Source organism: Sphaeramia orbicularis, chromosome 6 (assembly GCF_902148855.1).
Source record: "Sphaeramia orbicularis chromosome 6, fSphaOr1.1, whole genome shotgun sequence".
In the NCBI taxonomy this organism is placed as follows: Eukaryota; Metazoa; Chordata; class Actinopteri; order Kurtiformes; family Apogonidae; genus Sphaeramia; species Sphaeramia orbicularis.
The window spans coordinates 34,470,812-34,606,612 of NC_043962.1; the positions used below are offsets into that span (position 1 = coordinate 34,470,812).

Consider the following 135,801-nt stretch of genomic DNA (forward strand, 5'->3'; position numbering starts at 1 on the left):
TTGTGTGGTGTTCCTGGGTGTAGAGCTTAACCTTTGTAGATCCATCTTAAATAACCAAAAGTTCAATCCTGAAATTGATGTGTTCAGGGATTTTTGCAGAAAAAATATTGATATACGATTCTTTTTTAAAATTGTTTTTTGTGTGTACATTTTTGGCTAGAGGGTCAGCAGAGGATGCAAAAAGTGGTAGTAGCATATAATAGATTAAAAAAAACATGTCCAAAAAAAAAAAACAACATTCTTGCAGAAATTCATGCCATAAACTGTAACACAGCTATAATGAGCACCAATTTGCTAAATGCAAAAAAAAAAAAAGAAAAAAATGCTAAATGCAAAGTGGCCAATCACAAAAGTGATGGTTTGTTGATGTTTCCACATGATGAAGTGCTATTACACACATTTATATTTGGATTTATGTAGATTTATACAATGAATTTAAAAAATCTTCCATGAGAAAGAACCTGCAAAGTCAATGCATTGTAAAGTGCAGAGTTTTGAAGTGGATCTGGTAGATCTGAGACAAACATTATTTTTGAATAAAACCCATTCTGTCATTAATTCATACAATTTCACATTTTGACCCAAGTTTGTATCTTGAAAACTACAGACAACCTGCATTTTTGATGTAATATTTCTTAATCAGTGACTCAGATTTGGTAGTTTGGCTCTTATTCAGCAGGTATTTTACTTGTAGAGCATTGTTATTACTGTGACACTACCCAATAATTAGGCCTATCTAAACTAAAATAAATCCCACATTTCACTGAACCATAATTATTGTAACGGCTATTTGTCATCAAAATTAAATCAACTTAAAGGTGACTGAACTTAAGACTGTAACATAACTCAAATAACCTCCAGATCCACCATGGGTTTGTGGTTTACGCAGTCAAAAACACAATGTCCATATCATAGATGTAATTCAAATGGTTTATTTTCAAGATTTCACAGGCAAACAACAACTAAGGCCTTTTGTGCTGTCTCTCCTGCTCATCCTGTCTGATCTTCTGTGTGTCTGGTAGAAAACCATAGGCCCACCCAGGTGCATGCTGGTCTAACTTTGTGCTCTCTATTTCAGGTGCCCACGGTCTAAACCAATAAGAAAACACAAAACAAAAAGGTGCTAAATACCAAAGAATGAAAACAATAACCATAAAAAGCAAAAAATATATTCTAAATATTAACCTTCCGGTATCCGGGTGCGCCTTTTAGGCACACTTTGCACTTCATTTTCAAAAACTTCGTATTATTTTTCACAATTTAAATAAGGTTAGAATTCAAAAGTTGTTCATTTTTGCATGATCTTTAAATTTCTGGCCATCAACTAAAATTTGCACATTGTAAACAAAAGAAAATTACAAGACTAGCATCTGTCTCCCAAGTGTGAAAACACACTATTTCTTCCATTTGATATGTATGATTAGGGCTGACCTTGATTTACAAAAATAAAATCAAATTAGAGCAGAAAAATAAATCAATAAATAATATTTAATAGTTTGATTTATAGGTGTGCATTTTATGCACACTTGGTGACAGATGCTTGTATTTTTGAACATTTGACCTCGCGCCAAAAATAATCATGCTAATTAACCAGTGTTGGAGTTAATCATTGACATGCGAGGCTGCAAAAATAAAATAATATGTGATCCACTTTTTATGTAGTATATTGAAAAAAATTATTATTATTATTTTGTTTTTTTTTTTGTGTGTGTGTGTGTGTGTTTTGCATCCAAAAAAAAAAAAAATTGTTTGTTTACATTACAAACACGGCATTTAAAGGGTTAAAAATGTGACAATTATTGAGTATGTGGTATTTTTATTTACGGCTCAAGTTAATGAAATAGAAAAAATGTAAAAGAGTTAAGAGTTTTTGGACATAATTCCACAAGTGTGCGAAAAAATACTAAGTTAGTAAACAAAAAAGGTAAATTAACTTTAAACAAAAAACTAAACCGACAAATAGCTCCTACAGTTCTGACCAGTTCCAGGTACTGGTGTGCCTGAGGAGCGGATGTTCTTACTGGATCTTCTCTGTTCCATCTGGTTCTCCACCTCCATGTGTGTACTGTCCCTTTAAGAAAGAGCTGTGGGAGGGGAAACTGGATTCAAACCTTTGGCCCCGCCCCTTATCCTCTCATTGCGGAAATAGACCAAACACACGCAAACACAAAATGGGTGCGTCGTTGGACACCCCGGCCAGGTGTCCCCTGTGCAACGAGCTGACCCGGGACCCCGTCACCCTGAAGTGTAACCACCGCTTCTGCCAGCGCTGTATCGGGGACTTGTGGAGTGTGAGTCCGAACGGTCCGTACCACTGCCCGGAGTGGAGGTGTAAGACCTCCTACCAGACCCTGCCGTTTGACAACACTTGGATCCGGCGGCCCGCCAGCAGCAGACGGCCTCCGCAGCCCCCCAGAGCAGGTATAAGACCCCAGCCCTACCACCAACCGGCACCGGAGACCTACAGATAAACACACAGGAGAAGAAGGGACTCATTTATCCACCGGTTTCGTTTTGTAGAACGGACATGCACTTAGAGTCAGACATGCACAGGAAGCTGCCACTTCCCTCAGGCTGCACGGAATGACATTTGTTTCAGTGTTTGCACCGTTAGGGGTCAAAGTATCAACATAAGAGCTCCTTTTCATGCAGTTTTCCTTAGTAAACATTCCCTTGCATTTTGAGGCTAAAGGTTTCAGTTGTGTTTATAACCATGTGCTAATCCAAAATCCCTACTGCTAATATTTACACCATTAACACTGTTGATCAAATACTGTATGAGCAATGAAAGGGACTCAGAGATTCAGAGATAAATGAATAGATTCTTTATTGTCATTGCACATTTCTATACAAAAAATGACAGTAATAATAATAATGTCCTCATCACAGCTGCCATTTAGTTTCTTAAAACTTTTAAGACAAACACATGCAACATTCGGACAGAAACAGTGCCATAATCAGTTCTGCATCTCTATGAAATAAAACATAAATCTCCTTCCATCAAAAAAATTACTCAGCTCTTTAAAAAAAGATGCTGACTGTGCTAACCCTTTTGACTTTTTTTTTCATCAGTTATTTATTTGTTTTCATTGTGCATCTCAGAAGTACAATATAAAAGAAAAAGAACGAAATTCACATTTTATAATACAAGATTCTGTGGCACACAAAGTGTTAACCCCACCCCCCCAGAACCTGTGGCGACCCCCATACCAACCCAATCTGGATCTCAGAATACGAAAACCAACTAATAAAGACATATACATGTATATTGATGAAAGAGAATATAATTTACAGATATAAACAGAATAGTGATCAGGAAAGTCATAGACAATTATGTTGCACTCTTTCTTTAACCATAAAATAAACACATCCCACATACTAAGCGTTTTTCGACTGGCTGCATGCGTCCGGGTCACTGACCTCTCCATCATAACTATATCTAGAAAATAATTGATCCATTGTTGCTGTGTTAAAGTATGAGGCAGCTGCCATCTCAATGCCTTTTGACTCTTTGATTATTTGTACATGTACCTCATGGTAACATGAAATAGAAATACTTAACTTTGTAAATGACATGTTAAAGCTGTGCTTCATGTTGTTCCATTCCCTCTGACAACATTAATACTTACTAATCCATAAGATGGGTTCATGACCTACTTTTTCATGCCACAGCAATTCCTTGTCTCAGGTTATCATATACAAAAAGAAATCCAGCATTAAGTTCTATGTAATGATGTATACAATGCTGTAAATTTCTTATAATATAGACACATAACAGGGATAACTTGATGGCTTAGTGCAGGGGTGGCCAACACTAGGCCTGGAGAGCCACAATCCAGCATGTTTTAGGTGTTTTCCTCTTTCAGCACACCTGATGGTCATTATCAGGCTTCTGCAGAGCTTGATCATAGGCTTATCATTTGAATCAGGTGTGTTGGAAGAGGGATACATCTAAAACATGCAGGATTGTGGCTCTCCAGGACCAGGGTTGGCCACCCCTGGCCTAGTGCTTAGCAGGAATGTCACATAGATATGAATTCCACTCCTCTCTTTCCCACATTTCTTGTTTCTCTCTACTTTGTGCAGTCTAATAAAACCACTAATTCCTACAAACACTTTGAAAAAAGAACATTACAACAATTCATGTGCAAACAAAAAGTGCATCTGGAGGGCCAAATGCAGCTTTCAGGTGTTCATGAGGAGTATTAATGGAAAGTGCAAAGTCAGGTTTCCCTCTGACCTGTTTTATTTTGCTTGTGTTCTTTTATTTGAAGATAATTTGAGGAACGATGAACAAAACAGTCTCGACTCCACCTTGAGGAGGCCCTCTCTCACCAGCCGGCTCCTGGGAAAGAGAAAGGCCAGCACACCTGTACCAGAGCAACCCGACTCAAAGCGATCCAGTCTGCAGTCTCCCGCTGACTCGGAGACTCCCAGCACTTCTTTGTCAGAAGGTGTGAAGACAGCCAAAGATGCGGTGTGCCCAGAGACTCCTCAGTCTGAGTGTGATGACGGTGCCTCCACCAGTGACAACTCTGACAGCAATACTGTACCTGCAAGTGATGTGCAACAAGACACGTCGATCCAGCAGAGTGAGCATAAATCAGAAGACGATGTCAAATTGGATGACTCCGACAGCTCAGATGAAGTGGATCTGTGTGATGCATCTCTTCTTACAACCCCCAAGAAAGACACACAAGTGACACAAACCCATGCGTCACCAAAGACACCTACTGCACCTGCCAGCTCAGGTTCCTTTCCTGTGGTCTCACCTCCAGTAAATGATAATTCTCCTGTACAACCTGTCGGCAAGCCTCCTCTGCTGATCAACAAACAGTCAGGTACTGCTTCTGAGTCCTCCAGTCATGTCGGCATGTTCCCCAGACCTGAGAGCAAAAAAAGTGGTCCAGTGCCGTGCCATTATTGCCCTAAAATGCGGTGTCAGTCGGCTGTGAAAACCTGTCTGGTGTGTGGAGCCTCTATGTGCACAGAGCACCTGCGTCCACACCTGGAGTCCCTTGTGTTCCAGAGTCACACCCTGGTTCCACCCATGGAAGATGTTTCCCTCTGGAGGTGTCAGGAGCACCAGGAGATGAACCGCATCTACTGTCGGCAGTGTGGAGTGTGTGTGTGCACTGTGTGTACGGTCATAGGCTCCCACCGCGACCATGTTTGCATCAGCATCAGGGAGGCAGAACGAGATCTCAGGGTAAGAGGAAAGAACACTACAGATAAGTGTTTTTCAACCTTGGGGTTGCCTGGAATTTCTAGTAATTGATAAAAGTTTAAATAAAAAAAAAACAAAACAAAAAAAACTAGTAAAATATTTTTTAATGATTCAATATATATTTCATTATGCTTAAAACACCACACATTTTCCTAATAAAATCCAGTTCAAATAAAATGCAGGATATAATATCTGAGAGGGCATATATTGATTCACCCGATCATGTGACCGTATGCGTTATTATGCTTCAACCTGCCCAGACACAGACACAGTCAGAAAATCGGACCGAACAGAGAATGGGAAGATTTCTTTGCCCGCCAAAAGAAAAAAGTCTCCGTTTTGAATGTCTGGGGTCACCAGAAATTTGTGATGTTAAAATGGGGTCACGAGCCAAAAAAGGTTGGGAACCACTGCTATAGATGTACAGGAGTTGCACTTAAAGAAAAAAAAAATGTAGTGAATCCCAGAATCATGAATGTGTGTTGTGTTTTTTTTTTTTTCCTGTCACAGGCAAACCTTAAAGATGAGATCAAACAGCTGCAGGAGGCTGAACAGCAAATGAAGAACAGAGTCACTGAGCTCACCCAGAAGAAAGAGGCCTTCAGAGTAAGAGAAGAACCTCATACCAGACAGACAAAGTCATGTACAGGGAGAAAAACAGGCTTATGGTTTTATATGAGAACACAAAGAAGGGCTGCACGATACTGTAAAAAAAATTACGATTTTTTTTTTTTTTAACCCTGCAATATATATTGCGATATGAAGAAATACTCAGGAGGATATAACAGCTGTGGTGCCGATGTAAATGGTCAAACAAATTAGTTGTGTTACCTCTCATTGTGGCGACACAGAACATATGTTTCAATATCATCCTTCTTGTAGCTGAAATAATTCCAGATAACTGACGTTGCTTTTCTTTTTGGCGCCAAATCTTCGTTTTTGGTGATTTTCTCTTGTTCGTTGCTCCTTTTTCAGTCTTGTTACCAGTGACTCACTCCATGTGCAGGGGTGTGGTCTGCTTCGGCAAACTGGTTAGGAACGATTGTGACTGGTAGATCGCTGTGCGCAGTATGTGTCAGGTACCCAGGTTGAAATTAGATGGGAACACGTTGAGTTCATTTGCCTCCTACATTGTAGAATCTGCAATGTGACTATTGCACACACGTACATTGTGATGTTGCTCAAACGATATGTCGTGCAGCTCTAACACAAGCACTTGCCCTATGTAATATGTGAAAAAAATACATGTATTCATTACTTCTTTTATATCCATCTTAGTGCACCTTTAAAAAACATGAACACTTTTGACTTTGCTGGTGTACATCTATGGTACCAATCTGTTGCCTGATATCTTTTATTATTTTTTTGAACACAAAAACCTTAGCACCCCTTAGACACCCAGAAGAAACACACACTAAATCCTTGACTAAACAGAAGAAACTGATATGAAATGCAAAGAACAGCAACAAAGAGAGCAACTGGGCAAGTTTGTGGTTAAGGCTACGTAGTACAGTTGAGAATGCACATGGTGATATCCATTTATTCCGGGTAGATTCAAGTCATTCATCCATCACCCCCACCCAGTCCTGATACTTAGGTGGCTGATTGGTTTGGAAACAGACCTATTGTAGAGTAAATGAGCATGTGTGAATAAAATCTATGAAATATGTCATTGAATTTCTTTAGTATATACCTGTAAGCTGGTTCCAATGTTGAGGACTCTTCCACCAACATGCAAAGGGTCTCAGAGGTCTTCAGCCCTGTACAACAGCAACACTGTCCCACACCAGCTACCATTAGCTTAGAAATGGAGTATGGAAACAATGACCCCTCAAAACAAGATTCTTCATATTTTTGTTATTTGGGTATTTTTATGGAAATCCTGAGCGCTAAAGAACAGTTCATCATAAATTCAAGACACGTTTTGCTGATTATTTATGTTCCTTTAGCCCAGGGGTAGTTAATTATGATTTAAGGAGGTCAGGATTGAGAAAATTTCCTCGTGTACAAGTCTGCAGCATCATCATGTTTAAGTTGCGTGATAATTTAGTTATACATTAATTAATTTATATCCTCCTGAGACCCAGCAAAGCATTTTTGTCCTCTGCAGGGGACAAGAGTTTCACAACTTAACTTAAAAACAAAAGCACTGTCCACTGCAAAGGATATTTCATATATATACTGTATATATAAAAGAAATGCATCTGAAAAAACTGTTGCATCATGCTGTTTCCAATCAAGGCAATTATCTAATATAAAAAGCCAAAACTTTTTTACTTTCCTGGGTCACAGAAGGATATCAAGGTTACTTTATTTATACCTGTGGGTAGATTTGTTTTGCAGACATAGTGACTGCTTTTGGCATTGCAACAAAACATACATTGAACCTGTTAGGCATGGTACTTGATCTAGCATCCAGACGAGACAAAAAGTGCTCAGTGTTCCACCATTCATCAGTATAGCAGCATGGATAAGTAAAAGCATAAAATAAATAAGATCAAATAGATAAAAACAAGATGCAATAAAACATAATAAAAACCCCAAGAAGATAAAAACAGTCTCTGGGATAAGAACCAGGATAAGAACATAAAATAAAAAAATTAGAAGTCACACTAATAATAATAAATAGAACAAATAAATAGAATAAATAACTAAAATAAGTACATAGAGTGCAATTTCACTTTTTCTGATTGAGCTTATGTATATTGAAGAAGTGAAGTCAATTACTCAAATCAGATGATGAAACCTATAATTCAGTGCCATTTCAACAATATTTTTAGTGCAACTTTGTACTCTGGAGGAATAATTATTAACTCATTGAAACCTGCAGAGCCCAGATGGGTGGAAAAACCCTGTCATATGTACTGTACCTTTCAGTCAGGCCTACAGACTTGTAATGCTTGTTAGGCTGAATCCTCTAAATATGTTTTGTTTTGTAAATCAGTGAATTATTAGTTAAAGATCTATCCTGCTTTCCGTGTCCTGTGCCTGTTGATGTTGTAGAATGAGGTAAAACTGAGAAAACACTATCCTTGTTTTCAATTTGCTGCAAGGACTCTCAAATCAACGTTAAGAGCATTTTCCTAATATAGTCAAATATCCATCCTTCATGTTCAGGTGGTTTTACGTCAGGCACATTTGGGGGTGGAGCAGCAGTACGGGGCCATCAGAGAGGCCCTGGAGCAGGAGGAGCAGGAGGCTCTACAGTGTGTGAAGAAGGAGGAGAGCAGGGTTCTGGGCGGACTGGAAGACAAACTTGGACACCTCCAGCGCTTTCTGCTCTCCATCCACCAGGGCCTGCACACTCTGGAGGGGCTGGCTGATGCCAAAGGAGATAGAAGCATCCAGGACCAGGCTTTCATTATGGTGAGAACCCATGTAAAGAAGCAGAATTATTAATATACCTGGTACTGGAATATGAACCGTAATCGTCTTTTTCTTCCTTTTCATGTCATAGGAATACAGCAAGGTAGCCCAAATGTAAGTGACGCCTTTTAAAACTAAACTTTATTGCATTAACTGTGCTTATTTTTTGTGCTTAAAGGGCTACTTACTTATAATAGTGTTGATGGAAACTAAAACTCTTAAACTTAAATTTCTATATATTTGTGAGCATGGGCTCACATAATCACATCTAATCAAGTTTTTATTCATTTTCCTGTCTTAATACTGTACAGCACTATACAAAAATGGCACAAACAGTTAAAAAAATGCATTGAGGGAGGACTAAAGGCGAGTAATAAATGAATAAAATAATTAAATGAATTTATCCAAGACCTTAACACCATGAAAATAATCTCATTTCTTTCACATACTCTTGGCTTTAATTATAATAAAAAAACACAATGTATCCTCCATTTATGATACTGACTAAATGTTAGATGTCTGTAGTACATAAATACAGTCGTGTTTTTGTTTTACAGAATGTTAATTTTTTAAATTTTTGCATATTTTTTTATTTTACTGCTACTTTTAGTCTTAGTTTTGATTAAGTATAATAACAATAGTTGGATCATTTCTAGGTCTAGTGACATTGGAAGTGTGGAGCAGTTCGAAGCTCCAGAAGAAGTGGATCAGGCCCGGTTACAGTGTCTGCAGAGCTGGACTGAGAAACGGCTGGACTCTGTTGTGATCACAGTGCCAGGCAAAGACAGAGACCTCTACAGGCTGCTCTGTGAGGAAATAAAGTTTTTATACTTTGTGCTCATTGAAGACACTGAGCTTCTTCACTCTGAGGTCTAAATGTCTCCTCTCGGCTGGAGGTGGCATATTCAATTAGTCTGACACATCTTCTCATCTGTTTCTCCTTGTCACTTTCCTTTCCCTGAGAACAGATGGTGCTGTCCTCATCTTGGATGCAGACACTGCCCATCCTAAGCTGCGACTGTCTGAGAACAACCGTGGGGTGACCTACAGCGAAGCCCAGCAGACCTACACGGACCACGAGGCTCGCTTCAGCTCCTTCCCGCAGGTCTTAGCCTCACGTGCGCTGGATGCCGGACGCTGGTATTGGGAGGTAACTGTGTCCATCGACGACGGCCGCTGGAAGGTGGGGCTGTGCGAGGGTCAGATAGAGAGGAAAGGTCAGAAGGATAGCTCTCGTCTGGGCTTCAACTCGTACTCCTGGTGTCTGGCCTGTGACAGGAGGAAGGTGGAAGCGCTACACAACAAGGCGTCCGTTCCTGTGGACGCAGACGGGCTGCAGAGGGTGGGGGTGTTTCTCGACTTCGACGAGGGTGTTTTATCATTCTTTAATGTGACACCAGGGGGCAGTCTAGCTTTAATGCATTCTTTCAAGCACAGATTTACTGAGCCTGTTTACCCAGCCTTTGCTGTGTCTAAAACACACCTGACCATCTGTGATCTGTTCGAGTCGTGAACTGTCGGATTCATAGAGAATATATTAGAGCTCCGTGCCTTTTTTTATACCTGAAAATTCATTCCGTATAAATGTGCCATTGTAAAGTCTCTGGGATAAGTTCTGTGCATTACTTTCCTGCATCCTTTTACTGTGATTTATTTTTTTTAATCAGTTGATAGTACTAGAATTTATCATATCAGCAAAGTTTTCATGCAATATCACAGATGTTAGTAGCATAGTTGTTAGCAACAGTATTTTAACTTTAATATGTTTTTAATCAGAATGATCAAGGAAGTGTTTATATGGGTGGGAAACCACTTCTGGTGTTAAAATAATATTATGCTTTTTTATGTCTGTTACCTGACTCCTCTTTGAGACCAACCTCTTGTCCTACTTCAGAAATAAAAATGTCAAGTTTCAAAATAAAATAAAACCTGTATAACCGCTTGTTTCGGTACATCCCATTTTCACTGAAAATAGAAACACAGGTGGGTGAGTGTGTGCTGTGTTTCCCTTCAACAGGTGACAGTTGGTGTGCTAACTTTGAACTGTTACTGCCCCCACAGCATGTGAGCTTTACAGACAACAAACACTGCTTTTGGCACAACGTCCCTCTGGTATCACAGATTACTGTTGTTACTAGATTACCATACTCCTTGCAAATTCTGAGGCTCATTTATTCTGACTGGGGTTTGTGTTTGACGTCACTGGGAGGGATGAAAGTGATGTTTACACAAACTCCTTCTGGATGATTGCTAGAGCACCAGGGTGTCAGTGGTATAAGGACAGCTGGTCATGGATCAGTTTATCCAGTCTATTTACTAATTGACTGAAATAAAAAATCCTAAGGATCCTCAACAGTACATGTAATATAAATGAATAGTACTTATAGTGTGGTTGCTGTCATGTTTTAATACTTTAATAAGGTTTTTTTTAAAATTCCTGAACGTATGTTTTTTTCCCTTAAACTTTAATTTGGAATGATTCCAGATATTTGTGTAGGTGAAACCACCAACCATAGATACAATTTCACACTCAGCCATGTAATCCAACAGTGGTTGGACACCCTTTCCGGGTTTACTCTCTTTTCTTTACTCCCTAGCTGGCACAAGAAGGCAGGATATACGACATGAGTGTCTGCGAGGAGGAGGAGGCTCTAACAGTCAGGATAATTAAATTCTCCTCTCCCTGTCCATCCGCTGCTCTCTCACACTCGCCTTTCCAGACTACTTACTGTTAAATTACAGAATGCGTGCAGGGAAGGATGTGTCAGATGGTTATTAAGACATACAATGTATGGAATGTGATGAAGTATTGAAAGCTGTAGACAGCTTTATTGGTTTCTAATTGGGTATTTCAGAGGACAGGTTCTTCATTAGTGATTTTTTTGTGTCTCCCACGTTCTAAAAGGTAACAGTCAATGTGTCTACTTGTCAAAGTTTCCTCCTATAATACGCCATCCCTGCCTGCTTGTGGCAGCTGTGTTGAAATGCACTCAGGTATTTGTGTCTCAGTGTGATATCTAAAGAATCAATGCCTAAATTAACACGTCAGTAGCGTAGCCGTCTGCAGTAATAGATTGCTTTGTGGATGTGGCATTTCTTTGAAGCATGTATTATATAACATTGACATTAACTAAAATTATTTGTTGATTTGCAGTAACAGAGAAAGGTATAAAGGAATAGACTGCTCCCAAATAAACGTTTAAGACACAGCTCAGAGGTATAAATCCGGAAATAAAAGTGGTATTTGCTTTTAAAATCAATGTCTAATAAAAAGTAATCCAAACTTAATCACAATCAATACACTTGTGTGTTCAGAACTGCATAAATGTTTTGTTGGTCATATAGAAAGGACTTTTCTTGGCCTGTATTTTCTACACTGAATCAGAACAGAAAGTAGCCTCATTTGCAGAGCTTTCCAGATAAGCACTCTGCTTAAGATTGCATGCTTTTACCTCTTATTGTTGTGAGCAAGGAAAGTGGAGTGGAAATGACTGAGGTCACAGCCTTTCAAGCTGATGGTAGGCAGCAAGTCTTAATGCAAGAAAACATCAGTCTTCTTCAGTGTTTGCCTTTTTGATTTATCATTGACTATTTCTTTGAGCTTAAGGACTATGATATATAGTGCAATTAGATTCAGGCCTTTTCAGTACTGAGGCAATTGTGTTTTTTGTAGAGGTGATAAGTAGCAACAGCCCTGGAAATACTTATTTCTCTTCAGTTGAAAACTTGAGCCAAATCAAGGAGAAATTTCTGACAGGGAAGTCTGATCCTCCTGAAGTCATCCTGCTGGATCTAAATCAGACAAATGTGATGACTCAAGTCATGATAAGTCCTGAATGAAAGTTGGATTTACAATATAATCAACTAACAAGACATTAAAAAACAAGGCAGGCAAGTTTATTTGTATAGCACTATTCATTCACAGGGTAACTCAAAGTGCTTTACAAAGGCATAAAAAAACATAGAAGAAAAAAAAAGACAATCATATTAAAATCATATGTTAAAATTAACATTAAAATTAAAATAGAGTAAAGCAAGACATTAAAATAAAGAAGTCATCATTTTGTGTCATATAAAAACAGATGGCAAACACTGTACAGTCCAAATATGTATGTTCTAATTATACGATCTGCTCATTGAACACGGTAGCTGGTGAAAACAGCCTCGAGCGAGGGCTGTTGGGTAATTGGGTGTGTGTTAAACTGGGTTTGTGCTCATTGTAAACCATCCTCTCATTAGCAGACCGGACAGCATCCTCCTTCCTCCACAGAGGGTACAAATAAACACACAGACTACTTTACCAGCATGTCAGTGCATAGAATGACTACCATGCATAATTAAAGTGTTAACAGCCATTATCATCTGTGTGTCATAAAGACAGCCTTCAGTCCTGAATAGTTCTTTTTTTTATATACATATCCTCCAAAAAGGAAAATCAGACACTTAATGTTATCAACACTGCAGCAGATGAGGTGCTCTGGTCTTTCCTTTTCTTCTATTGTCTGTGCACATGCAACATTCACAAGGAAGCTGTTACCATTTTACAATTCTTATTATCAGCAAATTTAATTGGAAAAAAATCATGTTTTGTTTTACAGGTAAACTGTCTGTGTTTACTCTAAAAGTGATTTTGGTGATATTTCTGCTTGTCAAATGTAATCTGTAATTGATGTGTCCTGATGTTGGTGCATTTTAAAACGATAAGACAGATTTTATGTGATAAACCAAGCTGATTTTATTGGAGCATCTTCCACCGTATGCAGCTATGCCTTGTGGCCATATCTCCTGTTGGCATGGCAACGGTCGGCGAGCTCAGGTGAGCAGGGACTCTCACGTGTTTGACCCAGTCACCTGTCAGACTTGGCACAGTGTATGGAAATCTGAGACGGTGCAGGCGATGGGTCTATTGTTGAGTGACGGGCCTATTCTTCCTCCTTCACCTTTCACCAGGCTAATCAATTTACTCTTGGCTGTTCGACAGAAGACGCCTCATGGTTCTTGTGTGTGTCCATCTCTGTGTCTGTCAGTCAGTCAGGCCTTAACTGACACAATACAATTCAACGTACAGTACCGTTCAGTATTATACCACATCTCCTGTCTGTCAGTGCAGTGCCGGGTTTAATTCTATCCAACATCAGTTTCAATGTAAATGATGTAAATACAGTCGTGGAAAAAATTATTAGACCATCAAAAGTCATCAAAAACAATGGTTATGCAATCAAGTACTGACTCCTGTGTGTATCATGTGACTAAAACAGACAGAAAAGAAAACATGGAATGCCTAAAAGCACTGTTATTGTCAGTACAATGCCACAGCTATTGATGTAAGAACTGAAGTGATTTTGGTTATTATCAAGAAAACATGGAAAATGGCTAGATATCAGCTCTGAAATGAAACTCTTATGAGCTATTTTTGTTGTTATCATTATATTTGTCCAAACAAATGTACCTTTAGTTGTACCAGGCATTAAAATGAACAAGAAATGGAAGAAAACAAGGGTGGTCTAATAATTTTTTCCACGACTGTAAATACAGTGAAGTCTTTTGTTTCACAGAATGTTTATGCTATGTATTTCAGCATTTATTCTCTTTAGTTTGTAATTATATTTAGTTTTTCAGTTTAGTTTTACTTAATTTTTCAGTGCCCAAGTAGTTTGACTAGTTTTAGTTTAGCCTTCATTACTTTAGTTTTCCAGGTATTGGGATGCATGGCATCAAATACAACTTGCAAAACCAAAGATCTCATATAGTATAAAGTCATTTTTTGTAAACTGTGAATCATTAGCTTTGTTCAACCCACAGCAGATCTCATATAATATAGTTGGGCATGAGAACAGTTTTTATCTGCAGTTTTATTTTAGATTTTAGCATATTTTTTTTTTTATTTTACCACTACTTTTAGTCTTAGATTTAAGTATAATGACAATACTTGGATCATTTTTAGTGTTTTTGTCAGTACAGTGCCATAGATATTGATGTAAGAACTTAACCTATAAAGACTCAAACAGCCACTGGCAACTCAAACCATCTAGTGATGTAAAATGTTTGATACCTGTTGATCCACTTATCCTATATATACATGTAAATAATTGGTGTAAAATTCAGTTTGTCATCTTTTCATGGTCATCAGATATGACCCATTTGGACGTTCAGAGGCTCTGTAGTAAACGTGGAAACACCATCATCTTCTACAACATTGATTCGCCAGTAAAACCCATGTACTTCAATAAATGACAGTTGTTGGAGAAGCTTGTTTTTATGTCCAATTAGTGATAATATTTTACTGTATAAGTCACTTTTTCTTAAGTTTTCTCTGTTTTTGATATAATATCCCTCAATTATTAAAGAACATGATCTGTCAATCAAATATAGGAAAATACCAGATTTTCACTGAAAAAGTGCAAAAATACAAAGAATAATATTATAATAAATGGTGATAAATGACTTAAGAAAGGTGCAATAGAATGAAAAATTCATCTGGGAACTGCCACAAAAGTAGCACTGGGTCTTTATGGGTTAAGTGATGTTGGTTATAATCAAGAAAACCATGGAAATTTACTAGATATCAGCTCTTAAATTCAACTATTATGAGCAATTTTTGTTGTTATCATTATATGTGTCCAAACAAATGTACTTTTAGTTGCACCAAGCATTAAGATGAACAACAAATTGAAGAAAGCAGAGGTGGTCTAATAATTTTTTCCGTGACTGTATGTACTTCTCTCTTCTATGTGGAGGTATCACCCTTCAGTCCTTCACCTGCCGTCCCATTATGATTAGGACAAAATAACAACAGCATCTATTTCAAACCTCCTCTATCGTTGACCCTGGTGCCCGTCTGTCTCTGCCTCCTATTTCTCACATCCTTTTACCCCCCCATCTGTTATCTCTCAGAACATCCTCTTCATTTTCAGCTTTGTTTATTCATTTATTTGTCGTAATGGTCTTCTCACTGGATCCCTCAACAGGAAGGTCAGTGTTTTGGGTCTCAGGAGGTAGATGAGATCCAGAGTCTTGATTAAGAACATGTGAGCAGAGAGAACCCCTGCTCTCCAACAGTAAAAGGTTGAAGTATGTGCCTAATCTTAGTTACATCCTGTATATTACCTCTGATAGAAAGCAGAGGAGGACCTGCAAAGATATAAATGCAACTGACCATTATAAGTGATTAGTATCTGGTTTATTTCTAATGTAGAAGCCTATAGTAGACTTAGTAGGAGCATAATGACATTCTGTTTGGTTGTTTATTTAACCCACATCCTGTGATCTTGTGTTAATTTGCATCATCTACTTTTCCCTCCTGTGTTATTTGCTTTTGTTTTTAACAACAATTATGCTAAGAGGATCTACTGCAGCATGTATTTGCACAAGATTATTGGATTAATTTTATCCTGGAAATGTGTTTGGGTGCAGTCCATAAAGGTAATTGGGTTAAAGTTTTTATTTTTATTTTTTTTATTTAGCTGTTTTGTTTGCCCTTTGAGACTCTTATGTTCTTGGAAAAACAAGGATGAACTGAACTGTGGCTCTGATGGGTCTGTCAAGTTGTCATCTGTTAAGTGTTATATTGTTGTAGCAGGTTTGAAATAAATATGCGAACTGAACTGAACTAATCATTATAACTGCATCTTCCATTCTGACACATTTGGGGCTGTTGCTCTCTTTTCTTTCATCTGCAAGTTTGTCGTTTCTGTCCAGAACTACTGATTCCTCGAGCACCATTTTTATCCCAAACAGAATCACCACAGATACAGAGCTCTGTATCTTGCTCTTTTAATCCTTTATCTTGATTGCATTCCAGCGATAATCAATTGCTGTATCTTTCTCTGTTCTGCTTAGGGCAATGTAATAGTAACAGCTTGCCCAAACTAGCACATGTTTCACCTAAAAAGCTATTGATAAAGCATTAAAGTGTCAGCCAAGGACACTGTGTTGCTGTGTGTGCATGTATTGTATGAACTTAATCATGTGTGTGAAGGTTAGCTGTGTCCCCTGAGTCTCACTGGCTCTTTCCTGCCTATAAATCAGATCACTGACACTGGTTGTACTTATTAGTTCTACCAAAGTCGCTGAATTCTGTGACCCCTATCATCGACAGGCAAGTACACTTAAAATAATGAGTATTAACTTTGATTCGATGCACAAACCAATTTTCATAGTCTTTGCTGGTTTTACTTTGTTATGTTTGTTGTGTATAAAATGGAGACAATGGATACCCCAAGGCATTATATGTTTTTATGCATTTATTTTTATAGTCCCATCTGCTATGGTTGAAAGTGATGTTGGGAAGACATGTAAAATAAAGAAAAAAAATAATTGACTATTCTTCTCAGAGCCACTAAAACTAAAGAAACAATAATGAAAATGTTGTACAGATATTTCTGTAGGAATGTAAGGAGTAAAAGTGAAAAGTTGCCAGAAAAACAAATTCTCAAGTGAAGCCAGTGAAGATCTGTTTTAACCCATAAAGACCCAAACAACCACTGGTGACCAAAATCATCTACCAATATACGATGTCTAATCCCTGTTGATCCACTAATCCTATCAATCCATGTCAATAATTGGTGTAAAATACAGTTTATCATCTTTTCATGGTCTTCAGATATGTCCCATTTAGATGTTCAGAAGCTCTGTAGTTACCGTGGAAACACCATCATCTTCTACAGCATTGATTCACCAGTAAAACCCATGGAGTTGGATCAGTGACAGTGGATGGAGACACTTGGTTTATGTTCAGTTAATGACAGATTGGACTGAAAAAGACACTTTTTCTTCATTTTTCTTCATTTCTTAATTTAAAAAAAAAACTTTAATCTGAGCTTTTCATCAACATCTACATGATCAGTTAATTAAATATAGGAAAATACCTGATTTGTATTAAAGAAACGCAAAATACAGAGCATAATATTAGAATAAATGGTGATAAATCATTTAAGAAAGGTTAATTAGAGAGAAAAATTCATTTGGGAACAGACACTAAAGCTAGCTCTGGGCCTTTGTGGGCTAACCCTATAACGCCAAACGTATCATATTAGATACATGAGTTTTGAAGCCATCTACATGATCAGTGTGATATTTTTTTTCTTGAAAAACCTGATGTATACAATACACGGATAATCCACCTGGGGGGATGAATTTGTTCACCTGAGGCCTTTCTAGTGACACTACAAGATTGTCATTAATGAGGAAGGATGCAGAAGTTTGACAGTTTTGAAAAGGAATTACCAATTTGTTAGACATTTTTGTGTTGTATTATGCTTTTGTTTGTTCAGAAGTAATAATATTTGAGCATTGAGACCTGATGTATCAAATATGATACAAAACTGAAACTCATGGAAATTGATATGTGGAAAAAAAAATTTGGGGTTGTTCAGAAGGACCAATGGAATGGACCTGGAATTTTCTGTCCATGATCTCATGGTTCAGGCTTTACAGGACAGGGTTAATGTCATTATAATACTTCCCACATCTGATCATACATACTGCAGTTTACCCAATACACATAAGACTCTTAGAAGAATAATTATTGCATATTCAAGTATTTTCATCCTAGAGAGGGTGGAGAAAAATAAAACATCCCAAGTTTTAGATTGTTCATGTGTGAAAATGGGTGAAAATGAAACTCATAAATAAGGATTACCTGCAACAATCAGAAAACAACTGATATGCAGAGTCACAAACAAAAACTCATAAAGTGATCATCAATTTAGCTGACTAATTGAAACTACCTGCAGGAGTATTTAATTGTAAGTGAAGGATCGGATATTATAAGTGAAGCTTTCGAGGCAATTACCCTGAATCTATTGTGTGACAGCAGCCTTATAAGTCCTAATGGCAGCTGTGGGAGATGTGCCATCACATTTATCTTTTCTGTACACCATCAAAATGTCAGCCAGGAGAGCTCTTGACCCCGAGCAGATGTACAACCGCTGATTATGAGCATGGAAACATTTGGCATTTCCACACATTCACAACAGCCCTGTATCTCCCTGCTCTGCCCAGTGCAATCAGGTTGGTTCGCTGCAAAAGTATTGCATCTTCAGAATATAATCATCCTACATTTTCATTTCACCCTGCGTTTCTCCTGGGCCTCCTTTCAGCTGTCTGGAATGTTTTCCTATCACTGATGGAGACCGGGGGCTTTATGGTTTTCAGAGTAATTGCTATGCTACTGTTCGAGCCTTTCAATGGAAATTTTCAGGATGAATCGTGATATTATTGCTTCTCCTTTGAACACATAAAATAAATGCGTGCATTTTAATCAGGGCTGCTGAAGCTAAGGTGTGTTAAATGGTAAAAATGCTGCAAATCTGGACAGCGATGGATAACTCCCTTGTTTTTGTAAAATCTAGAGAAGAATCTTCAAATTTTCTCCATGCTTTTTTCTGATGAGGTACCAAATCAAAGAGTGTACTGTGTGCTCATTAAAGTACATTTCATCGTTTTTTCTCCTTCTTACTCGAACTTATGTCTGACTCATAATGTATTCCATCTCTCTGTCTGTCTCCCCATTTGCCTCCTCTGAGGATTTGCTGACTTGAGTGATTTATTGACATCTCAAATTTAGTCTCACAGTGAAACGTAACTAACACCATATCCCTGGGGAAGCCAGCTCGTCACACCTGAATACACACTAAGCCAACTTTTTCCCTCCAACCCCTGTCATTGATACCCTTATTTTATTTCTGCTGACAATAAATGACCTCATTTGAATGTTGTACAAATGCTTAATAGGTCCTGACTAGCGTAGCAACGTGAAAATCTACCCCATTTTTCAATAACAGCTCCATTTTTCCCTACTTTTTAGAACACTGTAAATGTGTAGGCGGTGTTAGCAACAAAGGACGATCGACTAAAGTACCACAAGTACCTCGATGATGCATTAGTAGGGATATTTTATGTAGAAATAACGTGCTTCACATAGTCCTCATCCAGAAACACTCACATTACTGTAACAGTGTAAACAAGGCTGTAATGGAGATGAGTGGTCTGTCTCCCTGTGTTATTTCATACTCAGACACCGTCCTATTGTCAGATACTGGTTTGTTTATTTGACAGGAAAATTCAATTTAAACAGAAAATATACTGAGCATACCTTCAGCAGAAAACTATATTAGTGTATATTTTAGTTCACTCAAAAACTCTGATTTCCAAATAGGGTTTGATCCAGGGAGTTGATATCAAGCTGAAATAGCTGCAGTAGCTGATCGCTTTGACTTTGCCTTTGCCTTTTGCTTCGAGTGCTGCAAAGGTGAGCACACGCTGACCTATACATACATGAAGGACTGAGAGAGCAGCTCAAAGTGCAAGAGAAGTCACCTGATGTCTGTCCTTCTACATGCCCAGCAGCTCAGAGACTTCAAGAGTGTCAGCCTGGCTCTTATTTCAGTTCCTGCTGCAGACCACAGATACAGTACCCTCAGTCCTCTCCTCCTGTCAATGCAACAACTGGCCTGTCAGCAGGATAAGGCACAAATCAATGTACACATATGAGAACATCTTTGATGAGCCACGCTTGTCTAAAACGTTCTCAGTGAGACACCAGACCACAGTGAAAGCCACTTCTCTGACTTCTCTTAAAATAGCCTTGATTCGAGGTGTGGAGCTCATTTCACCTCTCAGATGTTTTTTTTTTTTTTTTTTCTCCAGACACATTTCTACTCGCTTATCTCTCTAGGGTTCATTCATTGGTGTGGAAAAAGAGAAGCGATTCTTCTTACACTTATTTATCCTCTTGCTCCTGTGGGCTGTGTGGTATTTGCTGAGGTGTGGAGCCTGATGAAGACAACCATGGTTCCCACTCACAACCGTAATCTTTCACTTTGCCTGAGATTCAGCCCATTCGTTTTCAGAACTTTAAATCCTCCTTCTTTATTATCATGGCACCGGGCTGGACTCTAATCTATTTTTCACATTCTGCTGCACACTTATCTCCCTATGGACCACAGCTCAAGCTGTTTCTCAGTGGGTGAGGCGATTCGTCCTATTTTCCACCAAGGTTCAACAAATAATATCCCTTTACAATTCTGCCTTTGCAATGTTCTGACATTTATTACATCAGGGCAGAAGATGCACAGCACTGTCTTACTTACTGCAGGCTTTCTCCTCTTTTTAAGCTTTTTTCTTTTGGATATTTCAACCAGATGATCACTGATGAATATTTAAATGATGGATTTTGCTTCTACAGCCTCTTCACTGTAGTGACTCTAGGCCAAATTTAGGCACAGCGAAGCTTTGAGCTGGCTTCAGCAGTATCATCAGTAAGACTGTAAGGCAAACCCTTGAAAAGCTCAACTGAATCAGCCTGTAAAAATTAATTATGGCTGGATAACAACATTGTAACTGTTCCCAGTTATGGTCTGAACAGTGGATACAAACTTTTACAAACTGGAGAGTATTGGATCAAATTTATCTCAGTGGGTCTTAGATGTCTTTGAAATAAATAAATGTTCAATATTTGTCTTTGTAACTGAAATGCGAAACAAACAAACAAACAAAAATCAGACATTTCAGACTTTGTCAGTGTCATCATTATCATCTTCATGCTAATATGCTAACAATGATAAGCATGTTGATAATTAACAGGTGTTACATATTTAACATTTAGTCCAGTGTTAATTATACAATATACTTACAGTGGCAGCCAAAATTATTAAAACACTTGGCATATTCAAGAGGTTTCATTCTTTTTGTTTATTTGGCTACTAACCCTTTCATGCATAGTGGTCACCACAGTGGATAGCTATTCAGAGCTGTTTCCTTGTATATTCATGGGTTTTGTTGTTTTAGTTCCATATCAGCCAACATAGTGGACACTTATGTATCATCCTACACACGGTAATTCATACCATTACTGTAACTTTGCTGTTCTAGATAAACCTGATCTGCAGAAGCATGTTTGAGTGTAAAAAAATTTGCTAATTGTTATTAGAGTGCAATTAACAGTTTGGCAAGGGGGGGTGTTAAACAATTTTTTTTAAAAAGTTTTTTGCATATTATCTCCATGAAGTGGATAATAACTAGTGTTAGAGTATGTTAAAATGTGAGAAAGCATTAGATTAGCAGCATTAAAAATGTTTTTATTTCATAGTTGTAAGACAGTATATCAGTAAATACATATTTCTTTGCTTCTAAAATTTAGCGCATAGTGTCCAGCTGTGTGGACATTTTTGTAACTTCGTGAAAAATAGGTTCATAAAAAATTCATTTGGAATTTTTTTTTTTTTTTTTTCATGCCTAAAGAGGAATAAACACACTCAGGGGAAAAAAATCTTGATGAAGGTTCTCATAATTCATGCATGAAAGGGTTAAAATATCCATCAAACCAATGCTAGGTCTACTTCATTATGCTTCATAAACCATACAACATGATGATGAGATGATTTTCATTTGAAAAAGCGAGCTATTTCACTGTCAATGTCAAACACAATCATGTTTCTTCACAGAAGAAACCAGATTCCTTGTATGATCATTGTCAGATGTGATCATAGTTAAACTGATGGTGTCTTAGGACACAGCTGTGTGATTCTGTTAAATGTACAAGGTCTATCTATCTATCTATCTATCTATCTATCTATCTATCTATCTATCTATCTATCTATCTATCTATCTATCTATCTATCTATCTATTGTCCTTACAGCAACCGTTTCATGAACATTATGAAATTAAATCATGCTTTGGAGGCAAAAAAAGTCAGTGTTTCCACATCTGTCAGGTGTCCTAATAATTTTAGCCACCACTGTAAAGTTGATTATTTCCTGTCTTGACTATGGAAGAAGATGTGTTCAACAATTGTTACGTTATTAAAATTTTATCCTATCCATTTCTTAGGTGTTGGTTTTTCATTGACTAAGTGTAATATTCAATTCACCGGTGACATAATAAAAATGTGATCACAAAGTCACTGTCGGTGCATTCATTAGTCATGTCGTGTTTCTTGCTACTATACATAATGCATACATCAATAAACACTCCATGTCTGTTTCACACAACAAAAGAATTCTTATCAAATATTTAAGCAGTGTTCAGTTCCTGTGCATGGTGCAGTGATTTGAGCTGTTTGTCAGCAGTTTTCAAAGACAGAGGGGAGAAGCTAGCCCATATCAGCAAAGAAATAATTCACCTCTTACGCTCAGCCATTCTTTGGCCTAATGATGAAATATTGTCTAAATAAAATATGCAGCCTTGTGCAGGAAGCCATATATTCATTGTTGGGGGTGAAGTGTGAGTTAAGTCAGAGGGAATTACTGTTCGTGGTTGAATGTATACCATCTGTGGTATACAACACGCAGACGTGGGCGTTAAGGGGATGGTTTGATTAATTACATGTGCAATTATTGGTTTAAAGTGCTGAAATGATGGTGGTGTTGAGCAGCCACGGCCTCCACTCAGCTGATATCACAGTCCACATGTCTTTTAAATTCATAGCAGAATGAATTAGAATTAATCTGTTTTTAATGAAGTTATTAGCATTTCATCTATCTGAGACCTGTAGGCACCTCATTGGAAAGCTTCCATTTCCTATATGATGTTTTTTTTTTTTCTCCAACACCCCCTCAAATGCAGGTTGTAGCTTTCATACATCTAACTCTGATTCAGATTCCACTGAGTCAACTACTCTTCCTCTGCTTTTGTGGGAAATCTGAATAAAACCAGCATTTGGCTTCATAATTTTCTCCACCTTTAAACAAAGAGCCAGGTTCCCAAAATAGCTCTTGGCTGTGGCAAAGAGGAAATTTAATTACATTTGAGAGAAGGAAGACCATTGTTTCCTTAAGAAGAGCAGCTTAGGTGCTAAATATTTAGATGAAACCCTCAGAAGCAGCACAATGTGCCAAAGCTGTGGATAGCTCCTTCATGTGAAAAGACTGTTTCTACTCGCTACATCATTTTGCATATAACTAATTCTGTAATAGTGTTATTTAGAGACACCACTTTGCAATTGTCTGTCCTGTTTTCTTGTCTGTTATTATTGACCTTTTGTAAAGGTCGGTCAGTGGAAATGTAATTTGCCTAATGTTCTGATTAGTATTGGATTAATGGCTTCTTAATTTTCTCCACGACTGAATTAAAATGTGTGATTAATCTCAAAGTAAAGGATGAGCCGAGGAAATGATTAACTGGCCTTACATTTGTTTAGCCGGGTCAACAAACACACACACAGACAGAGTGTACTGTAGAGACGGACTGTTGTACTTGACCTTTGCCTCCTTCTACTTTCATACAACTGTTAGTAGCTGGTCTACATGAATGTTTTTGCTCATAAATAAACTACAGTTAATGGTTCCTTACACTCATATATCGGACCTCTACAACCCCAGTCTCTGCATTTATATGTGACATTATTACTCTATTGAACAACAGAATACAAAGGCTGAGTCATAGATCCTTCAATCAACATCACATCCACGTTCAGCCCAATCCTATTTTTTTTCCCTGTTTTACAGCGTGATTCAACACATCTTTTCCCCATGATGTTATTGGCTGTGGATAATATTGGCTGGTTCTTGTTGGTTTCCAGGAAGTCACTGTCCTCATCGATCTCCTGCAGTCTTCCCTGTTTCATGACTGGTTTCAGTTTTCTTAGCCCAATGGCAACGAGCCAAAAATAATCAATTTCTGAAAATGAAAGAAAAATGACAATCTCACTTCTTATTCCTTATGTTTGAAGCAGGGAAGGATTAGGGAATGGTTGTTTTTTAGACACATACATGTTTCGCACTATATACATTAATATGTAGAATTTTGTCATGCTATAAAACCTATAGTAGGATCAGACGTGTGATGATGAAGCATAGCAGGAGAAATTAAGACTGATTTCTGGAAAGCTGTCTAACATGATTAACCAAAGAGGAAATAAGGCTGTGAGCGAGCTGATAACAAAACCCTGTTATCAACTAAATCCACCAATGTGTTTTCTACAATAATTGATGCCAATTTTATACTTATTGTAATTTTAGGTGAGGGACCCCAGCTTTGTTCTATATTAAATCTGGTATTGATTATTTATATTCTCTCAGGAGCAGTACTATAACAATAATAAGCTGTCATATTTCTCAGTCAGCTGGATGGTTGGTAAGCAGCCCTGGCCAAGAGCCATGATTTTCTAGCAACAGACAGTTTTTTTTAGATGCAGAGTAATGGGATTTCTGCATTTTTCCTCCTACACTGGTGGCAAATCTGAATCAAGTTTCAGTTAATAAAAAAATATTGAACATTTACAGAATATTTAAATATGACTGAACTTAATTGAATGCTTCCCTCACTTATCACCATAACAAATAAATCTAAAGGAACATGTTTTGGGTTTTTTTTGTTTTGTTTTTTTTTAAACCAAAGTTTCCCCTTAATCCATATTGATGCAACACCTCTCAGAAAACCTGGGCAACAGGGAAGAAATTGATTTTTGCCATAATAAAACCTTATTGCTGCAAGTTGGGGGTGGAAGCATGGTGTTGTTTGTTTGACAGGTTTGAGTGTGGGTGAAGACAAAGCACACATACTTCCCACATAACAGCCCCGTCCCCAAAGCCTTATGTTTTCATCTTCATTGCTCAAGTTCTCCATACGCACATGTCAGTGTTGTTATGTCTGCAAGCTAAAAATGGCCCGCACTGAAAAATGTTTTCATAAACAAAACAAAGGGGAAACAAATTGCTGTCTCAAACCCTTCTGCATTTCCAGTCTCAACATATTCAGTCCTCCAGTGTGTATGTGTGTGTGCCTGTTTTCCCATCCTCAGCCAACAAACTCCAGCCATTTCAATGTATTACAAACCGCTTCTTCCCAGTATTCGCTTGTACTTCCAGACATCACCTGCAGCTTTCAAATGTCTGTTTCCAACGAACGTCCATGACTGTGAAAAACCACCGAAGGGAATGCCAGAATGTGATTGCAACAAATCCCAGAGACGCAGTGAAGTTACCCCAGGACCTTAATGTTCTCCAAAACTTTTTGATCATGACATGTGTTGTTTGAAAGAGAGACTTTATAATGAAACTAAATTAATAATCCCTTTAATCCCGTTTGATGAATAACTGGACGAAGGACACTTGATTTAATTGTGCTGATTAACACCAAATTAGTCTATGTTCACAATCACGCTGGTCTCTTTTGATTTACAACTGCTCAGAACATTTTCATAGTACTGTTTTTTTCTATGTTTTTCATTGTGGCCCACATCTGAATAACGCCTGAAGAATCCTGCAGACACACATGTACAAAAAACCTGTGCCAAAGACAAACCTCCCACAGATTTGATCACAGACTACAGAACCATTTGGCACATTTGTTCACAGCTTGATTTGTTACACCTTTACAGACTTGCTCGTCAAAATAACATATTACCAGCCATTTATATTTTACTATGCATAATAAGATGGATGAAAATGAATTTTTAATGTGGTTTTCATGAAATGCTACATCTGATTCTTCCACTTATATTTTTCTTTTCATGCTTTCAAATGTACACATATCAAATCACTCAGCACCATCAATGGAACTGTCATTTATTTGTGTGAAACCGTCTTGGAAACAGCTTTATTTGACTAACAAAAATGATAATGAATGATATTGTGCTGTACATCATGATTATCAATATGTCCCCAATAATACTGGACTACAAGTAAAGTGCCTTCAGAATAAAAGCAGTGACCAAGTATGAGTCGCTAACAAATAAAAATTAAGTCCAAATGCCGGTTAGCTGAAGTTTAGAAGATACAGTCTTAGGTCAAAATGTGAACTTATGTGAATTAATGAGAGAATGGGTTTTACACAAAAGGAATGTTTGTCTCAGAGCTACAGATCTACCTCAAAACCTTGTCTGCACATTACAGTACATTCACTTTACAAGTTCTTTCAGTGGAAGATTTATAAATCTATTGTATAAATGTGCATAAATATATATACATAAAAAAAATATATATGTGTTATAATATCTTATCATATACATTGAACTCAAAATTGTAGAACAGTTGTGATTACAACTATCCAGTTACCCTTCAGTGAACATGTATTACACACAGTAGTAGTGCTATAAGATGTTGCTTTCTAAGACATGCCTGCATGTAATGTTCATGGTGTATTCTGAAATATGTTCTGCTCAAGTTGCTGCCAACCCCTGTGCACCTTCCTCCTCCCACATCTTTCATTCTGCTCCTGCCAGCAAATCCTTAGAGGTCCTTCCTGTGACACTAATTCTGCGCCTCAAAGCTGTGGAGATGGCATTATTAGCACCTGCATGAGTATCCTCCATGCCGTTACAAAAGCAATTAAGGACAAATAACCCGGTGTTCTGCACTCATGCTTTGAAGATTAAATAAGGAAAAGAAGAGCAACAGAGAGAAGAGAGGGGGGTTGTTAAGCTGCACAAATTATGCAATATTAAGAAAGGCTTCATGTTGAAATATCAGACAAGGAAGCGGTGTGTTTTTCTGCCTCCTCGTGTATATCTGAACATAGATGTGCCATAGCAAATGGTAAAAATAAATGGATAAAAACCTTATAAGATCTGGTGCATACTAAAACACCACATTCAACCATATTAACCAGAGACCTAGATCAGTTTCTGGTGGTCTCAGTCTTTGAGGATGAATACTACCTCATGCATATTTTCATGAGCCTGTCTTTTGTGCCACAAGCACATGTATTTTTCATCCAGTGTTATTTGCTCAAGTACAACAACATTGTTTAGGGGTTTTTTTGATCATGCATCATAAGCACATTTGAAGTTTATTTCCAGCCACAAAATGTTGCACTAATTCTTGTAATGCCTTGATTTTCCAGTTGTTCACTGCTTTGGCCCATTATATTTATGGAAACCCCTACACACTTATTGTTAGTCAAACTTGCCTCACATTTTGTGAAGATATTACTTTTTTTTTGCAGTTTTCATTGCAATATTGTTTAGTCCTTGTAATGCTTTATTATAATGTCCAGTTTTACACTAAATTCCTGTATATATATATATATATATATACACACACACACACACACACACACACACACACATATATATATATATATATATATATATATATATATATATATATATATACATTTATTTATTTTTTGTCAGTATATATTTTCAAATAGAGTATTTCCCAAATGACATAGACTAAAATGTTTTTTAACTATTTAATACTAATTTATGACCTGTGGGGAACCATGGGTTGTAGATGTGGGGTGAGATGGCAGTCTGTGATTGTGCAAACTGAAGACACTTACCTATTCCTGTAGCTCTCTGGGCCCACTCCACTGCTGTATGGGCCCCCCAGGAATGCTGGCCATGAATTTGTCATGTTTCCCCCTGCTTAATGGTGGCCCAGGCTGCAGGCACCAATATTAATATCAATATGTCAGGACTGCGGGAGTAAATGCGGCATTCCTGTTTTTAACTTTATTTCCCATCATGCAGTGTGGTACTGCGCTTCCATGATTATAAGGCAATTGTATTCCCCAATAACTAATATCTCTGAAAATATTGGTCCTATCATCTTGCTGAGATATTTAATGTGGAAATGGGACTATTCCTTAACTATAGGTACCAAATTAGCCAGTTAAGCACATCTCAGTTTGTCAGAATCGTGCCAATACACACACACACAAACACTCTGAGCCCTTCTGGTATTATGATATAGACAGATGATTAGCACTATCCCAAAAAATATATGCTTTTTTTTTTTAGAAATGAATATGTGAACCAGTCAACATCTTTTCAAAACTGAAAATAATTTTATGCACAGACAGTAACCAAATAAACTAGAAAAGCACTCGGAGAGCGCAGACCTCCACCATGGCAGATCACTGGGCCCCCCCGTGGGCCCCCGCCATGCCCCCCCGATCACCACCAAAATTTAGTCATTTGTTCCTTGTGCCAGTATCAACATTTCCTGAAATTTTCATCCAAATCTGTCCATAACTTTTTGAGTTATCTTGCACACAAACAGACAGACAAACAGACAGACAAACAGACAAACCAACGCTGACAAAAACATAACCTCCTTGGCGGAGGTAATAATAGTCATTTCATTCAATTGACATTATTTTCATATTCAGAAAGTACCTGGTTAACTGTTCACTGCGCTGAGCTACAGTTCAACAAACTATTGATCTGTCTGGGTTATGGCAACTGTTCTTCACCCTGGTCTGGAAGTATCTGTATATGTTTAGATTTTTATTACTATTTCATATTAAAATTTGTACGTTATATTTTTCATATTTCATCACTTTACTGTCACTTTACTATCTTATCTTATCTTATCTTATCTTATCTTATCTTATCTTATCTTATTTAATAAAATGTGGTTATATTTTTAAATGATACCTCTCTATTTTTTTACTGAAGAGTAATGATCCTCAGATTTTTTTCTGTCTCTAATTTGGTTTATTTTGTTTCATCACGTTTACTTTTAGTTTAGTATAGTTGTGATCATTTCATAATATGAGTCAAATAGACTCTTGAAACAGGTCAGGTCTCAAAAAGTCCAACTCCCCCATTTCTCTGCCATTGGCTTACATCAAAAGTTGCCTTTGGAACAGATTACAAACCTACTCATGGAGGAGGTGAAGTTAAAACCTAAAGGTGGGATGAGAATTAATCCACTTTAGAATGTGTGAATATGGGGTCATGCATAGGCCACATCTGACCAATATAAACATGGAGTATTAGTGAAAGTTCATTAGTCCCCCCCCTTAAATCCAGATGTTTGGCTTTCTCCTGTTTAATACTTAGATCCATGTGAGCCTTAACTGAGCACATGGTTTTACTATGATTATCTCAGGTTATTGCAAACCAAATACTGACTAATATTTGGTAGCTCTAGGTGAGGATGCTGAGGAAAACCCCATCTTCTTTATGTAGAATCACAGAAAACCTGGACTTTCAATCAAGATGTAAATACTGCAACAAGTTGGTGGTTTTAAGACTTGAATTGAATGAAAATTTATGCACATTATGCGTTCCCTGTTTTCTAGATAATAAGAAATAGGCACTGGCCCTGTAAAGAAGAGAAAAGTGACAATGATTCTAAGAGCCCATGACTGACAGGATTATTTATAAATCACTGGTATATATATATATATATATATATATATATATATATATATATATATATATTTTTTTTTTTTTTACAAAAACGTATTAATCTATCACCATAAGAAGTCATTTACTTCACAAGGTACAAATAAACCTTTGCCTTTTTTCTGCATGAGTTTTGAATTCTTTTTAGCAGAAAATAATAAAATCCAGTCAGAAATATTTTATTCCACGCTATACATTTTATAACAACACAGTTTCATTATATTCCACATTATGATCCACAGATAAACCAAAAGAACCTACATTAGTCATTGGATGATGGACAGTTTTAGTCATGATGTTATTTTGAGCACAATTAGGGATCTATTATGGGATGTATCATTGGATTCTACAGAACCAGGAACATGTGTAGGTGACACTATTATACCAGGTAGAAGAGTGGAAGTGGGGGCAGAATTGAAGGACAGCACCACTAACAGTAATACAGATGATGAGGAAGGACCATATATTATTGTCACCTTCCTAAAATAACTGCCAAAGTAATTTGTTTTTCAGGAAACACAAAACACAGAACCAGAAATTGAGTATTTACGGATTTAGGCAAAAATGTTATTTTTTATCATCTAAGTCATTTGTTGGGCAATTATTTTAGGAAGGTGACAATATGACAGAAAACAAAAAGACAGATAAAGTGAAATTAACTTCCATCAAAAAGTAAAGCTACATTTTACTTACATATCAATTTAATAGAACATTCTAATATTGTTATCATTAAAAACAATATTAACTCAAAAAGACCCAAACATCCACCGGTGACACAAACCATCTACAGATCTAAACTGTTTAATACCTGTTGATCCCCTAATCCTATCAATACATGTAAATAATTGGTATAAAATACAGCTTGTCATCTTTTCATTATCATCAGATATGATCCATTTGGACGTTCAGAAGCTCCATAATTACCCTGGAAACACTGTCATCTTCTACAACATTGATTCACCAGTAAGACCCATGGAGTTGGATCAATGACAGGTGATGGACACATTTGTTTTTACATTCAGTTAACAATAGCTTTGCTGAAAAAGTCACGTTTTCATCATTTTTCTCTGTTTTGATATAATAATGTTTGAATTTACTCTGAGTTTTCATGAACATCTATATGATCTGTGAATTAAATATAGGAAAATACAGGATTTACATCAAAAAACAAAAAAAAAGCCAAAAACAGAGGATAACATTAAAAAAAATAGTGATAAATTAGTTAAGAAAGGTAGAAATAGAGAAAAAATTATTTGGGAACTGTCACAAAAGTAGCACTAGGTCTTTATGGGTTAAAACGTAAAAGATACTTTGCACCTTTCTCACTGATCTGTTGTAATTGTATTGATGCATGCCTGCATAGTGTTATATTTTTTAAATTTACAGCATTGAAATGATGGGGCCCACAGTGATATTTTTTCACAGGGCCCCAAACCCCTAGCGCCACCCCTGCTGTTGAACGAATAAATGAATGAATAAATGAGTGAATGAATGGTTTATTTTCTGTTTGTACATTAATCATTGCACTTAGTATAATAATCATAACAAACATGAAAACCAAAAAAAGGAATAGGCAAGAAGCAAAAGTTTATTTTTTGCCTATCCTTTTCACCTCATACACTACTTACATTTGATTAAATGTGTACAGCATCTAGCGTTCTCAAAAAAATTAACAACAAAAACTTATCTATCACCTCAACTTAATATTCCTGAATGATTTTATATGTAAGGCCGTTTTTAAACTTGGTCAAAGAAGTGAACTACTTAAGTTCATCATCAAGTCAAATGAGTTGTTTATTAAATCAGGATTGTTTAAGTTTAAAGAGTTAGCTGAATTAAAGACATTGCTGGTTGTGTTTAGAGCAAGAAACGGACTTTTGCCTGCAAAATTTGCAGAGATTATTCGTTTTAGTATCACAGGATGAAAAACATACAAGGCGGTTTAATTTTAAACAGCAAAGGGGAAGGACTAATTTAAAGCAAATGTGTATTTCTGTTGTGAGTGTCAGAATGTGGAATTCTTTGGCAATGGAAGAGAAAAGCTGTACAAAGATTTTTCAGTTTAAGATATTATATAAGGAAAGAATAGAGAAGTGTTATAAAAGCTTGTAATAAAGTAATTTAACTTTTGGATTTTGCATTTGTTGTATTTGTATTGACTATCATATAAAGTATTTACTGTAATAGCTGTAACAGCAACCTATCTGATGTAAGCAGATGTTTCAAGAAAGGGGCAAGTATTATAAATTTTCTTCATCCTGCTCCTTTCCAATCATTTAGATTGGAATGAATAAATAAATAAAAAGTCCATTCCATAATTTCACCCCCACAACCCAAATACATAGACTTCACATTTGTCCCCACTTTAGTTCATTCAAAAACAGAAAAGACCTCGCAAATTATAATTACTCCCTCTAAATTTTAAAGAAATCTTGGATGGTATTTGGAACAATATTATTTTTTACTTTATAAATCATCTCTAATATTTTAATATTATAGATTTTTCTAAGTTTTTATGGAATGGATGCTTGGGTTTTCATTGGTTTATGGAGCAGACACAGTTATTTTTTTTTTTTTTCTTTTCTTTTCAAACTTTATTGAAAACATTTGTGTATACAGTACAAAACTTTGAACAAACAACAAGATGTCAAAAAGGGAAAAGCATTAGAACATATAAGCTGAGGAAAATAAAGCATAGATTTAAATATACACAGCATAATATACAATTAACAAATAAACAAATAAAAAACCAAATCTAACAAATATATATAAATAAGTGCAATAGAGAGTTCAGTTAATATTAACGAATTGTTTATAAATAGCCAGGGTGTTAGAGCTTTTTTTTTTATTATAGATAAATTCTAAAGATTTAATATAATTTTCAAATTCCAATAGGAAGATTTTAAAATTTGGGTGTGTTTTAGTGTATTTATTTTTATGTATATGAAATTTTCCAAATAAGATGAACAAATTTACAACAAATTCTAAATTGTGAATATCATGTTTAAAATATGTAATTACATTTTGGGATGTTATAGTTATCTTTTTATTGCATTTAGATATAATATATTTTTCAATTTTGGATCAAAAATTTGAAGAATGTTCACATAAAAAGAATAAGTGCAGATTAGTTTCAGAGTGAGCAGACACAGATATGTGATATCAGCACAGTCTCATATTACAACACAATGCTGCTTCTTGCATCATGTTTCTACTACAGCCACTACAGCAGGGGTGTCAAACATGTGGTCCGGGGCCCAAAACCGGCCCACCATAGGGTCCAATCTGGCCCACCAGATGAATTAGTGAAATGCAAAAATTACACTGAAGATATTAACAATCAAAGATGTTAGAATAATTTTGCATCACTTCCACCTAAAGTGGATCAGACCAGTAAAATATTATCACAACAACTCATAAATAATGAAAACTACAAATTTGTCTCTTTGTTTTAGTGTAAAAAAAAAAGTAAAATTACACAAAAATGTTAACATTTACAGACTAGCCTTTTACAAAAAATGTGAAAAACCAGAACAAATATGAACAACCTGAAATGTCTTAAGAGAATTAAGAGTAATTGTACCAATATTCTGTATGTTATTACATTTTTTGTATATTTTTGTAAGTTGTGATGAACATGTAAAAATGAGAAGCTGAGGACAAATAATGGCATAAATTGTTAAAATTGCACTTTTTTTCTTAAGAAATGTCATTTTGGTCATGGTTGTTCATGTTTTTCCACATTTTTTTAAAGGATAGTTTGTAGGTGTAAAAATTTCGATAGTATACAGTCATTTTACTTTTTTCACTCTAAAACATAGAAATTAGACATACACTACCAATCAAAAGTTTGGACTCACTTTCTCATTTCAATGGCATAAGATGGACCACAGATGGCCAACAAGTGCTCAGCATCACTGGGAACTCCTTCAAGACTGTTGGAAAACATTTCAGGTGACTACCTCATGTAGGTCATCAAGAGAATCCCAAGAATGTGCAAAGCAGTAATAAAAGCAAAATGTGGCTATTTTGAAGAATCTAAAATATAAAACATGCTTTATTATGTCACCTTTTTTTTAACTACATAATTCCATATATGTTCATTCATAGTTTTGATGCCTTCAGTGAGAATCGATAATGTAAATAGTAGGCCTGTAACGGTACACAAAATTTTTGGTTTGGTACGTTTTTCGGTTTCCAAAGCCACATTTAGTTTTTTTTTCGGTTCGGTACGGGAAGAAAGAAAACCCCTTAAAATGTCTATTAATGCATTTATGAATTTTTTTTAACATTTTCCCTCAATTTTTGGAGACAATAGATTATAGAAAAACAGGAATAATATAATTCTGCTGCTATAAATCAAATAGAAAATAAAATAAATTATGAATATAACTAAATGTATTTTAAACATTAGTATTGCACTTTTCCCTGAAAGGTAGTTTTGAACAAACAAGAAAAATCTAATCACAGTTCTGTCAGTTCACATTCTGCTTTAAAATAACAAAAAAATTCCACATGAAGTGCAACATCAACAAGAAGGTAAACTGGTATCCTGTTTAAACAAACTGAAGACAAACTTTGACAACACAATGAACCAAATTATTTATTTTAGGACAGAGAACAAACTGTGTTGAGTGCCTGTGTGTTTTTATTTTTATTTTTTCGTTTTTTTTTTGTGGGAGCCGGGGGAGGGGGGGGGCGCACAGTTATATACCAGGGGGTGCGGTCCATAACTAAAGTAACTAACGCTGTCGTGAAACGAAAGTGAAACTTTACATACTTTAAACGTTCTATTTATTCCTCTGTTATACAGCGTACGTGATAGACAGACAGACAGAGCTAGTGTAAATATTTTAGAACTACCGTAGTTCCTAGGGGCCAAACAACGTCCGTCTTATCACCATCTCTTTCCTCGTTGTTTTTCATCTGAACCTGAACTGATCCAAACTGGACTGGACTGATGGTGGAGGGTCTGCAGTCTCTTCCTTCCCGGTTCACATCATATATATATATATTTTTTTAACCTTATATCAGCTGCTATTTCATATTTTGGGTCAATGTGTGCGTCCTTCCATATGTCCGTGTGAAACTTGCGCGGATTTAAAGTTCCGCATCGAACGACGTCTTTCATTCCTTTTTCTTTTTCTCCTCATACTATGCTGTTTCGGTACAGCTGTGGACCGAACCGAACAGGTGTGTACCGAAACGGTTCGGTTCGGTACGTGTACCGTTACGGGCCTAGTAAATAGTCATGCAAATAAAGAAAAACCAGCTGAGTCCAAACTTTTGACTGGTAGTGTACAAATTTTGGACCTGATATTATTTATGTATTATTATGTTAGTATTTTAATGGTCCGGCCCACTGCAGGTCATATTGGGCTGAATGTGGCCCCTGAACTAACATGAGTTTGACACCCCTGCACTACTTTTTTTTTTTTTTTTAATATGAAACGAACAGTAATTGAGCTAATTTTCACGAACCTAAACACCTCTGTATAACTTTCTATTCCACCCATGGTCTGTGTCGGTACTTGTGTGTGTCTGTGTATTACGGTAGGTCAGATCCGCCGTGCGCCCTCGTGCGCTTCTTACGGTAACGCCCGCCTGTCGTGGATTGATTTGTGCTCCGGGTTTGTGGAAGCTCGTGCCGCTGCGATGTGCGTCCACTCTGCCCATTCTGAAGACTGAGAAAACGACTAAACTCTGAAGACTATCTGCTCCACACCGTAAGTTACACACGCAAGCTTTCTATTATCTCCAATTGTTGTGTTTTTTTTTGCTTCAGTTTTACTTGTGGGTTCTTGGAGCTGCGCGTGTTGTGTCTCCACGCGCATGGACAGGAACACGCATCTAGATAAAGAGTAAACTGTTCCTGTGAAATATTGGATTTTGTTTGGTTGCGTCGCAGCAGTTCATACAAAGAGGTGACATTACAACCCTAATGAAGTTGAATCAGCTGAAAAAAATAACAAAAAATCAACTTACGAACTTATTTAGTCCATAACACGCACGTAAAAGGACAGTTTCCACAATGGATCAGTTTGCTTTTGTTGCCTCATTTTTTTTTTTTTTTTTTTTTTTTTTTTTTTTTAACCATGTTGCTCAATAACCGTTATAAACGATCAGTGCAGATACACCCCACCCAGTTGCTGTGAAGTTATTTGACAACCAATGGTTAGTTATTTTTAGTTAAACATCAAAAAGCCCTCTGGAGAACAGAAGATCATTGTTTGACATCAGAAAAGTGAGCGTTTATGCTGCATACCCTTAGGTTACTGTAGTACTTTATGAGCCAATTAATGTGCGACTATTTTCCAAATATATCTACATGGAAATAAACTATTTCTTTGCAAAAAAAAAAAAAAAAAAAAAAAAGATGAAGCGCTGACTTTTGAACAGTGGCTTAACCGTATGGTAGAGCAGTAAAATCTAAAAATATACCATTCTGTGTGTTTGTACAAAAAAAGTGCAAGCTGTGAGGATAAGAAGGAACAGAGGATGCATACAGTGTGTGAGCTACAATGATTTATTAAAAAGCAGGGGCAGTCTTGTCTAGTCTTTCTTCCTCTTGATATTTTTTTAATTATGCACTCATTGAATCATAGAGCATTAAAGTGTTAGAACTGCTGCCATTCATCTTTTTTAATTTTTATTTTTTTGGTGTTTGGAAGGCTAACAGTAGATCCCTCAGTGTGGGAATGTGCGTTTACTATCCAGGTTAGTTTTTTTGGGCTGTCAAGGCTTGTCCTCGGTGCACTTTTGCAGCACAGAGAGATTCCTGTTGTCAGTGGTGTGAAGTGAGCCCTTGCATACCACCCAGCAATCTGCACATTAAATCTCAACTCAAGTTCCACTTCAGAATCATCTGGTAGCAAAAATGCAACTTTACCTGTTTTTTTTTTTTTTTTTTTTTTGTCAACCTTCATTTTTTTTTAATGCGTTTAGTGTTTTTTCAGGTAGCACAACAGACAGCTGGATTTCTGCCTCAAAATGACATCACAGTTTAAGGTGTGCTAGTGCACTGACACGTCAACGCTCTGCTACGAATATTCCTACACATAACAAAACCGGGTGCTACAAAGGCCACTAACATGAGGGTAATGATGTGGAGGATACTGCATGACTAGTATCTCAGAATGAACAGTAATGAACAAACTATGAGGGATTTCACCATTTCATATCGGCACAAAACCTCATGAATTTTTTTTTTTTTCTTTTTCATTATTTTCTTATTCCCATGGCAGCAATAGCACTGTTTTTCTGTAACTGTTATGTGATCAGGAATCACTATATCATCCAGGCGCCGTGGGCAGGCGGGGGATTCTAATTGGCCGACGAAATAAAGATAAAACAGGGCTTCCTCCTCTGATCTTTGTGCTCACGGTGACAAAGTTTCCAGCTTTGTGGAAAATGAATAAAAATGGATGTGGAGTGGGTAGCAGTCAGTGTCTATTGTGGATGCTGTGTGCGGCTTTGCTGATGTAGCCGTCAGCAATTTTTCTGGCTGAGGTACACGTCCAAAACAATCTCTGTCTTTTTGAGACAAAGCAAGTGTAACAAACCCATTAGATATTTTCACTGTTAACATCCTAACGCTCTACCTCTTTGAATTCAGAGGCGGCTTCGGTAAATGGGTCAGATCTGGCCTTAAGATGACCTTTCAGACTGTTTTCTTTTTCCATGGATGCTTGTGACTGCAGGATATTGTCACCCCAGCCAACCTTCAACAGCTCTTTCAGCCATGGATGTAAGCTCCTCTTACTAATAGCCCTGATGCAGAACAACAGCAGGGCTGTGTGTGCGACATAGAAGCCGTGCAGGTTGTCATACATCTGTGTTTTATGCCTGTCTGGCCAGTGGAAATACGTTACAACGTGACCTCGCCAAACAAGTGGCTTGTTCAATGACTGGAGCAATACCAGTGAGTTTTTTAGTGTCTTTTAATGCTGGCTGCCAGACTGGATATAGAGTTAAGCAGGTCTTGGTGGTGACAGGCTGTGAGACTGAAATGATCCTTGGAGAGTTAAGCAGTAGCACATGTAGATGGTATGTGTTTTTTTGAGGCAGGCTGTAGTACTGGGTACAACTCCAGGCAGTCCCACAGGTCCTTCACACACTCTTGGCATTCTGCATGCTGGCTGGCCAAAGCAGATGGTGACCCCTTTTTGGTTTTAACCCTTCACTGATCAATTAGCTGCTCAGTTCATAACACAATTCCCACACAACATAGTGAATGGCTATTTATAGTTTTGCTGTATATGGTCGTTTACAAGGGAGTATTATTTCTACAGCCTGAGGTACTTGACTCTGGTGGATCAAGCATAGCAACACAACATGTAACTGTCCCAAGATGACTGTGTTTTGCTTTCCACATATTGGATGCTTGAATACCACAAAAATCACTTTATAAAATCTGCTTAAAGTGTATCTCTTCCCCCAGTGATGTTTTTGTAATTGTCACTTCACCTTAAAATAGCAACAAATATATTCAGTGTCATCTCTGTACTGACTTCTGTTCTGTCTTTAGAGATGACTGTGTACCAGTGATATTGTTCTGCCAACAAGGACGGCTGGCATCTTCACTTTTAATTTCCTACAGTCTAGTGTTAAACATAGGCCTTAATAATGACCCTAGAGCACATGTGCTTCGGTTTATTTCCAGTGGACAAGATTAGAGAAGTTATGATGAGCATATGTTCCTTTTAAGACATCATGTTCTTATTGTTCTCATTGATTATTACAGGAAAGACAAAACAAGTAATTGCATTGTTGAGTTGTGCCAAAAGACTGTGTTTATATTTGGCACAAGTAATTTCCCACAGGTAGTTGCAGCAGCCCCTATAAACTCAGCTAAATATCTCCCTCACTTCATTATCTTTGATGAGCGCTTTGGTTTTTATTGTGTTGGACAACATGTGGCGCTATCTTTGTTTGACTTCCTTAATGCATCCTCTTTCCATTTTCACAGAACATCTCTCTGTGCTTTTTATGGAAGTGTGGCTTTCATTTTACAATGTATTCTATCATTTCTAATTAACAGCTAAGCTTTGGAGATCAATTGGAAGAAAGGAATAGTGGAACCAGCACCACCAGCGTGTTTGTTTTGGGGTTAAGGAGGACGGTGAAAACTGCACGTCTCATTGCTTCCAAAATCAGTAAGTCATTGTTTTGTCCTAAAGTTATGGCAATGGCTGCTGCCACAGTACTGTGGCACGAAATATCGGTTTGTTTAATGCCACAGAGCCAATCAAATGTTAGCATTTGTACTAGAGCTAATCATGGATACTGTTCCATGAACTCATTAGCCTCTTGTTGCCACAGTACTGTGGTGATATATGGAAGAAATGACAAATTAGTGATAGTATATAGTATAGAATAGGACTTATTGTTCTAAATACTCTAGATGTTGTTTTATGGTGTTCTTTGCTCTGTGCAGTCAGTGAGATTGAAGCTGGAGAAGGTGGGTGGAGCTACATGTTAGATGCAGCAGTGTGCCGTGTTACTTCTCAGTTCTGTGTCAGTTATGTATTGAGTGCTGTGCTCTGAATTCTGCACTCTGCACGTTGTCCCAGTGGCTGATTTATATCAGTGTCGGATTTTACCTACCGGCATCCTTGGTGCCCCCCCCATTTGCTATCTGATTGCCTTGGTACTTTTCGTGTTGTAACAAGTCACCAGTCTAGACATGATATAATGAGGGTGCTGATTGGCTCTGTGGTAATAGACAAACTGATATTTCGTGCCACAGTACTGTGTCAGTTGCCACTTCATAAAGTTATTTCTTGCTGCTCAGTAATTAATGTATGTGTTTGGCACAAACCCTACAGTGGCCATGCATGAGGAATATACCAGGCTTTGTTGTTCAGAGAGCTGCTGTGGACACCAGATGCTTGGCGTTTCTATGTATTCATGCTAACAGGCATTGGGGTTCTTATGGCTGATTGTGTGTGTGTGTGTGTGTGTGTGTGTGTACACATATGTGGATCTTTGCTTCACATTTCCATCTTGCCAAAAGGGACAAAGACATCTCTCAGTGCTCAGTAGAAGTCTTGCATCACGTGTAATATTTGCAGCTCTTTCATGGTGGATCAAGTTAGCTGACCTCCTGGTAGCCTTACAGTTGAAGGACTTATAAGGAGATGAGAGAAATAGAAATATCTTAACCTCTGAATGTTAAGTTAGAAATAGCAGCTTTATCTCCAAGTAGGTGCACCCTGTCGTCTCAGTCGTCCCCATCTCAGATTCTTAATCCTTGCGGTACAGTCATTCAGTCTTTCATTTTTGATTCAGTTGAGGTGTTTGAACTCAGCAGCAGTTCGTCACTGAACAGTTAGTTTTCACAGAACTGGCAATTATAACTTTTTTGCTGCATTATGGATCAGTTAAGTTGCTGGGTTCAATTAGAGGCTGCTTCACTTCAGTAGCTTCTCTGGGATTGGAATGAAATACTGAAATACGTAGGCTGCATTCAGGCTGCAGGCAAAAGTGGCTGATATCAGTGGTTTTCTTTTTGTTAATATGTGACTCAGATCTGTAATTTTTGTGATATGTGAACAGCACAAATCACACGCCATTTGATCTTTTCAGTTCTGATATGAGCATGTTGTAGATTTCCAATGTGATACAGGTCTGTTTTATGCAATATAACCTCAGTCTGACCTGAGATATTCAGATTTATTTACACTCTACTCTAGACCGACATTCATCATACTTCTGTATTGACTGGGGTCACTAGATAGCAGCTGTTCCTCCACAAAAAATCCAAAATAAAGGTTTTTCCCTTTCTCCTTTCAGTGGGTTTCGCTGCACATCGGCTAATAAATGCAAACCACAAACTTTATTTTTGCTTACTTCAGGTGTTCGTAAAATTAATATGCAAGATCATGAATTGCATGTCCCTGGAACAACTTGATTGATTTAATAAAAACATTGTGTCCCTTTTTCTCCTCTAATAGTTTAAAAATACAAACGCCATTCTAACATTGATAGTTCTTGTTTTTAGCAGCAAATGACTTGTCTGTGTAGTTAATCATTTCCTATGTCACTGGTTTTATTTCGTAGGCAGCTGGTTAAATAAGTGACTGTGTGGTTTGATTAAAATCTAAATTAGTGTAAATCTTCACCAAGGTCTGTGTGTCATCCACTGGCTGACAAAAGCATAACATACAAGATGTAATGTAACATGGATAGTGATGGTCTGACAGTTTGTGCATGTTTGCATTTGCAACTAAATAATAGTGGCTAAGGTTTACACACGAATGACACACACTTATCTTTCCAGTAATACAAAATGTCACTCACTGAATGCATATGTGGCCTAAATACATTTGGTATCAACACGGCCACTTGGATTTTCACAGAGATTAGTTTTTCATTTATTTATTTATATAAAGATTTTTGCACTGCAGAGAGATGCTTGCATTTTCACATTGAGATATAATAAATCATATTTGAAGCATGCTGTATTTAATGCAGATATATGCAAAGCCACCCTAATAGCTTAGCCCCTTGTTGTGCAAAATGATTGAAATCCATGGTGAAACTTAATAAAGCCTTCAGCCTAACCACATCCTGCCCTCCTCGTTACATATACTGTGTATATCTCTCTCACATGTGCAGCAGTTTGTGTGCATTTTCGCTTAAAGGGGTGATATTCTGCTTTTTTAAAATGGAATTATGCATTTAAAAACATTTCCCTGTGGTCTACATAAACTGTAAATGCTCTGCTTGGATCTGAATTCTTCATTAATTCAACTCCACAGGTCCATCTTCAACCCTGTTTCTGAGTAATGACACCAGAAAGGTCATTTTGAGCGCTGGCCCTTTAAATGCAAATGAGCCACTTCACGCCCCACCCCCTCCAGGTAGTTGACTGTGCTGCTCTGTCCCGTTCAGCCACTTGTGTTCATTAATACAACCAACAACTGAACATTTTAGGCAATCGGCTCGAAGTTTGGACATATTTTCAATTTTTACTATAACTGCTGCTGCTGACAATTATGGTGTATTCCGAGAAATGTTCATCGGAAGTCTTGACCTTATATGTGCAAATGTCGTGATGTATCTAGTTATAGATGCAACAAATTAAGAAAGAATTAAAACAGGTTGTTGAAATCCACTCGATTTTTGCCAAAATGAATATAAAAATAGTTTTGCACCACCTGGAGGGTTCAAATTCAAACTTTTTAAACTATTAGGGTCCAAATACGCAAATAAATGAACCAAAGACTAATAAAAGTGGGTTTCGCAAAATATGACCCCGTTAAAGCTGCTCTACTTCCTTGTTGTAATGGGAGATCTTTGGTGGCAGGTTTGATGTTCAGCTTTTAAGTATTTTTTCCTCCAGAGTTTGAGCTCAATCAGCTGTAACACAGAGGCTCTCAGTTGACTTTGTTAGTACTGAGCTTTCATGCTGTTTTGATGCTCACTGACTTGATGTCCCTCTGTGTAAACTGTTTTCTGAATGGCCTCTAATTTACTGCACCCATTTTGCTCATTTTAATTCACTTTAATATCCTAATATATTTCATCCAGCTTTTTATTCAAGCAGTTGGATCCCATAGATTTCAATAATAACAGTCTTTTAGTAATTACTGACTCATGATCTGCTATTTTTGTCTAACTCAGTCTTGGCAATAGAATGTTCTTGCTCCTCCAAAAATGCATTGAACAGTGTTTTCTCTGAAGCTGAAGCAAAGGCAGACAGTTTTGACATGTTGTCTACACCAGCCCTGTAGCAGAAACAATACGCAGCAGCTTCAGTCCTCCCTCAGTGACCAACAAATGTCGCATTCGGTTTATTTGCTCTGAGGTATAATTAGATATATCTGACACGCTAATACACGGTCACCCACTTGAATTCTGTATTAATTAGAAATATTTTTCATTAGCAGTGACATTAACATTATTATTCTGTTTAAACGTTTACTATTCCTGATGGGATTTCTGACATGAATGAGGCAGAGAAGTGCCACTGAAGTTTAATTTCCTTCTAAATTGATTAAAATCATGCAGTCACAAACAAGATTGCGCTGAGGGAATCAACTGAAGCTAATCGGGCTAAGAGAGACGACAAAGAAACCCTTTTTTCCTGATTAGATATTTTTCTCGTGGTCACTGGACATCACCCACCCTGATGTCCTGTGCAGACATGGATTTGCCACTGGCTAAGGCTAACTCTCTCATTTGTTTCTCTGTAAACTTAACTTGGCCCTCATGGCATTTGAGGTGTCTGCTGAAAACCTGATTAACAAGTTGTGTGGCTGAACTTACCTTTATTTACCCACTTTTTTTCATTCCTGGCTTAATGTGTGTTGCATTTTTATCAATTAAGATTTAAAGTGATGTGATAAGCTTTAGTTTTTACAGACTTGTTATAGACTGTGGCGTTGAGTTTGCACACTAACAGGCTGTCTGAGCTTTTTCTGGCATTTTAATAAGGCTTGAATGTGTATGGGGCAAAAAGGCAATTTCCCAACATTGGACATGAGAAAACACAAGGGCCAGACAGAGTATGGAGGCATTTGGAGGAGTTAAAGTAATTATTAAAAATGCTCTAAGCTTTGTTTCAAGGAAAACCCAGAACACTTCAATAAACAAAGACTTTATTTAGGCTTGTCTGGCAGCAAGAACTCCTTGCAAGATGCTGGCCACATTCCATTCCCTGGATAAGGACATAACATTTCTAAGAGAAGATGGACTTTTCTCTGTCATTTAATTGTTTAACATGTTGAATGCTTTAAGTAACTAGTTCATATTAAACTAGAAAAGCACTCGGAGAGCGCAGACCTCCACCAAGGCCGATCACTGTCACCCCCCCCTCTCCATCACCACCAAAATTTAGTCATTTGTTCCTTGTGCCAGAATCAACATTTCCTGAAAATTTCATCCAAGTCCGTCTATAACTTTTTGAGGTATCTTGCTAACAGACAGATGAACAAACAAAAAATACGCCCCCCCCCCCATCACCACCTAAATTTAATCATTTGTTCCTTGTGTCAGTATCAACATTTCCTGAAAATTTCATGAAAATCCGTCCATAACTTTTTGAGTCATCTTGCTAACAGACAAACAAACAAACCAACAAACAACAATAAACAAAAAACAGCAACAAAAAACAGACAGACCCCGATGAAAACATAACTTCCACCATTTCACTTGGCGGAGGTAATTACTGCTATGTTAAGGGATAGAAGCAGAGTATCCTACAGGTCTTTTACAGTCTAATAATGTCTAAAACTTAACTTGTGTTTTATAAATATAAGGACCTAGAAGTAATTAATTCAACCTTCAATATTTGTTAGTATATTATACATGTGGACATGCAACACACGCCAAAACTGACCCTCTGCTTTTAACTCATCACTAGCCAAACATGTAGGAACACACCACACACACTCTGGACCAGGAATAGTGGGCTGCCGTGTCAGATTCCAGAGAACAAATGGGATGTTAAATACCTTGCTCAAGGGCACATTGGGCAACCATTTCTCTGGTCCAGGAAATGGGACCTATGCCACACCTGCCCACACGTAACTTCTCCCTCTGTCCACATGACCTTTGTCAACAAAATACAGGGTGTCCCAAAAAATGTGACATCCTTTCTTCACCTAAAAAATTGTTTAAAATTCGTTTGCGCTTTTTGCTCAAAAGTGTCATTATTTTTATTGTTCTGCTTTTAGGAATAGACATGCCATTTACTGCAACAGAAAACGTGTTCTGTGTAGTGAAGTACACCCAAACTCAGTCAAATGTGAATGTGCAATGTGAATTTGTTAGAAAATTTCATAAAAAAGCGCTGACAGAAAAACAGATTTGGACGTGGTGTAAGAAGTTTCAAGAGGAAGGCTGTTTGTGCCGGGAAAAAAGGACTCCACTACTGACTTGATGTGTACTGCGTCACAAGCGGCGCACACACTGAACATTTGTAATAACTTTGGAACATTATAAAATTACCATCCCCCAGAATTTTTCATTTGAAATTTGTCCAAATTAAATCCTATTAAGTATCATTTCTCCTGACCATGTAGTCGCTCCGATATGGACATCTCAAATAATGTCAATTTTTTTGGGACACCCTGTATATGTCTCTACAAGATGACACAAAATGACTCTAAACTGGTACAAATGCAAAAAATGGTCTCTGTTGGGCTTCAAACTGTGGACACTGTGGCTAATACTGGGTGTAGCAGCCACACATGTTTTAATGTGTCATGAAGATGAACAGCAATGAAGTTAAGTTATAAACTAAAGTAGATTCTGGAAGTTTATTCATTACATAATGGGAATATGTCATAACACCAGTCTGGTTCATCTCTCAAAGGTATCCCTGCTGACCTCGAACTCAAACACTGATTTATACACCTGGATTTGATGTTTCCAAGTGCAGTTTCATTACTTAAAGTAATAATACATACAAAATGGAGTGTGATACTGTTGTTTTCCAATGTCTGTTTTCCTTCCACACAAATACCCATATTACCACAATCTTTACTGTGGAAAGTATTTTTAAAAACTGTAATTTTTTTGTAACCCAAAATGGTGTTTACACTTGATGAGAGGTTCAAACAAAGAGAAAAGTATACGTATTGCAAAATATCCACATTAGCGTGGATGGAGCAGAAATAGCTTTTTAATCTGAGCTTGCGAGATCTTAATTGCAACACACATTATGTTATTTCATTTGGATTTTTTTCCCATCTTTTTTTTTTTTGTCTTTTTGCCAAAGTGAGTCAGACTTTTCTGTCCACACCTGTCCACTAGCAAAATAAGGATAAAGATAAATTACTTTTAATACGTCAATAAATTTGTATATACTGGTTAGAACAGTGATATTGTGATATTCACATGCATATCGGATGTCAATGTTTTCAATGTTTTAAGATTGTTTCGTTCTTTCTGCAGACAGGGGAGTAAGAGAGGTTAGAAAATGGAATGGTCCTAACATCGATTTTCTGTCACTGAGAGCCTTTATTATTTGCACTCTGTCTGGTGATGGACAAACCAATCACAGAGCCAGAATACGAACAAGAATGGTATGTGCCTGTGCTTGGTATGGATGTAGCTGTGTGTATTGCACTGTTTGTGGAGAGTGCTCTGGTTACTGATGAGGAAGACTGATTTGAATGTTTCTATCATTGTGTCAGAGATAGGTCGCAAAAAAAAAAACAAAGACTGTGTGATAAAACTGAAATGGGTTGCAGTGTTTTTGGAATGAATCGCTAGAAACATGCAGACAGTGTTTGTCAGGGGAGAAGGTTGCATGAGTGGAGACATTTTAAGTGTGAGTAAGAGGACTTATCTGCACTGAATGCTTAGTCCAATTTACACCAACAGTAGTTTGTCATGTTGAAAATTCAGAATGATTGAACTCATCATCTGTAAATGATTAGAATCTAAGGATCGCTGATTAAATAGAAATTACTTTTTCCATTAATGCCCCTTAAAGAATGAGTAAACCCATGTCTCTTAGTCTTCAAGTACTGACAACAAGATGGAAGTACGTGGTGGAGTGTGCCTCAGGCCTGATAATGCTAAAGCTGACCTGCATACACTAATGCCTATGCTGGCTTTTGCCTAGGCACATATCGCTGGCTCCTATTTAAACTTTATTTGCAATTGAAGTGTACTTATTGGTGTGTAAATTGGTGCACATGTGTGTGCATGCATTACTGCCGTTGTGCTTGGAATAATAATTTTACCATTACATATCAAGCTGTCTTAAGCGTGTTGAGCTGAGGAGTTGAGATGTCCGGGCATAAAAATGCAAAGCCGTACTGAACTGAAGTACATGTTACTAGTTGCAAAATAAATATCATGCTCGATATATTAAGGATCTTTCTTTGACCTTTACTGGGCAATTAATTCCACGTGAAGAGATCCTTAGTGACGCAGGCTTAGCCCTCAAATGAGTGCTCTTCGTCATTCAGCAGGACTGCCTAGCAACCAGGTAGTGCTTCAGTGAGCAAGATGAGCTGAGGAGGGACCAAGATAAAACCTGGGAATAGTCATATTGGGGCTCAGGGATCCATCCCCTGTTTATTTATTGTGAAACATATCATTAAAAATTTCCTCTAATGATAATATGCCGCATGTACAATTATTAGATATATAATTAGCAGTTTCCCTTGGCAACAGATACTGTATTAACACATTTGCATGAATTAAATATAATGTCCCTTGTGAAAATCAGCCCTTTCATGATGTCTGAGATAAGTTTTTATACATATTACTCTGTAAGTGTTTTTAATAACACTCTGGGGGCTGTTGGAAAAGTTTCAGTCACAATACCTCCTCAGTCATGGTAGAAAAGTAAATGTCCCAGCTCCGTGGGTTTCCTTAGAAACACAGAAACATGCCGGTGCTACTTTTAGAAACTGTAGATGAATACACACCCTTTTTGGTTCATCACAGCGTGGTATGATCAAACTAGAAGAATGTAAACAGACTTGGAAAAAGATTAAGTTGGATAAAGATCACATTTAATAACACTAATTTTCCTTATTCCCTGCTCTACTAATTGCGTTTAGCGCTTTAAGGCATGTAGTGGTGTAATATAGAAACCAGTACTCATTAGTGTGACATTCTAATACTTTTCACTGTGATTAGTTTTCAGTTTTTTCTACCCTGCATTTATCCTTGTCATACTCATTTCTCAAAAAAAGAAAAAGATTTAAGAATAGAATTTGTAGTAGAAGTAGGAAATCAGAATAAAAGGTCTAAATACCAGCTTCAAATGTCATGAAACTCTTGAGCACAAATGAAACTGTGTGTGCTTAATTTTATTTTTCCTCTCTGCTGGAGACACACTTACAACATTAGGACGTTTATAAACTCCAGCCTCTGACTCCTCATGCAGCTTCATACTGTCATTATTATTACACATCATTACCCATTACAGCCTTATTACAGAGCTACTCATATCTCTCACATCTCTTTTTTTTGTACCAAGATGCACTTGTAGATGCAATAAAACCCCATAATCATTTTTCTGTGGAAGTTAGAAATGAGCTTCACTTTATCTATTGTTATGTGTACTCTGAAAATGATCATTCTCATTCACACAAGGCAGAAAGTACATTAGGCTGCAGTGACTGTAATTTTACTCCACAGTGTGCAGTAACACAACCCCTTTTACTGTGACGGTGTTTTGTGTTTGTGGAGGTCCTGGGGTTACCATTAAATTGCTTCAAATGTCGTGTATGTGCCAACAGTCTTGAGGGGGGAATAACTGGGTGTGCAGAGTTTTATCCACTAATAACCGTTTGTTGTGCGTCATTAAAGCCTGCCTCATTGGATCATTTAATTTGTCTTGGTTAATAGTTTCCACGGACAACAAGCATTTGACATCTGGTATTTCTAGCTGTGATAACATTACACCAACAGCGTCTTCTTCAACTCTGCAGAAACACACACACACACACACACACACACACACACACACACACACACACACGCTGCATTGGCCTGTTGAAACACTGCACCTTTGTTGGTTAATTATCTAAATTCAATTGAACCTCTTTGTTTTGCTCATGTGTTAATGTGTTGGATTTGCTAGATCAACTGGATACCTATTTTATGATTTACTGCATAGCTCAAACAATACCACTAATATGCAGACCCTACCCTGTTGGGACACTCTTCCTATTGATTTTCGGACATCGAGCGTTGTGGAAGAGTCACAGTGATATTGTTGTACATTAGTGGGATATTTGTTTTCATTTTTGTTTGAAGTGAAGTCTATCTACAGTCGCGGAAAAAATTATTAGACCAGCAAAAGTCATCAAAAACAATGGTTATGCAATCAAGTACTAACTCCTGTGTATATCATGTGACTAAAACAGACAGAAAAGAAAACATGGAATGCCTAAAAGCACTGTTTTTGGCAGTACAGTGATGTAAGAACTGAAGTGATTTTGGTTATTATCAAGGAAACATGGAAAATGGCTAGATATTAGCTCTGAAATTAAACTCTTATGAGCTATTTTTGTTGTTATCATTATATTTGTCCAAACAAATGTACCTTTAGTTGTACCAGGCATTAAAATGAACAAGAAATTGAAGAAAACAAGGGTGGTCTAATAATTTTTTCCATGGTAATATGGATATGAAATCTACAGTGTATTTTAATATGTTAAACACTGTTATGAAATGCAGTTATGAAATGGACAGAGTTTGTTTTTGATATGTATAATATTTTTTGCGTTTTGTGCTGGATTGTTTAGATTTTATTTTGACAGATTTGTTAAGGTACTTTGAGGAACTGACATGGGACTTTGTGATCAGTAGAAAAAGAATGGGGTAAGGGGATGTGAGTATATAAGTTGTACTTTATTCCGCTCCTTTTCGAGTGTGTTTCCCCCCCCCCTTGTTTTTGGTTTTTTGATATTTGAAATATAAATAAATAAATAAATACAAACAATTTCCACCACTCTTTATATTTTCATTGAGTGTATTTTGAAAATACACTCAAAAGAAAGTTATATATGATCATATTTCCTCAAAGATAAACCAGGAGTAAGTCTCAAGCCAGATCTCTAATAATAGCAAGCATGGAGATCAATACAAACAAACAAAAGCTGCTCCTCAAGTTTGGGCTTGGCAAAAAATAATACAGATAAACTTCTGGTGCTTATGAAACATAGGGCCATTTAAACCTAATGTACACCTCTACAAATTTAATTCAATGTGTTAAACAATAGAATACAGCTGTTTTGAACACTTTGTTGGTCTAGATCACTCATCTGGACTATTGTCTGGTTTCGGTCACTGCAGGTTTGTGTCTCACTTTTTCAGGAAAACTGGCTTTTTCTTTTTTTTTTAGAATCTGACAAGCACAAGACGGAAATGCTCACAGAGAAAAAGTCATTAATGGTTTACTAACTGAAATGCTGGATTACTGACGTTGAAACGGTTTAGGAAGTGTTGTGTTTGTTGAAGTGTAATGCAGTTATTTAAACTAAATGAGGTTTTGCACTGAATGTGACCATTTCTACTTTTTATTATTAAATTTGACAAAGAATCCTATCTCTAATATTATCCTCCTTCAAATAAAGACCTGGTACCTTCTACAGCTGATTTAAGTAAAGGCTCTATTATTTGAGGACATATGACATAAATTAATACAATGTCCCTTAAAACTCGTAAGATTTGGGTTCATGTTGTTCATCATGTGTTTGGAAGTGGCTTGAAGTGGAATGGATGCCATTTCAGGATCAGCACTGTTGTGTTATTGCACTGAGTATTAAGAATTAAGTGAAAATAACAAATGAAATTACTGTGGTCAAAACTAAGGCTAGGAACTCCCATCAAATCTGAAATGTCTTGTGTGCAATTCCTATGTGGAGGGATGAAGGTAATAACTACAACACTTCAATAGACTGTAGGGCAGCATGAGATGATGGGAAAAATTCTTCATTTCTGCATGTGTAAAACTGTGATTGAAAAAGGCAAATGGTATGTAAAAGATCATATCATAAAGCAGAAGTCATATTTATTTTTTGGCTGCTTTTTGGCTTACATTCCACCAGGTCTGCACACTGAATAAACAGACTCATTAGTCATTTCCCTGTTATAGGTGTAGATTTCAGACTTCACGGAATCAAAATAGGTTTTTCACGCATGCACATTTTTGGTTCAGTTAAATCACATCTTTTGCATCCACTACAAAGCACTGTGCAGACTGTCGCTACAGTTAACGTGACGTCTGTTTTTTTTTGTTTTTTTTTAATATGTTGCGGTTGCAGTTTGGTGGATAAACTTTGCAGCTGTTTTCATGCTCATTAGTTAATCTTTTTAATTTTTTTTTTTTTTTTAGATATAATTTTGCAGTGTTTAAAGCCTTGTTTGTCTACATGATGAGGTTAAAATGTTTGTCTGTCCTATGTACTCCTTGCACTAGAATAAGGCACAAACCTAAATGTGCAGTCAAGCAAAAAATGTTATGCTGTGATATGGCCTCCCTGCACTACTGTGTCAGTAGTCGGGTGATTTTTGCATCACAAGAAGGGAAATTGGTGTCAGTGCACTTCTGTAATAGTAATAGTAATAATAATAATAATAATAATTAATAATGATAATAATAATAATATAGTACAGGGCATATGCAGCTGCAGTCAAAGTGTATGTCACTGCGTAACAATGACAATAAGAACTATAGATAGCTAGACTTAATTAGTGGTTGGTGGTTTTTCACAGTACAATAGAAATTAAGAAATGTATCCGTTTTGATGCTTTCATTTGAAGGCGAGACCTCACTCTTGTCTTTTTCTCTGTGTGCATTGCATCCCTGCTGACTTCTGATGTTTTCACTCCACGGTGGAGATCGTTCACCTCCCAGCTGCGAGTGTCAGCTCTGCTTTACCTCACCATGTCTTTGCAGCTTCTGCAAAGGTTTCACAGTAAGCCTGCCGTGTCAAGATGGCTCCAGAGATAGAAACGCCAAACAATCGGTGGCAGGCTACAGTGCCTTCGTGCTACTACAGCCCTAGTCCTGTGCCCAACATGAGCCTGATGTAACAGATGGTAAAATAAACCACCTGTCGTTCTTACACACCATTAAATTATACACTACCTTCATCCAGTGCAGATGGTGAGTGTTATGTTATTGCATAGGTTTGTCTTTGTGTCTTAGCTTTCACGTAGCTTTTAAATAGTTCAGTGTACCAATCCAGATTTACTGTTTTCATTTGACACCTTATTTTTAGTAAAACCGAGGGTTGCCTCCACTAAAATGAGACACCAGCAGGGAGTCAGTGGAGACCCAGCTGGACTGCTGTACTGTGAATTCAGTCATTATCTGCAATCCACACAGCTGAGTTCATAGCACAGCACTAAGCTGTTCTTTAGAAATGCTCTTTCTCCACATCATAAGGACACTAGTCATGTAGTATTGTGATTCTTATTATGTCTGTCTAGGCTTGGTGATATGATGGTTTATGTTGTGTGATGCTAGACATGTTTCTTTCAATAGCTATTTGGCGGTATCGCCTCAGTGCACTATGGAATCTTTTGATTCCAGCTGCCTCACAAGATAATGTGATTTTAGCAGCAAGACTTTTACAGCCTGTTGAAACAAAATATTGGTCCAGTCTATACTGAAGCTGGAGCTACATGGTTACCAGACAGTCACACTGCACAGTTTTTTGTTATTAATGTTACTTCTTAGAATTTCAGTGCTTCAGTTTTAAGTGAGTGTTGGTTTTATTGTTTTGGGTCTTTTGTTTTTTCTTGTAGTCTCATACTAAGGTTAGGATAGTTGAGTGTAACCATACTTCCCATCCCTATATTGCTGACGTGATCCCATTTTTACAGAGACTGTTGGGATAGTCTGCTTTGTATCTCATTGTGACTCGCTAAAGGTCTTAAGTAACCACTGTAGAAACAGTCTTACATAATCGTGTTGGAGTAAGTCAGCCAACAGGAGGGTAAATTCCCTCGCTGCAGTGTGATGTAATAACTGAATATTAGACGGGGAAACTCCAAAGCCCGCAACTCATTACAACTAGCTCATTGCATCGTAGCTGTCCCCAGATGATTTAACAGTATTAATCTGTTTGACTTGACACAATAATCCATTGATGGTAACTGAGGAGCAGTTCTATCTGTAGACTGGCTCCATGCACAGATTGTCTCTATGTTGTATAGACTACAGTTTTACAGGGATGCACTGGTGGCCTGTTCTGACTCAAGGAAGGAATTTACTGCCCTCTCCATTGCCTTTTGTTTATCACTGGCTGTCATAAGCTCTGCTTTCTGTTTTCATGTTTCTTTTTCCTTGCTACCTCCAAACCACATTTGTAATTTCCAATCCATCAGAGCCAGCATGTATCAGACATGGAGCCCATTACTTCAGGTATTTTCATGATGAGCTCACCTTTGACAGCTGTGTACATCTAATGAAACATTTCTTCCCTTCCCCCTGCATGATATCCCACACTGGATCTGTACTGCATCTGCAACGTTATTCTCACCTTTATTACCTTTTAGATGGTTTCTCTGTCTTCTCTCGATTGAGCTGGTCTCACGGTTGACTGAATCTTTCAAATGTCTGGTTATATTGGCAACAGGAAGGGAAAGAAAGACGATTTTTGAAAGTAGAGCTATAATAGCTGTCATTTTGTTGCTCAGAAATTTATTTCTCTCACAATTTGTTCAAACATGAGTAGCTGTAAAATGCTCACATCTATACTCTGCAGAGGAAATTATAATGCAGTACTTTTTTGTGATATTCCTGAAAAGTGAAATAGTACAATAAATCAGCCCCACTGCCTGTGGCACAAGGCAGTCATGTTGGTCTGCATCAAGGAAAACTCATGCTTTTCCTCAGGGAATGGATGTGAGTGTGTAACAAAAAGGATACCATGATTTAGTTTCCCCGACTACAAATTGGTCATGAGAATAGGGAGCTGTGGGGAGAGGCTTGGATGTGTAAGACAAGTCATTTACTGATATTCCCAAGCCAGAGAAAAATGGAGAGTAACACAGAAACTCTAACCACCATTATTGAGCCACATGAAGGTCTCAAAGCATTAGAAAATGAGTAAATCACTACTTGGACAACTTTATGAAGCAGCATTTTTTTCCCTTAAGATCTTTAGAGTTCTTGCACTTTCCAGTTTTTCTAATACATGTCATTTTTGTTGAATATTGATAAATCCTCCATGCAAATGTTATTACAAGTCTCAATAACAACAACAACAACAACAACAACAACAACTACTACTAACTTTCCATGGTTTGCCAAGTCTAAACCTTTTTGTTGCCACTGTTTTGTGCAATAGCAGGTTTGCCTGTACAAACAACTAAACAAAAAAAAGTGTCCACTGTATTAAAAATTCAATGCTGCTGTGTGTTAAGTTGAAGTGAACTAGTTTAAAATAATCAGTGTGTACTCACTTGTAGTAGACACTGGATATTAAAACACTGGCACAAATATGTGTCATCACAGTTCAGTCATCCAGGGTTTTCCCTACCTACAGTAGGTCAATACTGTACCTACCTACTGTATTATTATTATTATTATTATTATTATTATAACCTTTTATTTAACCAGGACAAAAGCTCTTTAACATTAAAAATATCTTTTTCCAGAATGTCCTGGCCAAGACAGGAGCAGCAGAAGTTGCACAAAATTTAAAACACAGCCATACATTCATACAAAAAATGTACCTAAAACACAATAAAAGCCAGTTCTAAAACCATACATAAAACACTAAAACAGCATACATATAAAACACCACCATTATTTTAAAAGGTACCAAAAGTATACAACATTGTTCCATCAAAGAATCTGAAAGCAGAACCTAATTCTATCAATTTCAAAAACATTTACATCCAGTATTTTCCTTTATTTACTCATTTAAAATGACTGAATATATTTAAAGAGGTGCAGTACATGAGACAGAAACTTAAGTCAGACTTTTGGATGCTCATTTTTTATCATCTGTTCAAGCTTCTCAAAGATGTGATGATTATGGTCTTAAAATATGATAGATTTTATATTTGTATCTTCCCTTGTGACAAGTCTGTGAAACCCATGTGCTTGTGCTTAAGTCCCTCATATGTAAATGTTGTGTAAACCTAAAGAAAACCCTTCAGTTTTCAGCTCAAAAAACATTTCTTGGGATGAAGTGTGTCTTTTAATCTGATGGAGAAATCGGGGAATGCCATAATTTTACAATGCACACCTTTGTTCTGCAACCCAAATTAAAAGACTAAAAATATGAACAAAAATGGGTTGATTTGCAAGGTTCTGTATTGAATGAAAGAGCTGCATCTGATAGAATCTGAATCACATTTTCAGCCGTCTCAGCTGTCTGTAAACATCTATGAGTGCTCCAAAATTTCAGTGAGGGATAATGGACTCTTGTTTCTTCTTAATCCACTTTATTGGCATGACATTGAAAGGTAAATATGAAATTTTTCCAAGCGCTGAAGCTTTAATAGTAACAGGATTTTATTTATTTATTTATACTGATCTGGCTTTGGGGCGTCCACTAAAACCTTTGGGAAATAAAAGATCTTTGTTCCCATGTTCCCAAGATACATCACTTGACAGGCATTTGGAATTTTATATCCCAACATTATTTTAAATAGTCACATCAACTTTTTGCCAACACAGCCTCATTTTTGTGCAGTTTCAGAAAATACGTGAAAAATCGGCCTCCATAGTATAGTTGTGTACTGAGTTGCCTACTTTTTTATTTTAGTAATAGTAGCCAAGTTACTGTTTCTGTGACCTCAAATGCAAGAGATTGATCTAATCATTTCAATTAATTTGAATCTCATTTATAGAGCCCAGTATCACTACAAAGTTGCCACTCATTGCTTTACAGAAATTGTTGATTTGATTAAAAAAAAAAAAAAAAAAAAAAAAACACAGTGAAAATAAGCAAACAGTCAAGTAATCAGTCAGTAAACAGTCGGTAAAGCAAATTGATCAATGTCCCGGGCATTCCCCATCCTTAGGCCCTCCTTCTTGGCAAAGAAAACTAAAAAAAATCCAGTAGGGAAAAAGAGCAACCTCGGGGAAAACCACAGTGAAAGAGAGGTCAGCTCCCATGGACGGACAGGCTGTAGATGAGACCAGGACTGATTGACATCCATTTGTTGATATAATTCCAGTCTGTAAGGATGCAGTAGGGTGGGGGTACATGCAGACAGCTGAGGGGGGACATCTAGTCCGATGAGGGTGAGGAGGTCCATCTAGACAGGTGAGGGTGAGGGAGGAGGTCCATCCAGACAGGTGAGGGTAAGGGAGGAGGTCCAACTAGACAGGTGAGGGTAAGGGAGGAGGTCCATCCAGACAGGTGAGGGTAAGGGAGGAGGTCCATCCAGACAGGTGAGGGTGAGGGAGGAGGTCCATCCAGACAGGTGAGGGTAAGGGAGGAGGTCCATCCAGACAGGTGAGGGTGAGGAAGGAGGTCCATCCAGACAGGTGAGGGTGAGAGAGGAGGTCCGGGGTCACAGGTCAGGACAGGGCACAGATGGGTCACCTCAGGTCCCGTCGTCATTAGGCCTTAAGTGGCCACATCTGCAACAGTAGCCACTCCCCCAGAGGGGAGTGGGGAAAAGGGACACAGGGTGAAATAATGTTTGTGTATAAAGAAACAGTTTTCAATATCTCCAGATGCTTAAGGCTTGTAAATGCTGCCTTTGTGTCGTGTCATGCCCGTTCTTGTCGTTCTGGAACAGCAGACTAACAGTAACTGTCACTGTTACTTGTTATCTTCTGTGAACACTGACTGGCTCTTTCTATCTTTAGGTTTAAGTTATCCTGTGCAGAAACTCCAGTGCCCCCTAGGGAAGTGAGAAATCTATACTGTTACATTAACCAGGAGAAGTAATACATTTGCCAAGGTCACTAAATCATTGTGAGTGGGCACTAGAGACAGACATTTCATTGAGGATGAAATGGTTGCATTTGTTTTTATGAGCAGAGGTGTTTTGTGTGTTATCTGCGCTTGGCTCTTGACGGTGCTGCTACATATCACAAACATGGTGGTGATGAGAGGATTAAGGAGCTATTGGGCAACTGTGTCTGATGTTATTTATGGAAGAGAGAAGGAGATGAGCAAGGTTTAGAGCATGCTTTCTTTTTTTGAGTAACACATTTGTTCACAGTTGCTCTTTCACAGCTACACAGCGCTTAGTTCATGTAACGCAATTATTAGTATTATTATTGTTTTTATTTTTATTTTTATTTTTTGTTTTACAGACTGTCTTTGTAGTCACCAACCAGACATCTTTCAGGGAGTTCACACTTCTCCAACTGTATCTTCTTCCTATGTTTAGCAGCTTTTCATTTCAACAGCACATGTTTTATCACAAAACCAGAAGAAGGAACATAGATAGTATTGTGTGGTGCATATATTATTTCTGATGCAAAATTTTTAGCTTGTGGATTCCTCACTCCAGGTGGAATAACATGCCCTCGCACGCTGATGAATTTATGCTCTTTGATTCTGTCTTTTGACTGCTAAAATATTGGCATTCTGCAAAAATGTGCACAGCCACAGAGTGAAACTGGTCTCATCTCTTCATACAGTAGAAAGTCGAGGCTTTCTTTATATGTGCTATCGCTAATACATGTGCCTTGTCAGTTTTCCATAGTTTCTGCTGCTATTTTAAGCCTTGTTGTTTCACATGTAGTACTTTGAAGGACTAGAAGAGATATAAGTGGGTTTTGTAAATAGCAGTATATATGAATTAATTGTATGTAAGAGCCCTCTAATGCATGGCTTTTACCACACTCGTATTATGCAAATTTGTCAAATGGGTATGTAGCGTCTTAGTCAATTTATGACATCTTTGCACTAATAAATGCCTAAAAGTGTACACAGAGGGCATGGGAATAATATTTCTATCTTGAACAAATAAACAAGGAATTAATGTGTGACTGATTAAATTAAATTGATGCTGGGATTAGAAGTGTTAAGGTGATGGAGTGAAGCATGTGACAGGTTTATACACTGTTCCACTGCATTTTCTTTAAATTATAATTTCAACTACTATCTTTTTGTTTCTATGAGACCCATCAAATGAACTTTAGATCCAAAACTGACTCTGGATTGTAGTAAGATTTTGTTTAAAGAAAATGAACAAACTTGCACCAAATATTGTTTCTTTTTTTGTTTCTTCCATAGTACATTCAGTAGGGACACAGTTGGTCTGGATGAATAGAAATCAGCCCTTCAATAATGGCAGGCAACCACTCACTCTAAGTGCTTTAGCACTTAATTGCTAAAGTTCCACAAATGGACAAAGGGAAAAAAAAAAACCTTGTGATTTTTCTCTGTAGCCTAATATAAATAAATGGAATTTTATAGTTTTCATTTTGGACAGTCGAACATTTACAGCTTTGGCTTTTCTTGGGATGATTATTCATTTAACATCACTCCATAACTCATAGTAAATGGCCTACACTTGGCTTACATATTAGTTTAAAACTTCTTTTATCTATACTAAATGTACAACCATTTGCTTCATATGTGATGTTAATATGTATGTTGCCATTTTGAATGAAGGTCATGCATAAAGTATTTACAATTTGTTTATATTGTGATAGAATACAGGTACTAAAATAACACATACATCTGAAGTTTAAAATGTTTTTCTGACATGTAGCAGCCCATTAAAAATTATGTGTACCCTGGATGACTTAACGTTAGATCAAAGAGTCTTGAACACTTACTGAACACTGACCAGTTTCTTAATTTACCTTAAAATGTCACCTCCAACAGTGAAGAGAAAGATGGGGTGGCTCTCAGCGTAGATGTTGCCATCAAAGGTGGCTACAATCATGAAAGGTGCTTTCAATAATGAAGAAGCAAATGGTCTATTGGCAGTTGCTAGGCAACTGCATCAGCATTACTCTGGGAGTCAAGGAGTACTGTTTGGAAGATTCAAAAAGGAAGACATGCAAGGGTATTTCAGGATGTGGGAAAACACATGATTCATGATGCATTGTGGTGTCTTATTTAGTGTCTTATTGCAGATTTAAATGGAGTCACAGTGGAATAGATTAATGAAGGGAACACAAGGCTGTTGGGGTATTGTCATCTACAAGAATGTGTTTTCCTTCATTTGTGCATACCTCTTGCTGCTTCACAGAAGCCTGGTGATGCACAGTAATTACTTTCCTGTCGATTTTAGATGAATGTGTCGGCCATATTTGTCCATGGCCTAAGGTTGACAGAAGATTTGGACAGTTTATTATTTCGTTACTTCTCAGTTTAGCGATGTGTTCAATGGGCATCAGTCACATTACAGACATGCATTGTTATAAGGAAAATACTATGAGACACTATAAATTATTCTTGACCACTTTATGAACAAAAATGTGCTTACATGACTGGGGTTATGCTGTTTATTCTTTCTGCTAAGTAATACAACTTAGCCTAAAGCAAGGTGTTGATTGCTGCCATTAATTCATGTAACAAAATTAAGAAATGACATGCTTACAATTACAAGTGCAAATCTCATTATTGTGTGAATCATGGGGATCACAGGGATGTTGTCAGGTGATTGTTGATTAAAAGTGTCATTATACTATTATAAGGTAGTAAGACAAGTCCTTATTACCCTGCCCCCCTAAGGGGAGGCAAGGGGTTTTGTTTTTGGTTTAATTTGTGTTTGTTTGTTTTGTTAACACTCTAGCAGCCAAACTATTGGTTGAATTCATACCAAATTGGGTTTATAGATTGCCAGTGACCCAGAATATATATCATTACATTTTGGGAAAAATAGGTCAAAGTTTAAATTTTTTGTGAATTTTTAAAAAAAAATTTTCTTCTCCCATTTACTTATAATTTAATAATTTCATGTCTATAAAAACATCAATTTTGTTTAAATTTAATCCATCAGCTGGATTGATGTGAAAATAAGCTACAATACATGCGAGGGGCAGGGTTTGTTGTGCCTGGGACAACTTGTTTTTTATTCTGAATGAAATGGAACAAAATAATAACTGCATATTGTATGTGTGAAATTATGTAACCCATTTAAGAAACTGTAACATCTAAACACTAATATGGTAATTTCTTAGTGCAGGTCAGTTATTGAACCTTTTCCTGTCTGCCTGGATGACTACCAAAGCCTCCATGGTTTTTTTTCTTTAATCCTCTTCCTGCTGCTTTCTGAGAGTGTAGTCGGTGGCTCAAAGGCTGTGTGGGAGTTCATGTGGAATGTCTGACAACAGAAGCCTGAACACATGCTATGTAACCTTCACTGACCTCTGCAGCCCTTTGTTGCTGAGAAGTAATGTTGCCAAGCCCTTCCATATGTATGTCACGAAAAAATGTGGACTCTAATCTCCGCTGTCTGTCCCAAATGTAGGATCACAGGAAGTATTACCAAAACCTTTCACTGTAATGGAAGGGTAGTTGGAGCATACACACAGTCACACATGCAGTGTTTTCTTGAAAGCCTTTAGCTTTGATTACAGTAAGCATTAACTGTGGCACCATTTATACCACTCGATGCTTATGTAATGTCACAGTACATGCCACAACATTTATTTCCATCCATAGTTGCATTAGATCTTGCATTGATGATAGGAAAGTTGAGCTACTGGATAAAAACTTGTCCGTCACATCCTCAAGATTCTCAGTGGTGTTCAAGTCTGGACTAGTGGTTAATCCATAAGTGAAAATGAGGTCTCATATGCCCTGATCCACTGGTTTACAATTTAAGCCAGATGACTCCTGGTATTGTCCAGCCTTTCTGCTCTCTATCAAACTGAAGGTTGTTTAAGAAATGAGAAGCTACTCACTGCATCAGTCAGGGTGAAAGAACTTGTTGGAACTGAAGCCTATTAAACACAGCTGTAATCCAGTTGAATGCTTTTACCAATTTCCTTAAAGGAGACCGACTTTTTATTACTTTATTTTATTTATTCACATTAAAACTTGTCATTGGCAGCTCAAAATGCAAAATGTACATGGGTGTTTCTATGAAACTGGTCCCTAAAAACAGGACATGGGGGCTAAAAATTCAAACCAGATGTAGACTAATGTTATGAAGCAAGTTTGGAAGCACTTTGGGTCTTTTTTAAAAATAAATATTCACTGAGATAAAAGAGAAACTATTTTTCAGATAAAACACATTTTGATGTTTTTATATTTTCTGTATATTTTTTAAATTTGCATGTAACACGGTAAAATAGGGCACGAAAATTACACGCTACTGTTTTTTCGAATATATTCTTATTTTCTCACAGGTACATTTTGGGAATCGAACTAATTATGCAAGGCAAAGTGTTTCACAAAAATGACCGCTGTTGCAAAATTACTCTTGATTTATTTGTGTTTAAATGGGCAGGTTCTGCATGTAATGCAAGTGGACATGATGGGTCACACACGAAACCTGGAATGAGACTGAGTTTCATGAAAAACCCGCATGTCTGGATTAGAAAAACCACTAGGATCGTCAAATTTAACACTGTTTTTATTTATAGTGGTGTATAAGAGCATTTCATTGATGTTTTCAAGAAAAGAGACGCCTAGGTAGCTTTTCCAGTTCCAATTTTGGTCCTGTTTTTTGCTCCAATATTTTATTAAAAATTAATTAATTTTGGGATGGCTCAGAGCAAGAGTATATATTTTTTTGCATTTATCTGAGGTCTGGCAAAGTGCCAGGTACCAAAATGTACCCAGTTTCATAGAAGCACTCATATGCTTTTAAGGTGCTGATCTGTGGTATTGATTGTATCTAATGATCAGTCAGAAAAGACATACCACTTAAGAGTAGGTTTTGCAACTGTATAGAAATAATTCTATGGGGAAATGTATCGCTTCAAGCACAGATTATGCTATTTAATGAAACAATTGCTGTATCCTGTGCACAGACTTATGTAAATGCATCATGTATTTCCAAGCATATCTACAATAAAATGTCACTACATTTGTAAAAATACTAAGAAGTCAGTAGGCTTTCTGACATTCCAGCTGAGAAAATAGAGGCCTCAGTACCAAAATTAAAGTGCATGCATTCAGAGGTAATTGGACACTTGGCAGCTGAATATTTTTTGGGCAGTTTCATGTAGTTGTAGCTGTGCAAATAATGATCTGAACTATACTTTGCACACTCATTACATTGCACTTTTTCTTTGGAAGATGGACCATCGTAGGATGATCAACAGTCAGTTAGATGTGCTGGATGTTTACTTAGTGTAATGATGCAGAAGACTGAGCACGTATTTGCATTTTCTTGGTAGAAGTTTTTTTTTTTCCATTTCTGGAGTCAAAGCTCTGTTAGTGGTGTTCTCATCCTTGGAAAAACACTTCAATAATTGTTCTTGTTTTCCTCTAGAGGATTGCCCTGTGGAGAAATCATCAATTAGTAGACATGTATTGTGTTGGAGTGTACATATATTTGTACAGGCTTTTTCTTTTTGTCTGCAGTTGAACCATCGGAGGTTACTATATTGAGTCGACGCTGAACTCTCCTGATTTGACTGTACGTTCCCATTGAATCCACAGGCACGATTCATTATCTCTGATCAATAGGACACTGTAGTGTATTCTGCTTGGGCAACATCGGCTGCAAAGTGCAAGTACTGTACAAGAAATGAGGGCTGAGAAAGGGAACGGACATGTAACAAAGGTCAAAAGGAGCAGGAATTGAGCTGGAGACGTTTCAGTGCATAGTCTGTGCCTTAACTTCTCTACTACTGCTTTCTATAAGTTTTGAATGGATTCTTAACTGTTCTTCTTCATATTAGTTTTTAACTAAAGATTTTATATGTAAAATTTGTGCAAGCTTATGCAGAGTTTGTGTTTTGGCAACTCCGTTTCTACTTAGTATTACACGTTGTTGCTGCAGGGTGAACTTTGGAGCAAACATTAACATTTTTGCTGAAAATATCCTCTGCACAGACTTCAGAATATTGTGGCTGTTATCATGGATGTAGCCCAAGACAGTTGGCAAGAGCCCTATTCACACAGGACTAGTACTACCTGTAAACCTCTGCCATTTTGAAATCATTTGCAGAGGTCGTCTGTGATGTGAATCCCATGCAAATTAGCCAGGTCTGTAACGTGTAAAGTAAAAATTCCATTTCAAATAACTTACAGTATGTGATTTGAGCAAATGTAGAAATCCTGGGATGATAATATTCCAGTAGCTGAGTTTCCATTACAGTTTTCCGCAAAATAAACACAATTTTTCTAGAATTTCAACAAAGTACAATTGCTGCTCGTAGGTGTTTCCATTGAAGAGTGTTTGGCTTCTGATGTGTGATTTGAGTTAAGTCCTGTCCCGTGACATGTCGTAAGTTTCGCAAAGTACTGCCGTAATGCACTCAGTAAAGGAAGATGGATGTACTGAGTTTGATGTCAAACCTCCACGGTGTTGGCACTGTAGTGTCGGTTGCATCTACTGCTACTGCAGTGACTGTCTTAAACAAAAGAAGAAGGGAACATATAATCATCCCAAGGCAAAGTCCTTATTTATTTCAGGGGCCATGCAGAATGGATTTCTGGAAGAGAATTGAACATCGGGAATTCACCATCAAGTTGTGGATCCAGAATTTGACCCAGGCGACATTAAATGAACTGTGTGATGTTATTGAACCTATCGTGGCACCAGACTTGTCATGCCCTCAGGAAGCAGTTCCTACACAAAAGGGAATGGCTGTTGCCCTACACAAACTAGAACCACCTGTTCTGAGTATGGGGTCATAGGTGAGACTAGAGATGTAAAATTTCATATCATGGTTGTTGTGACGGTTATCATGGTTTCATTATTATCGCTGTATTGTTGAAATGTGAGCAAAATGTTCAAAAAGTTCTTATACACACACTGAAAGAATTTAACCAAGTTTTATTTTGGAAAAAAACCCCCAAATAAAATAACACACACAATGTACTTTGTGTTGGCAGAAAATTTTAAATCTTAACATGTAAACATCAAACATACAAATGTGCATTAAAGATGGCACCTTATGGCCATAAGGGGTAACTGCACTTTGCACAATCCAAAATATGTCTAGACTTCCGACTGTCCTTCTAGTGGTGGGAAAAGTCTCCAGAGCGCTGTCCGTGCAGGTGCCTTCCAACATGTTTTTAGAGGCCAAACATCGCAAACTGCACATGCCCTTCTGGAGTGCTGCTGCTTCTCCAGGAAATGAGCAGTATCATAGTGAGTTTTTCAAAATGCAGTAATTAAACACAGTTTTAATGACAATTAGAACTTGAAATGGTCGGGAATTTTACTGCAGTTCAGCATTATACTGGTAATCGTTACATCCTTAGGTGAAAACCACTGTGCACAGATATGTGAAAATGCGCAAAATGTGTTTCCATCACACTTTTGAGCTATTTTTCTATATCGAAATGTCTCAAAAACCACCTCATAAGTGTAAAAACTTTTTGGCAATCTTTGACAGTTTTTACGACATTTCGGTGTTTCCATTATCAGTTCCATTGCGCAATTTATATTTTGTGCATTTCTGAGGGTAATGGAAACCCAGCTAGTGTGAATCAACATCTCTGTAATGTGGTCAGATATGCAATTTTTTTTTTTGTTTCCTCTGCATTTATTTAGCCTATTTCCTGGTGGAGGGTGATGGAGGCTGTACTGGTGATGATAAATCAAACTTTCAGAAGTGTTTTTGGTGGAAACCCAGAAGGCTCATGTCACAATATAGAAAGGATTATTCACCGGAAACAAACTTAAATCCTGAAAAGCTAGATGAATGACAAGTATGACAGCTCCAATAAGGAATATTTTCTTATCTTCCAGGATTTATTTGTACGTGGTGAACCTGAACTTGATATCAATAATAATAATAATGACATCGGATCTGAGTAATAATGTTGGTAAATCAGAGTAAAAAACAAGATGTTTTTATATTGTGCAAATGAACCACAGACCTGGGTGGTTAATCTCCAAATCACCAAAGATCCACAGATTACACTAGTTTTGTGTTAATGTGGCTGAAGGTGTTTGCTTTTAAGGTACATTCACATATTGTAAATAGAAAAGTGATAACACATAAGTTGTATGGAACCTTTGACAAATACAAAAATGTTATAAGAATACTATTACTGAAAACTAAACTGGATATGGAGTAGTTCAAGAATTACAACTTTAATTGTCAGCTCATAAATGTGGTCAGTTTCATGACTCTTAAAGGGCAAAGTGGGTCATTTTTTGCAGAACTTCTCAGTTATGAAAATCCCCCCCCACTCTCTTAGAAATCGAAGAAATCTAACATCCAGGGGACAAATGAAGCTTTGTTCAGTTTTTAATCAAGCTCACACAGAGATAAAAATAAGTCACGCTGACAGCTTTAAACTAGAAACTGTGACAGACCAAATGAAAATGAAAGAAATTAGACAATGAAATCACTGTTAGGACAAAATGCCAGTGGGGTTATCGAAGCAGACAACAATGTGTCTGTTACTATGGTTGGGGCATATTGTTGTGTTGACGACACCCGCTGACATCAGCACCACTTCTTACTGTAAGTCACATGTTGTCGGTGTAACATGATCGATTATGGACAGTCAGACCCTCAATCATCAGGACACCCAGCTCTGTATATGTGTGTCTGTGTGTAACGTAATAACCTGTGTCACTGCCTGATCCATCGGCTGTTTGAGCAGACACCTGTGTCTGTTGGCCTCGCTCTTGACCTACAGGACATCTGGCCCCTGTTTCCACTCTGACTTAAGATGAAGGGTTTATAAGTTTCCTGTATTTGCTAGACCTGTTATATAATTCTGTTGCATAAGTCAAGATCTCAAGGGGATTATTGATTGATGCCTCCTCCTGCCATCATAGGAGACAGGCATCTTCTTTGAAAAATGGGGTATGAATGTTCTAGGATGGTCTTTAATTTTTCTTTGATTTAACAATGTCTCTAACTCCTCCAGTATCGCTGTCATGTTTACCCTGCAGCTGTTCAGTCTTATCATGCTTTTCTATTTTTCCAGGTGAGTTTACAATGGCATCTAAACCTCACCCTCCTCTGATGAAGAAGCACAGTCAGACAGATCTGATCAGCCGTCTAAAGAGCCGGAAGATCCTTGGAGTCGGGGGCGAAGATGATGATGGGGAAGTGCACCGCTCAAAGGTCAGAGTAATTCACAAGATTATGTTTCTGTGTTTCTTATGAGCTGCAAGGCAAAGAGCTCTGCTAATGAATGTAAGTGCACATTATGGCATCATCAGCCAGTTTGAAACTTTAGCAGGAATCAGAAATGACACTCAACTGAAGTTGCATTCATTAACCCCAAGAAGAGATATAGATTCCTTTTAAAAGCCACAATGGGCTGCTAATTGGCTCATCACTCTAATAGTGTTCCATTGTGTGCATTCACTTCTTTGTGCTTCAGTGAATCTAGATCACATAATCCCACGAGCTCCCACAGCTCCACTGAGATGTGACTGGCTCCCCTGGGAGACTTTTGCATCCCATGTATTTTATTCTTGTCTCGTATTTATTTTCACACTGCCATTACAGTGTACAGTGATGGCTAAACCCACATACAATAGGACATATGCCTGACAGCAGACACTGAAAGCCTTTAACATTGTTGTTCCATTTCACAGAGCACAAATTCAAAGATTCCAGGATCTTTTTCTTCATCAGATTGCATTAAAATGCGCGTAGATGGAGCAGACTGTTCCTTACTGAAATATTAATCAAACCAGTGGGAGTAGGGAACAGAGCAGAAGGAAGCCGGCATAGGATGGTGTCTGGTAGCTTGTGATGTGATGTCAGCCCCCTTTTTTTTCTCAGCCCCTCTCGCTGGTTGTTTACCCTCATAATGTTTTAGCATGAATGCTCACAGAGACATTGCACTTACAGATCTCTTTCACAGTGCATACAGACAGACACAGATACCTATACTGATGAAGCATCTAAATATCAGTGCTGGTACTGAGTCAGAGTGGGTTAGGATAATGATTTGCTCCACGATGCATGCACACAAAAAAAACAAAAGAACCATATTATGTCTATTACACCCATCCACATTTAATTTTGACCAATAGAAACTGTAATATACTTGAGACACATCGCAGTGCTTCAACAACAAACCATCCCTGCTGCATTTTGGCTTATTAACCAGCTAGTGAGCCAGCTTTGACAAATATCATCTGAGATATTTGGCTTCATTACCATGATGTGTTCTGTAAGACTGCTATGATAACATCTGTTATAATTTGTGCTGGGTTTTCTGCTAATGATCAACAAGCAGCAACAAGTTCATTATTTTTAAGATGAAGCACTCCTTTGAGATTCAGCTTTATTAGGACTATATCAGGTTTGCTATGTTATGTTTAGATCAGTTGTTTAACGTGTAAAGTCGTCAAGTCAAAGTGCAATCTGAGGTCACAAAATGGTTAGGGACACATGAGTGTATTGGCTAAAGTGATATTTAGCTTTTTGACTGCCATCGACCTATTGCAAATGGTCATCCTTTGTATGAACTCCCTCTGGGACTGAAAACTGAGGCCAGTACTAAAGTGCAAAATCTTGTAGTTCTTCAAATGACCACTTGAGGCTGGCTCCATTAACCGTAATGTTAAAATGTTTACAGCCTGGTACAAACAATGGTTTAGATCCCTTTAGTTAATTGAACAAAAAACAATCAGTATCACTAGGATGAGGTCCGTGGAAAACGATTTGAGATCTACCTTTAAGGTCTGGAAAGTAAACTTCAGCTATTTTTTTTTTTTTTAATTGAATGAGGTAGAGTATACAGACAATGTATACAACAAGTAAACAACATAACAAGTTTGCCCGGGGGAATACACTACAATACAATGTCCAAATCAGAGCAATTACTGATGGTTTTATAGCCTTTATGTTTCCAGATTTATCTAACAGCTTTAAATAAAGTTCAACACCTTTCAAAAAATAAATAATATTTGGTTTTGTGTTAGAGAACTCACATTTGTGAATGAAAAATTTAGCAAGTAAGAGAAATAAATTAATTATAAAAAAAAAATGTTTTTTTTTTTTCTTTTTGGGTATTTGTAATAACAAAATAATAAATTTTTCCACGATTTGACAAAGTCTCTGAAAACATGGTCAATAATAAATCTGCTGAAGTCCTTCCACCGTTTCTTGGTGTATGAACAATGCCAGAAGAGGTTCAGCACAGTCTCTGAATGGTCCCCACAAAAAGAACAGTTTATGTTTATGTCTTTTTTGAGTTTCAAAATGTAGTGGTTAGCAGGGTAATATTTGTGAAGAATTCTGAAGGATCCTTCTTTAACCTTGTTGGTAATCTATTTATGGGGAATCATCCAAACTTTGATCCAATCAATATCATCAACAAACGATTCCAGTATGATATTACATACAGGGTAGAGACAGTATCTTTATGAAATAATGCTCATAGTGAACTTCAGCAATGTTTTGGAAGATTTTGGTTTATTGTATGTGGTCTTTTGGTTTCCCTACTTAACTGTGACATTACCCCTTAGGTAGACATTAAACTGTTGTTTTGTACATTGTAAGTATTTTTGCACTTGTTCTCTTACGATATGCTATTATTCTGGAGGTATTCCAGTTAGCCTTGGCACAAGTGTCTGTGGAAATGAGGCTCATGCGATTTAACAGTAACATTAGCAGTGTAGAAAGAATTGGCTTGAAGAGGAAACAGTTGGCTTCATCCCGGTGGACCCTGTAAACAAAGACCGGATATGCTCCCCTAGTCCGCTGACTGTCTCTTCCTGCCCATTTTACAGTCTAGAGATAAGAATACTGTTTTCAGCACAAGTCCTAAAGTGAGGAGAGGCTTTCTATTTGTGCTACCACGTGTGAGTGAAACTGTGTCACGAATATTGGCTGTCTTTGCTGTTATGTCAGATTAATTTTCTTGGACCAGTGGTACCTCACTTTAGTGTCAAGGTCAGATGACAACAAGCAAAATGTGACAGTGGAAACCAGGCACTCATGCATAAGGCATACCCTAATGATTTACTTCTGTTTTCTTGTCCTGAGAGTGACTTTTATAACATATGAAACTGTAACTGTGAAAACTGGCAAAATCCATCAGATGACCAGCATACGGAAACATAATGTATATTTTTGGTTGGTGGGTGATAGATTCTATTCCTCTGGAACATTTTTCTTGCTCTCTGATGGAAAATCTGCTCTTTGTTTGCTTAAGTAGCTGACTGAGTGATTGATTACAAAGCCAGGCTGCAGCAGCTGTGATTAAGCGTCTCTTTACTAACAGCATTGTGTATTTCTTCCTTTTCCTGTTTCTCCCTCTCTTCCCAACTCCCTTCCGCTCTATTCCACCACTGTGCCATCAGATGACGTCGAGATCCCTTGAGTATTTCTCATGCTAGTCATGAATATTTATGTGTTCCTGTCAAAAACAGCCCCTTTAACCATGGCACAGGAAGGAAGACTGATTCACCTGGTCATGTGATCACAGCTGGCACAAACGAACTCATGTATCGGCACATCAGCTGTAGTGTAAGAGGAGGTGTGATGGGTCTAGTCTGCACTTGTATCATTCTATCAAGCTTTTGTGTAGTTTTCTTTAGACTTCTTTTCATCAGTGGTGGCTGCAGCCCTCGGCAAGAGGAAATTTAAGAATAAAAATACTCAAAGAACAGACTCTTCTTTTTCTCCAGTATATTTAAAGTGCCTTTTCCTAATGGTTCCCTCCTCTATTTTTAACACCATAAATAGTTCTTCAATGAAGCTGCTCTGAAAGTGTACTTTTGTATCTCTAATACACCTTTGTCTGCTCTTATGTATGATAATTACATTGCCTTGCTTTCGCCTGATGGGTTTCACACTAAAGTTGCTTTGAGAATTGGGCAGAATGACAAAAATGAAATAATTGTCTCAATATTTTTGGTTATTAGTGAATATATCAATGTGGCAAATGTAAGAAGATTAAAACGCATAAAGTGATCTGTTCAGATGCATATTTGCTAGATGACACCAAACTCATTTAATGCATGAATAAACTGGTGATACTGAATGTCCCCTGGCTGTTTATGAGGGACAATGACAAAAATGTGGTGCTAGATTATGTAAGGAACTTTTCAGAGTTGCTTTTTTAGTGAAATCTCTCTCATATTGATCAGTTTCACAGTTTCTCACGGCATGATGTGATACAATTTGATGGATTGCAGTTGGATTGTAAGAAGCTTCTCATGCTGTGTATAATAACGTTTACAGTGCATGGTAGGAAATGATAAGAGGCATAATCATTGTCTTGGTCTCTCTTGCACATTACATGTACAATTATTTCCTTTCATTCTCTCAGACATTTCATGGATTGTCAAGAAGAAATCTATGTTCCGGTTTATAGTGGTGTCTTTACAAACACCTCCAGCCACAAATAATTAATCTTCTCTGACTTCATGGTTTCAAGCTTCAGTGTATTTTTAGCTTCTGCGATGATAAGTCTGACTGCAACACAAGGACCATTTTGAGGGAAGAGTTGTTTAATCATAAGGCAAATCATTGATGTTGGGGGAATGATAGAACCTGAGGGCTTCTGATGAAGAATTTAATATCACAGCAAGTCAACAACTGTATCTTCTCTGGGGGTGTCTGATCAGGAAGAAAAACTTTTCTTCACATATCCGCTGTGTGGGTTTTCTGGGACAGTTGGTTTAGCTCCCTGCCTGTATGTATCAAGCCGTGAAAATAGACTGAAATCTGACTGAATGTTTCACATAATATACAAATATGTTATTCACTTTGATTTAACTTGTCAGCTATGGATTGAATGACAGTTTAATAGACCCATTACGTTTCTTAACTGGAAAACATGAAGCATTCTGCATAAAATGACACATGACTTTATGGTAAAGATATGTTAATTTGTATTATTTGCTGTGGACACGTATCATCCAACTGATCAAGTGACTTGACACGTAGTCTGCAAAATGTCATGACAGTGATGTAACAACTATGTAATTTGTCTTTTATTGAATATTTTGTCATTCCATGTTTTGTCAGTCAACTAAAGCAGTAATGAGTTATTTCAGAACTACATCATATCAGACAGTTAGTGGTGAAAATATAAAAAAAAAAAAAAAAAAAAAAAAAATCCAAAGAAGTTGCAGTTTGTGGTTTCTCACCATTTTAAGGATAATTACTTTGTACTGTATGTTAGCCTTTAATTGAACAGAGTCAAATCAACATGCAGTTACAAGTTGTTAGCTTGTGAGCATCTGTGATAAGATGCTTATCTGAACAGTTTATAATAGGGAAATGCTTGAGTGTGTGTGATAAGGTTCATACTGTGTTGCATTTCACAGATATGAACCGTTTTCTGTTTTGGTATTCAACTGCAATGAGAAAACGCTCACTCACACACTGACAATTTTTTGTTTCAGTTTGTCACAATGTTCTGTCACTTAGTGATTGGTGCTTTAAGAGTAACAGTTAATGGAGTCATGCATTATACTGCACATACAGTTTTTCCTTTAGCATATACAGTAGTTATGCCATCCAGCAAGATGTTGTTAACACATACTTTTAATCTTCAGGGGGTGATTAAGGAGGCGAAAACATTTGCGGTATCTAATTATCATCTTAATAGGTCCTTCTCCAGCACTCTGTCTCACTTCTTTGCTCCTGCTGTATTTTATGAGCTACTCTTAAACAGCTTGCTATATTTGTGTTGGCATTAGTTACAACTCCGTTGTGGATACTTTATTCTAGTTTATATGGAGTTTCGTTGAAAGTCGGCACAAGAATAATGTTAAGACGACATGATTGCTCATTTCCCTCTTTTTGTCTTAATTTGTTCACAGATCAGTCAGATGCTTGGAAATGAGATGAAGTTTGCGATGCGGGAGCCTATCGGGCTGAGGTGAGATTTCAGCTGCTCAGTTACTCAGTATCCCGACAGCTCATAATTAACACAACAGACTGTTTAAGGTCATCTGTGTATCACTTTCAGTAGCGCTCAGCATCTTGTAATTGCTGAGAAAACAAATCAGAATTGGCAGAGGGAATGATAAAGTATTATGCCTGTAATGTCTGTCTTCCTAGGGTTTGGATACTCATCTCAGCAGTGGGTTTCACAGCCATGGCTCTGATGGTAAGTTTAACACAGCCTGTATATATGCGCACAAGTACCCCGGATATGAGCCTTATCAGTTTTACATTGACATATAAAAAAGAGAAATCTGGTTGTAAATATCCCCATCTACAAGATCATCACTAGTATTCCCATTTCTGATTACTGTGTGTGGTTTGCATGGACCACTGTACTGGTACAGTACTATGTCACAGTTTAATCTGACATTTCAGGACTAAGGTGTAACTTCAAATTCATGGTGGTTATTGAAAATGGGGCCATTTTAATTATTATCAATCAACATGACTTTATTCATCTTATCACCAGCAACAGAAGCAACAGGCTGTTGAAAAGGTGATTTACACAAAAGCACTAAATCTAGGGCTAAAAATCTCCAAATATTAACAAGTACCTCTGTTTTGCTGAGTGTATGTTATTGAAGGTACAACAGACTTTTCCATATCCTGTTGTATATCCTTATCTAGATGTAAAATGACAACATAACCCTACTAGGACAGAGGAAAAACTATGATTTGAAAACTGAGGCAAATAATGTTAAACAACTCCAGTATTGGGTTACTGTAGATGCTCGGTGGGGGACATCTGGAGAAACAGTTGGCTCTTTGTCAGTCTAACCACCTAAATACTCAATATCCCCAGTGTTGAGGGCATACACACGGGTGCTGGCTAACAAACAGGAAGACTTTGTCGACGCTAATGTATTTTGGATGGTCATTTTTGGGGAATTCGAGGGGGAAAGAATGCTGCTGTGTTGATATGACAGAGTTGTGTTGTCCTACTACACAGGCCCTGGTGTTTCCCAACCAGTGCTATGAGGTTGTTTTTGAGGAGGAGCTTTCCACAACCAGCATCTCTGTTCGCCTTTATGGAGGAGCACTGCTTAGTGAGTCTTCATTCCTTACATGCACAAAAGATACACGATAAATACATTATGGAATGGATGCTTGTTCATGCATAATACAGCGTATACAGCACTTGTGTGTGAAGGAGTACATTCGCTGTCCTGCAGTGATGCTGACACACAACATTTTAATGATTATTTATTTATTTGCATGCTAAAAATATACACTGCTCTGTTTGCACACAGCCCCTGATAATGCCATGATTGTGCATTCATTACAATTCACACACAAACACTCAGATAATGCACTATCCTCCACTTGCAAAACTGTTCCTTCAGGCTGCAAATAGAAGCTATATAATTTGATTCAATCCTGTAAATCAGTTCACGATGAGGGCATGGCAAGAGTGTGGACGCTGATTCTCACAAACGCAAACTCTGTGTTTCTCTGGCCTCATACATCAGTTTCTAAATCCAGTGGGAACACAGTGGGAGATGGCAGGACACTGTATGTACGTTATGTGTGTGCAAGCGTGTGGGCCGGACTCAACGATGAGGCAGCGTATGACACCACATTGCAATGTTGCAGCTTGCTCAGTCAGTTTCACATTAAAGGTCAACTTTTCTGCTGTTCTCTGACCTACCATCAGCAGAGACAGCTGATGGTCACAAGTACAGTAGGTACAGTAGTTTGGTAGGCAGGTAGCTGTGTAATTAAAGCATTTATGCCCTGCTCTCTAGTTGTGAAGAAATTATATTGGATGTGCAAGTGATTATTTTAATGGCTTTAGTTTAAAACGTGGCTGTCACTCAAAGCAGTGAGTCAGTGCCTGAGATGATGATTATGGGGTTTGTATTGGCTTTGTGAAGAGGCATTACATGACTGTGGTAGAGCTCCAGGTAGCACTCTGAGAGAAGATGAAGCATCTGCTAGATAAAAGAAAAAATGCCCATAGCACAGTCTTGGTCTACATCCATATTAATATTTTTAGAAGAGCATTTTTAAAGCTTCAGCCAGATGAGACAACAAACTTTGAGAAACAATTTCCATCCATTCTAATACACTCGACACCCATCACATTACCATGCATGTACACTGGGGATGCACATACTAGTACAAACAGGAGGTTGCAGCATTAGTTGTGCAGCTGCCTGAACACACAAACACCTGTAATTCGGATGCTTTTTTTTACCAGCTTGTAGTCACGGATGATTTTCTTCTGGAAAAAGGTTCACATGATATGGCTGAGGCACAATCAGGCAGCAAATACCGTTCATCTGTATCGTCATTTCCATAAAACACATCCTTGTCAAACAGATTTTTTGTGAAAATAACAGATAAACCATATGCTTTTATATATTGTATACATAACACAGTGTATCAAATCTGAACAAGGCGGAGGGTTACATGAATGAGCCAGTTCTCTATCCCATAAGGGCCAATAAAAGAGGAGTCCTTTTATTTTAAATGTCAACAAGGCTGTTGGGGATTAGCAAGAACAAAAGGTGATGCCTTACAAGACTAGGTGCTAGATAAGGGAGAAAGGATGGGGTCTCATCTGCCACACAGATGGAACTTGGCAGGGAGGAGAGATTGTCCATCAGCCCTCCCACCTCTCTGCCCACTGATGTTTCCACAGCCTCATTGGTGTGTGTGTGTGGGTAGATGTGAGCATAATGTAGAAAAATGAACTGGAAAAACGTCAGGGATTGAAATGATTGACCACACGCTTTTATCACAATCAATGACACAGAATTCAAGGGAATCGATAGACAATTAAGACTGTGTTTTTGTGATGCATCAAACTGTTCTTGTGTGTGGGGGGGGTTCTTAGACGATGTTGGAGTCTTCTTCTTCTTTCTGGTCTGTCTGTTTTGATTCCCATGCCCCTCGATCTCTAACCTCCATATCCCTCTCTAGGTCTGGCCATCATCATGTGGAACGGTCTCTACACAGCAGAGAAAATCGTCATTCAGTGGACTCTGCTCAGCGAAGCATGCTACTTTGCCATCCAGTTTCTCGGTAATTGCACTTCCTCACTGGAAAATTGTACTTTTAGTGATCCAGCCTGTCTTCACTTCTATACCAACACCACAAAGACAAAACAACAGTCAGAGCATATTTTTTCAACAGCTCTTCATATGGTAATCTTACATGTTGACAGTGCCCTCTTGTGTCCAAAGAGTGGAATCACAGTGTTTGGTCACATGATATATTTCTAAGACGACATCTTTTTGAAGTGTAAACTGAATTATGCAGTGTGATTTCACTGTGAGAAAACAAATCAATACTTGTGTCAATATTCAGAAAAATGAGCAGTTTTATTAAATTGTCATTTTGATTGAGAATGCCTCTCAATACAATGACTTAGAATAAACCATGTGGGTTTCTCCATGTCATGAACCTAGAATAAAAAGGAGACAATGGAGAAGTGATACTTAAAAACTGTCTTAGAGGTGAATAGTGCTATGTGGATTGGGCCTTTAGTCAAAATTTGAGGCTGCAGGAGCTAAAATCTCAGAGATAAAACACCAAAATTGGAAAACACATCGTCCTTATGCAGCTCTCTCCTATTGGTCCAAATCAAAAGAATGAATGACATGAATAAATACAGAAGCCACTTTTCTAAGCATCATTACAGCGGTAGAATAGCATCCAGGTGTTTCATTTTATTGTATCAGTAATAGGTAATTACCGTGGTCCGTCACATAGTTAACCCTCTGACAGTAGATGGAGAGGTTTTGCTTCCTCTTAGACAATATATTGAAAGACAGTTGTGGAGTTTTTTTGTTTAACCACTAAAAATCTATTGAGCACTAAAGCTTTGAGGCAGTATCAAACGTACCACTAACATATGAAATGTTGCTGCTTTATGGTTAATGTAACCCCACACGACGTAATGAACCAAAACAAAAACAAAAGGAAACTTAAACAGAGCTACTTCAAAAATACGCCTGACCCAAAACCCTGCATGGCTGATGTACAAATCATGTAAACTCTTTATTTATGTGGATAAAGTCCCATGTCTGACGATTAAATTATCTGAGAATATTGGAATATGCTGATTACAATAGGACTCAGGAAAGGAAATGAATCATCTTTTGGTAGATAGGCAAATATTTTAAAATATGTCTGTAGTTATTGAGAATATTTGAATTTATTAAAGATTATAATGTAAATTGTGTCTCTTATCACATGTTTAAGGGCCCCCATTTATAAGCTGAAGACTGCTTCTGGGGTGTCCTATTGCAAAATGTATCTTGTAAAATGTATCTTGAACTCTTGCCATCTGGCAAGAGATACAGATCTATAAAAACATGCACCACACGATTCCTGAACAGTTTTTACCCCATAGCCATAACTACAATGAACTCAACCACTGAAGTATAGACATTTTGAATTGCTCTATTTTGTACATTGCACTGCATACATTGGCACTGACATGATGTGTATGTGACGTATTGCTGTGTATTAAACAAGGAGGTGGATGTGTGAGGGAATGAATGAATGGATGTTGATATGTGAGTGATGCAAATTTTGTTTTTATTATATATTTTTATAGTTATTATTACTACTATTTATTACTATTACTGTTACTATTTATGAGTCCATATCCTGATAGTGCACCTAACTTTCATTGTACATTCTGTATAATGACAATAAAGCAGTGGTTTCCAACCTTTTTTTTACTCCTGACCCCATTTTAACATCACAAATTTCTGGCAACCCCAAACATTCAAAACAAAGACATTTTTTTTTGCTAAAATAAATATATTTTTGATCCTGTAATAGATTTCTATACTATGTTTCAAATACAGGTTAATTTTAGATGACATTAAGTCAATATAATGTATATTATTATGGACGGAGGCAGAGAAGCCAGGTGTAGATTACTGCACAAAGGTAGAATTTTATTTTCCTTGGTCAGGATATGTACAGTCAGTCCAGCTTGGATTTACAAGGCTGACAATTAATACTGAACAAACAAGAACTCAAACTATGAATTATGAAAGAGCTGCAGCATCTGAAACTGACCACAATGAACATTTGAAAGATAAACAGTACCGCAGTGCTTCAGTTTCAGCTTCACAGTTTGTCTGGTATGGATTGGGCTTCTCTCTGTCAACTCAACATAGATTTTTTATTAATATGTTTTGTTGTTTTTTTAAAATTTTTTTTTATCAATTACTAGAAATTTCAGGCAACCCCATTTGAATTCCAGGCAACCTCATGTTGGGTCCCGACCCCAAGGTTGAAAAACACTGCAGTAAAGTATCTTATCTTATCTTATCTTATATTATCTTATCTTATCTTATATTATCTTAAATGAATGGTCGATTTTAACTACTTGTAATAAAATGATTGATTAATTAATTGATTGATTGATTGATAATGTGGCTTTCTTGTTTCAGTGACATCCGTCACCCTAATAGAGATGGGCATCTTACCCAACGCTGCCATACTTCTACTCCTCAGTCGGGTGCTCTTCCTGGTGGTCACCATGGCTTACTACTACCATCTGGGCCGTAGGCCAAAGAAGGTCTGAGCCACCTGCAGTGCGCTTCCAGGGAGGAGGGGACAGTTGAGCACAGATAACAAACGCGGGGTCAGAAGGAGTGGAATATTATTTGATCGGGACTTGGTGCATCACATCGCCAGTGGATGCACTCTGCCCCTTTTCTATGGGATCTAGCTTATGTTAATGCCCAATATTCCCTCAGATGAGCACAGTCTCACATTCCAGACTCTACAAGAACAAGTAACCTCATAGTGAAAGTGAATTTTACTCTTAAACTGCACTGTGAGGTCAAGCCCCTCTTAATACACATTCCTCCTCTGTGCAGTTCTCAGTGCTGTTTATTATTCAGACAGAGATGATAGTTTTTTGTGCAGTATGTACTTGTGCCATCTATGATTTGACCTGTACAGTAGAATACATTTAAACCAGATAATGTTCATATAAAACTACAAGATTTTTCATATGCAGTATTTAAGGTTATCTGTTTGATCTAACGGCATCTTGATAATCACACTCAAGACCAAGAGTTTGTGCTATAATTTGCTTCTTGTTTGATGCTTTTGATGTTAATTCAGACTTATGGTTAATTCAACCCTGGATATCTGCGCTCTTGCATGTTTCTTACACATCTTCAATGAACACACTGAATGAAAAAACATCACCTCCGCTTACTGTAAGATCAGGTGCGATCTGGTCAAACACTGGATTAGTGACGGTGAACCTTTTCTTATAGTGCTGACAGCTTTCACAATCAGCTCAGAGAGAACATGTCTACTCTTAGTCAATTCCCATCACTCATTTTTTTTGTCAGATTCTGAACATGAAGATTTTTCAGGGACAAGGTGAATTTTATATTTGCGGTATCGGTAAAGAGACTACCAAAGTGAGTGGAGATGGGTTTTGTACAGAATATTTACACTATCAAGGTAATTATATGTAATGTTAAAAAACGCACATGTGTATAGACTTGTACGAGAGGACACAGCGTTGTTCTTTTCTTGTATTAATCTGTGTTCACACTGTTAGTCAGGGCCTTATCCTGAGTGATCTTAGAGAAAGTATGTCACATTTTGACCTGTACTGTACTACTAGTATCACAACCCGAGCATGTCGGTGTGTAGGGCGACAGACCTGAGCTGGTTCCTTGTTCGTGATGTAGCACAATTTTTTACATACACCATATCCTTAGTCTTGCCTTAAATCTAAATCACAGAAGAGTCATTAATACTGCATCATATTTTGTGTGTATATACAGTATATTATATTTGTAAATAAAAATATTTACCATTATGTGGCATTTTGGTGAACCAAACAGGGAACTTTGTTCAGTATTAGTTAAATAATTTTCAGAGTTTGATCCTTCTTTTTGTGCGTCTTATTTTGTACTTACGTAAGTGGAATATTGTTTTGTGTTTTTTTGTCATGCATGCAGTCTACTAAAATGTGTAGCAAGCTGCCACCAACTAGAAAAAAAGCAGATAAATACAGATTTTTAATGGGTGTGTTGACCAAAAATGCAAAAAAACTGCAAAGAAAAAATATTTATATTAGATAGATGAACTGTATGTGCTTTAAAACAAATATAACCCAACACTTGACCCCTTTCCTTCTGTCATTATGTTCAATATATTTTACACCTCCTAATACCTGACACACCTTCACCTCTCACCTCTGCAAATTTTATTCTTCAGTATCAAGGTAAAAAGACATGAAAGTAGGTCTTATTTTGTGACTTTCCTTGAACATCGTTTTAGTTGAAGGGTTTCTTCCAAAGGTGGTCCATATTGTTGCAAATGACCATGTACAGCCCTGCCCTAGAAGGGAGTAGTCCTGAGGTCGGACTGATTGTGGGTTTGCAGTAGCAAGTGCAGCGCCGAAAGCAGATGTGCTTGTTACATGGGTGAGCACTTAGTTGAGATAGGGAACGTGAAACATGGGTGAGGTCTCCATACTCCCAAAAAAAAGTAGTAATTACCTTTTTTGCAGTGTTTAATTACATTCAGCTCTCCCAAGTGACATTGTGCGCACAAACGTGCAGCTCTGTACTGACTAACATAGTAATTACGAAGGTTAAGAAAAATGTCATTACATTTCCGTCAATACTAGAGACCTCAAATCATCAGCTTGTGAAATGTTCAAAGGTCTGTAGAGCAGGTTATTTTGGGAGTGATGGGCAGTTTTAGGGGGGCGGACAGAAGACGGGAGGCAAAGAAATGGCTCTTTCATCGTGCTGGCCTTCTGACGCAAATAAGTAGAATATCACGTTGGTAACTTGTGTCCTTGAAATTGTAGAGGAATGGTGAACTGAGCTGTTTATTCCCTCTGCTACAGGTTCAACCCATGCTGTACTGTTGTGAATAGCATACCAGGTTCAACTGTTTCAAGCTGTAGCAATGTGTTTTTGTGTATATATGTGCTATATTGTACCTCAGAAATGAATTGTTGTGGATTTCCACCATTTAGTTTGAAATAAAGAACACTATTGTTTATTTTGAAGCTTCAACGGTGACAGTTTTTGCTTTTTCTCAAATAAAAAAAAATTACCATAGCTTTGAAGTATATTGTTAATGTAAGGACTGATTAACCTCATATATCCTGGAGTAATATACATTTGTTGTGGTTTTTTTTCTTTTGTTTTTTTATAAATTGGCAGAACAACCATGTGAAACTGACTAAAGGAGTTAAATTGCCTGATAGAAGTTGCATGATGGGAATATAACGTGGGAAAACTCATTCCACTCAGTAATCTGTGATATCAGGTGAAGATTAGCTTGAATAACTACCTTTTTGTATCACTTATGCCTAGCAGCAAGCTGAAACTATAATTTTAAGTATAAATTATAGTCCAATGAATTTGATAGCCAACAGCCTAAAGCAGCTTTGAACTGGAACAAGATGTTTCTCATCCTATAGTACCTGCACCAACCCTCAGAGAGAGGCATTAGTAAAGTTTCCTCATTTAACAGGAAGTCAAGCACCACAAAACAACTTTTCTAACATGTTTCAACAAATATTCTCTGTGCTGTTATGTAACCCCAACCTTTGTTTAGTGTTTTCTGTTTGGATGGTGTTAAACATGTCATAACATGATTATCCTCAGGCCTGAACAAAGATCCTTTCTGTGCATTGTGAACCAGTCTAGCTGGAGTGTGCTACCTATGTTGGAGTTGAGTTTTTTGCAGTCTTTTCCCAGTCCTCCTGCTCTCCTTTGCTCCATTGGGTAAATACTGAAAAGGGGGCTTGTGTGGCACAGGAAATGTGTGTGGCCAGTGCTGTTTATAGGCAGAGAGCCTCCCATGTCTCCCTGTGTGTGCATTCTTCCCATATTTTCCAATTAAAAGATTGACTCCTTGTTCATTTTTAAACTCATGGTGGTAAACAAGATTTTTTGTCTTACAAAGTATCTTTTAAAAAAGCAAGTGTCAAGAAATTAATACTAATCTGAAGTATAGAAACATGATGCTGATCATCAGTGTACTTAAAAATTAAACTCGATTATCATAATATGGGGGTTATAGATAGTTTGATAATTATAATAGGTTAAAAAAAAAGACATGGAATCTAAGCCTGTTTCTGTGCGATCATATGAGTTTGGGTGATATTTCACTTTTAAGAAAGAAAACTACTAAAACTATACTTAACTAACCCTTAGGGACTGTTGTGTCCATTTTACGTGCTTTTCAGTTTTCATTTTTTGATAATTTTGTCTGAGTTCATGCATATGGCAAGATTGGGTATTTTTTTTATTTTATCTTATTTCCAACTCAGCTCCACCAGTAAGTCTGTATGACACTGTATTTGAGCAAAAGTTACACTCATAGTGTTAAGCACAAAAATGTGCCAACTGAAACCCATACAAACTGAGGTAAATAAAGAGCACATTATTTTTGCTTGGTAGTATGAGTGAGAGTATTTGACATTGAAAAGACCTGATCTGATATTTAAAGGGATAAGACTAATTTGTTTTGATATCAATAATTATGTCAGATGTAGGCATGAAAGTGGAATATAATATTTAACATACTTTTCTGAGAGTAGAATACGAAAGTAGAATATAATATCTAACATACTTCTCTGAAAGTAGAATATAATATCTAACTTCTCTGAAAGTAGAATATATTATCAATATATAACATAGTTTAGGGCTTCCACCTTTTTGTGCTTAGCAGTATGAGTGTGACTAAAAGGATATTAGAACACCGGCCTAAATATAGGGTTAATATATTCAAAACACATACACTTACAGGTGTAGTGATCAAGTCCTGGAGTTTATGCGGACTTGGGGAATGGGTTCTATGCACAGCCCCACTACTTCCTGAACTTAAGTCAGCTCCTTTATTTCCTGTTTTTCATTATTGGACACACTGATTAATCCAGGTTTGTCTGCTACTTCTTGTTGTGACTACTGTGGTCAGACACAACTGGATTAATCAGTGTGTCTAATAATGAAAGACAGGAAATAAAGGAGCTACCTGAAGTTCAGGAAGTGGTGGGGCTGTGCACAGAAGATCTCAAAGGGTTAATGTAGCCTAATGCAGCTGATCCCACAGTACCCCAAAACAGAGATAAACACATATACTATACTACTATATAAACACATATCATTCGTGCACTATTTCCATACTACAGTCTCGAAATTAGACTAAGTGTGTTTAAAACCCATGAAGAACATTAACTTTTTCTATATGAGACTATTATAAATAAAAATAGAAATAAAAAATAAATACTCACTAAAATACACGCGGGCCCGGGCACGAGGGGGTTAAACATTATCCAGCACGGCCGCACGAGGGTGTGTGTGTGAGGACTTTCCCACACACACACACTTCCACAAACACGCTTGGGCTTTTTTCTCTCTCCACAGCTCAGACACACAATTCAGTCTCTTCCACTCGGACCGACACAGGACTGACGGACTCCTCACACAACTGGGTCTACTTTGGAACAAGACGATAAAGTAAGTGGTTCACGAGTATCAGAAACTTCCAGAAAGAAAGAAACATGAGCGAGATGGAAAGTTAGTCCTCCGTCATGTCTGTACTTAGAAAGTGTTTCAGTTCGAGCCTCAGACCAACAGGCAAAGAACACATTTATACTGAACCAGGCAAAAAAAAAAAAAGTATTAAAGAAGAAGTTAAAGCAGTTTATGTAAAGAGACAGTTACAGTTATCGGATGAAGTCTGTGAATTATTAACAGAAGTGAACTGGCGTGGTCAATGTAAACTAATATGTGTATTTTACCGGCATATTCAGTTTAAGGACTGAACATTTGACAGTAATGTTTTAGAAGAAGTTAAATAGTCAAGTAGATTTGGACTAAAAAGGAAAAAAGTGCTATTTAGTATTATGGCTTAGTATCTAGAGAGGAGTTAAATGTATGTGATGTTACAGACAGGAGACGTGTCTTCACTTAAATAAGGAAATCAACCCAATTTGACAAATTTGACAGAAATACACTGAATAATTGTGTATTATTTGTTTAAAACCAATCATATATGTGAGTTATCTCATTATAATGTGCTATTTAATCCTTAAAGTCCTAGAACTTTTTTGTGGTCTCTTCTACATGATTTTTTCTCTACATGTAAACTTTCCTAAGTGATTTAGCACTATTTATTATGATATTATCCTCTTCATTATCATGTTAAGTTCAGTAAATTCAAAGGTTATTACATCACAACAGTAAACTGAAGAAAACAGAGTTTTTCGGTAAAATATCATTAACCGAACAAAAAAACAAACATTTACATCCACTGTCATTTCACAGACTAGTTGGGTTTTATTGAAAAATTAATGTTTCAGAAGATTATGATGGTTCCACATTGCCACATGGCTTCAAAATGAGTCATATCTGATGATGAAGAAAAACTGAGAGACTGTATTTTACCTACATTATTTACATGTATTGATAAGTTTAGTGGTTCAGAAGTTATTAAATATTTTAGATCAGTAGATGCTTTTGGTTGCCTGTGATTTTTAAAAAATTTTGGGGGTTAATAGAGCACTGTTGATGTTGCCCATCCTAATTCTTCCTTTCAACAGGTTAACAGTAACACAGAAAAAGATACAAATGAACTTTATTGATGGCCAGGGGAAAGTCACCCAAACAAATAACAGAATAAACAGGCCATCATCAGTCATTAGAGTAAAGGTGTTGAACAGTCTAATGGCAGCAGGGATGAAATAAGAAAACAACAATACCAATTAGAGAAGGACATAAAGTTTTTGTAAAGGGACAGAATGAGTATGAGGGGGGTTTACAGGGGTTTTGATAGCTGTACAGACTTTTCAGTGGAAAAACCAAAAGAAGAAATGCGTAAGAGGCCACCCCACATGTGATGTAATACCCTATTACTCCAGTGCTCTGCATCTCACATACAACATGAGGGGGCATTGTGGCTATGTGGTTCTCAAGCAGGTTAAGATGGAATATTCACACTTCACTTTTACTGCTGGTTTAGTTGCATTTTGTCTTATTGTCTTCACTTGTATACAGAAACACATTACTTCCTCTAGAGATGGAAAGTAACCTGGAGTTGAACCCTTTATGTCAGGGGTGTCAAACTGATTTTAGTTCAGGGGCCACATACAGACCAATATGATCTGAAGTGGGCTGGACCAGTAAAGTAATAACATAATAACCTTTAAATAATGTCAACTCCACGCTTTTCTTTATGTTTTAGGGTGAAAAAGTAAAATTACAATGAGGAAAATGTTTACAAATACAAACTAAACTTTAAAACAAACCAAAAAAATGTGAATAACATGAACAACCTGATTTTTTTTTTTTTTTTTAATAAGTGCAATTTCAACAATATTATGCCTCAACTTATCATTTATACATGTCCATTACAAACATTTGGTAACAGGTATAATACTGTTAAAAATTTGGAGTTTGGAACTAAAATAAGAACAATTACTCATTTAATTTCTCATTTGCCTAGTTCATTATTGGTGTTGGTAGTTCTTCTAGGTTCAACTGGACTAGTTTTGCTCTTTTGAGGCAAAACAAGTCCAGTTGAACCTCTAAGAGCTGCCAAGAAAAATTGAGTTTTTTTCTCCTCATTATTTATTGGTTATTATGCTATTATTTTACTTTAGATCATATTGGGCTGAATGTGGAACCTCAACTAAAATGAGTGCAACAGCCTTGATTGTTTATATCTTCAGATTCATCCCACAGGCTGGATTTGACCCTTTGGTGGGCTGGTTTTGGCCCCCGGGCCACATGTTTAACACCCCTGCTTTATGTCATATAGTGCTCCCACTGATGATGAAAGGGAATTTCCCTTCATCTCAAAGAATTTGGTGGGGATAGACGTGATTCTCATAGATTAGAGATTTTTCATGACACATACATGGAAATGTTTATGTATGTAGGCAAGAACAGCAACTATTTTCCACCCTTACAATCTACAGTATTAATCACAATGATTAAGTTAAGCCAAAAGCTGTGTCTAGAAATGTATGTAAGTATAATGATGCTGTTTCCTAGAGCTGAACTTTCCTCCCATTGAAACAAAAATGCTCACTGATTCAGTTTAGCACACAAAAATGCCTCTGTAGACAATGAGCTACATCCTGTCTGTGTGGAGGGATAAGCCACAATGTTGCAGATGTTAAAGCATAGTATTAAGGGCTTTAGTACCAGGATGGAACAGGCAGGTTAGTGCCAGGGAAGTGGCCTTACAGCTTTAAATGGGTCATATAGGAGTATCATTGGAGACAGTGGTGAATGGAGGTTGGCACATCCCTTAACTTTGTAAACAAAGGCTCTGTAGTTGATACAAACTGAGTTCATTAAAAACACGCTAGATGCCATCTGCCATTCACGTTGTCTTCATAATCATCCCTACTATTAATACTCTAAACTGCCTCTTTCCACTGTAAACAAACACCATCTGAACATACTTTTTAAGGCATGTGAAACAATAGTTGTGCTAAATTTTATGCCAAACCACAAGAACGGAAACAGGACAAAAGTGGGGAAAAGTCTCCATGAGGTGGCTGAGCTTGAAGGGTTCAGTTGACTTGACTCATTTGCAGTTTTCTTTGGGCATGTCACGTCTGTCTCTGTACATATAGTAGCTTTTGCACAGTAAGGCTGACATTCCCCCAACCTGTTTCTATTGTCCCATTTCAGGAAAAAAAATCAGCGTTCTTTTTGATTTCTGTACCGTTATGAATAGCTGTTGTACAACAACATAATGGCACTGGCCCTTGAAATAGCTGTTTGGCTTTGCTTTGAATTTCCATTGCCCTCTTCCACCCTTTCATTTGACTTTGGATCACATTTGTCTTTGCTTTCAGGGAGTCCAGTGCGAATTGGTTTGCGTATGTCTTCAGCAAAAAAAAATAATGTGAATCGTTTGCTCCGCATTCGAGCTCACATTGAAGTTCTGCAAAATTATCCACTGACGTGTCTTTATGGTTTGGCATTATCGTCAACATCAGCAGTTAATGTCCTGATTCTGAATGAAGTGGGCTAGACCTGTTAGACTATTTACTGTTTGTGAAATATAATAAGTTGCAATGATGCAGTGTTGTTGTGGATTATTTCCAGATAGACTAGGCTCAGTCACCAAACAATGGTAGTCATATCTAAGCCTTTTTTAATCTGCACTACTGCTCACCATCTAGACATAAATGGCAGCAATCTCCTTTAAGGATTATCTGCTTAGTAGAGGTATCTGCTGCAAGATTGGGGCTTTGTACAGGGTTCAGGTTTGTTAACACGAAATTGTGTTTGTATTTAGGTTATCAAGTACGCATAAAAGCAAATGTGTTTGTTTACTACTACTGATACTAAGTCAACTGTTTTTTATTTGCTAATGCTACTGATTCTCAATAAAGCTTAAACCCATCAAGAAAACCAAGGGAAAATTAAAGAATAGAGTACAGTGTTTTTCATTTGTATGGTCACATTTGCATGGTTGTTATTACTAACTTTCCATCCAGAGAGCAGTTAATTATTTGGAAGTATTAGATGTTTTGAAGAACATACAATTGCTTTACACAATTGTTATACAAGTGGTAAGTAAATGGTATTTTAGAATAGTGTTGCCTTATTTAAATACCACACTTGGCATTGAAATAGGGTTTTATTGTGTTTCCTCTTTTCATGCAATTGATGCAATTAGGTGCACACACAGACACTCTGCTAATCAACTGAAGTGCATTAAAAAAGTCCAGTCATGCAACTGGGGCTTGTTTACAAGATAAATATGCTTTATTTGTTTAGTCAGAGTTTTTTGCAGATAACTGGATGTGCTACGACACAGCAGTTATTTACAGTACAGTGTACTTGTCTTCAAAATGAGAAGAGGATGTTTACCGAAACAAAGAAAGAGTTACAGTTGAAAATAAAACTGTGGGAAGAAGAACTGAAAGTCACAGGTGAAGGCTTATGTATTTTTAATTTTTAGAAAATGTTAAAATAGCACTAAATGATATGTGATACAGGTTTTGAGAAGAAACTACAGTTTAGATGTGTAAAAGAGACAGCCTGTCATCTGATACATAGGGAGTTGTCTTCATAAGATATTTTCAGACTCCTCAAATAACCACAATGGCTAGTTATATTTTCAGTGCTCCCAGTGTAGGAAAAGGTCTGGTTGTGGTAAATATTTTCTTTGGACTGGTGGAGCTCAGGGTGAATCATGTTGCCAGAGAGTTTCGTAAAGTGTTCCTAGTGTACAGTGTGTGTGGTGCTGGCCTGGTTTACAGGTGTTTCTCAGAGGAAAATGTTACTCAGAGAAAAGTCTGTCTGTTAACTGAAAGCACTCATACTGTGTGTGCGTAGGCCTATGCAGTCATAGCTGCAAATATGCAAATATAAACCTCGACTGCAGATGAGTGTGAGATAAATTTATCAGTAAAACAACACAAACGTCACAGTAACATGTCCCAGCGTAACATTTCAGACAGCTCTGTTCACAGCTTGCTCTAAAAGTCTGATTCACAAACATTAGTTGCGTCATGTGTGATGACATAAGCCAGATGCACTGAATTTAGCTGCAAGAGCTATATAAACTACTCATGCTGTATATTTGACCTGAACTACGTATTAGAATTGACTGTTAAATTGTGTGTTTTGCTGTAAGATTATTGCTCCTTGTAAACACAGTGGATCAATGTAGTTTTTTTCTGTTTGTGATGACAATAGCATGCTTAACCACATGAGCTGTCATGGTCTGCAAATAGTCATCATGGCAAACCGAGCTGTGCTTTGTGGTGGTCTTCTCTCCCATCCGTCTTGCCAGGGTGGTTCTTCTTGTTTGTCAAGAATAAAAATGGATTTGCTAACAAGCCTGCTCACAAAAGCTCCCGAAACGATATTGTTTAATATTGTAAAAGAACAGACCAGTTGTTGTCTAATAAAAGTGTGGTTTAATGTAGGTTGGGCTATTTAATATGGAGAGACGTGTTTGTTGTCAATGAATTAAACCCGTGTTGCTTTGAAGGTTAAAGCTGTGTTTAATCAGGAACCAACTGTGCAGATTTTCCTGTGACTCATTCACAATTAAGGCAAGACTGACATAAAGCTAGCTTTTATGTTGTGATTTCTTTTTTCTTTGCTATCTACAATAATTGTTTGTCTCATTTGTCATCTTTAAAGTTAAGTTTATCTTTACCCATATACCAAGTATCTAAAAAGGACCTTTACACTTTTACAGGAAGGCCCATGACAGAGTGATTGGGTTCACTTGGGTCGTGGTGTCTCCGGTTCTATTTTTAGGACAGGTTACATTTGTATTTTACATTTACCTCACTCACACATTTACCCTTTCCTGTCCTTCATTTTTTTTTAAATCACTGTTAAATATTTAATTTATCCAACAAATATTTGTATTTTTTTAATTTGAATAATCTAATGTCTTTCAGAAGTGCAGCCATGGGGAAAGGATGCATCACAGTCACCAAGTACTTTCTGTTCCTCTTCAACCTCCTCTTTTTTGTAAGTAATCGTATTTATTCATCATTGTTTTGCTGACATGCCACAGTAATTGCAAATGTATGCAAATGCACTGTCAGAATCACTTTCTCAGCAGCAGCTTTGTTTACCTAAGATGGACAGATATTACAGGTATTCTGTGGTGCTTCTGCAGAAAACTGTCACATTTGAGAGGCTGATTATATTTGGATAAAGATGCTTATTCAAATATTGCCAGGAATAATCCGAGATAGATAGGGAAATGGGGCTGTAGCAGTGCCAGGGTGAGAGACAAGTCTAAACAACAGCACCTGGTTTCTGTTTGTTACCTCCTTTCTCACACTGGTCACAACATAAAGTCCAGAGGTCGATAAAATCCCCAGACTCCTAAAACTGAGTCTGCAAGGATGTCCAGACCTTTCCAGTGAGTCTGCGGCTGTAAACCTGATGCAGACCTTTTGATGTGAACACTCAACTGGTGTCTAATAGGAAGCGTGTGTGTCAGTGTTTGTCCATGTGGACACATTAGACTAGTAGAGGCCAGGAAGTGGTGGGCTAATGATGACTGCCGGGTACTCCACAGTCCCTCTAAATGAACAGCTCTAATTACTGTCGTGGGGTTGGGGAGGGGTGGCAATAGAAGGAGGGAAGTTGGTGAATCAACAGTCTCTCATCTATGAATTTGGTCCCCATTATAGTGCCCCACAGCTTCTAAACAAGGACCCTCTTAATTACATAGAACTTCATAACCTCATTACAAAGGGGATACAAGGTAACACTGATCATTTTCGGAGGCTTTCAGGCGCCAATGTCCAAATACTCCAAAACAGGAATAATGATTTCTCTTGTTGATTAAATGTTACTTAACATGGCGTGGGGATAAAAGAAAACCGGGTCTCTGTAGCTGCATTCTCTTTTTTATTGCACATTGCTATCAGAGAAAAAGAAATTCAGACACAAAGAAGAGGTAAGATCCGATTAATCCCAGATGTGACAGACTGAAGTAACAAAAATAAACCCCCTGCTTTAGACACACTTGCTCAGACTCAGTGTATGACATACTGTGGCTCAGTCTTTTCCGTTTCTCTCCCACAGATCTTTGGAGCACTCATCATGGGCTTCGGACTATGGGTTCTCTTTGATAACCAGAGCTTCATCGCTGTTCTACGTAAGTTTTGTAACTTTACTGATACATTCAATTCTCTTAATCCATGTAGGTTCAGCTGTGAAAGAGGAAACGTTTATCAAGTATGCATGTCAGAACCTAAAACTCCTGGAAAACTCAGCACAGTTTATGTGGTTTTTATCCCACAGGACCAATTCCTGTGTAACCACGGAAACCAGTAATATTAAAGCGATAGCACAGAACCAAAAATGTGACCCATGACCAAAACTTATTCATTTCCGCAACCACTCCAAAGCTACCCTGTAGACATACAAACACACACTGACAAACACATCTGTGGAGCTCCAGGTGGGTATGTTCATTGGGGGAGTTGACAAACTCACACTGTGAACAAAATTATCGCCTTAGGTTGTTTCACCATATGTTGGAAACCAGCAGCTTATTTCCCCACATTTTCCACTGAACGCAGAGGCGCACAGATAGTCTCCCACTCACGCAGATGTTGTCACACGTCTATTTGCAGATGCCGGTTTATAATAAAAGAAACCAAACCTCCATATAGTGTTAAGAGATACACTAGTTATCAGCTTTGTAAGAGACAACTATGTGCCTTAGTCTATTTAATGTGAAGAAACTAGAAAAAATATAAATTAATTCCAGTTTTAACCTCGCCTAAAAAAGCAGGGAACCATGGATGGAAACTCTTAGCTGCCATAAATCTCTTTGTGAATACTCGCAGTGTATTCATCCCAGATGGAGAATTGCTGAGAGCAGCAGTGAAGTTTTCTCCCAACACTAGTCTATAAAGAATTCTTTCAATTTATTATCTGGAAACTTGACGTGAGTTGGAAGTCAAATTCATCATTTTTTTTTTTCCACTGGGGCCATGATACACCTTTCGAAGCAGATGTGCAGGTGATGTGGTGTGAAAGACAGATCTGATGCAGCACATCAATCCAATCAGAACAATTGTAGTTGTCACCTAGATTATTATCTAAACGGGCCTGTGAGGTTTGTATAAATTCTAGGAGGACTAAAATGAATTAGTTAGGTTTCTGTTAGCCAGCTGCTATTCTCTAAGGACTGAGTGGAGCTGGAAAAATCTATATTTAGGCTGGAGGTTTGTGCTGCTCTGACTACTAAGTTATGAAGAGACTGGAGTTTTCATTGAGACCAACCAGAGCTGACCTTGTGTCTTCAACTCAGACTGAATCCTATCTTCTTCTGGCTCATATTTCAACTGTTAAGGTCATTACCCAGTCAGGAATCACTGCAAGGTTTTGCTTATCTAAAGTCAGGCATCCAGAACGTTAAAGGCAATACAGTATCCATCTTCCCCTCCATTCCCATTGTTGTGATAATGCAGCTGTTGGTTTAGAGATAGCAGATATCCTGCCTCACTGATACCCCAAGGATATCCCTTTCTATGTTGGTCGTGATGACCTCTTCTCTGTGTATTTTTCACCCCTTTACCAGGATAGGTCATCCTCAGATCCCTTTGCCACTCTCCACTGAGCCTCAGGCCACCCTGTTTATTGATACTCTATGTTTCCCTCCTAAGCTGTACCATTGCCTGACCATAAACAGGATATCTGTGTCTTTAGTTTCCATTCTTTATGAGTTACATTAATAGAGGCTTTTGCAGCTGTCCCAGTGACTTCAGACAGGGGTAATCGGGGCATGTTTTGCTCTTAGGTCCCCAATTTTCCAGATTAAAACACATCCTCTCTGCAGAAACCCTCTGTGGCTGCGGTGCTGTTAATATTTTACCCCACAGATATAATTTCTGAGTTTATCTTTCTGGCACTTACCAAAACACAGCTTGTCTTATGTTTAAACATATGTCAGCCTTGGAAAGGTCTGTAACTGCCAGAGAAGAGTTGGGAAGTATGCAGCAGATTAATCCTGAAACTTTCCAAAGTTTTAAAGAGAGAAAAGAAGACTTGTTATTTGTGCGTTTGCCTACTCAACTCAATGCACCATTGATTAGTTTATGTTTATGTTTTAAATCTGTACATAATGATAATAATTTTCTCCAGCTGTATGGAAGCTCAATGTGTGGCTCTGGCCATGTTTACAGAAGGACCTGCAAAGAGTCGCCGCTCCTCCATTTCTTGAAGAGCACTGTAATTGTTGACTCTTTAAATGGAAAGTTGCCTGGAAACCACTGAAGGAACTATTTTAAAATATCTAGCAAAGACCTACATGGAAAATTGCCATGTTACATGACCAAACTGCACAGTTACCAGACCAGCGCTGACTTCAGGAGAATTGTAAAGTTTAGAATTACCTTCGAAGATCACAGATGCTACAGTTCCTTTAAAGGCAGATGTTTGTGCTACTGAGAAACTTTGATACACCCAGTAGAACGTTTTCGTTTCAGTATATAGAACAGATGCTGCAGCTAGTCTGCTGCATGATGGGTTACTACTTATTTACATGATGTCAGAAGAAAAGGTCAATCTAAAGAAAGATTAATGCTATAAAACTATTCTCATGAAAACTAAAAAACTCGCAGGAAAGAATTGTTCTGAGGTTATGTCAGTGTTATTGGATGCTTGCTCAGACTCCAGGGTGCATGTTTTTACTGGAACAAGTGTTCATTTAATCACTATGCTGCAGGGAAAACACACACAAACATCTATCTTATTTTATTTCCCATAGTTAATAATCGTAGTACACAGCCTGTCATCTAAATGGAAGGTCTGTTTTGATGTTGCAGTGTAGTAAAACAAATCTTCATTATGTCTCTTTAGTGTCCACTTCAAGGGTTCATAGTTCTGTTTCTTTCAGCAAACATCACAACTAATAACTATAATGGAAACCAAAAAACTATAAACGTCATCCAGTGTTGTTTCAGCTCCTAATCCCTCACAGTAATCTTCTGTTTGTTCTCCATGTTTCCTCTTGTCTTGTTTTCTTTGCTTGCATCTTTTCTCACTATGAATCCTTTATCCTGCTATCTAAAATGTCACATTGTATGCTTTGGTTTGGCAATAAGCCATATGTTCCGTTTAATTCAGTGTTCTTGCTTGGTCTCTTTACTGAAGCTCAAGTTCCTAGTGAGTAAGTCTGCTGCTATATGGGCCTCCAGGTAATTCCTGGTTTTAAGGGACCTGTGACATCTGTTGCTTTGTGTTTGCATATGAGTAGAAACTGAAATAACATGCTTGAACAGTGCTGGGTATATATATAACATGTTTGTCTCCCTGTGCTTTAAATACTACCTTCTAGCTGCTTAAACATTGTAGCAAAAGTAGCATCAAGCTGCTGTTATCTTTAATTATTCTTAAACCAGTTCTACATGTACCGTTGTGGTAACTCATACCCTTTGTGAGTTATTAATGTCTCCGTGTGTATACATGTGTATTTTTACGTCATGGCTGCACAGTGTCTGAGGACATCATACTTATAAAAAAACAAACAAAAAAAATGCTGCTGGCTTAGACGTGTATTACTTTGAAAAACAAATAAGGTATATGCAGAAGAATAGTTGAAATACATAGCAGTATGCTGTTTTAAGCAAATGTCTGCTTACTTCTAAAATCTCATTAATGTGAACATCTTTCACAGTTGTGTACTCCAAAGACTCTGGACTGGGTGGAAAGTTTTCTCCTGCCTGACAGATTGCTTTATTTTTCTTTGGATAATGACACAGCCTGCATCCTGTGATAATGTATGTGTACGTGATGGACTTAAAAGACTAAGGAGGTCTACAAAGAATGCTGGTAGAAGTTAAGCAAGCAGCAACTTTCCGGACCTAGATGTACAAAATACAGTATGTTCTGGTTTATGTATAGTCATTAAGTTTTATTTAGTTTATCTTCATGACACCTTCAGTATGTAGGATAATCGGCCATCATTTTGTACCTGCTATGGTGGTACATGACCTGGGAATTTGTATTGACCACATCTAAACCATTTATTAGAAGAGGTAGCATTACAGTACGTTCATAAAGTCTCAGTGTAGGAGCTGCTGTGTGTCAGAGTCTTCTAGGGTCGAGTTTTCTGAGCGTTGGTTGGTGTGTTTAGCCCAGCAATCTTTTGGAGTTGGAGCCATTTCACAGAGCTCCAATTCTGGCTTCATCTGTAGACTGAGTCGGACTCTCTGGAGCTCCTCCAGCATAGATAACACACAACCGCATAATGGCTCCAGTTTATCTCTGCTCCAACCTTCCAATCTTCCATTTCAACCCGTTCCCTCCTCCTCTTGGATCTCTGCTGCTCTACATACCAAAGAGGGAAGTCAATTAATCTCACCGCACATTCACTTGTCTTGGTCCAACTCTCTCTGGTGGCCTATTAAAATCATCTTTTGTAGGAGGAAAGCACAAAAAAATGCACTGAATCAATACAGAAGGCTTTGTCTGTGAGTCATTTATTTGCTTTCTGTAACCCTCAAACTGGTTTTCTATATGAACATGGCCTACCTCTGAGTTAAAGAGAGCACAACAAACATGAAGGCTTGACTGTATTATGTCTTTTCTCATTAAAATTCATGAATGTGTGTTTTGTTTGTGTATTTTTTTCTGTTAAAGGACTGAAATCAACTTGCAACAAGAGGTTGATTTAAAGCTGTTGCTGCAGGTGCAACTTTCATGTAGGTTTCATTGGTTCTGTGGTAACTTACCTCTTCCTGTATTTTTCTGTGTTTCTGTGTCAATTTCTCTAGAGGAATCATCAGACACGGTGAAAGTAGCGTCCTACATTCTCATCGGAGTGGGTTCCTTGTCCATGGCCATGGGATTTTTCGGCTGCATAGGAGCTATCTACGAAATTCGTTGCCTGCTGGGTCTGGTGAGGAATTCCACACTCTTTGAAATGAGGACACTCTCATCACAAAGGAAGTTTACATTTTCAGATGAAGCCCCTTTAGTTTACCACATGGTTTATTCATGGCCATAGAGGAAATAGAATGTGCAATGGTATGACTTATAAAAATGTCTCTGGTTGTCTGTGAACTGCAATATGTTTAGGCTTAAGTCTGCACAGGTTATCCTTCTACTGCTGAGTCCTCAGTACAGGAATTAAATGTTAAACAATAATTCTGTTTAACACACACAACAAGGGGCTTCAGGGGTCGGGCTGAAGGCAAAATGCACCTGTCTGGCATCTCAAGCATGGTTAAGAACACATGATATATTCCTGCTGACAGTAAAGCCCTTTCTCATTTCTACTTGTGTGTGGGCTGGGGACAAACGGCATGTGTGGATTTACAAGGGGCTGGGGGGTGGGAGGGTGTGACAGGGATAAACCTGGTGAGATCTAGGGGGTACAACAAGAGTGGGGATGGGTGCATGACCTCGGTGACGTTAAACCTGCTAGGGGTTAACTGAAGAACCGCAGTGACCTACTTCTCATAGCAACAGTGACCAGCTGGCAGAGGACCCCCCCAGCAGACGCACAACCATCTACTACTACAGGCTGTGGCATTATTCCTTTGTAAGGCTTTAGAGATTAAGTTTAATACGTATTGTTAAACACAGATTAATCACAGTTGAAAACGAGAGGTAAATGTTTTGTTTTTTTTTTTTGTTTTTTTTTTACAATTTAACTTTGGATTTTCCCTCATATGTCATCACCTGAAGGGAAATTTGCTGAATCTCCCCAAGACTGTGTTTTAGTTAGGTTTTTTTTGTTTGTTTCATAATGAGATTTCCTGTTTCCCTCCACAGTACTTCACCTGCCTCCTGCTCATTCTCATCGCTCAGGTGACTGCTGGAGTTCTCATTTACTTCCAAAGGGATCGGGTACGACACTGTTTCCTTAATATATTTCCTTCACAGTTTTATTTGTCGCCCTAGCTCTGTGTCCTTATTTCATCTTTGTTCACCTCCCTTTATCACTTTCTCTCACTCACACCAACTTATCTGTTAATGGTACAACTATAGTCTAGTGGACTCTGCTGCTTCCCCCTTCACAGCTGTGTGTGCATTTAAGGCTCAGTATAACTCGTAACTGTGACAAAACTGTAAAATAGCTCAACAAAGTGAAAGTGATAGGATGCTGGTTTGTGACTGGTGTGATGTTGCATAATGGAAGGGACTGAGATCGAGCAGGTTGATATGTAACAACTAGAAAAGAAACTTTGTGTGTTACCATCATTGTGTCACTTCTCCCTCAGTTTGTTCTTGCGTGTAATGTGTTTGTGGAAGTGGTCAAATGAATACATGTAAGATGAGTGGTGTTGAGAATGCTGTCATATGTTGACTTGCCAAATTGGTACATTTAATATTACTTCATCTTAGACAGTAAAACAATTTCCACTTGTCTTTGATAAGACAGTGCCTCCTACAGGCAGCAGGGTCAACCCACTGCAGATTATTTAGATTTTTTTAGCCCCTTTCTGAGCTTTTTCTCTTTACAAATATAACTGACAATATGACTGTACTGACTGTAACAGCAACTGCATATTACACATAAGTAGTGATTAGATAGATACAGGCATTTTGAGAAGATATTAGTGCCACTGAACAGCCCACCTCTCTATTATTAAATTGTTAAAATATGAAATGAAATTCATTGGAAATGATTGGTCAGTTCATTCATAAGTAGACTTAGGAATGAAGGTACATTAATTGGATTTATCAGGTTTTTGTTTTTCAGCAAAGTGGAAAAATAGCAAAATCTTGAAAAAAAAAAAAAAGATATCTTCTCATTTGTAATATATTCATTGTCAGTATTTTTGCCTTACAATGATGCTTTATTGTTTTTAAAATAGTGCATCTTTTGACTTAGTGTTGTTAGTGCACATAAAAAGTGCATAGTTTTGAAGAACACTATTAAATTGCATTTTGTCTTGTGTTTGTGTACAGTATTAAAAAAAGATGAAACTTGTGAATCATCCATCATAGCATGTGAAAAAAATTGTGTGGTCACATCATTCAGCTCTTCTTTCAGGTTTTGCATTGAAAATACGACAAATTCAGATTGTATTTATAGCATGACATGTCCTGGGTGCTAAAGTGGAAAAGTGGTATCTAAGCATTTATTACCAGTCTCACACATTACTTAATATACAACATAAAGCTTACAGCTGTGATTATTATAAACATATTCAATTCAATTCGATTCTGGAACAATAGTAATAAGATTCATACACTGTATAATAAATCAGCTGATCTGTTGGTACTGTGTGTGTACTGGGAGTGTTGTGTTTAAACAAACCAACTCCCTGGACCAGTTTCATGTTCTATATATGGCCTTTCCCTCCCAGAATGTAAAAAGCCTTCCCTTTGATAACTCCCTCCTGCATGGCTCAGGATAGGTGGAGGCCGCTGTTGCCCTTTCTGCTGTTCGCCCTGCAGCATGTCATGTGTGTTTGTGTGTTTCACTGAGAACACGTGTGCGTCAGTACCCTAGACGCGCTCCCTGTGTTTAAGGCTTACCACAAGGCAGGGTGGTGCTCTTTCCCAGAATAGGGCGAGGCCCTTGCTCGTCTCCTGTAGAGCTCTGAAGATGCATCGCTGCCATCGCTCTGTGGTCTCACACTCATAAACACAGAGTCATGGTCCTACTTAGCTGCATTTGTGCAATGTTTCAGCTCAGCATGGGACTCCACAAGGCAATACCACCCGAGGTGTTGGCCTCAGAAACATACAGTTCTGATGTTTCTAGTAAATTATAGCAGAAATGAAGATTTAGTGTGAGCATGTATGTTTTTTTTTAACGCACTTTTTATCCTTAACCCAAAGACAAATTTGTAAGTGCACTGTTGAGTGATTAAAGGCTTGCGGTACATGCAGACATCTGTAATCTGTCTATACCTTGAAAAAGATGAGCTATTCATAATCTTTGCATCCACTAATAATCTACATCCATGCATTTGCCTAATGTCAGGTATCAAGCTAAATACTAACATGTTAAAAGTGCCAACATGCATCTTAACTGTTAAAAAATAAGTGATGAGGTGGTTATGATGATCAAAGAACATCCCTAACTTCACCAAATATCGAGAAATACAGTATTTCAGGAAGAAAAAAAGATCCGCAACATAATTCTAGCAAAAAGTTTAAGTTTTTTATTCAGATAGCTGTTTCATGAAGTGGTTTGGGTTGTCATGAAATAGTCATCTGAATGGAGACTTCATAACTCTTTGCTAGATGACTGTCTTTTTTTTTAATTTTTGAATACTTTGTCTTTCTTACTAAAGACTATTGTCATTAATGCTCTCCAGATACTTTTCTCTATTTATCTAATACATAATTTTTCTTTTTTTGTTTCTACACAGACCAACACTTCCATAGGCATTTGATTTTGCATATCATTGAAGTCACATGAGCTGTTGGTATAATGTATGAATTTAGTCTTACTGATAAAGTATTGTTTATGTCATTTCTAGTTGAAACATGAGATGTCCAACATCATAAAGGGAATGATAATCAACTACACTGGACAGAACAGGACCACAGAGCACACCTGGGATTACGTTCAGAGGACGGTGAGTTGACTTTTCATCATTATTTACACATGACTTCATAGGAGGCTTTTCAGAATCACATACTGAAGAATGAACATCACTGTTCCCTTCTGTGAGAGAAATAAAACTACCATGATGTTTCTTGCAAGAACATACAGTACAGTATGTCAAGCACAAGGACACCATCAGGCTGGAACAACAGATGACATTTGTTCAGAGTTGTTATCTGAAGTGACTCTTAAAGTGACGTGCAGATATTTTTAGATGGTGAGCTCTGAAATGAATTAAATTTATTACTCTTCTGTACTTGTCACAGTTTTCTCATTGTGCTCTTCGGGGACATGCTGCAGTGTTGAAGGGTCACGTCCTTCAAATTATAAGAGGACATTTATCTCTTGTGTTATCTACACATGCAGATGGTTTTGGTTCATGTCAAGGTTTTGAGATCTTGATCTTTCAGATTTTTCTGCTGTACAATAGAAGTGAGTGGAGTTAAGCATTTTGTGCCTTTAAAAATAACAGTTGGAAAAACTCTAAAGGCTCTTGTCTTTGTCTTTGTGACATTGGGTTACCAACAGACCTCACTGTGTAATTTTTGTTGGAACTCTTTTTAACTGAGGACACTGGAGAAAGCCAACATTTATCTGAGAGATCTGTGGATTTTTGTGAATAACCAGGACTTTGCATCAGTAAACACACACTGAGTTGAGTTTTCATGTGATGTACTGCTTAAAGGAGCACAAACAAAATCCCATTCACTTTATTTTATGTTGGAATCATAAAGCAATGTTTCAGAAATGAATATCTTCAAATTTTAGGCCATGATTTCTGACCAGATGGGTGGAGTGAGAAAAATGCTTTGGGATTTTTTTATTTTTTATTTTTTTTTGCAGTGACCCATTAAACTGTCCAACTCTCTGCAAAGAAAATCAGGTCTGAAGCAGACTGGAAATGATTGCTTAATATTATGCTACAGTTGATTCTCTGCCACAGTTGATTTTCTTCTCTATCTCCTTCCCTTTCCCTCTTGCCAAAGCTCTTTTTCCCTTGCTATTTCTTAAAACAGCAGCCAAGAAGGAATTGGCCTCAAACACACAATGAAAATACTTTTACTTTAACACTGCATTTTCTAGTTTTGCATCTTCCTTCGTTTATGAGTCCTAGTTTTGAACGTCAGAATTGCTTTTTTCTCTCTTTTCTCTCTCACTTTTTTTTTTTTTGATCTTGTATTCTTTGGACTCACACCCTCCCTGTCTTTTTTTGAACAGATGAAGTGCTGTGGATGGACTGGTCCAGGCAACTGGTCTGAGAACATTTTGATCAAGAACAGCACCCAGAACCTCTACCCGTGTTCTTGTCGTAATTCGTCCCTGCCTGGCTCTGACATCAAGGAATTTGGTCTGTGTGAGAGTCTGTCACCAAACCTACCCGTCCATGAAACGGTACATAATGCTTCATTAATCTGCACTTCTGTCTTTGCTCTAAGGCGGAATGTAATGTGTGAACTTGATTAGTATTCATTATTATCTATTGTTCATGTAGTTCTCTACTCTGTGGCTGTGGTTTTAATGTGAATGCATAAAAACAATGTCATGCATGTTATTAATTTTAATATATTTCATTTAGTTTTATATGCTACAGAGTAAATTTAATATTAAGGTTTTTGGAAGTTTGTTACACAACCTACCAAGTTTTCTTCTTTAATAAATGTTACCAAGCTCAACTTAACTTTACATAAATTAGGGCTGTCCCAAATACCATTCTGGGGGTTTTCAAGCTTCACTGAGAATGAGGTTACTTTGTTAGGATGCAGTATGCACTAAAATAATTTAGAATAGAAGAAAAAATCCAACATGGCAGAGCTCCAAGTTTTTACAGTTTTTAGATGAACGTCCAAACTCATTGGAGATTTGTGAAATGCCAGCTTCCTGCAGGATATCTAGCACTGAAGTTTCTAGAAAATATTTCAAGCAGTCAAGGAGACTGTCTTTTCATTGTGTACAAGAACATGAGTGGAATTAATTTAGTTACTTAGGTCCTAGTAAAAAAAAAAAAGTAATGCCCAGATAAGAAACAGTAACTGTAAAAATATTATAAATATATTACAAATATGTAATATAAATACATTTTTAAATTATTGCAGACATTTTCAACATCTTTCTAGTGAAGTTGTAACTTGAAATCGTATCATATTATCACATGTCTGAGTATGTGACTGTGTGTGTGTGTGTGTGTGTGTGTGTGTGTGTCTGTGTCTGTCTGTGTGTCTGTGTGTCGGTATGATTCTGACAAACGGAGACGTTTTTAACTGGCCAATTTGGTACCTACAGTTGAGGAATAGTCCCATGTCCACATTAAATATCTTGCCAAGTTGATGGGATCAGTATCTTCAGAGAATAGTCATTTTGGAATGCAATTGCCTTACAGTCATGGAAGTGCAGTACAATGCTGCATGACGGGAAATTAAGTTTTTTTTTTTGTTTTTTGTTTTTTTACGGGAAATGAAGTTAAAACTGGAACGCCGCATTTACTCCCACAGTCCCGACATATTGGTGTTAATATTGGGGCCTGCAGCCATACAGCCTGTGTGTACTGAGTGACATTTGAGAGAGAGAGAGGGAGACTGATATATACACAGAGAGATAGGTAAGGTACATCCCGGTACTTACAGAGAACTCCTGCCAGCCCCCCTCCACCCATCTGTACCTCACACTGTCATTCTGCCGGTGCGCCTGGGTATTAATAGTGTATATTAATTGTTGTTTATATTTTAAAGAATGATTTACCAAACCATTTTTATTTCACTACTTACAAAATATAGACTAACATCTTTTCCCAAAAGTCTCCCCAGCATGAAAACTACCACATCTAGAACCTTTGGTTCCCCACAGGTCACGTTCTATTACTAATAATAATGTTTCAGAAAATGCAGCAATGGAATACTGATTTGGATGTTGATTACCATGGCAACTGCTGGTTTGGCCGACCATAAATGTTAAGATCTAAAATATCCGTGTCTGGACCATAGTAAGGGTTCCTTTGTGTTACTTGAGCTCAGTGAGCAATGCTTCAATCTGCCTGCATTGTTCTGATAGACCTCACACCTTTCACATTACATAAGTTGGGTCAGATCCTGTTGTGTAACTCCTGCTGCCAGCTCAGTGTGGCACTGTGGTCATAGTTAATCAGCACCGTGCATGCCAACAGCTGAGGCGTGTTGTTTGTGCTGTGTGATTTGTTCAAACACCGGCAAAGCTCTTACTGTGCTGTTATTTGGTCTGTATGTTTCAGAGACTCTCCCTCTCTCCCTCTGTTTTCCTCAGCTCAGTTAAGCCCTGTTATTCTTCCCCTCTGTGACTCAATCCAAAGCCAACAGTGGTGTTTTGAAGAGGCTGTGTTCATGTCCGGCTCGGATCATGTTGCCATTCATCTCTCATATACACCCTGACCTGCTGCCCCCTTCCCTCTATGGTGCCTTTCTTAACCTCAGTCTCCCTCTCTTTTCCCTTGTTCTCTCTTCCAGGGCTGTATAACCAGTGTGGAGAGATGGCTTCTGGAAAACTGTGGAGTTATTCTGGGAATCTGTGTTGGAGTGGCAGTTGTTGAGGTATCTGTCTTTCCCCATGTTTATCCTTAAGGATTTATTCATGTTTCATGTTTCATTCATTGATGTTTATTTTTTTTGTCTGAATACTACATGCTACATGCAAGAGGTAAATTTCAGAGTTCTCATGCTGTCCTAATGCTTTCTAGTTGATAATGAGGCCTCAGAGAGTCCACTAATGCAAAGAGGTCTGTTTTAAAGTTATAAAAATTCCCTTCTGTGTGTTTTTCTTGCTGAATAATGAGGGGATTCCTGGTAGGTTTGATGCTGAAGTGTGAAATGAATTGTGCATCAACATTTGACATGACTGTAGCAATACAAAACAGTAGTCACAGTAAGCAATAACTTCTCAGACTACAGCAGAAACAGGTAAATTATTAACAGTTGACAAAAATAATGGAAACCTAGCCCTTCAAACTGCAGATCCACATTGTGATGATTCCCTACTTTGACAGTAAAGCATATATTCTTAGGTTGTGGAGTGGAAAAATCTTTCTATTTCATACTTGTGCACTGTAAACATCTATTTCTCTTTGGTCCATTTTGTTTAAAAACATGTTAATGAAAACATCTTTGGCCTGTGAGAGATAATTTGTAGGTTTTGTCACAATTTTTGGACACTATATTAGCTAATTCACAAAGAAAACATTAGTTGCTGGAATAACTTAAAATCCAAATCCAAAGCTATGTACAGTCGCGGAAAAAAAAACAATAGTTATGCAATCAAGTACAAACTCCTGTGTGTATCATGTGACTAAAACAGACAGAAAAGAAAACATGGAATGCCTAAAAGCACTGTTTTTGTTTGTACAATGCCATAGCTATTGATGTAAGAACTGAAGTGATTTTGGTTATTATCAAGAAAACATGGAAAATGGTTAGATATCAGCTCTGAAATTAAACTCTTATGAGCTGTTTTTGTTATCATTAAATATGTCCAAACAAATGTACCTTTAGTTGCTCCGGGCATTAAAATGAACAAGAAATTGAAGAAAACAAGGGGTGGTCTAATTTTTTTTTTTCCGCGACTATATAGTGCATACTCTTTAAACAATAGTAACCTGAGGAAAACGTAAAAATACCATATATTCTGTACTAGGTCACAGAAGGGAAAAGAAATAACATATTCATAATGGTGAATGTACCATCTACGTGTATTTTTACCACATGATTGAAGACGAGACAAAAAACTAAGTTGAGGCGCTAGAGTTTATAAGTTATCAAACTGAAAAAAGAAACAAGACTTCACACCAAAGTCGGTGCAAAAATCTTTATCATGTAAACTTTCTGTTATAGACTTTAAAGGCATACACATTTGACAAGTGAATGCAGCACGGCATCAGGTTATGCAGACGTCACTTCGTTAGCTTTTGTGCAGATGTTTGTGTCTAAAGGTTGAACTTGTAAACTAACTGCATGGAAATGGTTCTGTTCTCATAGAGATGACAGAGGATGTACAGTGTGTGGGTTTATTTCACCACCTCAGACAGCATCACTTAGTGAACAGTCAGCAGAACGCTTTTACAGAAACAATAATATTTTTGTGCAACTGACTCTATGGTAAAACTTATGCTATGTATGCAAATATCATATGTTTATTGTTTTTCATGTTACTTAGTTTCATATTTTCTATGTAAATATACAGTATGCATGTATCATTGTTTTACTAAAGCTTATAAAGGTATGAGGTGTGTAGTCATATGGCTCAGCTCTACCGCATCAGATTTACCTGAAGTCACTTTACATGTGAGGGTTTTTACTGGATAGATGCATATTTAAGTGAGTGGTTATGTTCAGCTCTTGTAACTAAGTGACAACTCTATTTCCTGCAGCTCCTTGGGATGATCCTCTCCATGTGTCTGTGCAAAAGTGTCGTCCAGGAGGATTATACCAAAGTCCCAAAGTACTGAGCTGAAGACAGAGCAGCTTCACATCACACACAGATGGATGGACTCCTTCCCTCTCTGCCTCTCCTTGTCTCACACTCTTTTGTACATACACGCACGTGCACACACACACACACACACACACACACACACACACACACACACACACACACACACAGCTGTCTCCAACATTTGAGCTTCTCCTGCCTTCACAGCTGTGCAAATTTCTCACGCACAACATGTCCCACACACACGTGAACACATGCACACACACCTCTCAATCAAGTTGGACACAACTGTTGGACAACGTATCATTTTGCATTTTGAGAATACTTTTCACATAATGGTTAGATAACGTTTTGGTGGAAGCCTGAGAATTTTTGCTGTTTGATGCTATGCAGATGTTCATGTATGAAAAGACTCTTTGTGTTGTTATGTTTGGCTGACCTCAGTGAAGCGCTTAACATAGTAGTAGAGAGAGCACTTTAGTGACATTTGGTGAGCTGAGAGCGGGAGCATCTTCTGCCTCCGAGGCAGGAGAGAAGGAGAAGGGAGGGTGTGTGAGGCTGCGTGGTAGACGCTCACCAGGATTAATCCCACTCTGTGATCCTGCAGCTGGTATTTTTGGTTCAGAGGGTGGAGGAGAGGCCCGGGGCTGAGCCAGGGCAGGGCTCCTGCGGTAGACGTTTTGGCTTTCTCGTACCCAGTAGCCCTGATATTAACCTCCGTTTACACCCACCACCACCTCCTTCTCCCTCCTGCTTATCCATCATCTGTTTAGTGTCTTTAAATCACGTCTCTGTCTTTGTTTCGTGTGTTTTTGACTGGTAACAAAATGACTAGTTCTGCATGAAGTACATGTGAGTATGATGTGTCGAGTGAATATTTTGTTTCTCTTTGTTCTTTTTTATATTTACATGTCATCTCTGTTTTTTATAAGTGTACATAATGACTTTGGGAAGGGATTACAGCACTTCTGTGCTCAGTCAGCTTTTTATATGGGAAAGCTGTCACCCACAGGCCCTTGTTTTAAGAGTCCTATTGTTCTTTGTTTCCTCTCTGTGTATGATGTACAGCAAGTGGCTTCAAAGCAGGTCGTCAGCACTATTTTGGTCTGAATCCAAGAGCTCTGAACTATACTTTGAGTTCCTCTGAATCTGTCATCAGTCTCTAAGATCTGTGTGTCATGGATATGAGTTTGTGAACAGCCATAGTGCCTGCCAGTGATATCTTCATCACCTGCTTTCATTTTGACAAATGTTTTTCTACCATCACAGCAGTAGAATATGAAACGGGCAGTTGTGTGACCACAGTGTATTTTCCCTTCTCTGCATGATTGTTTTCCGAGAAGTAATTTAGCCTAGTTTATATTATCGGTAACACAAGCACTGAGAAATGAGAATCTAATTTTGATTGCGTATTTCAGAGGCCGCTGAGACCATAAAATGTTCATCACCTCGTACTATCTTCTCTAAAAACCTTTTGCATTTTAACTTTGCTTGTAATTTCCTTATCCCACTTATTGTATGTCTTTGTCTCATTTCTTCCATTTCATTTCAAACATACTATATTTATGGTTAATTTAGTGGACAGATTGCACTTTTATGTGGTTTGTAGTTTTTCATGCCATCCCCAGAAGTCATTTCAAATCACGCTCATGTTGCAGCCACACAAAAGGGAGGAAACGAGCCATTTTGGAAAAAAATGTTTTTCATTTTATGCCAAATTGACAGATTAATTTAACTTAATAAAAATATGAAGGCTTTTATTGTATGTTTAAAATATTTTTACACTTTAACAAAAAAAGATTTTGTTTGGTTGAAAAAAAAAACATTTGTGGACCTGTAAGCCATGTTTAAAAACAGATTTTGTATTTCTTTTTTATTATTATGGATGACTCTTAATAAATCTGAACCCATTGAAATCTGATTAGTCCTGTATTTTGTGTTTTTTGCTAAAGCCCGTTTTAACTCACTGTGCCATGCAGTTTTCCACTCCTGGAAGGTAAGCTGTTATGTACCTAAGGCAACCAGAAGATGGCAGTATACACCTAACAATATAGATGATTAAGGTAGAGAGACTTCAAGACAAGATGTGCCAAATGTGGCTTTGATGTGCAAAGAGTCAAATGACAGATTCTTTATCTATTAATTAAGTTTATGTTAGAAGATGATTTGTGAAAGCTGTAGGTTTATTTGTGTGCTTCATACAGATTGTTAAATTAGTTTTTCCACTTTGTTCCCACATATACCTTTAAGCTGATTCATTTAGTGTCTGATTATATTCCAGTTTAGTCTTTGTAATTTTCTGTTAATTTAGACTGACAACCCTCTGGCTGAACAGAACAAAGAGCTCCACAGACACTCATTTTGCTCCGATAACTGGATATGCCCTCTGCAACAACTACAAAAGAGCTGCTTGCATTGGAATTAAGTGCATGGACTCTTATCAAGGAGAAGGAGCCTCATGATGTCACGTCATGCTAGAAGCTAATACCAAACCAGTGACTCACCAGCACTGCTTTTAAGCAAAACAAAACCACAGCATGGACTTTTCCTCTCTAATCCACTATTGTTTAAGACACTTAACCTCGATTTTAATGAGTCGGGCTTAGTGCTTCTCTGAAGGCTGTTTTTAAGTAAGCCTGCAGAGCCACATCTCATCAGGGAGCACCGTTCACACTGAGCCCTGCAAGCGCCAAACCTCAAATTCTCATGTAAAATAAGATGTTGGCCTTAAAAGTAACAGCTGTGGACTGCTCAAATGTAGGATATCCATTGTACTCACTGCATTAAAGCTCCCAATACCTTTGTAGGAAAGGTGTTGTTTCAATCAGATCTGTATAAGCAAAATATAAATGACTGACAAAGCTGGTATATATGTGGAAAAAACTTGCTTACACTGACTAATTCTGTGTTTATTGTTGGGTTTAGATGACATAGAGACATAAATGCATTTAATCAAATTTCTTTCATATTAATTTCAAAGCAGTTAAAATAAACTTTAATTCTTTACATTTCATTCCAGGTGGATGCACAATGCGGTACACTAGTTACAACCAAAAACTATAAACAACACCCATGAAATACAGATATTCATCAGGACATTAAATGTTCCATTGACTTTTTTTTAGTTGAGTGATGCAACATAAAAATACAATATGACCTTCAAAATTATATATAAAATTGGAATTGTTGATCAAATCTGGTCTTTCGTCCCAATTAAAAGCTTTTGGATTGAGGTCTTTCTTTTGCATGTGGTGCATTGCAGCTGATAAGTCTACTCTAGTCTTCCTATAGTATTGTTCCACAACCAGTACAAGTGTTCTTGATTGCTAAAAGTTGAAGGAAATGTTCCAGTTAATGATATAAATGAGTGAGTGTAGCAAACATACAATGTGTCCAGCTTTCTATACTTAAAAATATGAATTAAAGGCCAATCAGTTGAACTCATAAAGACCCAAACAGCCACGGGCAACCAAAAGCATCTACTGATAAACTGTTTAATACCTGTTGATCCACTGATCCTATCAATACATGTAAATAACTAGAAGCACTCGTAGAGCGCAGACCTCCACCAAGGCAGATCAGTGGGCCCCCGTGCACCCCCCCACCCCCGATCACCACCAAAATTTAATCATTTGTTCCTTGTGTCAGTATCAACATTTCCTGAAATTTTCATCCAAATCTGTCGGTAACTTTTTGAGGTATCTTGCACACAGACAAACCAGCGTCGGCAAAAACATTACCTCCTTGGCGAAGGTAATTAGTATAAAATGTAGTTTGTCTCCGTAGTGAATGTGGAAACACTTTCATCTTCTACAACATTGGTTCATCAGTAAAAACCCATGGAGTTTGATCAATAACAGTGCCTAGAGATGCTTGTTTTATGTTCAGTTTATGATATACTTTACCAAAAAAGTAATTTTTTCTTCAGCTTTCTCTGTTTTGATATGATAACCTTTGAATTTACTCATCATCATACATCTAAATTCAATATAAAAAATTAAATATAGGAAAATACAAGATTTACATTTAGAGAAATGCAAAATACGGAGGCTATCATAACAATAAATGGTGATAAATCACCTAAGAAAGGTTAACTAGAGAGAAAAATTAATTTGGGAACTGCCAGAAAAGTATTACTGCGTCTTTACGGATTCATGTAACTGACACCTTGGACTGTAACTGTGGTGTGTTGTTTTCTAATTGTGCCTTTGAATACACCAGTTCATTTACAGATCATTTAATGAACGTAAGAACTCTCAGGCCACTGCACATGTGGATATGTTTCTTATGGAAAACTGTTGTGGGTTTCTAACTAGGATAGTACGCTGCTGCTGCTGCTGCTGCTGCTGCTGCTGCTGCTGCTGCTGCTGCTGCTGCTGGACTCATTAGATCATGCACACATGCACACACATCCAGGCCAAACACAACGAGGAAGGAAGGCTTCCTCTGTTTTTTCCACATAACTGTCAATCAGTGAGTCCAGGGCAGAGGAAGTGGGACAGATGATGATCCCACTGAGACAAAATGAAATAAAAGGGATGAATAATGAAGATGTCAAGCCTGTGTGTTCAATAAAGACTGAATAACCCGGAGAGATTTAAAAGAACGTGCTGATCTGAGGGAAGCATCTCAGGAGAATGTTTGCGTGTGATACGTTAAAGCAGATACAACTTCTGCCGTAGAGTGTCTTATCTGGAGGTGAAGTGGATTTGCATTTGACACCTCTGCTCATGCACTCAAAAGAAGTGTGTGTTTACCAGGAGGTGTTCTCTGTTGTTACCATTGTTACCATTATAATTATCACCATGGTTGTTACTATTTGTATTGTTGATACTTTCTTGTGAGGGTCTTCACCACCTTCTTCTTTCTTGCCCCCCCCCCCCCCCCCCCCCCCCCCACACACACACACACACCCAGTGTCAGGTCCGGCATTGAAATGTGGTTCAACAAAACTCATAATAAACACAGTAGAATATCAAGGGGAGCTTCATATGCTTTATGAAGTTACCCTTGGCAAAGCAAATTTGTTCAGCACCAAAAGGCAGCCAGACTACCATTCTGCTGTTAGGATGCTGGACAAGACAAGTAAAAAAAATAAATAAATAAATTAAAAAAGGATGTGAGGTTTTCTGTAACTAGTCAGCTGCCTATCAGTGTGTGTTTTTAGTTAGCTCTCTGCTCCACTGATGCTTGTCCTACACGGTGGACAGCTTTGTGGAGGTACACCCCCTGACCGCCGTGCTCTTCCCCTCTGCATCCTGTTCACATTGTGTCACGACGTGTTCAGACAGCACCCCCATGCTCCCCTACAATGGACCCCACCTCCACCTGCAGACTGACCCAGCCGACTGCTGCCTTCCTCCTGCACAGACACTCCCCGGCCTTCCTGTTTTTAATCTCCCAAAGGGATCACATATAAACAAACAGTCCTCTCTTACACATATCCACCTGATACATGCATAAGAACATAACTACCTGGGTCTATGGCTTGTCTGATGTAGATTACTTTTAAGCCCGAGGAGTTCTAATCAGAAATGAGTAGTATGAGTCACAGCGCCTCTGTATAAGATGGAAAGAGGATCCAGCCTGGTTCTATTAGCTGTTTAAATTGTTTTCCTGATAGACTGAGAGGCAGCAAGTGGCTGCAGGTCAGTGGGTGTCCTCCGCCTCATTTCCTGCCCAGCGGCTTGTAGAATCCAGTACCGGGCGATGAATGATACACTGACTCACTCACAGAGCCACCTTCCTTTCTCTCTTCCTCTTCATGCCCCCGTCTCTTCCCTCTTACCAGCTAATCCACTGTGATAAGGGCGAGCTCCCCTCTCCATGTGGCCTCTTTGGCCCGCGGAGAGTAAAGACCCCTGAAATCACTCTGGCACAGCTCCACTGCCTTGCCAAACAGCAGTGAACATCAGCACTATGAGTCTGTGAAAACACTTCAGTGTGGAGAGATGGAGAAGAGAAAAAAAAAGATAGAGTGAGAGATGGAATTAAACACACACCTGCAGCCAGACTAAAGTTACATACATACAGTCGCGGAAAAAATTATTAGACCATCAAAAGTCATCAAAAACAATAGTTATGCAATCAAGTACAAACTCCTGTGTGTATCATGTGACTAAAACAGACAGAAAAGAAAACATGGAATGCCTAAAAGCACTGTTTTTGTCAGTACAATGCCATAGCTATTGATGTAAGAACTGAAGTGATTTTGGTTATTATCAAGAAAACATGGAAAATGGCTAGATATCAGCTCTGAAATTAAAAAAGTTATGAGCTATTTTTGTTGTTATCATTATATTTGTCCAAACAAATGTACCTATAGTTGTACCAGGCATTAAAATGAACAAGAAACTGAAGAAAACAAAGGTGGTCTAATAATTTTTTCCTCAGACTGTATATTGTGGCCATTTCAGAAGTGGAAGAAATACTTTATACAAAACTTTCTTACATTCAAAACTGCAAGAAAATTGAAGTATTAGAACTATCAGCAACATGTGTAGAAAGAATGGAAAGTAAAAGTAGTTATTGTGCAGTGAAATGGTCACTGTCAGGGCTTTACCATTATATACGATATTTTTTGATTCATACAATCACTCTATTGACACCTATGTTCTATTTTGCCCCTGTGGTGTTTAACTTTTACATCTTTTACAGCAATCCATCTTGGTACTTTCCCAAAATTCAGGTCATGACCCATAATATGTCATGGAGCTGTTTTCCTTGGGTCACCAGTGGACAGGAAAAAAATGTAGTAATAAAATGACCCATGAATCCAGTTTTTCCTAATTAAAACAAAACAAAAGTCTCCTCTGTACAGACTTTATGAATGTTGACATAAAGTCCTGTGAAATGAACAAGACAAAATTGATACATAAGACATAAAAAGATTACAATGATGCAAAAGACGCAACAAGATAAACAGGTATAATAAGACAAAAAACACTGCAAAAGGTGCAACACTGCAAAAATCTAAATCTTACCAAGTGTATTCTTCTCATTTCTAGTCAAAATATCTCATCACACTTAAAATAAGACATAATCACCTAAAGAGTAACTTTTCAGTGAGATATAAGAACTTATTTTTAGACAAGAGATCTTGAAAATCTTATTTCAAGAAATCTTACCAAGATAATTTTCACTTGTTCCATTGGCAGATTTTTTGCTTGGATTAAAAGTTAAAAAGTTACTCTTTAGGTGATATTCATTACATATTTTGCGGGTGTGGGTCCCAAGGAGACTCCAACATTTAGTTAAATTATAAGATCATCATATATTTTTGGAAACACATCTTTAAACAAGAAAAGCACTCGGGGAGCACAGACCTCCGCCAAGACAGATCTGCCCCCCATCACCACCAAAATTTAATCATTTCTTCCTTGTGCCAGTATCAACATTTCCTGAAAATTTCGTGAAAGTCCGTCCATAAATTTTTTGAGTTATCTTGCTAACAAACAAACAAACAAACAAACAAACACGCTCGCAAACACACAAAGCCAAGTGATCACAATACGTCCTGGCGGAGGTAATAATGATCTCTTTCTTGAGCTCAGCAATCTTTCAGTTTATCACAAACATTCCAAATCGGTTCATATGGACAGGGTTAACTGGTCAACCTAAACCACCCACAGGTGTGAATGGCTAAGTAACAAATTGTTTGCAAAAGGGCCACACAGGATATCTATGGAAGCCTAGGAGTCTGTTTTTAATCTCCCTATCATTATCGTCCATCATACTTTATAATGATTCATAAAAAAAACTCATCATCCAACTTGTACCCAACACCAACTTCCAACTGGTGCGAAAACAACAAAGAAATCACAAACCCCTTCACTGTTTTCAGGCGTCTGATTGCCTCTGTCTGTTATTCCAGTCGACACAAAGACCGCAGTTGTTACTGTAGTTAACATCTCTCTATGATCACACCTGAGGTCTGTGCTTGAGGTGTTAATTATCTTTCTTTGTGTCCATAAATACCTCATAATCACACTGTAATCTTTTGTACTAAATTGGACACTTAGGGGTGTTTGCGTGTGTGTTAGCGTACTGTACTATACCCCTGTGTGTTGGTGAGTGGATGTGTGTTCGGTGCTTGAGTGGGACTTCATGTCTGATCTGATTGATGGAGGTAGTAGTGGAGGCAGTGCTCTCCTGATTGCACCTACAGGCAGCACTAGGCTACTCATTAACCTATGATAATGCACCTGTCACCCCGATGCGAAAGCCTTGCAGCACATTTGTTGCGGATGGCTGTTCTCGCTTCTTCTTCACCCCCCCCTTTTTTTTCCTCCTTCGCTCAACTTCCCTCCTTGCCCCATCTATCTCCTCCTGTCTCCCTTTTCTCTCTCAATTTCTCCCACACTCATGTACTTTAACACACAAACAAACAGAATCCAAATGTAAGCTTTGCCATTTGGAGAGTCTTGCTGAAACCGTGCCAAAGCTGACCACAGCAGATGGATATTCGTGTATGTGTGTTTTCAGTCCTGCTCTGCTGAATGCTGCAGCAGCGACAGTATTTAATAGGATCTGTGTTCTTTAACCTAGTGGAACCAGGGCTGATATGGGATCAGCTGTTCCTGCAGTCGTGGCTGCGTTTGTGTATGGACTACAAATGGGCTGGACACTCCAAAATGGCTAACAGTATGTGGCATCACACAACATAAGCCCTCTGAGTCCAATCATTTGTTGGCTGACAGAAATGTGATCTCTTCCTTGGATCAGTGGTTCATTTCATCCCCTAATAAAAGAATGTTTCAGCTTTGTTTCAACTTGAACACCAGTAGTCAGTGTCCGAACATAATATCCTTCTAGAAGTCATTTTTTTTCTCTGGTCTACCTCCTTTGCCAGATGTTTCGTTTATTCCCCGAAGTCTGCTCCAGTCAGATTCTTCGCTCTCCAGAGGGCCTGTGCGTGATTTATTTATCCTATCTGTGCATTCAGTGCCAGGAACACACCCTGAGAGCTCACAGGACTATGGGAACGCTGCCTCCAGCCGCTGGAGAGCGTCAAGAAAGGGAGAGGACTTACAGGACAGATAGTAAATCAGTCCGGACCTAAAGATGTTTTGTCAGAACTGCTGCATGGCTTCTTCAGTTGATCCAGAGGGAGAGGCTCGGAGTCTCGGAGTGTTTTGAGGGTGTTTAGGTTTTGGTTTTGGGGGAGTGAAGCCTCAGTGACTCCCATTAGTCACTCTGTCAGATGTTAGAGACATAGACTAGTGTATGCTGGTCCCATCTGATGCAGAGCAGCCCTTGGAATTCAGATTTCCCAATATTGGCAGGACCTGATCATGATTAAAGAATGAGCATGTGTGGTGTTGGGAATGTCTCTGGCATGACGCTTCGATTCCAACCTCTAATCTCCTCTTTTTCATCTTATGCCACGCAAATCTCTCCAAGGACAATCAAATATTACTGTTGTGATGTGTTTCAACAATAGCCAGAATTGGTTTTCATTAGACTGAAGCTCACTCTCATTAAGGAAGTGCACAGGAAAAATAAAAAATCTGAACATCCCCGTCTGGGGTCAGACCTTCCTGTTTCACATCCAACTGGCTTCCTGTTGAGGTCCTGTGTCATCAGACATATGTGACAAACAAACAAATGACACCTCTTTGTCCCTGTGAGTTCATCCTGCCGTGGGATTTTAAAGCCAAACATCCTGCCATCCTTTTGCTTCTCCTCCAGCCACACATTTCACAAAAATAAAAAAAGATCGTCAAGAAAACTGAAAAGATAAAAGCACTCTTGTCAGTATCTCAGACATTACTGTTACCGTTTTCAAGTAAGCAGAATTTAGTGTACCTAAAACAATGTTTGTATGTAATTTGTCCGTATTATCTAGTAAGCTGTCATTTGTAAAAGACAAGCTTTCAGCATGAGTGCCCATTTATTTCCACTGCACTCTGAGTGGGGCTGAAATGTAGAAACATGCCTCTCCTGATGTGAAGAGGGCAAAGTGGGTATCCTTAACATGGCAGCCTGCTGTGTTTGCACATGTAAAAGCAGAGCACTGGACATAATGGAAGAAGAAAACAGCAGTCTTACCCTAATACACGCTTTCTTAAGGATTTTAAGAAAAAAAAGTAATGGCAAATTTATTCATCAGTGTAATCAAAATGAGAGGAAGGAGGTGGGGAACAGAGCGGATGGCCTTCAGTGGAATATTCTCAGATGCTGATTACCAAAGCCATGTTAATGAGATTCATTGACAGTCTAATATGGAGAACAGCGTGCCCCCCGCTGTGTCTGTCTGCGCCATCCCTTTTCTTTCAGTCCCCTTCCTCAGATTTTTCCTCACGTCTGCACAGCCTCTCCTCTTCTTTCCTTCTACCTCTCACACACAAAAAGAACTATGTTTAAAATGGACCGAGACAGCAGGGAATCTGGTCTCTTCTAGCATCAAACTTAATTATCAGGGTCATGATGTCGTATCTTTAACATCCGAGTCCTGCTGTCTGTTCTTTGCGAGGAGCTTTAAGCAGAAGGACCAGCCTGCCAAGACAGCCGTGCACACACACACACAAACACAAAACACCTTGGGATTTGGGTTGGTGGTGCCATGTGGCAGGCAGGCAGCTGGGCCACATTAACAGAAGTAATGACAAATGGGCCGCTGCTGTCGGTTTTTCGCCTATAAGTGGTGCATCACAGCCTCTCAGGGTGCTGTCACTCAACACAGCACTCCAGGATGAGAGTGTCGGGGAGACTGGGAATGAAAACAGCTTTTTTTTTTTTTTCCGAGCATCAGTAACTCACTGGCTGTTGGTGCTTATATTTGTCTCCCACAAAAAAGACAAAAAAATCACTTGGACATTTGTTGCACAGTGACAGATTATGTGAATTAGTGTCTCAATTTTGCAATGATTGAATAATTATTTGCTAAAATAAGATCTCTAACATCCTCCTTTATGTAAGAATATTATTGAATACAAAATGGGACTAGTTGAATGGTCCAGTGGGTAATGGTTAGTCAAAGTGTAGATTGCAACCCACCCTGACCCTATGGTGCCCCAAAAACCCCCCACAAAATATCCTTAACAGGATCAGATCTTAGTTTATCTGTAATGGGATTTTAATTAAGGTGATCGAGGGTAGCACAGTGGTGTAGGGGTTAACACTTACACCTAACAGCAAGAAGATTCTGGTTTGACTTTCACTTGGACTGGAGCCTTTATGTGCTGAATTTAGTTGTTCTCTCCATGTTGCGCAGGTCCTCTGGTGTCCCTCGCCATTAGAAACAGATACATATATGACCAATTGAATGCTTCAATGAGTAATATTTAGTGGATGTGTAGATTTTAACGAATGGATCACCCTCCCGGACCCTATGATGCCCCCCCAAAAAAACACAAAACATCCTTAATAGGACCAGAGCTTAGTTCATCCATAGTGAGATTTTAACCCATGAAGACCCACGGTGACTTTTATGTCAGTTCCCAAATTAATTTTTCTCTCTTTTTAACCTTTCATAAGAAATTTATCACTGTTTGTTAGAATATTATCTTCTTTATTTTGTGTTTTTTGAAGTGGAAATCATGTGTTTTCCTATATTTGATTCACTGATCATGTCGATGTTCATAAAACCTCAATTAAAGTTGAAGGTTATTATATCAGAAACAGAGAAAACTGAAGAAAAAGTGGCTTTTTCAACAGAGACATGAATAACTGAAGGTAAAAACAAGTGTGTCTATCCACTGTCACTGATCCAACTCTATGGGTTTTACTGGTGAATCAATGTTGTAGAAGATGACAGTGTTTCCACGGTAACTACGGAGCCTCTGAACATTCAAATGGGTCATATCTGATGACCATGAAAAGATGACAAACTGTATTTTACACCAATTACTGACATATATTGATAGGATTAGTGGATCAGCAGGTATTAAACAGCTTAGATCAGTAGATGGTTTTGGTCGCCGCTGGATGTTTGGGTCTTTATGGGTTAAGTAAGGTGGTCATGGGTGGCACGGTTTCATAGCGGTTGGCACTTATGCCTCACAGCAAGAACATTCTGGGTTTGACTCTCAGTTTAGTTCCAGAGTTGATCCCCAGGCACCTTCAGTGGCAGCTCACTGCTCCTAATGTGTGCTATGGGCTAATGCTAATGCTAATGTGAGGTATGGTGTGTATTAGGATGGGTAAAATGCAAAGACTGAATTTCCCTACGGGAATAATAAAGCAACTTAACCTTAACCTTTAACCTTTATAAACTCGACTCTACACTTATACTAGGCGATGGTAATACACCCCAATGCTGGAAGCCATCCACTATGAAAAATGAGAAGAGGAAGTCTGAGGTTGATGATAATGATGACGGCAGACTCCACGGAGGGGACCCTTTCCTCTGTACATATAAATGACTCATTCTAAGGTTTATACACTAATGAAAACGACGGATATTATATTCCATTTCTGCAGTTACATCGTCTTGAATCCTCTGAAATTTTGCTCACTGGACCTTTAAAGTGACAGAAACACTGATTCCTTCTCAACCTTTAAATTTAGCACAAAAGCAACTCCTTGTGTGTATTTATCCATATATGTGTATATGTGTGGACTGTATTTCTGAATGTGTATTTTCACATAAGGGTTCAATCACTGTCACAATTGTGGCAAATGTAGATGGCTGCCCCCTGAATGAACTGACTCAACCATAAACATATACATATATATAGACATTGCACTGGTTACTTCAGCCCATTGCTGTCATACATCAACATATTTATCATTTTCGGTCAGTCAAGAATGGCCTGTAAACACATAAAAGCAAAGGGGAAGCGACATTTTGTTCCGTATAAAAAATATTATAATCATTTCAGTGATCCATTTTTACATGAATATTTATGAGCTACACCAGAATAAATTAAATTAATGGTTGCTTTATTCCTTCAAGGCCTAGATTTATTTTTCTGATGATTTTCAAATGAATTTTTCCCTACATTTAAGCTTTTATAAGTAATTTCTCACTATTTATTATAATAGTATCCTCTGCATTTTACATTTTCCAGTGAAAATCAGGTATTTTCTCAGATTTATTTTATATGTATCATGTAGATGTTCATAAAACTTCTGAGTAAATTCAAAGGTTATGAAGTACAAACTGAAGAAAAAGTGACAAAATATAAAAATAAGTGTCTACAGCCACTGTCATCTGTCAAACTACTGATATTGCTGAATCAATGTTGCAGAAAATGATGGAGTTTCCACATTCACTAGAGCCTCTGAAGGTCCAACTAAAACACATCTGATGCTGCTGAAAAGTTTTGAAATTGGATTTAGTCTAAGTTTATTAAAGTGATAGAAATTAGTGGTTGTAAAAGTATTAAACATTTTAGATCAGTAGATGCTTTTAGCTTTTGGTTGAGGGTTATATATATGTCAAACCACTGCAGTAAATACCCATTATTATATTATTATTAAACACATTAAAAAAAAATGAAGTGTCAATATTTCAGAGTCAAACTGTTTTAACCTAGGTAGAGTATATTTAGCTCTATGGAGAGTAAACCAGCTCTAATGGTAGAGTTGAAAGTCAGTGTAAAACTCTGCATGGATGCAGTGTAAAATTCAACTCTACAGAGTGATGATTAGTGCCAGTCTACCACATGGTCCATAGTGGGTACTGGACATTTTACTCATTGTGTTCTATTTTACGTGCAGAGGTTCAAGCGGGGTTTGTGTTAATGTTTATTTAGGTTAATATGTCAGTTTTACTATGTTTGTTGACCTTTTTATGTTTGCTTTTTTTTTTTTTGTTTGTTTGGTTTTTTTTTTAATGTGACACCATTAGTCAAACCTGTAGCCAGAACAATGCTGTACCTGAAACCATCAGTAAATTACAAATGAAAGGACAGAGTCTTGTCAGAATAAAAATTGTATCTGGAGTGATTCAAATTCATAGAGCAATAGTTCTCCCTTCAGAATTAAAGTGTAACAATATTAATTAATCTCAAATAGCGAATTAAAGAATTGCTATATCGATAAATTTCCGACAATTACCTAACCTTGGAAACCCCTGCAATTCTACATCGTTGCAATATTAACACATTGTAGAGTCATTTTTAAAACTAAATTTGGAGAATAAAATAACTCTATTAAGTGTAATCAAATTACTCTAACAGTGTGAAAACACCAGTGTTAAATATTTTTATACATTTCATTGTTCATATTGACACTGAATTGAGTGGAATTAACTCTGAAAATTTGACACTGGCCATTGAGTAAATTTAACTCTAATTTTGAGTGGGACCAAATGTTATCTGAAACAGAGTTAAATTCAACTCTCTAAGAGTTAAATTGACACTGTTTTTTACTGTGTAGTTTTGTACCTGAAAAGTTCAACAATGTTAATTCTTCTGTCGGCTCTTAAACCAGTAGGGAGTATAAAATTCCACAGCCTCTTTCTGCCCGGTCAACCTGACAACATTAGAACCAGCGCAGCGTTACAACACTCCCCGGTCTTCCCTGTGTGTGTGTTTATATGTGCAGCCCACCAGCCCAATTCTTAAAGTTTAGTAAAAAGCTGTGCAGAGAAAGTAAGGGGCCCAGATGTTTTAGCTCAGTAAGCTTAAGGATGAGTTCATGGGGAGAACATCTGAGGCTTTCAGCGCTGTTGACCCCAGAAAAACTCTTAATCTAGCCAGTTTGAGGACATATGTGCACAGATCACTTATTCATAAGAAAAAGAGCTGAGATGCAACTATTGTGCAATTATTTTTGCTCAGATAAACCGTGACCTAATTACATTTTTTGGCACCGAAGAACTAAAAACAAAGGCAGCAGGGTAAAACATTGGCCAGATGCAGAAACAGAAACAAATGTGTTGAAGGGCCTGTGGGTGTATATAAAGACAGAGTGAGTGACTGTGTGTGTGTGTGTGTGCGTGTGTGTGTGTGTGTGTGTGTGTGTGTGAAAGGGGGAGATAAAGAGGGAGTCCAAGGGGGAACTGAGAAATTTTTAAGGAAACAGTTGAGACCAGCAGGAAGAGGGGCTGAAGGTGTTTGCAGTCACACTAAGTGGCCCCTATTAAGAAGCAGTGTGTGTCTGTATGTATAGGCGATCTCGTTTCGGTCTAAAAACAGGTCAACTCGGTACTAATAGCCTCCCCCAGGACAGACACTTCCTTAGCCTTGTTAGATTAGTGACTGCAGCCTCAGACTTGTGAAAAAAACCTAGAGGTCAGTAAAGGTCAGGTGGAGGATGGCTCCTGGGGTGATGTGTTTGCAGTCTGGTCACAACAGTAAACTAACCCTGACCAACACATGAAAAACAAAAAACACCCAACCACAAGACAACACAGGAAAAATCCCCTACATGTCAGCGTATACTGCTCCTGTCCACAAGTAAACTGATATGGATGCTTGTAAAACTGCTTTGTAATTTATTTCGTTATATAAAAATAAACTAAAGCGAACTCATTTCACTTTTTCTTCTCTATGTTTAGTTTTACAAATGGTACTTTTACCTTCAGTTTGAGGAAATGCAACATATAGTTTTTCTTTAAATTTAGTACTAGTTTGACTTTTGACATATTTTGAAAAAAACCTTGAGTTATACAGGCTGAAGGTAGGATGAAAGAATGCATGACATCAAATAAAAAGTATTGTTTATTAAAGGGCCTGTAAGTCATTGTACATCATGAACCATTAACACTGGCTGTAAAAGCTTTGTAATTAGCACATGGAACTGTTCAAAATTCAAGAATCACTTTGATTTTCGATGTCTTGGGCTTATACCCACGCTGCATCCACCATAACCACTGAAAACACAGTCCGTACATACAAAGGACATAGCGAGACAAATTACAAAGACAATGTAAGACGTAACTAAATTACAAAACAAACCCTGAAGAAATATCCATCATAAAAAAGGTATTTTCAGTTACTGTGACTAATATACAGTATTATGCAAAAGTCTTCAGCCATATTCAGCTTTGTTTGTTGTTTTGCAGGGTTGAAATAAGTATAGAAGCATTTATTTCTTATTCTCTCTTCAGATACAACAAGGAAATACAGGAAATATGTCAACAGCCTTAAAAGACACATAGAAACTGAATGAAATGTATTCTAAAGGTTAAAGTCACTATTTAATGTGACCCCTGACCTCATGACAAGAAGCAGCAAAAAACAGTTAGAAACATCTGACATGTGTTGAATGAAACCTGGTATAAAACGTCAGAAAATTAATGAAATAAATCTCATATTGTCTGAACAAAAGGGTTAAAGACATGTTAAATTCAAAGGGAGTTCACACTAAATATTACCACTTTGCTTTATAGAAGCTGTTTTACTTTTCTATATTTCCCATGTATCCAGAATGCATCATAGTACAGAAAATGTGTAGTCATTATGACTTTACAAAACCAACAAACTAATGTTGGTCTGGGACTTTTGCACAATATTGCATATATAGATATCTACGGAAGAGGATTAGGGCCACTTGGAAAAAAAACAATTAAGGTCCAATATATGTATATTTTTTATTATTATTCTGAGAAAAAAAGTCAGAATTCTGAGATTAAAGTCAGAATTCTGAGAAAAAAAACTCAGAATTCTGAGGGGAAAAAAAGTCAGAATTCTGAGATTAAAGTCAGAATTCTAAAATTAAAGTCAGAATTCTGTAGTTAAAATATAGTACCTACTTTACTGAACTAAATTTATAACTGGTTTGCTGCTCCAGGTGGTTAAACAAAGGCAACAACACACCATTCTGTGACCTATGTACTGCACTAGAATGGTTGTATCATAAAATAGTTGGTCCCGACATATGAAACAGCCTTTAATATTCAGCACACTGCTGTTTGACTCCTTTGACCCTTGTACAGGATTTATTTGTCTTCTGTGGCTCGGGCCCAGCTGGTTTCTCAGACTGACGGTGCAGGAGGACAGAACCATGAGCTCATATCTGAGGCAGCCGAACACCTTGTCCTTTCAGGTTTAAAGGCTGTCTAGTCCTCCAGTCTTCCCACCATCCAGTCGATCTGTGCACCAGTGGACAAAGGGGTCATGTGAGACCTGTTAAGCCTTTTATGAGTCTATACCAGAAAGACAGGGGGTGAGCGGGACAGAAGAACACTGTCTTTTATGGACCGTTAGGGACGGTGTGTTTCCATCCCGAGGCTCTTAAAGGTGCACCCAACATGGAGAGTCTTATGGCCTCAGGGTTGGACATGGAGCACCTGGTCCCTGGCTGGACAAGAAAAGTTTAACCCCTTCTTTCCTCAGCCTTGTGGTTCCCTTCTGTCATCATTTTAGGTGAAGTATGTTTTGGAGAATGGATGTTCAAGGTGCTGGTCCTTTGTTGACATTAGCCATCTCCATTTCTCAGCTAATTGTAGCACACTGCTGCTGGTGTAGACAGACAAAAGAGAGCATTAGGTGTGTTCACATCCAGCTGTTACCCAGCTGTTTTATTCTCATTTTTCACATTCTAGAATAAAAAAAAACCTGTGCAGCAACACCAAGTTCATATTCATGTGAGAGGTGGAAAAGGTTGGTGTGATGACAAACAGTGCAATCAAGTCAGATTTGGTGTAAAACTATGTGCGTATACATGTGTGGACCAATAAAGAGACTGTGAACTTCATTAAATTAATAGAAGCAACAACATAATATGCAGTATTAACACCATATAAAAACATCGAGGAGATGCCAAATGAAGAGCTGCAGAAATTAATGTTTGATCAAGGCATAGAAAATCTGTGTTTTTTTAAGTGTGACACAATGTTATACAACCCAGACCAACTGTTCGCTTCAGGAGACAAAACTTAAAACCAGATCCAGGTTTTTCACACCTCTTTTACCTCTTATCTTATCAGTTCCACAATTAACAGGTAGGATGCCATTAATATGGAAGTATGGATATTTTATGACTGATTTTGAGACAATACTGTTAAAATTTGTGATACATTTGGATGAAAATCCAACTTGAGAGTGAGTATATGAAATTTTGTTACAAAGAAATCTTTTCAATCTGTTCATTAAATCTGATGTCATGGTGGTAAATCTCACATCAGCAAAAGCAGAGCCAGTATGCTTTGTCTTTTTCTTTTTTTTTTTTCAACAATAAATTCTTTTCCTAGTGATGTGATACACCATTTTGTCTTCAGAAGGAGTTAAATGTATTTATTAACTCAAATGCAGTGATCATCACAATTTTCCATGGTCAGTGTTTTACCTGCAATACATCATGATATGAAATGAACAAAATGATAATTAAACTCCTGGTCAGTTTACAATAGTGCATTGTTTCATTTTGTTCTTCATGTGTGGACATTAATTATCACTTTATTCACCTCTCTTTACAACTGGACAGAACAGATTAAGGGCCAACAGATGAAACATAAAGTGTAAAGATGAAAACTACCTCATAAAAGCCTCATTCTATATCAGGAGAATCTATGAAGAGTAGTTAGCTGACCTGCTAACCTTATCTACTTCCAAACGTTTTTTTTTTTTTTGTTAATGTTTTGAATTGTAACTTATTATATTTATGTTTATGAACTTCATTCACTTCCTCTGCCCTTCATGATCACATGGAAAGTGATAAAATAACCTCTGGCTGTGTTTTTCATAGACTCAGGGACACAGTACTGCAGCAGTTTGATGAGTAATGTACAGAGGTGGCCTCGGAAAGAGTAAATAAAGTCTCAACTTCACAGGTGGACAGTCAAACAGGACAGTAATTAACTTAGTAATGCCATCAGCTAATGCCAACAAATGTTGAGCTCTGAGAAAAAAACAGTCTTCACATAAGCACACAAGCATATTCAATACTGAAAGTTTAACTCTCACTTTAGCCACAGACTGACTCGTGCTTGGTCTCTGTGGTTTCATTTTGTTCAGCCTGAAACATAATGAAACACCACAGATAATCTGATCCCAGGCCTTAATAGTCGCGTTAGTTCTTCTGAAGGCAGCAAAATTCACAGTGAATGCAAGCACTATATATAAAAAGTAGACTATACTCACTTGAGGTTAGCTTGTGGTTCTGTTTGGTTTTTCCTCAACAGGCAGCTGCAGACATAAGTGAACTCACTTGACTTTTACTGACCTTCCCTGTCTGCACTTACAAACCTTTATGACACAGATGTTCACCCACAAAAAGTAAAAGTCTGCATCACTGGGAAGAGTATCAGTCCCATAAACCAGGATGCAAATAACTCCACTGCCAGGAACTGAAAGGCTCTTGCAGAAGATGTACAGCTAATTGAATTTTACTTTGCTCAGATTTAAATTGCGGTTTGTCCAGCCTGTACTCCTGTATTCACCCATCCAGGGAGCAGAGACGTTTACAGCCAGCAAGAGAGAATTTGTCGCTAGATTGGTTTTGTCATTTTGATTCATGAGGGGCCTGCGAGTGAGTGTGTTATTGCGAAATCCTGCACCCTTTCTCCGGCTGCACCATGCTCCCCTCCTGGTGTTATTAACTTAGCAACTTAGATGTGCTTGTAAGAGAAGAGTAGTCATTGGGGGAAACTGGGAGAATGATGAATTTTTAGAGGAAAGTTTCTTTTTTCTCACTTCCTGAACCTAGCAGCTGATTGAAATCTCACTATCTTCACTTATTGTCTTCTCTGCTGTTAGACAAAGGTGGGTGGATAAAGAAGAGAGCACAAGGGAGATGGAAAACGAAAGTGTGTGAGGAAGAAGGTACAATGGAGTGCATTGAAGAGGTCTGATTTGACATGCAGTGCATGGCACCAGTAAGCAGCCCAATCATGGAAGAATCAGCCTCTTTTTCACCTCTTCCCTTCGTCTGATCTTAGCTCATCAGCTGCCAAGGATCCTCTCACTAGTGATGTGCAGATTGATACTGAAATATCGATATCTGATACCAGATCTTTACACTCTAAAATCAATTCACAAATCAAAATATCAATACTTTTGATACTTCGGTCATTTGAGGTAATGTATATCAGGAACACAGTGGACAGTAGCTACACTATTAGGATCTTGTCCAAATGATACACGATTGGTAGGAACTACTTCTTCTTCCGCCTGGGTAAGTGTACTGTGTCACGCTTCTCAGTCAGTCAACTCTGACTCATTCAGTCTGTCCTAAGCAAAAAAAACGGAAGAGGCTGAAGGCGAAAACAGTAAATATGCTATTGTTCTTTAACAAAAACTTGTGAATGAGGGAAAGTGTCGATGTTGGACCCTTTTGTTGAAGTGTTACATGTTCAGTATTTTCATATTTCATGTTGAAATGTTCATGTGATGTGAATTAATATGTTTTTCATAAGTTTTGATTTTTATAATAGTTCTTAATAATTAAACAATAATTACTCTCATGTCTTGTATTCTTTATGAAATTATGATGTGAAATACACACTTTTTTTAAATTTTCCAGACATTTAGTGCATTTGTACAAAGTATCGGTATTGGATCGGTATCATCGATACCAGCCAGAATTATACTCAGTATTGGATTGGAAAGGAAATCCACGGTATCAAACATCACTACCTCTCACCGAGCCCAAAGAATGATGAAAACTGCACTCACGAAAAGGTTCAGTCAAATTTAAAGTCTCTCTGATGGCATTGCTGATTTTATTGCCTGGCAGAACCCCAGGCAATTCTAGATAGCAACAGAAATTTGTTTTAACTGTCTTGTATGTTACTGGAGCGTGTTGTTGGATGAAATTAAACCAACTCTCACATGGAAAATATTCATTTTCTTGTTGAAAATAAGATGGGAAGTCTTGTCTTCACTATGAGGTTGCCGGGCAACAGCTGGAAGTCACTGGGCAAGAAATAGTCCATGATAAACCTGTGAACTGTTGTTTTTACAGTAAGTAACACTAGATCTAGCATGTTAATGAGGGAGAAAAAGAAAATGGTTAGTGGATTTTGCTACCTTTGGATAAAGCTTAGCAAGCTGCCAGCAGGAGCTTCATATGTATTTACCTACTATAGAAATTTGAGTATTGTTGTCTGAGTCGCTGCCACAGAAAACAATAAGTCAACTCTTCAATATAAATGTTCATGTATGTTTGGTCATCTGTGAATAGTTTATCTTTTCCCATCCTTTTTGCTCTTCTTTCCTTTCCATTCCTCTGTAGTCTGGCTGCTTCATGGCCTGTGGACATGAGAGTGAAGGTGACAGGGTGGGATGGCGGCTGTCCCTGGAGGGACGTGGTGCCCTTCTGCCTCTGCAGTGAGCGAGAACCAAATGAAAGCTTCAGCCCAAACTCATCATGACAGAGAGAATAGAGCCTTAGCTCAACTCTGATGTCGACTGGACACTCACTGTGGTTGGGAGCCACGTTTACATCCGGCACTGTACCCAAGAACCTTGAGGACTATAAATACTTTGGTAAGCTAAATCCATTTAAAAGGCACATTATGTAGAATGGCTTTGACACTGCAGTAGTCTCAACAGGTGCCATGGGTCTGGCTGAAAGCCCACTGCCCAATAGTCTGTGGTGAAGAGATAGACGATGGCAGCAGCAAAGCCATCGAATGTCATTATAAATCACTCACAGAGGAGTTTTACTGGCTCGTCTGCGTTAGTGCATATGCAGACGTGCTGGTAAACCTCAAAAGACTGGACTGTGATTGGAGAAAAAAATGATGGGCCTCTTAGTTAATGGGGAAAGCAACCGGCGAAGGAAGCTTGTGTTTTTGTAGCTCATCTGGCTTAGATTAGTGAGCGCGTGCACTCCACTGTCACAGAGAGAGCAGAGTGGAGATAGAGGCATTAAGAGATGAAGAGAGCAAAGAGAGAGGAGGGAGGACCGGGGGAGGGAGGCAAAGAGGAGGGAAGGGGGTGAGTAAAAAAAAACAATAATATAGACAGAGAGAGGCAAGCAAGGAGAAGGAGCATTTGCAGAGGGTTTTAGGATTTGTGATGAGCTCTGGCACTGTCACCCAGAGTGCTTAGCACAAGTCAGAGGCATAAACCCTTTAGATAGGCCTTGTGTAACAATGGAGGGGGAAAAAGCTCTTAAGACAAGACCATGAATGAAGGCATGAAGGCAACAGCGTCTGGGTGTTGGGAGTAGAGCCAAATACGACTACTTACCCCTGGCACGTCCTTGCCTGTTACGTAGAGTGCACATGCCTGGCACAGGAGGACAACTTTCACCCTTCTCACCTTCAGAACATCCTTCTGCTTCAAAAACCGCCCCCGCATTTTCCACTTGTGCGCTCAGCATGATACTGACAGTCGTTTCAAAGGGGGTATCCACATCACTTATGCTTCAACTAATCAAGTCCTCTCAAGAAAAACTCTAGGTGTCTTTGGTGTATTCTCCACATAAATGGTCCTGAATCTTACTCTGTTGTCTGTATATATTATTCCCTTTTCTTTCCCATGTGGTACCCTTTGGCTTTATTCTAATCCAAGTTTAGCAGATGGAAATCAACAAGATCCTGGCCAGCTCTGGGGTCTTTAATAGAATTCCTCATCTTTACAGGTGACTTGAAGGCAATGACACCTGTTTTTGTGTGCATATGCTCTTAAGTTGAACTGTATGGAAAGAGCTGAACTATCGGAGAGTTTATCTAATGCTGCGATGATAAGTTGATCTATCAGTTAGTTGTGTGAGCTGAATGATAGATGATAGAGCAAGCAATTTTTAAAGTAAAAGAGCCAGGATTTTAAAGTTTAAGCTTCTCTGACGCATATAGAGATTCTTTACTCACGATTCATGACTATTGAGTCTGAAAAGAATGAATATTAACTTAGCTCCAATTCCTAATTAATCCATTTTCAGTGTCAGAAATAGAGCTCGACACCATTCCTTTGCAGTAGACCCTCTGTTTGTCATTACATTTGATGTACATCAGGGGTGTCAAACTCATTTTAGTTCAGGGGCCACATGCAGCTTAATATGATCTAAAGTGGGCCGGACCAGTAAAATAATATAAATGATAGCATAAGAACTGGTAAATAATGTCAACTCCAAAGTTTTTTCAATGTTTTTGAGTGAAAAAAGTCAAATTCTGTCATGAAAATGTTTATATCTATGAACTGTACTTGAACATAACATGAACAAATATGAGCAACCTGAAAATTCTGAAGAAAAGTAAGTGCAATTTAGTTTATCATTTATACATGTGCGTCACAACTTACATATCACATTGGATCTACAAATACACAAAACATTTAGTAACAGAAAGAATATTGTTAAAATTCCACATACTTCTATGAAGACATTTCAGGTTGTTCGTATTTGTTCAGGTTTTTCACATTTTTTGCAAAAGGCTTGTCTGTAAATGTCAACATTTTTGTGTAATTTAACTTTTTTTTTACACTAAAACCAAGAAAAATGTTTGTGGTTTTCATTATTTATAGTTTATTCTGATGGTATTTTACTGGTCTGACCCACTTTAGATTGAATCGACCTAAAATGATTTGAACGTCCTTGATTGTTAATATCTTCAGTGTAATTTTTGCATTTCACAAATTCATCCCACAGGCCGGATTGGACCCTTTGGCGGGCCAGTTTTGGCCCCCAGGCCGCATGTTTGACACCTGTGATGTACATGATCCACATCAAATCATACACTAAATGTTGTTCCATTTAGGCTGAATTCACACTTGAGTTGGAGAAGGTGTGAAAAAGATGAAATAGTCAAATGCATGTAAACTAAAGTAACAACCTTAGCACAGGATATTTGCATTAAAGTGGAGGAAGTAAAAGTAAATGGTTGCCAAGAAAATAAACATCCAAGTGGCAAGGAAAATATAAATTAGAAAAATGTCACAAATATAAATAATTAAAGAACAGTACAGTGACTCCATCCCTCTGTCGAGAGGGTCACTGGATCCCACCCCGGCTACCTGTGGGTGAAGGTGGGTTACACCTGAGATGCCTTCAGGTTGTATCTCATAGTACATACGCTACTGAATACATTCATTCATTTATTCATTTTCTGAACCCGCTTTATCCTCACTAGGGTCACGGGGGTCACTTGGAGCCTATCCCAGCTACATAGGGGCTACTGAATACATTTTGCTTTTCAATCCTGTGTATTAAAATAATCAATTTCAGTGCATCATTTCTGGTGCATGGGTGCCATTTTTCTCACATTTTCTCTTTCTGCTTCACCAAACATCCCCTTCTTTTCTGCTTTTGAACTCTGTATGACCAAAGACACATTAACAGTCACTTCATCACCTTCTGCTGGTTAGTGTTGTTTACATTGTTCAAAAGGTTACCTGCACAGAAACCTGTAATGTGAGTGCTGCAGCTACCTGAAATGAAAACAGGTTGAAATAATTGTGCATTTGACTGTTGGCATTCATGTGTGTGTGTTCTTGTCCTGCAATACGTCAGTAACATTTTCTGCATCTGTAAAAGAGTTTTGACATTGAAGAGATTTTTATAAATGACATTCCTGTCTCGTGCATTTTCTGTTTGTATGTATGAAAGTTAATCCAGGCTTTTAGACTGTGAGCTGACTGGAGGGATTTGGAGTGTTATGAGCTTGTCAGTCTGTTTCAGCTTGTTGTGTAGCCTTCGTGCAGACATGCTTTCTAGGTCAGGCCTAATTGATGACCTGTTCTAATAACAGCAAGTGGCATGTGTGAGTGTGTGTGTGTTCCCGTCCTGGATTTTGCTGTCTCACTGTCCCCAGGCACAGCTGAGAGCCCACCCCCTCCCCAAAAAAACACCCCTCGACCCTTGCCCATCCCCTCCCTCTCCCGCAGTTTAGGGATAGCAGTAGGACACACTGGGTGGGGTGTGTGTGTGTGTCTGTGTGTATGGGAACGTCCTGCTGTCACTGGAAGCTCCTACACACACACCCTCATCTATTTGCTCTCTACATGGGGTCTCTTTCTCCCACTCAGACAAGAGTGGGGGGTGTTTAGGGTGGTAGTCTGGATTAATAACATCACCTCTAATGGTCAGAAACTACAGAGCAGTGTTGACTCACAGCCAAGTTTTAGAGTGGAAACTGCTTATGAATAAATCCTGTAAAGGATGGCGAAATTTAATTAAAGGTTAAACTATAAAAGTCATTTATCCTATAATTTGCCCTCAGAAAAGAAAAATAACTGGTCTTCTTTTGTTTTTAAAGAGAATCCTATATATTTGTCTTAATTTTGCCTTAATTTCTATGACTTAATATATAAAAGTACTAAATTTTTCAAGATTGGTACATGCTTCTGTAACATAGACTGTATGTATTTATGTTGCGTTCCAGGCAACCCGTAACCCATCTTTTTCCAACCTTCTACTAGTGAAAATGCACTGGAATGGCAGTCAAACCCGTGACTTCTCACCTGTGAATTCGTACTAGCTCGATGTACTCCCAGTTCCATGCTCTGACGTCACATAGCCTGTGAAACTACAATGGCGGCCCCCATGGATGTGATGTTTATGCAAGTTGTTTATTAAAACAAGGTATTGCTCTAATGCAGGGGTCTCAAACTCATTTTCTTTCAGGGGCCACATTCAGCCTGATTTGATCTCAAGTGGGCCAGACCAGTAAAATAATAGCAGAATAACCTATAAATCATGACAACTCCAAATTTTTGTCTTTGTTTTAATACAAAAAACAACAACAACAACAACAACAACATTAAATTATGAATATACTTACTCTTATAAACTATTCAAACAAAAAAGATGTGAATAACCTGAAAAAAATTTAATTTCTTCAGAAAAATAGAACAATATTATAGCTAAACTTATCATTTATACATGTGCATTATGGATCGGATCTACAAAGACACATACAAAACACTTAGTAACAGGCAGAATATTGTTAAGATTGTGCTTCATTTTCTTTAGACATTTCAGGTTGTTCATATTTGTTCAGGTTATTCACATTTCATTGTCACAGGATAGTTTGTAAATGTAAATATTTTCATAATTTAATGTTATTTTTTGCGCTAAAACAAAGACAAAAATTTGAAGTTGTCATTATTTATAGGCATAGTGTAATTTTACTTTTTTCACATCAAACCGAGAAGAAAATATGGAGTCATTATTTTTGTAGGTTATTATGCTAGTATTTTACTGTAGATCATATTGGTCTGTATGTGGAACCTGAATTAAAATGAGTTCGACAGCCTTGACTGTGGAATTTTTGCACTTTGCAAATTCATCCCATGAGCCAGACTGGAACCTTTGGCAGACCACATTTGGCCCTCAGGCCGCATGTTTGAGACCCCTGCTCTAACATTATTTTATCCATAAATGTTCTGCACAATCAGCAGCTACACTATCGTTAGCTAGTTTTCAGTCCAGTGAGTACAAGAATAAATCAAGACCAAACACATATCCAAATAAACAAATAACATAACATAAAAGGTAAAACAGTTTCTCTTGCGTTATGTACCATTTTTCCTCCTCTGTTTCCCTGAAATAAGCAAAGAGCAAGCACCTCTGGGATAGAAATGACTGTAAATGAGCATAATCCCTGTACAGTCCACCATGCTGGTTTGTTTACATCCAGCTACCACAATTCCTTCCCTTTGGGCAGTTTGGCGTGACTTACCTGGAACGCTACAATGTTGAGAATCGTGGCTTGAAGTCCGGACTTACGGGCTCAAAAACCTTCCTGGAACGCAGTATTAGCAAACCAGTTGCACTGAAGTCCCGCCCCTTCTGGTTGTGCCCCATGGGATCTTATTTCAGGAAAAAAAAAAAAAAAGTATGGCACTCAATGGCAAGTGAAAAGTCTTTTGTTTAATCCCCTTTCAATTTTTGTAAAATTTTTGTTAAATTTTTCATTTACACATAAAGCCCTGAGCCATTTGTTTCCAGTCAAAATCATTTCAGTGTAACACAAAACAATGGAATGGCTGATAGCAGATGTTTCATTTGTATACAAAACCAAGTTATGATCAGAAAAAGGCAAAGGTAAGTCAGAATTCGTAATCATTGCATCATGTTGTGACCTTTATTTTAGCTCTTCTTCAGCTTATCCAGTGAGTTTCAGCAGTAGAGAAATAATACATGTACTGTTGGATCGGCTTAGTGCTAGATTTGAGGTGCAAAGTTTGTCACATTGGTCTTCTGTTTTATGAAATTACTCATAACATACGTTCATCTGGGACTGTTTGCTTGTTTTAGATTTTTGCCCCTTTAAATGCTTCTTCTTTGAGTTGTGTTCTGTTGTCATTCTTCTGTTTATGTGGATGTAGAGAATGTGTATATTGCTACAAGCGTTATGTAGTATTACCATGGCAACACAGATGGAACTATGGCTCCTCTTGGTTCCAGCGACAATTGGGCTTATGGGGCTGCATGATTATTTTGCAAGTGAAGACAGTTGCAGTTGGTTGTAAGACTTTTGATCAGACTGTGAAAATACATAAACATAAAACTGACACATCCGATAGTTGTAGAGGTGATGTGTTCAGAGTTGCTGACGATGTCTCTACATTTTCAGCATGACCAGATGTGTAGTAATATTCACCTCTTTTAATACTTTTTCACATTCAGCTTGAAAATTTACATAAAAACTGTTAAGACAGCAGTCATTTTGATGACATGTGTGACGAGAGACGCAGTCCATTGAGCCATTTAACATAAAAACTAGATGTTTCTTTGCTATCTTTGTCACAAACCATGACTTTTTTCACTCATTATAAGATCTTTTAAATTGACAAACATATACTGTATGTAAATGGTGGCAAAACTCAAACTATCACAAAATTATTTATTTCTTACCATTGACTGACATTCATATTTTTTCCAAAACTAAATCCCATGGGTAACAGTGTAAGGGGCAGGATTTTGGGTCTCTATTGATTTAAGACCGTCTGTTTTAAAGCCAGTACTTTGCAATTTAGCCATCACCATTGTTAGCTTTTTTTGAGCACAAAGTGACCATATTTTGACCACAGGAGCTGAGGTACTTCAGCCATTTTGCGAGGAGGATGGATGAGCTAATGTTGTATGATAGTGTATTGACTAAAACTGTAAATTTCACGGATTGCAAAACTAAGTCAAACAGTCTTGTTAGTGGAACCTGTTAACCACAACCACAGTGGAGCTATCTGTCAGAAAAAAAATGTGTCCTATTAAATAAAAGGGCACAAGTGAACTGTCATACTGACCTGTCAATCAACTCCTGCCATCAAACCTCCTATTCGACTTGAGATTTAATTAATGGAGGAACCATCTGACCATCAGATCTCTTGTTACAGGTTCCAAAAATAAAGAATGAGACCAGAATAACCTCTTGGAAAAAAATGTTGACATAGAATTTTCAAGAGAGAAGGGAGTTAGGGCTTTTTAGAGCCAAGAGGAGCCAACGCTAGCTCTGTCGTCTGTTTATTACAACTTCAACATACTGATGCATTGGTTTCCTTTAGTAGCCACGGTATTTGCCCTTTGTTCTGTACTTATGTGAAGTTTGTGTTAAAGTCCATGTTGTGCTGGGAGCCAATCATAGCTGATGTTACCTACATCTAGTTCTAAATCAACAACTATCTTGCCAGCCCACATCAATGATTAAAGGTCTACAGGTTCATGTCAGTTTTCCTCCTGAGCCACAAAACTTCAACACTGAATCTAAACCTGATGCCTTTGTAGCAACGTATTACTGCACTACTGTAACTCTACTCCATGGCATTTATTTTGTGGTATTTTTGTTATTTTAATTTCATTTTACTCTTCTTTATTTTAGTTGTCTCATCTCTTTGCTCTGAATGTTCTAATACTCTTCTTTGCTTACTTTGCATTCTCTGTGTATTTGAAAGTCCTGTAAAAATAAACTGTGCTTTGACTCTGCTTTTCTCATAAGGTCATCCATCCAGTGGAAAGAGAGAGTCTTTGAAGACCGCTTTAGGGACAGGCTCTTGTCATTGCACAGGAATTCTCCTATCGTGGGGAAAATGACTCTGAATGATGTCAAGCCTCACCTCACAAACTTTTTTCATCAGAAAGAAACTCAGCTTTTCCAGTCCTGTTCTTTGGTGGAAGATATTATGGTTTCTTCACACAATGAGCAAACTTCCTTGTTAATCTTGCAGCAGGGGCTTTGAGCCAGTGAGTTCATGCATGTTGAGTTTGGAAGTAAAAGCTGTGTTACCTTGAAAGTAGAAAGTCGGTGAGATTTTCTCTCAGGAGCAAATCACTCCTGCTGCACGGCCTCCTAATCCCTCATGGAGCTGCTGTGTTCAACACACACTCCAATAACCCACCGCTTCTGTTTTCTGACACACGCCTCAGCTTTATCTGTGCTTCCTGTCTTTCATTTGATTCTCATCCACCAGCTGGAGCTGGATAGACCCCCCTCCAATTTTCTCCATCCATCTTCTATCCCAGAACCGTCGTTTCTCCCAGAGGAGATGTCAGTGCAAAGAGAAATCATGTCCATGCATGTTCGCAAAACTTCAATGCTCTGACAGGCTCAAACCCAGAGCAACAAGAACAATTTGTGTGTGTATGTGAGGGAGGGAACGGACTGAAGTCAGGGTGAAACTGTTTGTTTATATGAATGTGTTCATACAGTATGTACGACCAAATGTGATCCTCTCAGAATTCCCCCAGCATTGACTAACATGTGACAGCCGGAGGACAATAAATCTCTGGCTCCTTGTTAAGACAATGTTTTGGACTTGGACTCAGACTCACATTTGTCTGGGGAATGTGAATGTGATAGCTTGTAATTCCTCACATCTGCTTTCCTCATAAGTGTCCACATCTTTATATGGTCAAAGTATTCTGTGGCTGGTGCTATTTGGCCTGTGATCATCGAATCATGACCATATCTTCATTTTGACCTGTGGGATGTAGGCTGTTCACAGGGGGAGTGCAGAGTGTGTTGTGCACACTCTACATTTCTCAAACACAAGCCATTGTGATGTTTGCATGCATAGTTACAAATGAACATTATCATCCATGCTGCTGCTGGAGCGACACTTGATGTGCACATTGTTTCCCCCTCTGAGAGAATCATGCTACTTTGTCTGAGCAGACTGACGGGGCCAAGTCCTGCTTGGCTCGCTCGCTGAACTCTGTTGTCATGGTGACAGAGACGTTGTGGCAGTTGGAGTGCATCTCCTTCGAAAATAAGACAGAGCATTATGCATCAACTCGTGCTGCCTCTTTACTATTAATGGATATAAATATTTATATGGTTTGGAGGATATTTTCCTGGTGGTGGATGGAGGTGTCCTGTGGTGAACAGAGACATGAGCTGATGAGCTGGTCGGTGTCAGGCATTTGTGACTGAGTGCTCATATGTGGATGCATCTCTCACCAACCTTTACACCTCATATGAGAATAATAATGTTGGATTTCAATATAACATGGAGACAAGGCTTCATCTTGTTTAAATTGCTCTCACCTCACTTTCAGTGATGGTCCACATTTGCACCTTTAATCTTTTGCAGAGCTGCCATAATCCAGTTTGTTCACCGTACGCTTTGATGCTGTTGCTGTTAGAGTCAATTAAATGGTTAGTGAACCAAAAAGAGAATCTCCTGCAGCAATTCTGACGTCTGTGTAGGTGATTGTTTGGATATTTTATGAAGCAAAAATGTAAAATAATTCACTGTCAAGTTAAAAAACATGAGGATTCTTTAGTCTGTCATTTTACAGTGATTCATTATCGTGTTAGGCGTTTTAACATCCATCTAATTGATCATGTGGAAATGATGCCTAAGAAATAGAGACTTTTCTCCAATGTTTTGCATTTTACACACTTAAGTATTAACAGATTTCTGAAAGTACACCCCATTTTTCATAACATTATTCAATAATTTCACATGTACACATTTATTACTATATTAAAATCAATGAAAAAAAATAAAAAAAAATCAAACTTTGCCCACGTAGGTTGTCTTGCTTGCTTTGAAGTGCTTTTATAAAGTCTGAATACTGTGTTCATGCCACAAACCAAACAAAACAATCTGGAGATAGAGGAGGAGGAGCAGGATGGAGGTTTATATTAAATGAAAAACTGCATTTACTTTTCCTTTTCCCTTTTGTAGCTTTTCATAAATGGCACTCTCAACCACAAGGTCACTCTGTCGTTTCAAAGTGGTGTTTGAGATCTATATTTCATTGGCTCCTCTGTTGCCTGAATTTCACGGTCTTTGCTTTGCCCCACTATTTCTCTCTCTAGCTTTGTTCTGTAACACTCACACATCCTCTTTTGTCTCTGTTCTTTCTCTTAAGATTCCTCTAGAATCTGAAACATTATTTCTTCTAAAACTGTAGGATCGAGGCTATTCCCCAAGGGCTTTCCACAGTGGTCTCAGCTTTATAGCAGATTAAATCATAAGAGCCAGTGGAATCTACAGGGAGAGAAAGAAAATCATCCCTTTTATATTTCATTTGCATGCTTTCCTCATCTTTTCTCCGGGCCTTTTGGTGAGCATGACCCACCTCCCATAGCTGTCTCACAATCTATCCTCCCCATAATGACTAATTTAAATGGCTTTGATAATCCGTTAGTACTATGAATTAAATAGCCATTAGAAGAGGGTTCACAGGGAGCGAGGTGAATGGAAGATGTGCTGTTTTATGTTTCATTACATCGCCTTATTTAAGCTTTTAACATAGTTTTATCCCCCCCCACACTTTTCAGTTACAAATGTGTAGGAGATAAATCTTTGTTTTGTATAATTCACATGTTTAGGTTTTAGGTCTTTATCCCAGTGCAGTTGAGGATTTTCAGTATTTTACTTTCTTTTCTGAAATGCTTGTAATGTTGAATTATTGTCCATTTCTTTTCAATCAGTCAAGTCCTTTGCCTGAAAAACTAGGTATCTCTTTGGTGCACCCTCCGCATTAATCATCTTAAATCTTACCCTCAGAAATGATGTTTGGTTCTGGATCCTGCTTTTTACATTAAGTGTCCTCTGACCTTTCATGTAATAAACTTTTAGCAAATGGAAGTGTGATTTCATAAAGTAATACTACTCAGAATTGTGTCTTTTAACAGAAAACCCTTATCAGTAGAGGAGATATGAAGGTAGTCCAAACTGATTTTCCAGACCTTTCTCATATGTGTGTGCGTGTGTGTGTCAAATTGTATAAACATAATACTATGTTATGTTTCCTCTAGTGCTGCAATTATTAATATAATAATAATAATAATAATAATAATAATAATAATAATAATAATAATAATAATAATAATAATTATTATTATTATTATTATTATATAATAATAATAATAATAATAATAATAATAATAATAATTTTTATTTGTAATGCACTTCACATTTGACACTAAATCTCAAAGTACACAATACAAAGCAACAATATACAATAAAAACAACAGATGAAGTCAACAGTCAAGTTATTCTTCAATCAAAGCTTCTTTGATGCTGTACTGTGTCATTCCTGGTACTAGACTGGGTGCAGCTTTGTAACAACATTGTAATAGTAGTATAATAGTCTGATAATACATTGGTAATAGTGCCATAATAGAACTATCAAAGTAAAAACAATGTAATAACTCCATTCATAACCAATTAAAGTCCTTGGAAGAAAAAGTAGCAGTTGTTTTATTGTAATGCTGAAATTCATCTTCCCTCCTGTTCCATGCATTCCCTTTTGTTTCTATGTATTAATGTACAAATGATATGATTCAAGCTGCGGCTTGTTACCTGGAAACAAATTTCTGTGTTAAACCTATGAGTCAAGGCTACAAAATGTAAGACCACCTGTTTCTATTAAATTCTACAGTAACACTAGGTTAAAACATTGAATAGCAAGAGTCAATCAGGGGTTATAATGTACTAGGAGGACCAATCAGGTTCTGAGGTGGAAAAAAAGCAGAGAACATAAAGAACTCTTATTAATGATAACACACCAACACTGGTGGTTTCATGAACCTGGCAGCAGAACAAAGTCCAGGTAAATGCAGTCTTTTTTTGACGCTTTCTATCTTGCTGGAGTTTATTTTTATAGATTGGTGCCATGCCAGCCGACTAAAGCTAGTGTTGATATTAAATGTCAGATAACAGCTTGACTTTGATTTTATTAAAGTAAAAGACTTAAAAACCTGTACCTGTTCTTTGATGCTTCCTCTGAACATTAGTGTTAGCTGGTAGACTAACATTAATTTGCAGGATGAAAAATCAGGCAAACCAAGTGCCAGAAAATAGAGAGGTGAAGTATCGCCCCTTCTGGTTGTGCCCCAAGGGACCTAATTTTGGCAAAAAAATGTATTGTAGTCAATGGAGAGAGGTAAGTAGTTATTTTAATCTCATTTGAATTATTCCATCATTTACACATATGATGTTTTTTCAGTTTAAAAGTCAAGAAAGTCACGGTTTATTGTCAGTTTTGACGTATCAGAAAGTGAGAACATACATATATAT

General features: G+C 37.8%; 3 protein-coding genes across 7 annotated transcripts; all 3 read left to right on the forward strand.

Moving 5' to 3' along the window:
• Window positions 1–2,129: 2,129 nt before the first annotated feature.
• LOC115420664 (E3 ubiquitin/ISG15 ligase TRIM25) lies at window positions 2,130–10,532 on the forward strand. The gene is made up of 7 exons (XM_030136088.1): window positions 2,130–2,421; window positions 4,275–5,209; window positions 5,738–5,833; window positions 8,345–8,593; window positions 8,685–8,707; window positions 9,250–9,401; window positions 9,562–10,532. The coding sequence occupies exons 1-7, from the start codon at window positions 2,172–2,174 to the stop codon at window positions 10,104–10,106; spliced, it is 2,250 nt and encodes a 749-aa protein (XP_029991948.1). The 5' UTR covers window positions 2,130–2,171; the 3' UTR covers window positions 10,107–10,532.
• Window positions 10,533–35,267: 24,735 nt separating this feature from the next.
• On the forward strand, window positions 35,268–79,130 carry tp53i11b (tumor protein p53 inducible protein 11b). Of its 2 annotated transcripts, XM_030136703.1 has the most exons (8): window positions 35,268–35,399; window positions 38,714–38,828; window positions 65,112–65,251; window positions 70,924–70,982; window positions 71,165–71,213; window positions 72,000–72,096; window positions 73,976–74,077; window positions 76,468–79,130. In XM_030136703.1, exons 3-8 carry the CDS (start codon window positions 65,123–65,125, stop codon window positions 76,599–76,601), a joined length of 570 nt encoding a protein of 189 aa, XP_029992563.1. In that variant the 5' UTR covers window positions 35,268–35,399; window positions 38,714–38,828; window positions 65,112–65,122; the 3' UTR covers window positions 76,602–79,130. The 2 variants fall into 2 exon arrangements, with proteins under 2 accessions (XP_029992563.1, XP_029992564.1); XM_030136704.1 differs by lacking the exon at window positions 38,714–38,828 and having other exon boundaries at window positions 35,296–35,399; window positions 76,468–76,601.
• Window positions 79,131–81,378: 2,248 nt separating this feature from the next.
• Window positions 81,379–104,462, forward strand: cd82b (CD82 molecule b). Of its 4 annotated transcripts, XR_003935620.1 has the most exons (10): window positions 81,379–81,531; window positions 87,459–87,531; window positions 88,603–88,675; window positions 93,306–93,430; window positions 94,309–94,383; window positions 96,975–97,073; window positions 98,321–98,494; window positions 100,576–100,659; window positions 102,489–102,651; window positions 102,702–104,462. XR_003935620.1 is itself a non-coding variant. In XM_030136530.1 (9 exons), the coding sequence occupies exons 2-9, from the start codon at window positions 87,469–87,471 to the stop codon at window positions 102,564–102,566; spliced, it is 771 nt and encodes a 256-aa protein (XP_029992390.1). In that variant the 5' UTR covers window positions 81,379–81,531; window positions 87,459–87,468; the 3' UTR covers window positions 102,567–104,462. The 4 variants fall into 4 exon arrangements, 3 of the variants coding, with proteins under 3 accessions (XP_029992390.1, XP_029992392.1, XP_029992391.1); XM_030136530.1 differs by having other exon boundaries at window positions 102,489–104,462; XM_030136532.1 differs by having other exon boundaries at window positions 81,415–81,531; window positions 87,462–87,531; window positions 102,489–104,462.
• Window positions 104,463–135,801: the final 31,339 nt, after the last annotated feature.

What these genes read in the sequence shown, in the direction of transcription:
- LOC115420664 (XM_030136088.1), top strand. Translation starts at nt 2,172, where the DNA reads ATGGGTGCGTCGTTGGACACCCCGGCCAGGTGTCCCCTGTGCAACGAG. An exon ending in AGGCAGAACGAGATCTCAGG is followed by an intron (nt 5,210 to 5,737) that starts GTAAGAGGAAAG and finishes TTCCTGTCACAG; the next exon opens with GCAAACCTTAAAGATGAGAT. An exon ending in AGGACCAGGCTTTCATTATG is followed by an intron (nt 8,594 to 8,684) that starts GTGAGAACCCAT and finishes TTCATGTCATAG; the next exon opens with GAATACAGCAAGGTAGCCCA.
- tp53i11b (XM_030136703.1), top strand. Translation starts at nt 65,123, where the DNA reads ATGGCATCTAAACCTCACCCTCCTCTGATGAAGAAGCACAGTCAGACA. An exon ending in TTATGGAGGAGCACTGCTTA is followed by an intron (nt 72,097 to 73,975) that starts GTGAGTCTTCAT and finishes ATCCCTCTCTAG; the next exon opens with GTCTGGCCATCATCATGTGG. An exon ending in CTTTGCCATCCAGTTTCTCG is followed by an intron (nt 74,078 to 76,467) that starts GTAATTGCACTT and finishes TTCTTGTTTCAG; the next exon opens with TGACATCCGTCACCCTAATA.
- cd82b (XM_030136530.1), top strand. Translation starts at nt 87,469, where the DNA reads ATGGGGAAAGGATGCATCACAGTCACCAAGTACTTTCTGTTCCTCTTC. An exon ending in GAGCTTCATCGCTGTTCTAC is followed by an intron (nt 88,676 to 93,305) that starts GTAAGTTTTGTA and finishes CAATTTCTCTAG; the next exon opens with AGGAATCATCAGACACGGTG. An exon ending in GGGATTACGTTCAGAGGACG is followed by an intron (nt 97,074 to 98,320) that starts GTGAGTTGACTT and finishes TTTTTTGAACAG; the next exon opens with ATGAAGTGCTGTGGATGGAC.